Below are 121,896 nucleotides of genomic sequence, written 5' to 3'. Positions count from 1 at the left end.
TTTTTTTTATTGTTTGCCCTAGAGTTTGCAATATACATTTACAACTAATCCAAGTCTTTCAAATAACCCTACAATGTGTCATGGATAGTAAAAGTAGCTTGTAGTAATAAAATAATCGTAATTCCTCCCTCTCATCCTTTTTTAATCACTGCTATCATTCATTTCACTTATACATAAGCATATTTATATATGCATAAATAATTGAATACATTGTTGCTATTTTGAACTGTTATGTTAGATCAATTAAGAATAAGAAAAATAAGTTTTAATTTTCCCTTCACTTATTCCTTCTCTGATGCTCTTCCTTTCTTCATGCAGATCTGAGTTTCTGAACTGTGTCATTTTCCTTCTCTCTAAAGAAGTTCTTTTAACATTTCTTGCAAGGCAGTTCTACTGGCAGCAAATTCCCTCAATTTTTGTTTACCTGAAAAAGTCTTTCTCTCTCCTTCACTTTTGAAGAATAATTTCACAAGTTACAGAATTCTAGGTTGGTTTTTTTCTCTCAACACTTTAAGTATTTCACTCCACTTTCTTCTTGCTTGCATGGTTTCTGAGAAGTGGGATGCAATTATCTTTGCTCCTCTATAGCTAAGATGTTTTTTTCCCCTCTGGCTTCTTTCAGGAGTTTTTTAATCTTTATCTTTGATTTTTCTGTAGCTTGAAAATGATATGCATAGGTATAGTTTTTCTGGCATTCATCCTGCTTGTAGTTCTCTGAGCTTCCTGGATCTGTGATTTGGTGTCAAACATTGATTTGGGGTTAATTCTCAGTCATGATCGTTTCAAAGATTTCTTCTGTTCCTTTCTGTCTTTCTTGTCCTTCTGGCATTCCCATTACATGCACGTTATACCCTTTGTCCCATAGTACTTGGACATTTTTTTTTTAAAAAATCTTTGTTCTCTTTGCTTTTCAGTTTTGGAGGTATCTATTGTGATATCCTTAAGATAAGAGATTCTTTTCTCAGCTGTGTCCAGTCTGCCAGTAAGCCTATCAAAGGCCTTCTTCATTTCTGTTATAGAGGTTTATCTTTAGCATTTTCTTTTGGTTCTTTGGATTTCGTTCTCTCTGCTTACATTGCCCATCTGTTCTTGCATGCTTTCTACTTTATCCATTAGACCCCTTAGCATATTAATCATAGTTATTTTGAATTCCTGATCTGATTATTCCAACATCCCTGCCATATCTGAGTCTGTTCTAATGCTTGTTTTGTCTCTTCAAACTGTTTTTTGCCTTTTAGTATGTCTTATAATTTTTTCTTGGTAGTCAAATAATGATGTACTGGGTAAAAAGGACTGTTGTAAATAGGTCTTAGTAAGGTGATGGTGAGGTGTAGAGGGAGAGGAAGCGCTCTGTAGCCCTAAGATAAGGTCTCAGTCTTTTAATGAGCCTGTACTCTTGACTGTGAACTTTACCTGTGCTTTTCAGTGCCCTCTCCCCCTTTAGGCGGAAAAGGATGACTAGAGTGGGCTGAAGTTGGGTATTTCTCTTCCATTCCATGTGGAAGGCTTGAGTCAACTGGAGTTGGGTATTTCCCTTCTCCCAGATCAGTTAGGCTCTGGTTAAATAATTCTCCTGACAGCAGACTTTGTTAAGAGCAGAATATTCTGGCATATTTCAAATTGGTTCCTTTTTCCCTCCCTTTGCTAGAAGCACAAGGGAATTTTTCTCCGATATTCAATGTGAGAACTTGGTAGAGCTATAGGAGGTAAAACTCACAAAAGTTTTACCCCACAAGACTAGGTTCCCCCAGAGATTTTATTTCTCTGACTTATCCACACTCATCTCCAGCAATTTGTCAATTACAGTTGTTTTTCCTACTTTGGCACTGGTTCCTATGGAGGTTTCAATAAGTTGTAATTCTCCCTGTTCTATCGATCTCTCCAATTGTGGCAGTGGTTTGCCCTGTGACCTTGCTTCTCTTACAGTTCTTAGAAGAGTTGCTTTTAAGTATTTTCAGCTTTTTACTTGTTGTTAGGATGGAGAGGTGACTTTCAAGCTTACTTGCTGGACTAGAAACTGGAAGTTTGCACTGAGTTTTTAAATAAGGGAATAACTCTCATTTCTACCATGTTATGTGTTCTTATCTGGAAACATGAAATAGTCCTCTACTTATTTAAGCCTTTTAAAATATCTTTTAATAATTTTATAATTTTCTCCATAAATGTCTTATACTCATTTTGTGTTAGTCAGCTCAGGCTGCCATAACAAGATACCAGAGATCAGGTGATTTAAACAACAGAAATTTATTTTCTCATGGTTTTGGAGGCTGGAAGTTTGAGATCAGGGTGCCAGAATGGCTGGGTTCTGGTGGTGTCTCTCTTCCTGCCTTGCAGATGGCTGCCTTCTTGCTGTGTCCTCACATTGTAGACAGAGGGCTCTGGTGTCTCTTCTCATAAGGGTACCAGTTCTACTGGATCAGGGTCCACCCTTATGACCTCATTTAACCTCAATCACCCCCTTAAAGGCCTTATCTCTAATACAGTCACATGGCAGGGCATGGTTAGGGCATCCATATAGCAATTTTGAGGGGACAAAATTCAGTCCATAGCACATGTTTTGTTAGATTTAGTCCTAAATACTAAATGTTTTTAATGCTATTATAAATGGTTTTATTTTTCTTATTATCTTATTATACTTTTAAGCGGTTTATGGTAAATGGACATGTAATTCATTTTTATATACTGATTTTATAAGAACTTGCTTTTATACAAATGATAGCATGATAGATCTAAGAATACTACTACCAAATTTTAATTTTTTTGAAAACTTCTTTATTTTAGATTCACTGCTACACAGAGTCACATAATCCTCAAATTCCAAGTTTACAACTGATCATCACAAGATCCCTATCCATATATACATTAGAGGGAAAAAGTTCTATACAAAATTTTAGTAGTTACATTTGTAAGCAATACTGAATTAGTGAAAACTGAAGAACTCCCAATGCATTACACATAGGATAACCACTCTTAAATATAAGAAGCGAGGCAATACAGGAAAATTTCCTGGACAGTCTAGAAAAATGATAAAGGCATTTATGAGGAGATAAATGCTTTAAATTAATTAATTAATTTATTTATTTATATTTGGCTGCGTTGGGTCTTCGTTGCTGCACGTGGGCTTTCTCTAGTTGCGGCGAGCAGGGGCTACTCTTCGTTGCGGTGTGCAGGCTTCTCATTGCAGTGGCTTCTCTTGTTGCAGAGCATGGGCTCTAGGGTGCGCGGACTTCAGCAGTTGTGGGAAACGGGCTTAGCTGCTCTGCGGCATGTGGGATCTTTCTGGACCAGGGCTTGAATCTGTGTCTCCTGCATTGGCAGGCGGATTCTTAACCATTGCACCACCAGGGAAGCCCGAGATAACTGCTTTTAGTACACAACTTATTGGGCAAATGAAACTGCCACATAGGTTGGTACTTTCACTTTTGAATATTTGTGGTATGGTATTACCCATTTATCTGACATTCATACATAAAATTTCAAGTCTGGTTCTCCAAACAGTTGCTTGATGTTTTTTGAATAGTGTCTGGTGTACTCAGAGTGCTTTTTTCATTTATCTTTTCTTCTTTTGTAAGGTTTAGTGGGACTGCGCAATGCTGGAGCAATAGTCCAGAATGTCCTGAATAGTGAATTCCATTGTAACACCAGATCCAGGATAACAGCGAGCTATCAAGCCTTCAAAATGCTTGTACTGGCGTATAAATTCATCCTGCATGGAGTGCCACACCACCTATAATAAAAATGAAAATAAGAGTCATTAAACTATGAATGGAAATAATACACAGTCAAATATGTAGAAATAATGTCAAGATATATTCTAAGGATTTAGAATAGCATAATAGTTAAGAACATACATTCTGGAGCTAGAAACTAGCTCCTTCCACTTATAAGGTTTGTGACCTTGAGTACGTTACGTCATTGCTCTGTGCCTCAAGTTCCTTATCTGTAAACTGGGGTAATGATAATAATACCTTCCTCACAAGCTTCAGGTGAGGTTAAATGAGTGGATACACGTAAAGTGCTCAGAACAGTGTGACACAGTAAGCACTCATTACATTTACCTGTTATTATATTTACTCCAATATCCAACAGCGATGTGGATATGCACAACTATGTATGAAACTAAGACTAATGATTAAATGAAATGCAACACTGAATGCTTAAATTTCATTTCATATGAAAGTTCAACAATTTCTTTATCTAAAACTGATGGTGCAAAACATTGCTTGATGCCATGGAGGACACCAAGATGAGTCAGACCAATCACCTGCAATCAAAGGAATTTATAATCTGGAAGTGGAAATCACGATGCAGACAATTATCAAGACAGAATCTGATACACACATTGACATATTAGCTAATATTAATAGGTTATATTTATTGACTTATTTCATATCAGCACAGTACAAAGTGCTTTATGTATACATTATCCTTTTTAAGTCTCATGACAACCTGGTGAGGTGGGTACTATGAAATCATCCCTATCTGCCAGTTGAGGGGATTTTTCCTTATAAACCCTAAATCTCATAAACCCTAAATTCCTAATAGACAACTTAAGACTATTTACTAAACAGTTTTACTTACACTTTTTTGCTTCTCATCTTTTAGCTCATGGTATTTCATCCACCTGGAAGGCCACTTCTCCTACTTTATCTGTTAAGTTAGTATCTGACTTTCAGAGGCTAACACAAATGCTTTCCTTCATGAAGCCTTCCATGGTGTTAAAATCAGAATTATTCTCACTCATCTCTGGGCCTTTTAGTATGGCTTATAAAGAATGATGGCTCAGTTGGCAGTTTAAATCTGACTCTACCATTCATTAGCTATGGGATCATGGTCATATTACTCCACCTCTCTAAGCTTTGATTTTCTCATGTATAAAATGGCAATGACAGTAATAGTAGTGCCCACTATACAGGAGAGGTATTATTTCTACTTTTCAAATCAGGAAATTGAGGCTCAGAGAGGTGAAGTAATTTGCCCCAAACCATGAAGCTTTATCTGGAGCCAGATTATGAACCCATTTCCAGCTCCAACCCCCATGCTCAGAATCACTCCACTGTACTATACACCATTCCATTTCCTTGCTACCCTCAAAACTAAAACAAAACAAAAAAACCCATCCCCAAACAAAAGAAAAACAACTTAATGCCTCAAAACAATAAAAAAGAAATACAAAATAAACAGGAATAGCCATATAAACTTATATAAATATTATTCCTTTCTTCCCCTCACAATTCATTAATCTGGTCTGTACCTTGTGGAACTTTCCTCCTACACTAAAATTAGAAAATGCAAAGTATTTCTAGAGGAATATTTTGGAGAAACGCAATATATGTAAGGATGTGCAACCTAGGATGGTTCAAAGAGCTAAAGCATACCTGGAGTAAGTTCTCCTCTTCACATAAATGTTTGTCAACCTTCTTGTAGAGGTTATCTAGACCTTTTTTTACTTCCTTTCCAGGATACTCTTTAATAACTTTTCGGAGTTCTTGTTTGTTAAATGCAAGTTGATAGCTTACTTCCTCTTCTCTTATACCCTGTGCTACCCGAGCTTCAACGCCTTCAAAGAAATGCTTCGAGGAAATGGAAAGAAATAATAGCTAAGAACTGCTTTCATGACCACTTAAATTAAAAAAAAAATCTGATTATAAAATAGTATATATTCATTATGTAAAAATCAATGTGTGAAAATATAAAGGATAAAATAATAATCAGCTATTATCATACCACTCAGAGATAACCACTGTCAACATTTTAGATTTCCTGCTAGTCTTTTGATGTGTGAGTACATAAATGAGATTATAATTTTGCACGCTGTTTTTCCACTTAAGATTTTATATGTTTTCCCAAAGTATAAATTTTAATGGCTGCATAATGTTCCTTCCAATGACTGAACTACAATTTGTTTATTCATTCCTCCAGTATTGGGTATTTAATATTTTTCACTCTTTTTTCTTGGAGTTGGCAAAATCTACTCATCAAAAAAAAAAAAAAAACTCTTATAAATACAGTCGTCAGAAATAACTTTCATTCGTAAGTATTTACCCACATTATTGATTACTACCCAGCATAAATTTCTAGACTATAATTCCTCAGTTGAGGACTATAATTGTTAAGCATTCTGAAGACTCTTCATATACACAAATTGCTTCCCAGGAAAGTTCAACCAGTTTATATTTCTGTCAACAGTATATGAGACTGTTATCTTACCATACTATCATCAGCATTAGCACAATTAAAAAACAAATCTTTTCCACTTTAAAAAGTGAAAAAAGTTTGTCATTTTATTTCACAATTCTTTGGCTATAAATGAAGTTAACCTGCTTTTCAGATGCTTAGTGGTACATTCAGAACCCTTGCCCATTTATATGTTGAGGTCTTAGTGCTTTCCTTATTGATTTTAAAAAGATCTTTTATATTAAATATACTGACACGGTGTTACAAATATTCTCCTCAGGTTGTCTTTTAAGTATAATTGGTCTCTTAATATGCATATTGATTGGCAAGTCTTTATTTGAGCACAATACGACTTAATATCGACAAGCCAAATACAGTCATTACTTTTCTCTAAAATTTTCTTAGCAATTATTATTTATTTAGTCTTATAAATTATTAATCTTTTGACAGTAATTTTTGGACAAGTCTATTCCTGGTAATTTTAAAATTGTTTCTACATAGACTTTCATATTATATATAGGTAATTATAACCTTGACTCTCGTTTGTATATCTTTATGTTTCGGTCTTATTGCATTGGCTAGATCTTCCATAACAATGTTAAATAATAAGGGGTCTATCAATGTTTCTGCTTTAAATTTGATTTCAAAGGAAGTGCCCCTATGTTGCAGGTAAGTATCATGTAGGCTTTAGGTCTGAGACCAACCTTCTACCCTAAAGGAATACCTGTCTGTTCTTAAGTTTTAGAAAGAACTGGTTCTGCATTTGATTAAATGTCTTTTAATCAAAACAATTCTTTGAATTATCGACAACAGATACATAATTTTTATTTGACTCATTTCAAGTTAAAAACTTATAGAAGATGACTAATCATATTGTGGACAAAGTTAGTTAGAAGGGTCCATTTAAGCTTCTACTATGTTGCACAACTCTCTAAAACTATCATTTCTCACTTTTTAAAAAATATTTATTTTGTTTATTTATTATTTATTATTTTTTGGCTGTGTCGGGTCTTAGTTGTGATATGCGGGCTCTTTTGTTGCGGCGCACAGGCTCCAGAGCGCGTGGGCTCTGTAATTTGCGGCACTTGGGCTCTCTAGTTGAGGTGCACGAGCTCAGCAGTTGTGGCACGCGGGCTCAGTTGCCCCGCGGCATGTGGGATCTTAGTTCCCCGATCCCGTGTCCCCTGCATTGGAAGGCAGATTCTTTACCACTGGACCACCAGGGAAGTCCCTCATTTCTCACTTTTAATGATCAGACTTGCTCTGGGGAATGAGAAGTCAAGAAAAGAAGGGAAAAGAAAAGGCAACGAACAAAACAATTTTTGGTTTTCCTTTTATCCTGATGAAGTTTTCAAAATCTTCATCTGAACTAGGGATAAAGGTTAGCCATTTATGAGGTAAGAAATAAAAGAGTCTGGTATAATGGAAAAGCCTAAATCTACGGTTCATCCCCCAGCTTTGCTACTTTCCAGTTATTATAACTTTTCATTTACTTTCAGTTTCTTTGTTTGTAAAATGGGGATAATACCATCTTACCCCACATCACTGTTTATAGGAACTAAAAGAAATAATGTATATAAAACATCTAGCAGTGTCTTGGCACACTGGCAGCTTAAGTATCTGAGTCTCTCCTTCCTTATCCTCCTGCATCAATATATGAGCAAATTTAAAACAAATGTCTATTGTGTTATTCACATGTACACAGGTTCAAAACCAGGAAAGATATACTGAATGAAAATATACTTACATTTAGTTTTTCAAGAGGTTGTCCTAAAGAGTAAATGACGTAAGACTGAAGGTGATCTGTGTATTTTTGTTTGGCTTCTTTTTTTTCAGCTTCTAGACATGAGATTTTCAAACGAGAAAGTGTTGCAAAAATATGGTGGAAGTTTTCCATCATGACTACATCCCTGGGCGTCTTCTGGCTTTCGTTAGCTACTTTCTCCACTAAGATGGAAACAGAAAAAACATAGTAACATCCTGATATAAGTATAACCATATTTAGCTAGGAAAAATTTACATGATTTTTTTCATTTGTAAGTATAAGAAGTAAGCACATTTCTGGACTTAATAAAATATATTGTATTGAAGGATCTTCACATCTACGTAAACCTAATAAAAAATCATTCTAAAACAGTCCCAAATATATATATATGGAAACTTAGTATAGAATAAAGGTGGCTTTTCAAATCAGTGGGGAAATGATGAATTATTCAAAATGTTTAGGACAACTAGCTGGTCCTTTTGAATACACTAAATTTGGATTCCTATTTCACATCTTTCAGACAAATTCTAAATTGCTCAAGTACTTAAAATGTTAAAAGCAAATAAATAAATGAATACAATCATAAGTACTAAGAAAAATAAGGCCAATTAAGGAAATAATTTTGTGATAGTATGAACTTTCTAAGAATGGCCCAAAACTTAGAATCATAAAGAGAAAGACGAATAAATATTTCAAATAAAATTTGAAAGCTCCTGCATGGTAAAACATACCATAAACAAAATTGATTTATAGTCTTTCAGGTTTACAAAGAATAAAAAGATTGATAATACCTAGTAATATTGGGCTTTGATGCAGATGTGATAGAAACTTTCACCAAATGCTCAAAGCACTAAACTGGTATAATCTTTCTGTGTGGCTATTTGGCAAAAGCCTCAACACAGACACAAAACTTTTGACCCAGTAATTCCATTTCTAATAATTGATCCTAAGGAAATTATTGGACAAGTATACAAAAATATATGGAGGAAACTGGAAACAAACTAAATGCCTATTAACAAAAGATGTGGTAAATAAATAATGATACATGGAATACTATGCAATCATTAAAAATGATTATGGTTATCTATATTAATAGACAAGGAAAGACACTAGAAGTATAGAGTATAGTAGGTTCGAAAACAGTGTGTAAGGTATGATAAAACTTTTAAAATTAGAGAACACACACAATATGCACATATACACCAGCGAGAGAGATATACTCAAAAGTTTAGCAGGGAAAAATTAAATGTTATCTTTGCATGATTAGATTACAAATTATCCTTATTTTCTTCCTGATTTTTAAAATCAGTTTGCTGATTTTTGGGGGTATGTAATGAGCATATATTACTTTACAATCAGAAAAAGCAAAGCTACTTTGAATTTTAAAAGAACTATCAACCATACAAACATTCAATCATATAATTAATCTATCTTTCCCCTAAACCTGTTTCCACTGAAAATATGTTATCTATAACTTCCTGTCAATTTTTTAGCTTTAAAAATTCCTGAATAGATGCAATCAGATCATTTATTTCAAATTAAACAACACATCCACACTGTTTCTGTAACTTAACTGTGTGGTCTGACATAGGAAGACAGTGAATTATAGTATTTTAGCATTAATCTACTGTATGTGACACATATGAAAACAGGCCTAAAGAAGTGAATTGATTTGTTTAAGGTTACACAGACATCACTGCTGATCATCTCTGGAAGACTCTTGCTAAAAAGCAATGTAATCCGGGAGATCATTTTTTGTGTTTAAACAATGAATTTCAATTTTCCATAGTGATAAGCACATATGAACCCTAAAATATAAGTGGTTCCTGGTGAATACAAATGGGTTTTATGTACTGCTTATTTTTCAAATTTAAGAAATCTTTAATTTCAGAAAACTTAAAAAAGACTATAGAATATGCAAAATAATGAACACATCTGTCCCCAACTTCTAACTTACCAGAAATAATGAAAACAATCAACCAAAAAATTCTTTAGAATGTAACAAAAGCTTACCATTAACAAACACTCCTCTGATAAGTTTAGTATATGCTTTATCTAGATCTCCACGACGCTCAGCATTTTTAAAGATTGATTCTGCGAGTCCAGCAAATTCTTCAAATTCAGCAACAAATGGGAGAATTCCTACTTTACTCTTCTTTGAGATCTTTACTTCCTCCATTTGCCTTATTTGGTTACTCTAAAGACAGGCAGAATGCAAAGGAGAAAAATAGCCAAGCAACTTAGAAACAGCATATAATAAAAAGCAAATGTATACATTATAGAGACAGGACATAATTTAATACCTAGAACATTTTGAATGTTTACTAAATAAAGATTAATAGGGATAACTAAGAAAAACTATTTCTACAGATTAAAAAGTACATATATTTTATATAAGAAAATAAAGTCAAGGAAAAATATACAAATTATTTAAAACAAGATGCAATCAAAGCTTGTGAACCTCAGGTCTTTGTTTAAAGTAAAAACCACCAATAAACATTTTTATCATTTACAAAAGATAAGTATACAGTGATTGCCCATTCTGGGGCAGAGCAGATATCAGAGCACACACAGGATTTCTCAACATTATTTCTGGTTGGTGGCTATGCGGTCAAGTTTGAGAACCATAGTTTATTTCCAAATCACACCAGCCTAAAACGTGTTTGGATAGAGAAGTTCTGTATTTTTGGGGTATGAGAACAGAGAAGGAGAACAGGCATTTCTACTATGGATTTGTATTATATAATTTTCCATGTATCTATTAGTTACTTATTCTAAATATGTAAGCAAAGTGCTTCTGTATGATGGTGACAAAGTGCAAAAGAGATGTTTCATATAGACAGAATCTAGACACTTGGGTTCAAAATGATCCGTGGGTTCAATTATGGTTCTGTGTACTTCTCAGGTTATCTAGATCTATTCACAGTAAGAATTACATTGCCAAGTAGTGTTGGATCATTTTCAACTCTTACCTAAAATTTCATTGTGTTGAGGTTTTGGGGGTAAAACCTGAAAACCATATGACATGTGGCTTAGAAAAGTAATTGTTCTTTTATTCAATATGTTATTGGAAGTCCCAGTCACAGCAAAAGGTAAGAAAAAGAAATAAGAAATAAGAAATAAATAAGAAATAAGAAAAAGAAATAAAAGGAATCTAAAGAAAAAGAAATAAAAGAAATAAAAGGAATCTAAATTGAAAAAGAAATAAAAGAATAAAAGGAATAAAAAAAAGAAATAAAAGGAATCTAAATTGGAAAGGAAGATGTAAAACTCTCACTATTTGCAGATGACATGACAGTATACATAGAAAATCCTAAAGATGCCACCAAAAAACTCTTAGAACTAATAAATGAATTCAGCAAGACTGCAGATAACAAAGTTAATATACAGAAATCTGTTGTGTTTCTGTATACTAATAAGGAACCATCAGAAAGAGAAATTAAGAAAACAATCCCATTTACAGTTGTAACAAAAAGAATAAGATACCTAGGAATAAATCTAACCATGGAGGTAAAAGACTTGTACTCTGAAAACTGTAAGACACTGGTGAAAAAACTGAAGACAACACAAACAAATGGAAAGATAAACCATGCTCAACGATTGGAAGAATTAATATTGTTAAAATGACCATACTTCCCAAGGCAATCAAGAGAGTCAATGCAATCCCTATCAAAATACCAATGGCATTTTTCACAGAACTAGGACAAATAATTCTAAAATTGCTATGGAAACACAAAAGACCATAATAGTCAAAGCAATCTGGAGAAAGAAGAACAAAGCCAGACGTATTATGCTCCTTGATTTCAAACTATACTACAAAACTACAGTCATCAAAACAGTATGGTACCAGCACAGAAACAGATACATAGATTTATGGAACAGGACAGCCCAGAAATAAACCTGTGCTTATATGGTTAATTAATCTACGACAAAGAAGGCAAGAATAAACAATGATAAGACAGCCAAATCTTATTATTTTCAAAGGTTTAAGAGTGCAAATCCATGTCAATATAGTGTGAGGAATCCTAAAAAGCAAACTAAATGCAGCTAAGAAATGTACTGGACTGCAGAGTCCAGCTTGGTAGAACTTGATGTGTCAGTTACTTTCTAATTTTATCTCTGGTTCTTGCTAGGCTAACATTTTTAGCCCTGTTCCTTGAAGAATAGTTTGGGCTTGGTCACCAGATGAAAGTGCCAAACTCAGGTGCTGTCTATTCCACTTTCTGCAGTCATCTGACATTCATGTTTCTGTCTTAATACACAAAGACCCATTCATTACCCATTCATTATGCCCTAGGTTCTGATATTGTCCCATGTACCAAAACATATAACACTTACTGAGCACACAAAATCAACCAGACACTGAGAAGACATGAGTTAAAATAAGAAACAGAGAGTGATGACAGCCAGCAGAAGGAACCATCCTTCTCCCTTTGGTAATAAGAGGTATATCCTTTAGAAATACACGCAATTTAGGAGAAAATGAGTTTATACCTTTGTCTAGGTTAATTTTGCTTTCTTCACTTCCCAGTCTTGAGAGTAACATGAATATTCTTTAATAAACTATTATTAATTACTAGTACTATTATCACCACCACCACCACCACCATTGCAAGTGATCCATTAGTAAGCTCTTATTCTGTGCCAGGCAACGTGCTAAGCACTTCATTTGAACCCATGTCTACATCTACCTGATACTACATCTTATGCTTTCAACAACTATGTTCTATTGGGTTGAGAGGTATTATATAAAGTTATATTTTCCTGATAAAAGCAACAGAACCTTCATATTCTGTAAATATATAGTGTCCTCATGATTCAGTGTTCCAGTTATGTTAAATGGGACTCATTGTCTTAGCCTTTGGTAGTTCTTCCTTTTCCTTTTGGCTATCAGCTTGCAATCAGACCTTCCAGGTTTATCATCACCTCTGGAGAAGGCAGGGTAGGGAAGAGGATAAGCCTTAAATGGTTAAATCTCATAATATTTCAAATGCCAAGTGAAATCACTTGGTAGGGAAGGAGGATTAACAAGACTGTTGAGATGACATTTAAGTTTCTACAGTGGACACAGACTGTTTTTAAACTTTCAGAATCTCAATAAATATTTTTAGAAAGTATAAAAAATGATATGGATTTTAATTGCCCTTAATATTTTTATTATTCTCCCATTATTCTATGGTTATTCAAAAGCTGGATTTAACTTAGAGGTTACATAGTAGAAAAATTCAGATGATAAATATCCACTTTTATATACTAAATATATTAATAAAATGAAACTTTTTTTTTAGAACCTGGCCCAGTCCAGTTCATACCTACAAGCTTACCAAAACCTAACAGAAAAAAAAAAAAGTTAATGATTTTTTTTCCCTATTAGAAGGAGGAAAATGGTGATTGCCAAAAGTTAACATAAGAACAATTTATTCTTAAAATAAAGCAATATGATTATTAATTAAAGCTATTAAACTAATAAACTAATTTAAATAAGCAATTAAAATAATCCAGTTATTAATTATCTTATTGGAGTATATTAAAAGAAGAAAAACAATAAATTCAAGTGATAGTTTCAACTGTTTCATTAAATCTATGGTCATTAATAGTCAACTGAGATTTCAGTTACTTAGTGGATCTCTTATGCAGCTGCTGCCTCCATGCCACCTACTCCAGAACTTGCCAAGATTCACAGTGTAGATGGGAAACTAGCTGGCACAGCACCATCCAACTAACTCTGTTCATGTAAATTGTAGCCAACACCCTGCTTCAAGGCTTTGGGCAGTAGATCCCACAGTGGAAAGCTGCAAGTCTCTTGGCTTAAATACATTTTTTTTGCAACAGTTAGAATTCTAAGTTATTAAAAAACAAACAAAAACAAAAAACAAAACAAAAAAAACGAACTTACAATACATTTATCAAAGTTCCTTTTGACAGTCACCAAAACATTTCCCAATGTAGTACTTAGAAAAGAAGCAGGGTCCACATTTTGTGCAGTCCACACATGATGACTCATTTTGACTAGCATGTAAAGGGAGTTAAAGCTATCGATTTTGTCTCCTAATGCAATCAGGTTGTTCAGTTCTGGCTCAATGCAGCGAAATATTTTAATCATCATTTGGCGAATCATATCTTTCCTGTTCAGAAAACATACAAAATATAGAAAAGTTATTACAAGCTTCAGGTGTATTCATCTTCAACTTTATCCCCCGGGTATACACAAAATGACTAAAATTTGATATTTCAACTAACACTGTCCAAATATGATGAACTAATTATCCTATAGTGGTTTCCAATATAAACATATTTTTTTGAAGTTAAGTTTTATCACTCAAAATAACTTGGTCATTTGTAAAACTGGGTCCTGAAATGTACTTTGTGATTTCTGAGAAATACACTGCAATTCAAATGCTACTTCCTACCAGCAAATATCAAAATTGATTGCATTTCTGTGAGTGCTATAGTAAAGAAGAGCCAAAGAGCCATAAACAGGACCAATTTTACTTCAGTAAGATGTTCGATAAGACACCGGGCACACAGGCTGATGCTCTGAGTGCTGTCAGTTATGGAGAGTCATCTGAACTCCTCACTCCTCACTGAGCAGCACTCCTTTCTGCTCAATTTAATGTTTATTTTTTTCCCAAAATAAACAATAGATAGTCACAAACACATACTCAGATGAAACAGGCAGTGGTGTGCCAGCATTATGTTGCCGTGACGACGTTCCTCCATCTAGGTCCTCTGCTTCAGTCTGCAAAAATTATTCAGGTACTTTACATAATAAAAGACCAACAATTTGACTAGTTTATATAGCAATAGCCTGCTCAGTCTTAAAATTCCTAGGAGAGAATATATTATGAGAAATAATGATTTTTAAAGGCAGTATTACCGACAAAACTATACAATTTAGTATGCTGTTTAAGAATGTTCAGGAAGTGCTTTGTTCTTAGATTTTATCTGAGAATTACTGTGGCATGAGAAGTTGTGTTTGTATGCGTGCACATGAGGGGAAAGGAGGAGAGAGAAGGTTGAGGAGGCTCAGAGGCAGCATGGGAATGGAAAGGCAGCTCAACAAAAAGCTAAAAACATCCAAAAACAACTTTTAAGAGAGAATTTTAAAAATTAAAGAAATCTCAATGATCATTTTAATAAAATTTTGGTATTAAAAAATGCTATTGAAAGTTCTTACAGAAGCTAACAAGTAAACATATTAAAACTACCTGGACCACTTACAACAACAAGTCCCTAACCATTTAAAATAATTAATTTGTCATTCATTTTAGGCCTGCTTTTGATATGTTGGTTCTCTTTTTTAAGATGACCTTAATCTAAAAAAAAATCACTCAATTTGCACTGTGCTTTTAAGTTCTTCAAAATATTCTTACAAATCTCTCATTTTATTTTCTTACACTTATGCCATCAGAGAGGCATAATGAATAGGTATTATTATACCTATTGCACAGATGAGGAAAAACAGGGATTAAATAATTGCTTTAAGGACTCATAGCTAGTTAGTAACAAAGCCATAAGAAAGATTCGGATTTGAGGCCTCCCCATTTTTTTTTTCTTTCTTACTTTCTTTATAAAAAAGACCATGGTATATATACGCAAACATCTTTTTTATTTTTTTAGTTCTATTTTTTCTTGATGATTACTAAAACTGTTTTTTAAATAATGTTTTTTGTGGGAACTGCCTAGCAGTCCAGTGGTTAGGACTCCACGCTTCCACTGCACGGGGCCTGGGTTCCATCCCTGTTCCGGGAAGATCCCGCATGCCACACGGCACGGTCAAAAAAAAAAAAAAAGTTTTTTGCAAAGTAAATTCAGACATTTTCCCCCCTTACTAATTTAGACAATGTTTAGGCCTAAAATAGTCTGGAATACTAGATTAGATGCCCAAACTCTATCACTGTTTTTATTATCTTGTATGACAAAATGTATTTAAAAAATCCTTAATTATAAATTTTGTCTTTTTCTGTTCTGATATTGAAATTGTGGCAATACATTAATTAGGCTAATTATGCTACAGGTCATAAATACTAGCCAATAAATAAATGTGAGTCATACCATAGTTCCAGGCATGCTTTGATGTTGCTGTAGTTTGAAAAATTTACTTATGAAGTCCTGTTCTGCCAGACACAGGGGCTCCAGTTCACTTAGTACCTGTTCAAAGATCTGAAGAAAACCAAAATGATCCTACAAAGAACTGAACCAAAATGCTTAAAATAACATTCCACATTTAATTACTTTTCTGCAGGGACCAGGGATGCTTCATCTATAATCTCAACAAAACCCCCAAAACAAACACTTTCAAGATTGAAAGGACAACACAGTATTAACAAGGCATAACAGGGCCAGAACATACTTAAAATAAAACTCACAACAATTATTTACTCGAAATCTGGAAAGAGGAACACAGAGATAAACTTTTTTTTTTTTTTTTAACATCTTTATTGGAGTATAATTGCTTTACGAGATAAACTTTTTAAACTTATTTAATGCATTGCAGAGGACAGTTTAGCTTCATAAAAGCTATTTCCATTTTACTCTGTAGCTGCTCAAATAACTGGATTTATGATTGCAAGCACTTTATGATTTATAACAAACTTTAATAAAACTGTTACGTCATTTAATTGATAAATCACATTTCAGTTGACATTTGACAACATTTTTTTCAGATTCAGAACTGTAAAGTAAGATATGGTTAATTAAAAGAGCCAACGGAGCCCAAATCTTTGAACACAATTAAAGGAATAACAAACTGATGTTAGAAAACTAATAGTAATGTTTAAGAAGTACTTGTTATTTTATTTTACCTTATCAAATTTGGTTCTGTCGGCAACATCGAGATCAGAGGCTGACATGTTTCCCATATCCAACAAGGAAGATGACTGAGATCTGCGATTCCCTGAACTCTGAACACTGAGTTTATTTAGACTAGAAGTAGATCCAGTTAATTTACCGGAACTTCCATGAAGACCTAAGAAATAATAAAACTTTAAAAGTTGTGACCTTCATGAATAAAAGATCCATAGCATAAATGAGGGTTATCTTCTACTGTCTTGGTCTTCTGGGGCTCATACTAGTTAGGGCACAAATCTACCACATGGGACCGATTGTAGGCTGTCCTCTTTCATTAACATTTGTGTCCCATTCCTGAACATACTGTAAAGAGCAGTGAAACTATACAGAATCATAGAATAGGACTGAACAAGATCTTAAAGATCACATTATGCCCCGACCAGTCTCACCATAAAGATTAAGCTGCCTGATGATTTCTCTAGACTAAAGTAGATGAGGATTTCTTTCCCACTCAAACGACATGAATATGGATGAAAGTCACTGACCCTCTAGTGTACTAGTTAACATGATGGTTATATTTCTGAAAAAAACTGCCATATCCCAATATTACTCACCTCCACCTCAAATCAACACATTAGGTGGAACCATATCAAATTATTCTTGCCCTACCAAAAAAGTCAATTACACACGATTCAACTTTAATACACTCCTGAACCCAGAAACTCTGCTTTTACAGTAAGTGAACTGATTAAAGTTCTTTAAAAACTAAACAAAATGAAGAGAAAAAAAAACACCCTGAAAATTTGTTATATTTAAAATACAACTAAAATATAATACATACATTAACTATATATATATATTTTAATTTTTAAATTAAATTTTATTTTTTTATACAGCAGGTTATTATTAGTCATCCATTTTAAATTTATTTATTTATTTTTAGCTGTGTTGGGTCTTCGTTTCTGTGCGAGGGCCTTCTCCAGTTGCGGCGAGCGGGGGCCACTCTTCATTGCGGTGCGCAGGCCTCTCACTATCGCGGCCTCTCTTGTTGCAGACCACAGGCTCCAGACGCGCAGGCTCAGCAGTTGTGGCTCGTGGGCCCAGTTGCTCCGTGGCATGTGGGATCTTCCCAGACCAGGGCCTGAACCCGTGTCCTCCGCATTGGCAGGCAGATTCTCAACCACTGCGCCACCAGGGAAGCCCTAGTCATCCATTTTATACACATCAGGGTATACATGTCAATCCCAATCGCCCAATTCATCACACCACCATCCCCACCCCACCGCAGCTTTCCCCCCTTGGTGTCCATACGTTTGTTCTCTACATCTGTGTCTCAATTGCTGCCTGCAAACCGGTTCATCTGTACCATTTTTCTAGGTTCCACATATATGCATTAATATACGACATTTGTTTTTCTCTTTCTGACTACTTCACTCTGTATGACAGTCTCTAGATCCATCCACGTCTCAACAAATGACCCAATTTCGTTCCTTTTTATGGCTGAGTAGTATTCCATTGGAATATATGTACCACATCTTCTTTATCCATTCATCTGTCGATGGGCATTTAGGTTGCTTCCATGACCTGGCTATTGTAAATAGTGCTGCAATGAACATTGGGACGCATGTGTCTTTTTGAATTATGGTTTTCTCTGGGTATATGCCCAGTAGTGGGATTGCTGGATCATATGGTAATTCTATTTTTAGTTTTTTAAGGCACCTCCATACTGTTCTCCATAGTGGCTGTATCAGTTTACATTCCCACCAACAGTGCAAGAGGATTCCCTTTTCTCCACACCCGCTCCAGCATTTGTTGTTTGTAGATTTTCTGATGATCCCCATTCTAACTGGAGTGAGGTGATACCTCACTGTAGTTTTGATTCGCATTTCTCTAATAATCAGTGGCGTTGAGCAGCTTTTCATGTGCTTCTTGGCCATCTGTATGTCTTCTTTGGAGAAATGTCTATTTAGGTCTTCTGCCCATTTTTGGATTGGGTTGTATGTTTAATATTGAGCTGCATGAGCTCTTTATATATTTTGGAGATTAATCCTTTGTCTGTTGATTCGTTTGCAAATATTTTCTCCCATTCTGAGGCTTGTCTTTTAGTCTGGTTTATGGTTTCCTTTGCTGTGCAAAAGCTTTGAAGTTTCATTAGGTCCCATTTGTTTATTTTTGTTTTTATTTCCATTACTCTAGGAGGTGGATCAAGAAAGATCTTGCTGTGATTTATGTCAAAGAGTGTTCTTCCTATGTTTTCCTCTAAGAGTTTTATAGTGTCCGGTCTTACATTTAGGTCTTGAATCCATTTTGAGTTTATTTTTGTGTATGGTGTTAGGGAGTGTTCTAATTTCATTCTTTTACATGTAGCTGTCCAGTTTTCCCAGCACCACTTGTTGAAGAGACTGTCTTCTCTTCATTGTATATCCTTGCCTCCTTTGTCATAGATTAGTTGACCACAGGTGCATGGGTTTATCTCTGGGCTTTCTATCTTGTGCCATTGATCTATATTTCTGTTTTTGTGCCAGCACCATATTGTCTTGATTACTGTAGCTTTCTAGTATAGTCTGAAGTCAGGGAGTCTGATTCCTCCAGCTCCGTTTTTTTCCCTCAAGACTGCTTTGGCTATTCGGGGTCTTTTGTGTCTCCATACAAATTTTAAGATTTTTTGTTCTTGTTCTGTAAAAAATGCCATTGGTAATTTGATAGGGATTGCATTGAATCTGTAGTTTGCTTTCAGTAGTATAGTCATTTTCACAATATTGATCCTTCCAATCCAAGAACATGGTATATCTCTCCATCTGTTGGTATCATCTTTAATTTCTTCCATCAGTGTCTTATAGTTTTCTGCATACAGGTCTTTTGTCTCCCTAGGAAGGCTGATTCCTAGGTATTTTATTCTTTTTCTTGCAGTGGTAAATGGGAGTGTTTCCTTAATTTCTCTTTCAGATTTTTCATCATTAGTGTATAGGAATGCAAGAGATTTCTGTGCATTAATTTTGTACCTTGCAACTTTACCAAATTCATTGATTAGCTCTAGTAGTTTTCTGGTGGCATCTTTAGGATTCTCTATGTATATAGTATCATGTCATCTTCAAACAGTGATAGTTTTACCTCTTCTTTTCCAATTTGGATTCCTTTTCTTTCTTTTTCTTCTCTGACTGCCGTGGCTAGGACTTCCAAAACTATGTTGAATAATAGAGGAGAGAGTGGACATCCTTGTCTTGTTCCTGATCTTAGAGGAAATGCTTTCAGTTTTTCACCATTGAGAATGATGTTTGCTGTGGGTTTGTCGTATATGGCCTTTATTACGTTGAGGTAGGTTCCCTCTATGCCCACTTTCTGGAGAGTTTTTATCATAAATGGGTGATGAATTTTGTCAAAAGCTTTTTCTGCATCTATTGAGATGATCATATGGTTTTTATTCTTCAATTTGTTAATATGGTGTATCACATTGATTGATTTGCATATATTGAAGAATCCTTGCATCCCTGGGATAAATCCCACTTGATCATGGTGTATGATCTTTTTAATGTGTTGTTGGCTTCTGTTTGCTAGTATTTTGTTGAGGACTTTTGCATCTATATTCATCAGTGATATTGGTCTGTAATTTTCTTTTTTTGTAGTATCTTTGTCTGGTTTTGGGATCAGGGTGATGGTGGCCTCATAGAATGAGTTTGGGAGTGTTCCTTCCTCTGCAATTTTTTGGAAGAGTTTGAGAAGGATGGGTGTTAGCTCTTCTCTAAATGTTTGATAGAATTCACCTGTGAAGCCATCTGGTCCTGGACTTTTGTTTGTTGGAAGATTTTTAATCACAGTTTCAATTTCATTACTTGTGATTGGTCTGTTCATATTTTCTATTTCTTCCTGGTTCAGTCTTGGAAGGTTATACCTTTCTAAGAATTTGTCCATTTCTTCCAGGTTGTCCATTTTATTGGCATAGAGTTGCTGGTAGTAGTCTCTTAGGATGCTTTGTATTTCTGTGGTGTCTGTTGTAACTTCTTTTTCATTTCTAATTTTATTGATTTGAGTCCTCTCCCTCTTTTTCTTGATGAGTCTGGCTAATGGTTTATCAATTTTGTTTATCTTCTCAAAGAACCAGCTTTTAGTTTTATTGATCTTTGCCATTATTTTCTTTGTTTCTATTTCATTTATTTCTGCTCTGATCTTTATGATTTCTTTCCTTCTGCTAACTTTTGGTTTTGTTTATTCTTCTTTCTCTAGTTCCTTTAGGTTTAAGGTTAGATTGTTTATTTGAGATTTTTCTTGTTTCTTGAGGTAGGCTTGTATAGCTATAAACTTCCCTCTTAGAACTGCTTTTGCTGCATCCCATAGGTTTTGGATTGTCGTGTTTTCATTGTCATTTGTCTCTAGGTATTTTTTGATTTCCTCTTTGATTTCTTCAGTGATCTCTTGGTTATTTAGTAACGTACTGTTTAGCTTCCATGTGTTTGTGTTTTTTACGTTTTTTCCCCTGTAATTCATTTCTAATCTCATAGCATTGTGGTCAGAAAAGATGCTTTATATGATTTCAATTTTCTTAAATTTACTGAGGCTTGATTTGTGACCCAAGATGTGATCTATCCTGGAGAATGTTCCGTACGCACTTGAGAAGAAAGTGTAATCTGCTGTTTTTGGATGGAATGTTCTATAAATATCAATTAAATCTATCTGGTCTATTGTGTCATTTGAAGCTTCTGTTTCCTTATTTATTTTCATTTTGGATGATCTGTCCATTTGTGTAAGTGAGGTGTTAAAGTCCCCCACTAATACTGTGTTACTGTCAATTTCCTCTTTTACAGCTGTTAGCAGTTGCCTTATGTATTGAGGTGCTCCTATATTGGGTGCATATATATTTATAATTGTTATATCTTCTTCTTGGATTGATCCCTTGATCGTTATGTAGTGTCCTTCCTCGTCTCTTGTAACATTCCTTATTTTAAAGTCTATTTTATCTGACATGAGTATTGTTACTCCAGCTTTCTTTTGATTTCCATTTGCATGGAATATCTTTTTCCATCCCCTCACTTTCAGTCTGTATGTGTCCCTAGGTCTGAAGTGGGTCTCTTGTAGACAGCATATATATGGGTCTTGGTTTTGTATCCATTCAGCAAGCCTGTGTCTTTTGGTTGGAGCATTTAATCCATTCACATTTAAGGTAATTATCGATATGTATGTTCTTGTGACCATTTTCTTAATTGTTTTGGGTTTGTTTTTGTAGGTCTTTTTCTTCTCTTGTGTTTCCCAGTTAGAGAAGTTCCTTTAGCATTTGCTGTAGAGCTGGTTTGGTGGTGCTGAATTCTCTTAGCTTTTGTGTGTCTGTAAAGCTTTTGATTTCTCCATTGAATCTGAATGAGATCCTTGCCGGGTAGAGTAATCTTGGTTGTAGGTTTCTCCCTTTCATCACTTTAAGTATATCATGCCACTCCCTTCTGGCTTGTAGAGTTTCTGCTGAGAAATCAGCTGTTAACCTTATGGGAGTTCCCTTGTATGTTATTTGTCATTTTTTCCTTGTTGTTTTCAATAATTTATGTCTTTAATTTTTGCTAATTTGATTACTATGTGTCTTGGTGTGTTTCTCCTTGGGTTTATCCTGTATGGGACTCGCTGCGCTTCCTGGACTTGGGTGGCTCTTTCCTTTCCCATGTTAGGGAAGTTTTCGACTATAATCTCTTCAAATATTTTCTCGGGTCCTTTCTCTCTCTCTTCTCCTTCTGGGACCCCTATAATGCGAATGTTGTTGCCTTTAATGTTGTCCCAGAGGTCTCTTCGGCTGTTTTCATTTCTTTTCATTCTTTTTTCTTTATTCTGTTCTGCAGCAGTGAATTCCACCATTCTGTCTTCCAGGTCACTTATCCATTCTTCTGCCTCAGTTATTCTGCTATTGATTCCTTCTAGTGTAGTTTTCATTTCAGTTATTGTATATTGTTCATCTCTGTTTGTTTGTTCTTTAATTCTTCTAGGTCTTTGTTAAACATTTCTTGCATCTTCTCGATCTTTGCCTCCATTCTTTTTCCGAGGTCCTGGATTATCTTCACTATCATTATTCTGAATTCTTCTTCTGGCATCTTCACTATCATTATTCTGAATTCTTTTTCTGGAAGGTTTCCTGTCTCCACTTCATTTAGTTGCTTTTCTGGGGTTTTATCTTGTTCCTTCATCTGGTACATAGCCCTCTGCCTTTTCATCTTGTCTATCTTTCTGTGAATATGGTTTTTGTTTCACAGGCTGCAGGACTGTAGTTCTTCTTGCTTCTGCTGTCTGACCTCTGGTGGATGAGGCTATCTAAGAGGCTTGTGCAGGTTTCCTCCATCGTTAAGTATATTAATATGGGACATGTGAGTTTAGGTATAAACAAAGGTATCTATCGTAGCCATGGGGAAAAATGAGAACAATATGTCTGGACAATATCCTACATACATAAAAGAATTAAAAGGTTCCATTTACAAGAAAATGTGATATTTTTACTAGAATTAAATTTAAACAATAAAAACATTTTATTCTTCTTGAATATTTCTCAGCTAACCTGTATTATTTGCTGATGGTCAGGAGGGACAAATGATATAAGAAGTGATAAAAAGATATAAGGACAATTAGCGATAAACTTTGGTTTCATTATGCAAAATCTGACCATATCTACAAGAATTTTTATAGTTTCTAAACACAGCCTGAAAACAAAAGTATAATGGTTAAGACTCTTCATAAATTTCTGACTACCCACCAAATATTTTTAACTATATTATGTTATTTCTTGGATGTAGTCATACCACTACCATCATGTTGGTTTTCTTTCACCAATACCTGGCAACTCAGAGAAATCAGTATTTTTGGTGTAACTTTTTTCAAGAAAAATAACTAATTTCTAGACATTAAACAAACATGCATTGAGAATACCTACTAATACACTAAGCATACTCACTCTCTGTTTCCTGTTTGACAGCACTTTCTTTTCGAGGCAGTGTAGCTGTGATGGATTAGGTTGCAAGCATCAAAGACAAAGACAAGTTAATAAACTGCAATTTGCACAAACCATGCACAAGAGGAAGTTAAAGCTCTAGTTTAAAAGACACATGCAAAGAACCATGAGCATCAAGTAACGAGAGATGCAACGTATGTTTAGTTGGTCAGCTACTGTTTGAAAAATTATATGAGGGAAAAAACTTTACTAGTCTTTTAATGTACTGTTTTATGTAAATATTCAGGTAAAAATATCTACATCTGTAAGCCTCCCCCACACTTTTAAATGATTTTTTTTTGAAGTTTATTGAGCTGATGTACTTAAATTTAAAGACTATATTTGCAAGTTTTGGTTTCTGAAGAAAACAGAGTTCAAGTAAATAATTTAATACAGTGAAAATTTATCAGAATGAAGTTGTAGATTTAGACTTTAAATGCATTAACACTCTTGTATTCACTGAAAGCTCCTGAAAGGAATCTCCACTGTACTAAATAATTGTATACTCCATCTGATAGAACATTATACAAGTGAGGCTTTAAAACCATTTTAGAATAACAACCTGAACTACTAAGAAACTTAAACTGGTTTTGTGAACACCTAGAATGAAAGGTATGTATCAAAATACTAATTATTAGGAGATGGGTAGATGGAAGGGTAAAGCTGAGGGGAACAGGTTTAATGCAGGAACTGGAGCTCTTTTAGGGTCATCTGGCATTTCTTTTATCTAAAATCTCTCTCTAATATTTATTAGATCAATTGTAGAGATCATCTTGTGAAACATTCTAAACCCAAATTAGAAGTTAATTTGAAAGGCAAAGAAAGAAATTATAGAATGAAACAGAAAATTAAAGAATATAACTCTAATCTAGAAATATTTAAAAAATAGAAAACAATGTGTCAACTGTCACTATTTCTGCCAAACTTCAAGGCAAAATCCCAAGTATGAACTACTAATTTGCCACACCAGAGACATGTGAATCTTCCCAGCCTCGGCTACTCGAAGCTCAAGGGAATATGAAACAATAAGGCTGGACATTAAAGTGGCAAGCAAGGAGGGATGTGCTGGAGCTACTAGCTGGCCATCCTGAATAGTACCTTCTGGTGGCCTTAAGGTGTCACTCTACTAAGTTCACCAATTCCAGAGCAAAGCCTAATGCTTTATTTATATATATATATATATATATATATATATATATATATATATATATATATATATATATATATTTAGTAGTCAATAAAGAATACAGAGTTACTAGTAGTGCCCCATTTGGGGCTCATAAAAAGTGTATATTATCACCAACAAGCAACAATATGCTGGTAAACTTTTAAATATCTTTAAATAATTCCTGCTAGACTATAAGCTTCCAGACAGTAGGGTCTTTGCTCATTGCTGGACTCTCAGTACCCAGCAGTGCTTATTATATAAAAGGTAATTAATAAACATTTATTGAATGAATCTTCCAGTCAGGATTGAATTCAGTCTTGCGTTCAAGACTCCCTTTGGAATCAACAAGATTTCTTAATTTAGTGGAGAAACAATGAAAAAATGTTTCTGGCATATCAATTTTAAATTTTGGATTATAAATATGAGGAAGTAATTATGTAAATGTATATGTTAATGGGCTTAAATAATATATGTATCTGTGTCTTTCTTAGCTGCAGGAAGAAAAAAAACAAGCAATTTAAAAAATAATTACTAAATTTCGTTTTCCTGCCTTTTCATTAAGTACATCTGTAGAATACAAAGGGAAAACAAAACACCAAAGTATCAATCTTGGGGGGAAAATTCCACACCTTTGAGGATATCAAAGTAAACCTACAGATCAAAAAAGGCGGACCTACAAAAAGACCTTATCACAAAGAAAAAGTACTTTACTGGCATTTTAACATTATTTAAAATTATTTGAACTAAGTAGATGTTAAAGACTTGAGTCAAGAGTGACTGAAAAAGAGAGAATTCCCCTGAATCTCCATGACTATATATTGACTACACAATTTCCTTTTGTAAAATACATTCAATCTGACTTTCTACTCGTATTAGTATCTGTGACCCAGCATTTTCAGAGCAAGTCAAAAACAAAACAAATAAAAATTTTATTCATAATTACTTAATTTTAATTCATTGAAAAGTTATCTTCCCAAAATTTTAGGTGTCCCTTTTAATTATAATTACTACTAAAAACTAATTTAAACATAATTTAAATCACTGAAAAGATACCTTTAGAAAGTTTACATTCTACCTATTTAAGAACTTCTCAAGCCATTTGTATTTAACTTGAAATTTATTTTTAAATGTTGACTAACAAGTTAGATCTTCAAAGATAAAACCATTTTTATCTTCTGAATTATTTAGTTTTTCTTCTCTTGTAACTGATAATATCAAAGTAATAGAAACTATAATTTTTTTGATTACATCAACTGTTACAAATTACTCTCCTATTCCTTATTATTTAATAGATACATAGAAGAGATGTAATTTTAACACTGTTTTAAAACTATAAAAGTATCTTCTGTATCTTGTATTAGGTTAATTAAAAAAAATTTTTAACAAGATAATTTAAGAACTTCTCAAGGGGTAAGAAAAGAAAAAACATTTCAGGTTAATGCAATGATACCATTAAGATACTATTATACTTGATTTAAATTAGATTTCTATTATGTCATTTATCTCAATGAGAATCTTAGGCTTGATAAACTATTATGATATCGGCATTAACAACCTCCTGAGGAGATAATTTTAGAAAGATTTCTCTTTTACTTCAGTTTTCACTGTAGAAGAGTTCTCTCAAAATAAAAATGGTTCACTAACAAGTGGTGACAAATATACTAAATGAAAACATTAAACATGTAACTGTATTAATATGTCATTTACTAAAAAAAAAAAAAAGTATAACATACCCATGGTGAAACATTAACAAGGATATAAACACACTGCTTTTTAAGAACAATTAACCTTTAGGATGAGTTAGCATTTCTGTTTCCAAAAGCCTATTGTCCCAAGATTCTTATCAGTGTCTTTACCAAAGTGTAATCAATACATTTGTACACAGATTCAAACCATTTAAAATTCTGGACTAGTATCATCAATATATTAGTGTTGGATTTAAAAAAAAAAACCCACAAACCAGTGAATCACAAAATAATTACCCACTAAAGATAGTCTTCTTTGTCCTAAAGAAAAGAATGGAAAGATGAGCTATCAATTTCAATCCTATCTCCTGATTACGGAAGTTGCTTAGGGCATAGGCTCCTTTCAACAAGCAAATGCTAAACTCATGGTTCTAAAGGGGAGCTATGCAGACACACTGAGTACACACTGTAGCCATTTAAGGCCAGGTTTTTACTTGAGTAGGCACAGAACTCCATCCAAAAGGAAGTCCAGAGATGGGTACATGCAAGAGCAGAATGTGGCCTCGGCAAATCACTTCCTCGCAACTTGATACTTTCACTGGTTATCCTTTTAAATCATGTTTTTGTCTGTTTAACATATTTAGAAGGAACAAAAACCAACTTGTTTCAAAAATATCTCTTTGGAAAAATAAGGTATAATTACAGGATAAATTTTGGTGACATTTTTATAGCCCCTTGGCAGGGGAGAAAACACTTAAAACCTTCTTTTTGATTCAAAATAGCCAGTGAGAAGTAAGAAGCCAGGAATCACTTTCACTTCCCTGTGGAGAGCAATGACTTAAGAGATCACAGACTTGCCTCCAACTGTTATGAAAGGTCTTTTAGGAAATCAGAAACTGAACTTTCAACATGTGTCTCTTAGTTTAGTTCTTTTCTCTACCAGACTGCACTTCGTTTTCTGGTCAACTGCTTCTCCTATGAATATACACAGTTGTCCCTTGGTTACTGTGCAGGGTTGGTTCCAGCACCCGTCGTGGATATCAAAATCCATGGATGCTCAAGTCCCATAGGTGGTCCTCCGTATCTATGCGTTGCACAGCTGCGGATATGAGGCTAACTGTACTTTTAAACATAGCATGAATACACAATTGCTGTCAGATTCACATACTGTAGAATTTTAATTAGTAAAAAATGTATTTACAGACATAAATATTTTTTCTATGAAATACCTATAAATTAAACCAATGCATTAGATTTACTCTTTCATTAATTCTACTGTATCTCCTTCCACTTTGCCTAAAAAGTCTCAGAATTATTTGTCATAAATAAAAATAAAACCATTTTTAATAGAATAGAAAACAAGGGACTGAGGTGCCTAAGCTTACCAAACTTCTTGCTTTCTTTAGTTGTGCCAGTCATCTTGATCTTTGCAACTTCAAAGAAATCTTTAATTTCTCTCTCATAGAGTCGTGATAAATAATCCATGTAATTCTTAAAAAGAAAAGTAACACGTACTTCTTATTAATAAAACAAACATAACAATTTCCATTTTTCAACACCCCGCCCAGTCCTTTGTGCTTGTTTTGAATTTTGTGGTCTTAAAATTTTTTTTTTGAATTTTATTTTATTTTTTTTAATACAGCAGGTTCTTATTAATACGTATTAGTGTATATATGTCAATCCTGATCTCCCAATTCATCACCCCCCCGCCCCGCATCCCGGCTTTCCCCACTTGGTGTCCCTACGTTTTTTCTCTACATGTGCTCTTAAAATTTTGATGCATTTCATAGGATATAAAAAGAAGGCTATTTTCTGTCCTTTAAAAAAATTAAACACATCATAACATTAAGAATTTACAAAAATACGAAGTTGAACATAATCACACTTACATTTTCATTTTTACGGATTACCTTTCACATATTTTAAATACAGTTACAATCATACTGTATAGGGTATTTGGGTTACAGCAATTATGTTTCTCCAGTCTCACACTCTAATGACTGCACAGTATTATGCTTTGTTGATGTGCCACAATTTAGTAAACCAATCTCCTAACACAGGCCACTTAAGTGGTTTCAATGTTTTGCTATGATAGACAATGTTACAATAAGCTTTTCATCTCTAATGAATTGTTTCCTTGGAATAATTTCCTAAGGGTGGAATTACAGTGCCAAAGAATAAGGGAATCTTTATAACTCTTCCTCCATACTGCCATGTTGCTTTAAAAATGATTAGACCAATAGACAGTGTCAATGGCAATGAAGGAATACACTGAGTTTTACCATACCTTGCCATCATAGGGTATTACATTACCCCCAAATAGGTTACTTTCAACAAGAATTTAATTAATACATCTTACAGTTTTCATAATTAAATAATTTATTTTTAAAAAAGCAAATTTAATTTAATCTAGTTCAAATGAAAAAGTCTATTATTTAACATGCAAACTCATTTCTTCATCATATTTGCTTATCATCACATAAAAACATCTTATACCCTTACAAAAGATTCTTCAACAGTGCGAGACCATGTATTTTTCCAAGTCCTAAGTTAAATGCCATATGTAGAGTTTCACTAAATTTAAATAAATCCACAGCAGAAAAACTGCTGTACCTAACTATTCTTTTAAATTTATTATGGAATCTATGCTTCAACTTCCTTTATTATTTCAAATTAACATACCCAGTTTTAGAGCAGGTTTACTTTGCTTTAAACATCAGGTGCACCTTTCAAAGGTATACATTATTTAAATGTTTGTATACTGACTCATAGTCCACCACTGATTTTTTTTTAGATATTTTATAGATATATCCTTATAAAACAATTTTTGGATAAAACATAATACAGATCCTGCTTTTTTCAATCTGTAGGCCATATACATTCCCACACAGTCTCTGTAAGAAAATTAGTCAAACAGGAAATTCTTTCCTGTGATCTTTGGGTAACTTTAAAAGGAAATATAAATTAAAATATACCCTAAAATTATTCTTATTTCATTGGGCTGTTTCACCTTTTCAGCATCTCATTTTTCAAGTTTAAATTCTCATAAAAATATTGATCACTGCAAATCATTGTAAAGGACTGACAAATGGGAAATTAGCTTCTTACAATTCATAAAATCTTCATTAGTGGTTTCTACTCAAATCACTCAATATTACAGACTGCATTCCAATACCCAAATTGTTTAAAGAGCACATTATGACCCAAGCAATTTAAACAGTTTCAAAACAGCTATTTTGGCATTTTGAAAACAGTGATTTGAGCAGACTACTGAAAATCATCTTCGTTTTCAAAGCAATTCAAATGACTGAATAGCTTCCCCCAGGTCCTCAAGAGAATTCACTGGTGGGAAAGGCCACAGACAGGTGTGACTCTCAGTTCATTCATTTACCAAATTCTGACAGATATCTCTCACTGTGAGTACGTATTCTTCTTAGCACCTTACTTAAAATTTAACTATTATGAGTATAAATATTGTTATTTCAGGCAGTGTTTTCAACTTTATTTTGTGCTGACTGTAGAGCCTTACCGATAACTCCGTGTTTTACTTTCTCTTTACACAAAAAGAAAATTCCACAAATGTAAAACTGAGGTTAAGAGAAGATGTCCGAGCAATCTTCAAGACTGACTGCCAACCTCAGGGGGCTATTAGGAGAGGAAAGCTCATTTCCTACCTAAGCATGGATGGACCATCTCCATTATGAATTGCCCTACATGCATAACCCAGGGCCACAGTTGGGAAGGAAGGACTCTTGACAGCAGAGCTCATTACATGACCAAGGCACCTCTATTTTCCTTAAGCTCTAATTACGTATACCAAAAATCAGGGCTTTGCTTAGATTCAGCCATAAGTAGAGTTGGGGCAGGGTCTAGTGATTCTTATCCCTCAAGAATTTAAAACAGGCATTTCCTGGTCCTGCCAGAAAGTGTGAGCTGTGTACACCCAACCAAGTGTAAATAGTACCTGGATTTAATTATCATTTCTTACTAAAGAAACACTGGTTTAGTCTGTTTCCTTCTTTCATTCCTTTCTTCCTTCTTTCTTTTTAATAAAATCCTGTTTATGAAAACACTTCGGCTACCAAATTAGATTATGAGGCATAAAATACATGGTCTGTCAAAAGTTCAAAACACAGGATCAAGTAATATTCCTGGGAAATAAGTCAATTTCATTTAAAAAAGCACATTAATATTGTCAATTGAAAATATACTGTGAGCAGAGAATGATTCCATAATTCAGTGCTAGATTGGCTATCGTCATGTTTCTTCACTTTAAATTACATTCATGAATACATTATATATAAAGATAGGGCAATAATACTCACTGAGAACACAATTAGGAAAAAGCTTATTGAGTAATTTACTCATTTGAATGCTCACTAGGGGACAAAGCACTTGTTGGCACAAAACTCTTAAGGAGATGTAACAATGTTTAATTATCCAAAATATTAATCCTCTTAAAACTTCAAAAGGCAAAGATTCCAGTAATGCAAATATTTTTCTTTAAGCTATCTCCAAATCAGAATTCTGCTGAATCAAAACAAAACAAAACAACACACAACAGTAAAGTACTGAACCCATGGGCTCCTGCTACGATGGCCATGTATCTCAGTCAGATCGTGTCATTCCACTACTCAAAGCCCACCAACACCACTCCCCTATCTCTCTCAAAGTAAAAGCCAAATCCTTACAGTGGTGCACAGTCCCTTCCAGATCTGCCCTGCCACACCCACCTTACCTCTCCCACCTGCCCCTCTAATCCTGAACCTGGCTCGCTGTGCTCCAACTACACTGGCCTCCTCGCCGCTCCTCAAGTGCTCCAGGCTGCTCTTGCCTTGGGGCACTTGCACTGTGCCAGGAAAGCTTTCCCCAGAAACTCCCACTGCTCACCCCTCCGTATTTTTAAAATCTGTGCTCAGATGTCACCTGCTCATGACACCTTCTCTGACCATCATTTTTGAAACTGCAAACCTTTCTGACGTCCTGGCATTCCCTGCTTTATTTTCTCTAGAGTCCTCAGCAGTACCTTCCAACAGGCTATACAACTGACCTTTGTGTCAGTCCTTCTCCACCAGCATATGCACTCTGAACAGGCAAGTGTTCACCTACCTCCTTCAGCGCTGCATCTCTAGCGCTTACCACAGTGTTAGCGCATAACAGGTGCTCAATTCATTTGCTGAATGAATATATGAATGACTCTTATCTCGTCCACTTGCTGACATTTAGTCAGTGGTATATACCACTGTTCTTCTAATCTCCAAGTCTAGCAAGTTTGGCATCATCCTGTCCCTTGTCTTTGGATTCTCTCTTTTGGTTTATATTCTCTAATCCTATTATCATCTTTCTGGTTCAAGATTTCATTTCATTTCAGTTATTACATTAAGTTCTAAATTAGTTTCCCCCATCTAGGCTTTTCCCATGTGTGAAGAATGCTGTTAGGTCTCAAGGCTCAGACTCTTTAACCTAACTTCTCACTCTTCCAGAATATGGAATTTCTGCTTTAATCAGGCTTGCCTTCTTACAGTCCTGGGAAAAGGGCATATTTTCCCACTTTTGTCTGCACATCTTGCTCCTCATCCCTGGAATGCCTTTCCTCTTATTTCTGGCTAATTAAATTCCACTCATTACTTAAAAGTCAATTCAAGTCCAATGTTTTCCATTAAGCTTTCCCCCGTGGCTTTCGGTCATGGATTTCCCTTCTCTAAACTGCCACATATTTAAACTCATTTCCAGTTTAGCACTTAATTTTTTGCCGATTGTTTTAATTATAATTGCTCTTCCCAGTTGTCCCACAACCAGGAATAGAAATACCCATGTTTCTGTGTGCCTAGAAGAGTGGAATGTTTGCTTAATAAAGAGGCACACTGCACTTGCTTAAAAGAACAGATTATAGATTCTTAGAGGGCAAATGTCTCACTTACAGCATTTTCATACTCCCTAGTTTTTATATTGTATATAAACAAACTCAGGAAATAATTATAGCATTTAACTAAACTGAATGATGCTTCAGGCTACAGTATGGCCTAAAACTACATTATATTGGAAGTTCAAAATCTAGCCCTTCTCCACCCAAGTAAATAAATGTTCTCCCTGGCTAATGAGCACTTAGAAATTCAATTATTTCCTACTTTGCTAAGAATATACAATAGTATTTCAAATGTCACCTGGGGAACTGAACACATGGCCTCTTGATTCTAAAAGATTATGCTCTACACTCAGTAACTGGCATCAAATCCATACCTTTGTTAGTCCCTCATATTTTCCATAATCGGTACTCTTTAGCCACTCCATCAGCTTGGCATATCGGAGCAAGTCTCTATGAAATGGATGATGATTAGGTAAAGTCAGTTCAACAGAGTGCTGAGCAAGAGTTGAACTCTGATCATGGCCCTAGAATGAGTAAGTAAGTAAATAAATATCATTGACAGTATAAAGAAACATTGTTGTAACTAAAAATTCTAAACACAGTAATCAAATACGGCCAAGCAAAACCAACAGCACATACAAAAATAAGAACTGAGTACTTACTTGGCTTCTTTTATCATCCTGTGTATGTGAACTGAACACCACTACCATAAAACAGTCATAAACACACAAGAACGGTTTCTCTGATAAATCAACTACTTGTTTTATCTTCTAAAGGAGTTGAGAATGAATGTTTTTTTTTTTTTTTGAGAATGAATGTTTTAATCAAGATTGCCTCTCCCATATCATTTTACAATTTACTAAGCAAATAAATATCATGATACAAACTGTATTAAGAAACACAGCAAATAGGGAAGTCATTCAAAACAAATTGTCTACATCTATGATATTTCCATTGGAGTCTACAATATTTAAAGCAACAGATGAAAATATATAGGATATAGAATTTTGGAACTAGGAAGGACTACAGATGACTATAACCTGGGCTTTCCAGGATAACCCCTAACAATAATGTAATTTTAATTTTTCCAATGATTTGTTAAGCAAATAAAAATATGATTTTGTTTTTCATCCTTGACATGACTTATATAAATTAATAAGTTTTCAAACAGCCTGAGACAGATAATGCTTCCTGACTTCTGTTTTAGAGTATATAGAACTAGTAGATCATCTGATCCAATAGAAAAATTGAAGAACAAATTGACTCAAAGAGTTAAGTGATTTGCACAGGTCACAAAGGAGGAAAGCTAGAATCTGAACCTTAGTCATCTGAGTCTCACTTCAGTTTTCTTTTAAAAACATGTCAAACAAAATCATTTTAACCAGACTCAACAATTGCCAAAGGTCAATACAAACATTACATTACAGAAATGTTTTCTAATGGCCACATCAAAAGGATGACTGGGATTCCATTAAATCACAGATATTAGACACTAAAGCATAAATAGATATGATAGTTTTAAGTCTGCTAAGGTCTCCAAATTGTGTTTTAACTAGTTACACTGACTAAAAGCAAAGAACATTTGACAAAACTGTTATAGCTTATAAATGTTTTTTAAACATTCTGTCTTTATTAATAACAATATTAGATATCTTTTCATTATCCCAATCTTCCTCATTAATTTTTCTCAATGACTTAAGACTCAAAATCACTGTTTATGTTCTTCTACAACTGTGTACTCAGACCATTACATGTTAAGTTATATTATTTAATTTAATGTCAGGAAAGCTCTTCAATTAAAAACCTTCGCCTCAGGGCTTCCCTGGTGGCGCAGTGGTTGAGAGTCTGCCTGCCAGTGCAGGGAACACGGGTTCGAGCCCTGGTCTGGGAAGATCCCGCATGCCGCGGAGCAGCTGGGCCCGTGAGCCACAGTTACTGAGCCTGCGCGTCTGGAGCCTGTGCTCCGCAACAAGAGAGGCCGCGATAGTTAGAGGCCCGCGCACCGCGATGAAGAGTGGCCCCCACTTGCCACAACTAGAGAAAGCCCTCGCACAGAAACGAAGACCCAACACAGCCAAAAATAAAAAATTAATTAAAAACCTTCGCCTCTCCTGCAAAATGGAAGAGTTAACATTTATAGAGGATTTTACAGTTTACAAAGATCTTTCACATATATTACTATTCAAAGCTTTCTTTTGCAAACAGCATTTTAAAGATCACCATCATTTGAAAATTCACTCTGATATAAAGAACATCATTACCTTCAAACTATTAGTATTAAGATAGATTAAATGTTGTTAGTGTTAACAGAAAGATTTTAGAGAAAATGGTTCCAAAATTCCTATAGGAAACAGGAAAATCAAATACTTAAATTGTTTAGTTCAATCAATAATATAGAGGGACTTGCCCCGTGGTCCAGTGGTAAAGAATCCACCTTCCAATGCAGGGGATGCGGGTTCAGTCCCTAGTAGGGAAACTAAGATCCCACACGCCGCTGGGCAAATAAGCCAGTGTGCTGCAACTACTGAGCTTGTGCGCCTCAACAAGAGAGCCCGTGTGCTACAAACTACAGAGCCTGCACGCCACAACTACAGAGTCCATGTGCGCTGGAGCCCGTGCGCCACAACTAGAGAGAGAAAACCCGCATGCCACAACTAGAGAGAAGCCTGCGTGCCACAACAAAGAGCCCGCATGCCTCAACAAAGACCTCACGTGCCGCAACTAAGACCCGACGCGGCCAAAAAAAATAAAGAAAATAAATAAAACAAATTAAAAAAAAAAATAGAAAACGATCACATCTAGAAATCAAATGTGCTAAGAATTTTATTCTTTATATATTTTTAAAATTAAGACATTGTTTAAAGTTTCTTATTATAGATAAATAAATTAGTAACAATAACAATTTACTGAATGCCTACTACCATGCTAGGTTCTTTATATATATAAATTCTAATCCTTACAATAACTCTGCAGACTACTTTTCTCCTCATTTAAAAAATAGCAAAACCCTATTATTAACATAATTTTAAAATAATATACTAGATTTTCTCCAAATTAAGCTAAGACAAATACGTTTTCTAAAAACTTAGTGAATTACAAATTTTCATTGGTGTGTGTATATATAATACATAATATTATTATAATATAATAATATGTATTATAATATATAATATATATTAATATAATATATAATGTATATATATAATATATATACATATACATATAACTAGAATTTATAATAAAATTAGCTAATTTCGAACACTTTACTAAAACCAAGCACTGTTCTAAGTGCTGAGCATATAACAACACATTAATCCTCATAACAACCCTATGAAGTAGGTATTTTTATTACCCCCATTCATTTGATAGGGCAACTAAGATGGCACAAAGAGGTTAACTTGCCCAAGGTCACCCAGGCAGCAGAATCAGGATTTGGAATCCAGGAAACTTGGCTGCAGCATCCACACTCTTAACCACTTTGCTTTACTGACCTTCTAACAGAAATGACACATTCATGTTAAATACTGAACGAAATTTCAAGATTTGGGAACTCTTTCTATGTTAAGGCATGTTTATTTTTATTTTCTTAAAGGAAAAAGAAAATATGAGCAAAGTTTCAACAAACATCATGAATATCAATCTTAAGTAATCATAGTTCTTTTTAAGTTTTTAACCACATCAACCTATGTTTAGAAGATTGTGAAATGTGCTTAAGGAAATAATTTTTGTGGCATGAACTGAATATTGCTGGTTTATTACACAGGTTTTATTTTGCTATATAATGTTTCTGTAAATATATGTTGAAAGAAAAATTTCCAAATTTAAGCATAGAGCAAAACCTCCCACAACTTCAGATTTTTCCTGGCTGTACTTTTAGTTCAGTGCATAATTGGTCTTATCATGTTGCTAAAGGTGGAGCACAGAATCATGAGGTCTCTGTAGAACCAAAGGGGGAAAAGGGGCAGAGAACAGTTATCCTTTCAAGACAAATCTTTCAAAAAAACCAAAAAATTTTTTACAAGGACATATCCCTTTTGCAAATATTTCCTCAATTTTATTAGCCTTAATTTGATTGCCTGCTTCCAATATCAGAATCCTAATTAGTGTAACTGGTCTGATTCCCCCAGATGAATATACTTCTAGATGCATGAATCCCTAGTAAATGTGTAAGTTATGGGTAAGAGTCTATTATTTCAATGGAAGCTGAGTAAGAAGATCTAAAAGAGCCAAAAAAATTTTGCCAATTGTTAAAAATATTACTCTTATGTTACAGTAAGAAGTGAATATTAAAGACACATTTCAAGTTTCATTAAAATATAGCTATGTGGAAGTATTACTGTGAAAGTTGTATCACAGAGAGTGTGCTCTGAATCAGTGATTCCCAAATGTGAAGATGTTCTCACTGGCCTGCAGCAATAAGAAAACAAGAAAAGGATGGGAGCCAGTTTCTCATAAAGGTAAATGTATTAATTTAGAAAGTCTGAAATTATGTTCTTCCTTTTCTTTTAGTACCAAATGTCATTTTAAAAATAAAACGATAGTGAAAGCAGATGGAGATATTTCTTTTTTAAGGTTTTTACTTGGTAAAATAAATTGGTGACTTGGTCAGTCTCCAAATTTACTTTTATTGATGTGTGAATTTTAAAAAGACCAGAAGTCAGTGCTCTTAAATCACTGTTATGCTGTGGTCATTAGATTATTTCCACCGGATTCTTCTGTACCGTAGTTATAATATTATGATATCTATACATTTGCTATAAACTGCATTGCACGAACTCTGTTCAAGACTTGTCTTAATCTGTGATGCCATATCTGACTATTTAAATCCTCAGTAAACTCACTTTTGATTAAACCTCTTTAGCACTTATACATATGAATACTATGTATATGTGGCTATACAATTAACAAATTAATATACAAGCGTATCTCATTTTATGGTGCTTTGCTTTTACTGCGCTTTGCAGAAATTGCATGTTTTACAAATTGAAGGTTTATGGCAACGCTGTGTCAAGCAAGTGTACTGGCATCATTTTTCTAAAAGCATTTACTCACTGCATGTCTCTGTGTCACATTTTGATAATTCTTGCAAAATTTCAAACATTTTCATTATTATATTTGTTATGGTGATCTGTGATCGGTGATCTTTGACGTTACTATTGTAATTGTTTTGGGGCACCATGAACTGTGTCCACGTAAGATGGTGAACTTTAATTGATATATGTTGTGTGTTCTGACTGCTCCATCAACTGGTCATTCCCCTATTTCTCTCCTCCGGCCTCCCTAATCCTTGAGACACAGCAATATTGAAGTTATACCAATTAATACTCTGATAATCACCTCTTAAGTGTTCAAGTGAAAGGAGGAGTCACACATCTCTCACTTTAAACCAATGATTAAGTTTACTGAGGAAGGCATGTTGAAAGCCAAGATCGGCTGAAAGCTAGGCCTCTTGTATCAAACAGCCAAGCTGTGAATGCAAAGGAAAAGTTCTTGAAGGAAATTAAAAGTGCTACTCGAGTGAACACTTGAATGATTAGAAAGCAAGACAACCTTATTGCTGATATGGAGAAAGTTTCAGTGGTCTGGAGAGAAGACCAAACCAGCCACAACATTCCCACAAGCCAAAGCCTAATCCAGAGCAAGGCCCTAACTGTCTTCAATTCTATGAAGGCTGAGAGAGGTGAGGAAGCTGCAGAAGAGAAGTCTGAAGCTAGTAGAGGTTGGTTTATGAGGCTTAAGGAAAGAAGCTGTCTCCATAACATAAAAGTGCAAGGTAAAGCACAACTGCTGATGTAGAAGCTGAAGCAAGTTATCCAGAAGATCTAGCTAAGATAATTAAAGAAGGTGGCTACACTAAACAACAGATTTTTCAAGTAGATGAAACAGCCTTCTATTAGAAGAAGATGCTATCTAAGACTTTCAAAGCTAGAGAGGAGAAGTAAATGCCTGGCTTTAAAGCTTCAAAGCACAGGTTGACTCTCTTGTTAGGGGCTAATGCAGCTGGTGACTTTAAGTTGAAGCCAATGCTCATTTACCATTCTGAAAATCCTAGGGTCCTTAAGAAGTATGCTAAATCTACTCTGCCTGTGCCCTAAAAATGCAACAACAAAGTCTGGATGACAGCACATCTGCTCACAACATGAATATTTTACTGAATACTTTGAGCTCACTGTTGAGACCTACTGCTCAGGAAAAAAAACTCCTTTTAAAATATTACTGCTCACTGACAAGGCACCTGGTCACCCAAGAGCTCTGATGGAGATGTATAAAGAGATTAATGTTGTTTTCATGCCTGCTAACACAATTTCCATTCTGCAGCCCATGATCAAAGAGTCATTTTGACTTTCAAGTCTTATTATTTAAGAAATAACATTTTGTAAGGCCATAGCTGCCATAGATAGTGACTCCTCTGATAGACCTGGGTAAAGACAACTGAAAACCTGTTGGAAAGGATTCACCGCTCTAGATACCATTAAGAACATTCGTGATTCATGAGAAGAGATCAAAATATAAACATTAACAGGAGTTTTGGAAGAAGCTGATTCCAACCCTCGTGAATGACTTGGAGGGGTTCAAGACTTCAGTACTGGAAGTAACTACAGATGTGGTAGAAATAGCAAGAGAACTAGAATTAGAAGTGGAGCCTGAAGATGTGACTGAATTGCTATACTCTCACTTAATGGATTTTAATGGATGAGGAGTTGCTTCTTATGGTTGAGCAAAGAAAGTGGTTTCTTGAGATGGAATCTACTCCTGGTGAAGATGCTGTGAAGACTATTGAAATGACAACAAAGGATTTAGGCTATTACATAAAGTTAGTTGATAAAACAGCGGCAGGATTTGAGAGGACTGACTCCAGTTTTGAAAGAAGTTCTACTGTGGTAAAATGCTATCACCAGCATTGCATGCCCCAGAGAAATTGTTTGGGAATGGAAAAGTCAATCATTATAGCAAACTTCATTGTCTTATTTTAAAAAATTGTCATAGCCACCCCACTCTTCAGCAACCACCACCTTGATCCCTCAGTGCCGTCAACATTGAGGAAAGACCCCCCACCAGCAAAAATATTATGACTCATTGAAGGCTCAGACGATGGTTAGCAATTTTTAGCAATCAAGTATTTTTTAAATTAAGGTGTATACATTCTTTTGTTAGACATAACGCTATTGTACACTTAATAGGCTACAATATAGTGTAAACATAAATTTTACATGCACTGGGAAACAAAAAAATTTGTGTGACTTGCTTTATTGAGATATTCACTTTATTGTGGTGGTCTGGAACTGAACCTTCAATGTCTCCAAGGTACTCTGTATACATTGCTGTAGAGCTTTAAGTACATTACTTTTAACACCTCCTCACAAGCATCTTGAGGGTGGGAGCCATTTCTTATTCTTATATATGGATGACAGTGAGTACAAAATAGACATGCAATAAAAATCTGGTGACTGACAAAGAGATAAACCATAATGCGGTAATCAAATTTTCCCAGCTAGTGTGTCCCACAACCAGGAAAAGAAATACCCATGTTTCCCAACTCTTTTGCTAGGTGACACAATGCATTAAATTTAACACACAGAAAATCTCTTTTCTATACTTGGGACATCATCTTCCACCTTCTTCAGCACATTCTAGGTTGTTGCAACATTCTGGTTTTCAACATGCATTACTCACATGTAACAATACATGTTAGATTTTCAGAACTCGGAAGCATTCACTTTAAACAAAGCCATTAGTTTATAAGGCAAGGAAGCAAAATCATAAATAGTAGCATGTTACAACAAACAATTAAGGGTGCAGAAAGGATTATCGTTTACTGACTAGTATTTTCAGTACCATCTGCAAGTGTGGCCTATATCACTGTCAACAGGATTATTTTTAAAAACTAGGGAACTGTGTAGAAATAGATATTATTTAAATAATAGTGTAAGAAAAATGTGCATTAGTATTTCCTATGTGACTTCTAGGCTTATTTTTTTCTTGATGCTTTTCACGTCAAGTAAAATGTTAAGAGAGTCTTCCCCAATTTCCCCCTTGTATGCTTAGTTAGATGGTCTTCCTTTATGCTCCCATAGTACCACTATCATAACTTACACCCTCCCTCAGTCCATCAGTCTATTATATCTCCCTTCTCTAGACTGTGAGTGACTTGAGGGCAGAATCAGCCTCTCATCTATTCCAAGTAAATGTCTGGTATGCATCTCTAATCACTTGGCAAATGATTTCTAAATATATGAAGGAGAAAGTGAGTGAGTGATAGAATGACAGGAAGAAAGGCAAGCAGAATGAGATTAAATGCTTTTTTGGCCTAAATAAACTTTTTGTTATGGGACATTAAAAAACTGCTATAAATATGGTTAACAGGTAGCTTAAATCAGTAAATTATAATCTATAAAGATTCTGCTGTTGTTAAGTTTAGTAAACTTTACAGAAAAAAGAGAAGAATCAAAGAAGCTGGAGCCAAAGTTGATGTACTCACAGGCACCGAAAGAAAGTAGGACCTGTTATAGAGTTGAAGGAGGGCCTGAGTAAACTAATCAGAAATAAAATATAGTAAATACAATTGTTTTAGAATACTACCAAGTGAAAACAAAATAAGAATCCAGTATTTCAGACAGCATTTCCTGATGAACAGAATTTCCCTCAATTTTTTTTTTTGCCCAATAACCCTATTAAAATAAAGGAGATGAAAAATATACGAAACCTAATTTATTAAAATGCCCAGATATTAAAATGCCTTCTATTCAAGTCCCTCTAAGGTACCCTTAATAATATTATTAGCATTATCATCATTGCCACAACCTTAATTATAACATCCCTTTCCATATAAAAATGCAGACAAAGGGTTTATATAAGATTAAATCAACTGGAATTTACAAATGACTTAGTCATTTTTCTCATATATGTAAGTACACGAAGCCAATGATACACTTCAAACATGGAATCAAGTCCTAGTTCTCACTTCAAAATACTGAAAAATAAAACAAGCCAAACAGTAAACATGTAACAGGTTTGGACTTATTTTTATAAATAAGAATGTCTAAATGGTATATGCAACATGTAAGCACAGTTATTTAAAACTCAGGGAGTTTTAGCTAAAAGGAACTAGACTGTCTTCCTTAAGGAGGCCACTGAGGCCTGAAATACATCTACGAGCAAATATGCACATATTTGCTCGTAGATGTATTTACAAATATTAAAACTTAAAAATACTAAAAATATTAAAATCAAAGAAATGTGTGCAGGAATATACTGTGATCCCAATTAAACACACTAAAATTTTTTCTGGGAATTTAATTTTAAGCTAATATATATTAATTTTAAGTTAATATATATATAAACAGGCTACAGGAACATGCCAGTATTAATAATAAAATAAAATTACCTGTTGAACAAAAACATTGTTGAGGTGACTGGCTAGTCTCCGGGCAAAATGCTCTCGCAAATCACTGAAACGCTGCTGTTGCTGTTTGACTGCCAGAAGCATGTCATGGCCTGAAATCATAACATTTTTTGACTTATTTAATGCGTAAAAAGGGTTCCTCGATGTTTAATGAATACCTTTATAACAGTATCCATATTTCAGTTTTGAGGAACCCAAAGTTTTACTGGTTTATTCGTATGCTTTGTAAAAGAAAGGTAAGGGGAAAAAAACAGTATAGCACAGTGGTTCTCACAGTGTGGTCCTGCCTCAGCATCATCTGGGAACTGTTAGAAATATGGATTCCAAGGTCTCAGCCCAGACCTACTGATTCTGGAGGTGGCACCTGGCAATTTGTATGTTCGCAAGCCTTCTAGGTCAGTGGTCCCCAACCTTTTTGGCACCAGGGACCGGTTTCGTGGAAGACAATTTTTCCACAGATGGTGGTGGCGGGGAATGGTTCAGGCGGTAATGCGAGCGATGGGGAGCAGCAGATGAAGCTTCATTCGCTCGCCTGTCGCTCACCTCCTGCTGCGCGGCCCAGTTCCTAACAGGCCGCGGACCAGTACCAGTCGCAGCCCCAGGGGTTGGGGACCCCTGCTCTAGGTGATTCTGATGCAAACTCAAGTTTTGGAACTGCTGGCGTAGCAAAACCTTATGTCATCTACTTTGTGCTAGGTTCTATGGACAGTACTGAAGAAAAATTCTGGTGTTAACCAGAGTCATTGATGGTCAATCAGAAGGAATTGAAATGAAAAATTTCTTAGTGCTAATATGAATTATGTTTGATAATAAGTGAAACTTGTTTTAATAGCTAAGAATGTAACCCTAAACCACTTGCCCCACGTACTTCTTGTCAAAAGCTTTATACTAAGTCACAGGCTTAGTCTCAGGTTCTTGGGCAGATTTTATTGTCATACCTGGTCGAAGAGCCACATTCATGCACTGCAGAAGGGCATCCGCGGCGTTGGTACAGGCCTCGATGCCCCTGGAGGAAGCAAGATCTCCTTCCTGAAGGGCCTTTATATGACCTTTGGCCAAGTCCATGTGGTTCTGGAATATATATAAATACACCGTTTGTACATGTACTCTTCAGGAAATTTACAGGAAAGATGCTACTCAATCCTATTACTAGGTCTTTGGAATTTCAGTATTTTAAACCTTGCTCTCCTAAGGAAATTAGAAAATGTTTACAAATGGGCTTTACATATTATTAGATTTTTTTTTATTGTTGTTGGTAATTTATAATTATGCTTACCACAAGGAACTCTATCTCTGATAGGAGTTTTACATTATTAGTGTTACTAAGATGAATCAGGTGGTTGCTCTCAGAGATCTGATCCATTTGTTCTTTTACACTTTGGAGCATTTCCTCATAACTGCTCAGTTTCAATTCAATCTGATCCACCTCCTTTAGAGCCTCATCCAGCAACTTCATTAGGATGTTTACTTGCTTTTCAGAGGCCATGATTGACTGGATGTTGGCCTACAAAGTTAAAAAGATAAGTAATACTTCATATTCTTCAAATGTGTAAAAGAAGTATAAAAATGAAATACTGATAAATCTCTTTGACAGCAGAGTAACAAAGGTTGACATACACATTTAAACATCTAGTTTATCACTTTGTGTTTACATTCCACTTTTTTACACAGTATTTCAGGAAAGTACACTTCCCCTTATATCAAGGTTAGAGACCATACCTCAGTATTGTGTATTTCTGCAGACTGAACAAGTAGGGTTCTGCCCCATGATGCATCATCAGTAATGGTATATTCTCATTTCTATAAATTAAGTGGCATTACACTATGTCATCTCTGATACTTCTTCCAACTCTATCAGCTATAAAAATTTTCTATACTCTGTAATATTTACATAAAACCCTAAATAAAAGCATAATCATCTATGTTAATACCTTAGTCAAGAGGGTAGCAGTAGTATGCCAGTCTTTGAAGAATTCATGGAACTAATTTATAACTGTTGCATGATTTGTACTAACAGGATGTGGAAGAGCCTATTGCCATAAGATAGCTCCTTCTATGGTATTCTTTCTTTTCTCTTTCATTTGGGACTACTTTTTTTCCGAGGCAAAGCAGTAACAAACCACCATCCCTTTATTAATGTTTTCTAAATGATTCTGACTATTGATTCTGAATTCCCTGAAATATGGAAGCTTTCAAATCCAAAATTAAACTGCAAAGTAATATGATGACTTGCAACACAGATGCAATATTAACTAGAAAAGAAAATACAAACCACTAAGCCACATTAAGAAGGCAGATAACACAATATGAGGAAAAAATTTGGACAAGGAATTAAAAGAGTATCATTGTACAGTTGATGCTATAATTTCACATGTGTTATTTTATACACTATTCATAATAACTCAATTGTAGGTGCAGCCCAACTGTAAAGGCAGCAGGGCTCAGACCCACTGACATCAAGCAGCAAAGGTGGGGCTTGAACTGACCCAGGACAATTTCTACTTTAACATCTTGAAGTCTCTTCTAGGCTTTACTTCCAGAGAGTTTTATAGATTTGTAAGCTTGGACTGTTCATGTAATCTCTGGGCCTGAGTTCAATCTCATAACTTCTGTACCTTTCATGTATAAAAGGCCAACATTCTTTAAGTCTTTAAATATTTTTTATTCTCTGAGGGTTTTTCTTAAACGCATACCTTGTCTAAACAAAACAAAAAAACCCCAAATGTTCCCATTTTAGGTTTTTCTCACAACAGAGGTGCTACTTGCAGCTTTTTACTTTCTAAAAAAAAGTAAATAAATAAAGATGTGCATTTAGATACAAACTTAGAAATGTGCGTAACAAATGAATACAAATGAATAGAGTCTATTCCAAAACATTTCAGCAGGGGAGTCAAACATCCTTTTCCCCTGGCTCTCTGTTTTCACCACACTATCTTGCTCTCTTTGGGTACATGATTCACTTCTTTCAGCCCAATTTCTCTCTTTCTAACCTGTACCTTTTTTTTTTTTTTCAAACCACAAAAACGCTATTCTTTTGCACTGAACTATTCTGAGGTGTTTCAGAGGCTGGGGGAATCAACCCCCAAGTTGGCTTCAGGTTGGCTACTTTTTACTTCCATCACTTCATATCAAGAAGCTCCCCAAATCCAGAACCTCAGCCAACTGCCTTCATTGGCCTATTAGGAATGGTTGTCTTTTGAACAAGAACAGTGAAAGACTGATGGCAGCTGGTAATGCACTTACAGAGGAAGACAGCAATAATCACCCTACCCAGGCTTAAGTGCTCAGGCAGTAAAATATGAACATCACCAGTCTCCTCGATCCACTACACATCACTAATCATAGATTACAAGAAAGGCTTACCCCATCTAGCACCTGCAGCTCTCTGGACAACCTTTCTGCAAAGGCCTCGGCATTCGAAATTGCATACTCACAGCCTTCCATCATTATCTCAATATCCTGCTCTTCTCTTGCATTTAACTCTTGGTATTCATCCACTGCTTCTTCATCGCCTCCTGTCACACTCTGATTTTCTCCACTTGGAACAGATTCTTAAAGAGGGTAAAATTTAAAAATAAAGTAGTAAAAAAAAGTAGGATGGACAATAGCACTGTACTTATAGGTAAGGTCAGTTATAAGCACAGGTCACATTTAGTGGCTGAAAGATAGGAAAAAATGATTCAAAATATATGAAAAAAAAACCCTTATTATTATGAAGAACCGCACGTGTTAACATAATATCTATTATAACAAAAGCATGCAGTCTAATTCACTGACTTGTGTTAAAATAGGCTTTAGTCACAGTTTCCCAAAACATAATCAAACTATAAAACAAATACAAACCCAGAAACAAAGCACGTGTGCAAGACTAACCTTTTCCCCCTACCTGAAGTGACTGTTGATCTAACAAAACAATGATTATGAGTTCAGGACACATGATAAACAATTTGCTTCCCTTTTTTCCCAGGTAACATTTTCTTCTGTTATCTTTGTTCTTTTTGTCTTTGCTATGTTTTGTTTTTTTCTCCAAATAACTTTCAATTGAAATTTAAAAAATGCATCTACAATTCACAATTTATTTTGGGCACTGAAAATATTAACTGAATTTTCCATTCCTTTCTTTAAAAATTTTTCACATGTGTTAATAAAATTTCAAAAGATCAGCTAATAGAAACTTTCTCAGTAACTGTATACTGTAGTAAGAAGAGCAACAACTACATGCTGCATGAAATTACAAAAATTTAAACTGTCTTCCTGCTTCAAAACAAAAGACCACGAGGTCAAATCTGAGATGCTTTCTGGGTAAATGTCTCAGTTCAGTTTTTTGAGAGAATACACTCAGCATGTGGGATTTATATAAATCTTGAGGTTAAGAGAGGTAAAATGAAAAAAATAATTTTTACCCCTAAATAAACCTCAAAACAAAGTCACTGATTTTCATCAACTCATGTGACACGTTAAAATCACAAACACTGGATGTTCGAAATATTCATTATTTTGTATGAAAATGAATATTTGCATTCAGCGTGACATGACATGTTAATCTGTCCTAGAACAAAAAACACCTAATTCAAAGCAACAAATGGTTTACTCTTAAGAATGGCAATTAGGCAGATTTAGATAATGTCCCAGAAAAAAAAGGAGGGGGATAAAACTTTTGGCACAGGCAATTACAGGTTACAGTATATAAATATAAGTTCCTTACAGTAGCATCGCCGAGCTCCTAGTCCTTTGAAAGAGTCACTGTGGAAATGTTAAACTGTCATGTGTGACAGCTTCTTAGCCGCTAGGGGGCAGGGAATGCCTAAACCATTCTGTACAGCTCCTTGCACAAGTAAATATTTAAAAATAAACAAATATTTTAAATGATCATAATTGCTTCAGAAGTATTTTCTCTTCCATAAAACAGCCCTTTGGAAGTCAATAATGAATACTATCATCGATTTTTATTACCATATGGATTTTGTAGTAATATACTTTTCCCTGCACACAATTTCATAAAATATGCAACCAACAGTACATAACAACGTCAAGTAATAAAAATCTATGGAATAGAATAAGAAGAAAAGGTGTTACGCACCTTCTGTAACTTTAGGCAGTTCTGGAGAGTAAAAAGGTATGAAAAAAGCAGAGGAAAGTAAGCAAAGAATATTAGCTGGCTAGAAACGTACACAGGTTTAAATTTTAAAAATACTACCCATATTTCATTTGAACTTCATGCTACATTAAAGCTTAAAAGACAATGTCAAATACAACTACAAACTGGAAATATCCACAAGAAGCTAAATTTCCAGTGTTCATCTTTCTTATTCATTTTCTGACAGTGACTAAAAATATATTTATCTTTCTATTTTCTCTTAGTCTTTTAAGAAACAGTACTGCCGAGTCCTTGGAGGAGAAAACTGGGAAACAGATCACTTCCTGGGGATTGTTTATAGGCCAGTTGTGACTCATGCGTTTAGTCTAGTTATTTTCACTCAAGGCCCAAACCTTTACCCCGACACTCCCTCACAACGGATTAGTCATAAAACATTGTTAGAAAGGACAAGATGGAAGCAGTTTAAAAAACCACACACGATTATCAGTTCAAGCTGGCTTTTAAGGATTCAAGTCAATGATTTAAAAAAAAATCTGGCTGCAAGAATGAAAAAGAAAAGGCCAAACAAAAACTTCACTCTACTTCAGCTGCTAACAAAGTCCTGTTTTAAGAACCTTATTCTACTAAGAAGCCCCAATTATTAGCACGAACATTCAACTGTCACCAATAAAAACTACTAAAGCTGCTACTGCTAACATTTCCAATGAACAGTCTTATTTACTTGAATGATTACTTAGCTCTTAAAAGGAGATGTTGATAATTTCTCATTTGTTTTCTAACATAACCCAAAGCTTAGAGACTTTTTTTAAAAAATGGGAGTTAGTGGCCATGATTTTAAAGTCCAGTAAAACATTAAACAAGTTTATGGACATTAATAAAGCTACTATATGAACTCCATTGAACCAAAGCAACAGTTACTGATTTATAGAAAGTGATTTTCAAAATGAGATCCTTAAGGATCTCAGTATTCTTAAAATTGATCTCAATTAGGTAATATTTATAAAAATAAAAATGTCTACACCTTTGTTTAAGGTCCTGAAAAATTAAATGTCTTGTCTTTTTTTAAAGCTAGTCACCTCATTCTCAAAAAACAGCAATACTCTTCTCATTGATTTTGGTAATATTCCTTAATGAGGTAAATACAGGTAGGTATGTACTTGCCCATATTGTTGACTGAATGAAATATATTGGTTTAAAATACATCTTAGGCAATAAGTAACAATTGGAAACACATCATATTCGAAAACAGAACAGAAAGCTTATGAATCATTCACTGATCAGAATGTTCAACCCTGAAATGGTTAAAAAAAAAAAAAATGAAAGCTACTCAGAACAAATTAAGCCGCTATTCAAGGCATGGAAAATTACCATAAATTTCTTAAAGGTCATTCCCTCAACACACTCAACCACCAAGACACTGGAGGCTAATGTTGGCGAGATGGCAACCCTGAGGTCTCCGACACAAGGCCAGCCCCACTGCAGGGAGAAGCATGTGGCCTGAGAGATGTGACTTGCCTCTGCCAGTTCCAAGTATCAAGCCTGAAACCAGTAACGGCCTCACTAATTAATAAGTGATGGACAAGAATACTACATTTAAGGAGAGAAAGATAGATGACCAAACAGCAAAGGAATTAAGTAAAACAAAATGGAGAAAGGACAGAGGCAAATGACTAAGTCAAGGAATAGTTTGAAGCATCTGAAATTGCCATTTTTATAGGTCAAAATGGTTGAATATTGGCAATTCAGATGTTTCACTTGACAGAACAGAAGCTTCTATTTTTAAATGCTAATATACAACTTAGGACAAATCTAAGTTTTCTTTCTAATATATAATTTAGAACAAATCTACTTTTTTTTTTCTCAATAAAGAGGGGCAACAACTCTGTCCACCTGCTGTTACTTCAATTGCTTCCTTTGAGATAAAGAATACAACACAAATTGCATCCGCAAGGCACACAGAACCCATCTTCTCACAACGTGTATGTCTTTATAAAAGAAATTTTAAAAGAAAAAAGACTCATTGTATGTTTTCAACAATTAACAGTAGAGTTTTTGTCTTATAACACAAAATAATCCCTAGTAATATTCCTGAAGACATACTGATCTAAAATACCCTAATTAACCTCATGTCTTAGGACTTTATCCTGATAATAGAATAATAGTTGTTAATATATAATTGAGTACTTACTATATATCTGGCATTGTTCTCATCATGTTCATATATTAATTTAATCCTTACAACAATCCTATGGAGTCGATACTATTATTATCTCTGTTTCTGACATATGAGAAACTGAAACATAGAGTAACCCAAGGTCACATAGCTATAGTAAGTGACAAAGCCAGTATTTGAACCCAGGAAGTCTGACTCCAGAGTTGTTTCTTAAACACTACACCTACACTCTACACAAAAATACAGCTACAAGGATATTCATCTCAGAGTTGTTTAAGATAAGCAAAGATTGGAAAATTTTTTAAAAGTGATTAGTTAAAAAATTATAGTATATCCAATACAATGGAATACTATGGTGCCATTAAAAATAATGTTGGGGTAAGTGTTTAATAACATGGAAAATGTTCATGAAACATTATATGAAAAAGCATGTTAGGTAGCAACATAAATTTCTTTATTTTAAAAAAAGCATTTCAGTATGCATAGAAATGCATAGTTATCTCTGAGGATTAAGTTTATAAGTGATTTTCATTTAATTTAATGAATCAGTTTTCTATAATGAACAAGCATCACTTCTGCAATAAGAAAAATTATCTTAAAATTCCTTTACAAAAAAGATAATTCAGAGTTTTAAATACTTTGAGTAATGCCAAATTATATATTCACTTATAGATATACCTGATTTTACATATACATTTTTATTTAACTTTACCTTCCAAAAGCTGTGAGCTAACATTGACAAAATCAATTTTCTTCCGGAGATATCGCTGATTCAGTTTCCAAATGCATGAAATAAATGCATTCTTTTCAGCAGTGCTGCTGGCAACCCATTTATATATTTTTTCAAAATGTAAATCAAATTCAGGATTTTCCTGAAATAAAAATATACAAAAGATAGTTTTTGATCATAACCTCTTTTCATTATTGTAAAATATATATTTCAATAAAACAAAAAGAAGTTGAAGCTGTCGTTGGAAAAAAAATCAGCATTACAAATCTACTAAAAGGGGGACTTCCCTGGTGGCACAGTGCTTAAGAATCCGCCTGCCAATGCAGGGGACACAGGTTCGAGCCCTGGTCCAGGAAGATCCCACATGCCGCAGAGCAACTAAGCCCGTGCACCACAACTACTGAGCCTGCGCTCTAGAGCCCACGAGCCACAACTACTGAGCCTGTGTGCCACAACTACTGAAGGCCGCATGCCTAGAGCCCGTGCTCCGCAACAAGAGAAGCCACTGCAATGAGAAGCCCATGCACTGCAATGAAGAGTAGCCCCCGCTCGCTGCAACTAGAGAAAGCGCACGCACAGCAATGAAGACCCAACGCAGCAAAAAAAAAAAAAAAAAAAAAAAAATCGACTAAAAGGTTTTTTCCCTCACTGAAACTGGTAATGTCAACACAAGCACAACTAAGTTATGTTTATATAATGTCATACCTAAATATCTACACAAAGAGATACTCTCCAATAACTATAAATAAATCAAAATTAAATTCTACTCGAAATGGATGAGATGGAGAATAGATTAGTGGTTGTCAGGAGTCAGGGATTGTTGAGGGGAGGAAAGAGGATGGGTGTGCTATAAAGAGGTAGCTGAGGGAGCTCTTTAAGGTGTTGTAATACTTCTGTACCTTGATTGTAGCGGTGGTTACATGGACCCGCACATAATAAAATGGCAGAGAACTGCACACACACACACACACACACACACACACACACAAAATCGACTAAGTGACTTGCAGAGAATGGTTCGGAGAATTCAATTTATAGCACAAATTTTGTTTACCTCTCAAAAGAAGCTGGATTAAAAACAACATAGTGTTTTGGTAATTTCCTTTCTATGCCCCTTGGGTCTATGAGTGAAAGTATAGGATGTCTACTTAATGGCCTGTGTCTCAGCTTCCTAGTTTATAGGATGACAGTGGTTTCTGGTTTTGATGTGGACCTAATTTTTCTTTTTAAATTGTCTATGGGGTTTTAGAGTTATACTTTTTCTTTGATAATGTGCTATTATTCACAGCTGTGAATCTTCTCATTATAACATGTGAGAAAAAAAACAATCTATACCCTAGTGTGATTTCCAAGAACAAATGAGGTGAAAAGCAGGGACTGCTCCTGTTTACAATTCTGAAAATACAGAACAATTAAAGATGTCTCAAAAGTAAAAAATACTGGCCTTTTAAGGTCCTTTCAAATGAAAAAGAAGTTCAACTGGTGTGAGAGAGCTGCACTATGCTCTCTACATGTCTCTTAAGCCACATTACAGAAATATTTTCATGCCTTGATATTCTCCCTTGAATTTAGAACTACTCGACCACTGTATAAAATATGAAAACATATGGATGTATACTTCACATCCAAGGAATTAAAAATAGGCTCAAATGTTTTTAATGTTCTATAGAAGGCTAATCATGTATTCAATTAATTTAAAGTGTTATTTAGGGGGAATAAAATGTAATAAAGACCATAAGTAGGCAAGGAAAGTGATATGACTTTCACTGTGAAGATGTGGGATAATTTAGCGATCAAGACTTACCTATGGTACAATCATATTACAGTAGCATGGATGTACTAATGAATTTATAGCTCAATAAGCAGAATTAAAGTGACAAAAGATTAAAAACTTTCATTTACAACGAAAAGGTAATTGCATTATAAATTGGTGCAGCCACTATGGAAAACAGTATGGAGGTTCCTCAAAGAACTAAAAATAGAGTTGCCATATGATACAGCAATCCCACTCCTGGGCATACACCTGGACAAAACTATAATTTGAAAAGATAAATGCACCCCAATGTTCACTGCAGCACTATTTACCAGAGCCACGACAGAAAAACAACCTATATGTCCATCGACAGATGAATGGATAAAGATGATGTGGTACATATATACAATGAAATACTACTTAGCCATAAAAAAGAATGAAATAATGCCATTTGCAGCAACATGGATGCAACTAGAGAGTATCATACTAAGTGAAGTAAGTCAGATGGAGGACAAATACATATGATATCACTTATATGTGGAATCTAAAATGTGACACAAATGAACTTATCTGTGAAACAGAAACAGACTCACTGACATAGAGAAGAGACTTGTGGTTGCCAAGGGGGAGGAAAGGTGGGGAAGGGATGTATTGCGAGTTTGGGATTAGCAGATGCAAACTATTATACATAGATTAGATAAACAAGGTCCTACTGTATAGCACAGGGAACTATATTCAATATTCTGTGATAAACCATAATAGAAAAGAATATGAAAAAGAATGTATATATATGTGTAACTGAATCACTTTTCTGTACAGCAGAAATTAACACAACATTGTAAACCAACTATACTTCAATAAATTTTTTTTAAAAAAAGGTAATTGTGGACAAGGATGTCCACTCTCACCACTATTCAACATAGTTTTGGAAGTCCTAGCCACGGCAATCAGAGAATAAAAATAAATAAAAGGAATACAAATTGGAAAAGAAGAAGTAAAACTGTCACTGTTTGCAGATGACATGATACTATACATAGAAAATCCTAAAGATGCTACCAGAAAACTACTAGAGCTAATCAATGAATTTGGTAAAGTTGCAGGATACAAAATTAATGCCCAGAAATCTCTTGCATTCCTATACACTAACAACGAAAGATCGGAAAGAGAAAGTAAGGAAACAATCCCATTCACCATTGCAATAAAAAGAATAAAATACCTAGGAATAAACCTACCTAGGGAGACAAAAGACCTGTATGCAGAAAACTATAAGACACTGATGAAAGAAATTAAAAGTGATACCAACAGGTGGAGAGATATACCATGTTCTTGGATTGGAAGGATCAATATTGTGAAAATGACTATACTACTGAAAGCAAACTACAGATTCAATGCAATCCCTATCAAATTACCAATGGCATTTTTTACAGAACAAGAACAAAAAATCTTAAAATTTGTATGGAGACACAAAAGACCCCGAATAGCCAAAGCAGTCTTGAGGGAAAAAAACGGAGCTGGAGGAATCAGACTCCCTGACTTCAGACTATACTAGAAAGCTACAGTAATCAAGACAATATGGTGCTGGCACAAAAACAGAAATATAGATCAATGGCACAGGATAGAAAGCCCAGAGATAAACCCACGCGCCTATGGTCAACTAATCTATGACAAAGGAGGCAAGGATATACAATGGAGAAAAGACAGTCTCTTCAGTAAGTGGTGCCAGGAAAACTGGACAGCTACATGTAAAAGAATGAAATTAGAACACTCCCTAACACCGTACACAAAAATAAACTCAAAATGGATTAGAGACCTAAATGTAAGACTGGACACTGTAAGACTCTTAGAGGAAAACATAGGAAGAACACTCTTTGACATAAATCACAGCAAGATCTTTTTTGATCCACCTCCTAGAGTAATGGAAATAAAAACAAAAATAAACAAATGGGACCTAATGAAACTTCAAAGCTTTTGCACAGCAAAGGAAACCATAAACAAGACGAAAAGACAACCCTCAAAATGGGAGAAAATATTTGCAAACGAATCAACGGACAAAGGATTAATCTCCAAAATATATAAACAGCTCATGCAGCTCAATATTAAAGAAACAAACAACCCAATCAAAAAATGGGCAGAAGACCTAAATAGACATTTCTCCAAAGAAGACATACAGATGGCCAAGAAGCACATGAAAAGCTGCTCAACATCACTAATTATTAGAGAAATGCAAATCAAAACTACAATGAGGTATCACCTCACACCAGTTAGAATGTGCATCATCAGAAAATCTACAAACAACAAATGCTGGAGAGGGTGTGGAGAAAAGGGAACCCTCTTGCACTGTTGGTGGGAATGTAAATTGATACAGCCACTATGGAGAACCGTATGGAGGTTCCTTAAAAAACTAAAAATAGAATTACCATATGATCCAGCAATCCCACTACTGGGCATATACCCAGAGAAAACCATAATTCAAAAAAACACATGCACCCCAATGTTCATTGCAGCACTATTTACAATAGCCAGGTCATGGAAGCAACCTAAATGCCCATCAATAGACGAAAGGATAGAGAAGATGTGGTACATATATACAATGGAATATTACTCAGCCATAAAAAGGAACGAAACTGGGTCATTTGTAGAGACGTGGATGGATCTAGAGACTGTCATACAGAGTGAAGTAAGTCAGAAAGAGAAAAACACATATAGTATATTAACGCATGTATGTTGAACCTAGAAAAATGGTACAGATGAAGTGGTTTGCAGGGCAGAAATTGAAACACAAATGTAGAGAACAAACGTATGGACACCAAGGGGGGGAAAGTGGCGGAGGGGGGTGGTGGTGGTGGTGGTGTGATGAACTGGGAGATTGGGATTGACATGTATACACTGATGTATATAAAATGGATGGCTAATAAGAACCTGCTGTATAAAAAAATAAATAAAATAAAATTCAAAAATTCAAAAAAAAATTGCATTAGTATTTATAAAGAAATCTAAGAGTCTTAGCAACTCATATGAAGCTTGACGGGAAATGATCTCTTCCCTGGGAATATTTCACATAATGCCATAAAAGAGGCTGACTGCTCCAGCAGCAACACTCACACAAATCAATGTGTGATGCAGGGACTTCCCTGGTGGTGCAGTGGTTAAGAATCCGCCTGCCAATGCAGGGGACATGGGTTCGAGCCCTGGTCTGGGAAGATGCCACATGCCGCGGAGCAACTAAGCCCAGGAGCCACAACTACTTAGCCCATGTGCCACAACTACTGAAGCCTGCGTGCCTAGATCCCGTGCTTCGCAACAAGAGAAGCCACGACAATGAGAAGCCCGTGCACCGCAACGAAGAGTAGCCCCCGCTCGCCGCAACTAGAGAAAGCCCGCGTGCAGCAACGAAGACGCAACGCAGCCATAAATAAATAAATAAATAAAAATTTAAAAAAAATTATTAATGTGTGATGCAAAATGGCTAATGTTAGGCTATGTATAAATATTTTATGTTTTATATCCATATGTAGCATACACACACCAAGGTGCCTGCATAAAATGAAAAAAAATCCATTAAGCAAGCCAGCAATGAGGTGTCAGCTGAGGAAAGCATTCAAATAAGCATTCAGCAATGTTAGTGAATTACACAAGTCAATGGGGTTATGAAGTGTGGAACTATTGAAGAGAAAAAGGCTTTTTAATAAAGGTGAATTTCTAAAAAGCCTTTGAAATATTTTGTCTTAAACAGAAAATCTCTACTCTTGATCCTTCCCGTAATAACAGAAATTATTAAATAATTGAAGTGTTTTTAACAATCTCATTTTCATGTTCTTTCCAAATACATATACACACACCCACATTCAAAGCCCCTGTCAGACCCCGTTTTCCACATCCCACATTTTTCTAAAAACTGGGTGCTTTTTAGGAATAAAGCAAAGGCCCAGTTTGCCTAAAATATTTAAAGAAAAGGCATTCTTTACATTTTGGAAGAAATCTCAATTCTACAGATATGCAGGACTCTCCTAAAGCTGTTTCTGCTTCATTAAAAAAATCTTCTTGCACCTGACTCAACTGCCTGTCATGCTGTCCAGCTTTTAGTTCCTCAGAGGTTTGTAACCACGTCAGCATAAAACCAGACTTTTATTTTATCAGACTGCTCTACAAAGGTAGTTTTCACTTCTCTGTGCCTTTTTAATCACTGTATGAGACTTGTAGAGTTCAGTCAACGGGCACATGTAGTTACAGTACTGTAAGCCTTGCTATCAGCCCCATCCACAGTACAGTAGATGTGGTGCAAGGCATTCCCTAGAGCTCTGGAGGTGCCTCTGGGCTGCAGAGGAAGATGAGGGGCAGGATTAGAGAGGCTGAAGAGGAAGAAGCACCTACTTTAACCTGAGGGGCTCTACTTTATTTCTTTTTTTTTTTTTAAAAAAGGGTATTGCTGTGAAAAGCCTCGAACTGTCAGGAATAAAGGTGGCCCTTTATCACGACTATCATATTATTCAACTTTCCTGGAGTTTGAGTGTGACTTAAGGTGTAAGGTATCTTATTCTTTAATATCTTATTTAATATCTTATTTAATGTCTTATATCTTATTCTTCAAAGTCCTTAAAATAAGGGGTGAAACTCACTATCACTGCCATCACTTGAGCCACAATATTCAAACCATAGCTTCAGAGGGCCAGCTTGGCTGCCTCAGCTGGTGATTCTACATTATTTTTAAGGACTACCTAAGGAAGATTCACTTTGGTTATATTTTCTGTGATTTCTGAACTAGGTTTTACCAAAACAATGATTTTTTTAAAAACTACTCACACAACACACCACTTTAAAATCCATACTAATTTACGGATTTTATACTAAGTATACCTAATCTAAATACAGAAATGTACAGTCAAGGTTATTTTGCTCTAGTTATGTAGCTTGTGAACAAACATAATTGTAGCTCAAAAAAAAAAAAGCACAAACAATGAAACCAGCTTACATACATACTTATATTAAGTAGCCTGCGAAAGAGAAGTGAGAGAATGGAAGGTTGGATAATACACTTTAGACTAATTGCTGGTTAGGTGGTGAACTACTGGGTCACAAAACAAGTTTAGATCATCTTAGAAGACAACATACTATGTTATAAAATGAAAGACACTTTCTGAATTCATGTCAAAGAACTAACAAAAACATACTTTAATAGCATCCTTGGCATCTACCACAGCAAGGTCTCGAAGGGCCCAAGCAATCTGCCTTTTGTAGAAATCTCCTTTATCAGATTTCTTGACTTTGACCACCTTCACCTGCACGGGGCGTTCCGTTGTCACTGTTGAATAAAACACACACTTTCATTAGAGACATTATTCATTTCCTCATTCTTCATTCATTCATGGCAAACACAGCTGTCAGGTGCCTGTACACGATACTAAAACAGGAATAGTATTTCATAACAAATGCTATGACTGAGGAATACACAGAATACTAATGGAAGAATCTAAATCAGACTAGAAGGTCAGAGGCAGATTACTTGAGAAGTAAAACTCTTAAAACTCAAAAATAAGAAAAAAAATTTATATTAAAAAAATGGGCCAAAGACCTTGACAGACACCCGACCAAAGAAGATATATAGACCACAAATAAGCATACGAAAAGATGCTCCACAGCATATGCCACCAGGGAAACGTAAATTCAAATGACAAGGAGATACCACTACACACCTATTAGAATGGCCAAAATCCAGAGCACTGCCAACACCAAATGCTGGTGAGGATGTGAAGCAACATGCACTGTCATTCACTGACGGTGGGAATTAAAAATGGTACAGTCACTTCGGAGGAGAGTTTGGCAGTTTCCTAACAAAACTAAACATACTCTTACCATATTATCCAGCAACTGCATTCCTTGGTATTTACCCAAAGGAGCTGAAAACATATGTCCACACAAAAATCTGCACACGGATGTTTATAGCTGCTTTATTTATAACTGCTAACTTGGAAGCAACCAAGATGTCCTTCAGTAGGTGAATGGATAAATAAACTGTGATACATCCAGACAATGGAATGTTATGCAGCACTAAAAAGAAATGAGCTATAAGTCATGAAAACACATGGAGGAAAGTTAAATGCATATTACTAAGTGAAAGAAACCAATCTGGGAAGGTTACATACTATTTGATTCCAATTACTATATGACATTCTGGAAAAGGCAAAACTGTGGAGACAGTAAAAAGATCAGTGGTTGCCAGGGATTGGGGAAGAGATGACCAGGCAGAGCACGGAGGATTTTTAGGGCAGTTAAAATACTCTATATGACATTATCCATTTGTCCAAACCCAACACCAAGAGTGAAACCTACAGTAAACTATGGACTTTGGGTGATTATGATTTGTTAACGTAGGTTCATTCTTGGTAACAAATGTACCACTGTGGTGAGTAGTGTTAACAAAGTGAAAGGCTATGCATGTGTGGGGAAAGGGGCATAAGGGAAATCTCTGTACCTACCTCTCAATTTTCTTATAAACCTAAAGCTGCTCTAAAAAAAATAAAGTCTTAAAAATGTATTAATGCTAACAAGAGTTATTATTTACGATAGTATTAAAAATCTAGGAATAAATAAATACCTAGGGGTAAATATAACACATGTACAAAGCCTTTAAAAATATAAAACTTGGGACTTCCCTGGTGGTCCAGTGGTTAAGACTCCGTGCTCCTAATGCAGGGGGCCCAGGTTTGAGCCCTGGTCAGGTAACTAAATCCCGCATGCTGCAACTAAGAGCCCACATGCTGCAACTAAAGATCCCGCATGTGGCAACAAAGATCCCTCGTGCTGCAACTAAGACCCAGCGCAGCCAAATAAATAAATAAACATTTAAAAAATAATAATAATAAAATTATAAAACTTATTGAAAGTCTTTCAAACTATAAACCTTATTGCAAGGCATTAAAGAAGACCAAGATAAATGGAGAACCACACCATATTCATGAACAAGAAGACTTAATATCATAAAATGCAAGTTCTCTCCAAAGTGAACTATAGATTCAAAACAATTCCAATCAAAATCCCAACAAAATTTGGAACTTGATTCTAAAATTCAGATGAAAAAACAAAATACCCACAAGACAACATAAAATCCAGATATAAGAAAGGACCCAGAAACAAACACACTCACACTCATCACTATAAACACGGACACAGGTAAATCAAAGACTGAAATGCGAAAGGTAAAATTATAAAACTTATAGAATGTAATATAGGAGAATACTTTTATTATTCCAGGGTATGGAAGGACATCTTAAATAAGACACAAAAAGGGGAAGCCATAAATGATCAGATTGATTAATCTGATTTCGTTAAAAGGCATCACAAAAAGTGAAAAGACAAGCCATAAACTGGGATGCATACAACCAACAAATTGGTATCCAAATTACGTACAGAACTTAAAGAAATCAGTAAAAGGACGACCAACAGAATAGAAAAATGAGTAAAAGGCTTAAACAGGCAAATTTCTCAGGCAAGAAAATTAATGGCTAATAAATCCATGAAAAGAGGCTCAATCTCATTATTACTTAGGGAAATGCAATTTAAAACCACAACGAGATTCTATTTCACACCCACCAGATTGGAAACAACAGTCTGTCAAAACCAAGTTTAGACTAGGATGTGGAGAACCTGAAACACACACTGCTTGTGGGAGTGAAAACCAGTACAACTACTTTTGAAAATAATCTGGTATTAGGGTAGTGTTGACCATTCACTGCCTATGACCCAGCAATCTCACATTTAGGTGTCTACCCTAGAAGATTCTTGCCTGTGTACACTGGCAGACAAGGACAAACATGCTCACAGAAGTGCTGCCTGAATAGCAAAACCTGGAAACAAACCTCCTGGTCATCCCTGGTAGGATGGGTAAGTAAACAGCAGTACTCTCAGAGTAGAATGCTACACAGCAGTAGAAATGAAAGAATTACAGCTATGGGAGAAAAACAAGAGATAACACTCACAAACACAAACATACTGTTGAGTGGAAAAAGTCACAAATGAATACCTGTGCTATGATTCAATTTATGTAAAGTTCAAAGACACGCAAATATAACAATGTATATTCGAGATTACAAACACATATGGTAAAATGATAAAGAAAAGCAAGGAAAGAGTAAATCAAAACTCAGGACACTAGTTACCTCTTAATGAGGGAGGGAAGGGAATGGGGAGCAGGGCAGGGCACACAGGAGACTTCAAAGGTAAATGGTAAAATTCTTCTTATTCTGGATAGTGGTATATATAAGTGTTCACACCTTATATGTATGTTACAGAAATACTTTTGTGGGACTTCCCTGGTGGTGCAGTGGTTAAGAATCTGCCTGCCAATGCAGGGGACACAGGTTTGATCCCTGGTCTGGGAAGATCCCACACGCCACGGAGCAACTAAGCCTGTGCGCCACAACTACTGAGCCTGTGCTCCAGAGCCCTGAGCCACAACTACTGAGCCCGAGGGCCGCAACTACTGAAGCCCAAGCACCTAGAGCCCGTGCTCCACAACAAGAGAAGCCACCGCAACGAGAAGCCTGTGCGCGGCAACTAGAGAAAGCCCGTGCGCAGCAACAAAGACCCAACGTGGCCAAAAATAAATAAAATAAATAAATTAAAAAAAAAAAAAGAAATATTTTTGTATCTACTCAAGATTTACTTAAAGACAATTGGAAAAAAATGAATTTGTTGGCCCAATTTTCCAATCACAGAAACAATGAGAATATTTAATTTTATTTATTTTTTAAATTGAATTTCTTTTTTTTTTTAAAGTGATACATGGTCATTCTTTTATTTTTTAAATTTTTAAAATTTATTTATTTGGCTGCATCAGGTCTTAGTTGCAGTTCACAGGATCTTCTTTGTGGGATGCAGGATCTTTCGTTGTAGCACGCAGGCTTCTCCAGTTGTGCTGTGCAGGCTTAGCTGCCCCGTGGCACGTGGGATCTTAGTTCCCTTACCAGGGATCGAACGCATGTCCCCTGCACTGGAAGGCAGATTCTTAACCACTGGACCACCAGGGAAGTCCGAGAATATTTTAAACAATGAGGAAATGACCCCTAGGGAATAAAAGAATGCCAGACAAGAACCTTGACTTACTAAATACCCACCTGTGGCACACAAAAAACAGTTCTTTTTCTTTTTTCCTGCTTTGCAGACATTGACAATACTCAGCAGGCGTTCGTCATTTGGTGTAAAGATGTCTCTTTGTAATGCGTGCTTGATTGCTGTCATCTTTACTCAGCTGAAAAAATTCAGAGTATAGATATTATACTCATTCTCAAAATCATGCTATCTTACATTGTTCCATTTAGGATTAAAAAATGATCTTATTTATGGCAAATAAGTGTAGGATGAATGATTTAATACATTAGTACACCTACATCATAAAAATAAAAAGCTGTATGTTTGGAAAAGAAATTAGAGAACCAGTGATATCAAACTCTAAAATCTTTGGAAGTGTTCACCAAATATTATAATATTTTTTAAAAATTTAGGAAAAAATTTAAAAACCCACGCCCAATCTTCAAATATAAATTTCCTATATAAAGAACTCTTACAACGCAACAATAAAAAGACAAGTAACCCAGTTAAAAACTGAGCAAAGGATCTGAATAGACATTTCTCCAAGGAAGAGATACAAATGGCCAATAAGCACATGGAAAGATGCGCAACATCATTAGCCATTAGGGAAATGCAAATCAAACCCACATTGAGATACCTACCACTTTACACCGCTAGGATGGCTAAAATTAAAAAGACAAGTGTTGGTAAAGGTGTAGAGAAAAAGGAAGTCTCATATATTGCTGGTGACTATAAAATGCTGCAGCCACTTCAGAAAACAGCTTGGTGGTTCCTCAAAAAGTTAAACATGGTTTACCACATGACCCAGCAATTCCACTCCTAGGTATATACTCAAGAGAACTGCTAAACATATGTCCACACAAAATCGTGTACATAAATGTCCATAGCAGTATTGTTCACCATAGTCAAAATGTGGAAACATCTCAAATGTCCTGATGAACAGCAAAATGAAATATATCCATACAGTATATTATTTGGCCATAAAAAAGGAACAAAGTACTGATACATACTACAACATCAGTGAATTCTGAAAACATGATGCTACGTGAAAGAAGCCAGTTACAAAGAACCACATATTTTATGATTCCATTTATGTGAAATGTCCAGAGTAGACAAATCCATATAGATGGATTGATTTGTGGTTGCCAGGGGCTGAGGGCAAGAAGGAATGGGGAGTGACTGCTAATGTGTATGGGGCTTCTTTTTGGGGTGATGAAAATGTCCTTGAATTAGGAAGTAGTGATGTTTTTATAACCCTTTGAATATACTGGAAACCACTGAATTATATACTGAAAAAAGGTGAATTTTATGGTATATTAATTATCTTTTTTCAAATATAACTTAAGTTACATATTTCAAAAAAAACTCACTGCAACTTTATTTTTTGAATATACTGTATATATATATTCATGTGTATATACATTATTATTTCCAATGCAGATGTATAGTATTTCATACGTGTGAGTTTCCTTAGGAAATTAACTCCTAGTTCTAACACTGCTTCTGTGGGAAAATGAAGAAATTATGAGTTTTAAATAAATGGCTTAGAGCGAATTTTTATAACACACGGACACTTTTGTAAACTATAGGTATCTCCTATATTTTACTCAATCTGTAAAACTTCTATCTCTGCTCCAACTCAAAAAATTGCTTTTCTCACAAAAATCGCACTTCTATCCCTCTTTCTCCTCATCTCTGCCTCTAGTCTCCTGACGGCCCCCTCCTGCTCTCCTAGTCCATCTGGCCTCTCCAAGCTTAATTTCTTTTCCAACCTAGCCTGGAGGCAGTGTTCATTTCCCTACACCCACACTATCCCCTTCAATGATCTTGCTCCATTTGTAGACCAGTTCGCTCTGTTCACCAATCTCCACAAACTGTCTTTTTTCTCTACTTTTCTTGGCTACCATATGCCATTTAAGAAGGTCTCATATCCATGTTCATTGCACTCATTACAAATATTTAAATCTAATCAAAGCTAAACTTTCAAAGTTGCTCAGCAATTCCTTAACACCTTCTTTGTTGATTCCTCTTCCTACTCCCCATCAGTATTGCAAATCCTTATTTCTCTCCTTCAACCCCCAACTCTAGTGTCAGCCTCCTCCCTCTCTGCAAATGACTTCACCGTCTACCCTGCAGAGAATACAGAAGCCATGAAGAGCAAGTTTCCCCAACTGCTTTCTTCTTCATCTCTCTACATTTTCACCCATCTTAACCTCCATTCCTATTATAAAATGTCCATGTTACTATCCCTTAATATGTTCTAGGGCCTACACACTGTGTTAAAAGCTCAACTCTATCCTATGCCCAAGCCACGCTGGATACTGGCCAGTTTGCTTTTCTGTCTCTAGGCTCTTGTTTGTGCAATTTCTTTTTCCTGAAATTCTTTTCTCCCTGGGAAATTCCAATTCATCCTTAAGATCCTGCTGAAATGTCACCTCTTCTGTGAAGTAGTCACACACTCAAAGAAAAAAAAAATTCCTTTCCTACTTCTCTAATATTTCCCTCTATTCTGCTAACATAGAACTTACAAACCATATTGTCCAGCTAGTTGTATTCTCTCCCCCATTAAAAGTATTTCCTTGCAGGCAAGACCACATCTTATTCATCTTTGTATTCCAAGAACTTGGCAAAGACATACCAGGCATTTAATAAATTAACCAAAATGACAGCACCAAATAACATGACAACTAAAGCATTCTGCTGATTTTCCTTCATGTACACATAATTTATCCTTTCTGCTCCTGCTGCCAACACACTAACCCAGGTTCACATCAACCACATCTATTAAACACCACAGCATCTGGTTATCTCTTCGCAAGCTTCTACAACCCCAAAACTCTCGACAAATAATAATAAAACATAGCTTTCATCACAATATGCCCTTGCTCAACATTTTCCTAATGTTCCCAAATACAAACCTTCCACTCCAAGCTCTCTGTTCATTCTGGTCTTTAAATCTTTGCTTAGGAGCTTTTCCATGCAGGGAGTATCATGTATCCAAACCCTAATTACACTCCATAATTTATATGAAGTTGATTCAATAAAGATCTTAATCCAAACTGATCTCTCCTCTCAACTGCTACAGCACTTATTGCATTTACTAAACAATCAAGCACTTGCTGTCCGACTGGTTCATAAAATCACAAGCTCCTGGAGCTCAACAACTCTCTTGAAAGAAAGGGGGGATGGGGGGTGTTTTAGCATAGTTTTGTGTCCTTTATTAGTGGGTACTCAACAAATACCTCTTGTGGTAACTTGAACTGAATAGTAAAAACTGGTTAAATGAATGACTAATAGTGGTCAGTATCTACCACCCAGTCCCTCTTTGGCCAAAAGCAAAGGACTGACTGTATGGTAAGTGGTAAAACAAGACTGGACTGGGCAGAGTTCATAAAGGAGGTAGTCATAATGAAAAGCACTATGCGACTCTCATTCATTCGGCAAATATCGATGCCTGCGAAGTGCCAGGCACAATTCTAGGTTACGGTGGTGTACATGAGAGATATGTCCATGAAGACAGGAAGAGCCATGCCTCCAATGGCATCTACATTCTCAGGGTGGAGTGATTAACTCTGAGTCTTTACAGCACATTTTTTGTAAGTCAGTGAATGAACCATTAGAGGTCCTCCAAAACTATTTCTCAGGTTTAAGAACCCATGTCTGACCATGTTCCAGTGGCAGTCAGCCACAATACTCTACGTTGGTTCTTTTCCTTAAATTCATCTGGATCATTACAGGGTGTGGCAGGTAACTTGTCAGTAGGAGTGCCATGTCAGTGAGTGAGTGTGGGCTGGGCCCTGGATGCTCTCGAGACATCTTAGCGCGTGGAGCACTGTCCTCCAGAAGAGAACACGGTGCCTGGAGCCAGGGAAATGCACTTAAAAGATTTAGAAGAAAATGTGGATTTCGACCCCTCCTGGTTCACGCCAGAGAGCAAACGGATCAGGGCCGTTTTTTACAGTGAAATCTGGTTTTCATGGGCGGAACCGGAAAGGGGTTTCAGGATTGCCCTCCCAGCCCCCCCGGGGCGGGGGATGCTCCTACCGGACTCTGCGTCTTACCCAGACAGGCAGGAAGAGAAGGGGGCCCTGACGGCGGAGGGAGCGGCACCCGACCCCCCGGTGCTGGGCCAGCAGCGGAACTGAGGAGCCGCCTCAGACCCTGGCGTCCACCCGGCCGCTCGTCGGTGCGCCGCCGCCAGGACTGCCCGGCAGCCGCGGCCGAAGGCTTACCGCAAGGCCGGACCGCCTGTGCCGAGGCGGGTCCTCCACGACAGAGATGGGACGGGGCTGGAGCGGACACCGCTACGAGGACGCACCCCTTGGTCGAGCAGCGAACCGGAAGCGGCGGATCGGCCCCACCTCCCATATCCGGGCACGTGACCAGCCTCCACGCCGGAAATCGGTCGGGTAGAGCCGAAAGGAGTCGCGGCAGTGGCCTTGGCGAGGGCGGGTGGGCAGGTCTCGCTGTAGGGGAGTGTTTGGGACAGGCAGGGGCTGGACCCCGTCGCTCGGAGACTGACTCGGGAGCTGGGGCGTTTGGTGCCGCGTGTTAGTTTCTCTTGAAGAGTTATTTATTCAGCTGTTTTCAGCAGTTCATTTAAGAAGAGATGCGATTACATGTTTTCTTTTTTGCACACGTAAAGCTCTGTTAACTCTAGATACTTGCTGCTTATGGCATGGAGAGTTTAAATGAGTTAAATCAGAATGTGGAGGGGGGGGACGCGGGGGACCAAGACACCAGCACTTAAAAAAATTTTTTTTTTTACTTTTTTAGGCCCGCAGCATGCGTGATCTTAGTTCCCCCACCAGCAATCGCACTCTCACCCCCTGCAGTGGAAGGGGGGAGTCTTAACCACTGGACCGCCAGGGAAGTTCCCACCAGCACTTTTCACATCTTTGGGGAAAATTCTAATATGCAGCTATGGTGGAGAACCATTGATACAGTGACGTTGGTATTTTAAAATGTGGTCTGTGGACCAGCTGCTTGGGCATCATCTGGGGGTTCTTTAGAAAATGCAGCCTCTCAGGCTTACTTCAGATCTACTGAATGGTAATCTACATCTTAACGCCTTAAGATGACGCCTGTTTAAGTTTGAGAAGCACAGGTGATGCCAGTGTTGCTGGTTGCAAGGCAAGTGGTTTATTTATTCCATATGTTTGGCACCTGTTTTATGCCAGGCATTTTGATCGAGGTGCAGAGGTGATTCAGACATGAATCTCACTCTGAAGACGTTCCCGGTATGGTAGGGCCAAACAAGGTATACATGCAAATACATATAAAATAAGACAAAATAAATGACCAAAGAGAGATACAGGTCAGATAAATGTGCTGGTAATTCAGAGGAGCGATTTCTTTGCTCTAGCTCAATACCGTCCTTTGCAAGGGTTCTTCAGGGACCCATTCAATGCAAGCATTCGTTCATTTGAAAACAGAGCCACCTCAATGCTGGGCACTGTATTAGGTGCTGGAGATACAAAGACAGGGATCCCACTAAGAAGGGGACACACCGTCATTGGAGAGACAGAATTAAATAGAGGGATAAATTACAGTCTAGTGTGGTAAACTAAACAACAAAAGTAGAAAAAAAGAGATGTAGCACCAAAGGAATGCAAAAGAGGGTGTAACTCACTCTGTCAAGATGGATTCACTGAGGAAGGGACAAATGAGCTGTGCAAAGTATCTTTCAGTGTTTAGCTGAAGATATAATTTGGTGGAAAAATCAGCAGACATAGTAGGGACCTGTTTGCTGCTGAGATCAATATGCTCTAGTCAATGCTACTTGAAATGCTTTACAGTTTCATTGAATGACTTCCCTTTTAAGAGCAGGATCTGATCTGATCTTTAGAAAGACCTCTTGGGTCCTTCCTGCTCAGTCCCAGAATGCTTACTGTGACCACTCTTTATATGACAATTGCATGTGCTATTTTGTCCTTTTTTTTCTTTCTCTTTTCTTTTCTTCCTTTTTTTTTTTTTTTTTTTTTTTACCTGTATGTTTACAGCCCTCTTCAAAGTTGGGAAGTGAATTGCTTTTCAGTAGCCTGGACTTCTTCCCTGAACTCTAGATTTGTTGTTGTTGTTCTCTAGTTTTTTGGTTTTTTAAATTAATTTTTACTGCAGTATAGTTGCTTTACAACGTGAACTCCAGATTTGTGTATCCACTGCCTCCCCAACACTTCCACTCGGATGTCCGTTAGGCATCTCAAACTAAAATTTAAAAATTTCTAAAAATTAAATTCTCCTTTCTCCCCTCCCCTCCTGGATTCCCCTCAAAGTAGAGGCTGAAACAAAGGCTTACGTGCAGTATTTTATTTGGGGCTTTGATAGCAGGGAGCAAGAGTGAGAGAAGAGAGAGGGGAAGTAAAACAAGGAAGAGGGAGAGGCAGTATAAGGATGTGTTATTGAGTTCGTGGTCACCATATCTGAATGTTTTCTTGATCCCTTAGGACTTTCTGGGAAGCTTCGTGAGATGATTCACAAAACTGTCTACTGAAAGCCAGAATGAAAGAGGTATTTATCTGTCAGCTCCTGTCTCCCTTTGATCAAAGGTTAATGCCCCTGGCCATTACCTACTCCACACTTCCCAAATGCACAATTGTGAATGCCAAGCTGACTTCCACATCAGAGAAGTCCTGAGGAAGAAGAGAGGTGCAGTCATGTCGTACTTGCCCAAAGTTCATCAAACTCTCTTCAGAAAAGTTTGCTGCAGCAGTGGTTGGAATAAGAGGCTGAAAGGATTTGAGGTGGTGACAGAGGATACACAGATGCTGTCCATTTCAGCCCACTCTTTTTTTTTTTTAAACTTTGGGTTTATTTATTTATTTATTTATTTATTTATGGCTGTGTTGGGTCTTCGTTTCTGTGCAAGGGCTTTCTCTAGTTGTGGCAAGTGGGGGCCACTCTTCATCGCGGTGCGCGGGCCTCTCATTATCGCGGCCTCTCTTGTTGTGGAGCACAGGCTCCAGACGCGCAGGCTCAGTAATTGTGGCTCACGGGCCTAGTTGCTCCGCGGCATGTGGGATCTTCCCAGACCAGGGCTCGAACCCGTGTCCCTTGCATTGGCAGGCAGATTCTCAACCACTGCGCCACCAGGGAAGCTCTCAGTCCACTCTTTGTACCACTACATCTGCTTGGCCCTTCGTTACGTCTGGTCTTTTGCAGAGTCCCATTCAAGGTGATGGCCACCTACTATCTCTGTGAAGACTTAATATAAGAGAGTTGGTGGAATAAGCTTCAGTCCCTGCTGCTACACTGATGCCAGTACCGTGCTTGTTTTCATTAACTCCCTCCTCTACTATCCATCCTAACCTCCCTTCACCCTGGGCCAGCACATCAGCTGATCTAGGTTGTTTCCTCAGCGAGGTAACTGGAACCTTCACCCTTTGTTTACCTTGCTCTGGTTGGGCCATGATTGTGTAATTGCCTGTTCAACTTATCCCTGGGTACAGAAACACCAAGATAAGCCTCAGTTGAATTCCTTCCAGATTTATTCCTCCCTACTGCTATTGTGTAGCAACAATCCCAGATTTTTTTGCCAGTCACAGTTGAGTACTCCCACTACTGTAGTAACTCTTTCCGTTGCTACGTGACTACTGCCATGAGAAACCAAGTAACCAAATGATAGTGAGGGAGTTTCAAGTTCAGTGAAGCATCCTCCACCCAACTCATGGAGAGCTAATTACTGTAATCTAGCAAAGCCTAAATCTGGGAGTCAGGAAACACAAATTCTGTGAGTGGGTCACTGGAAGTGATGATAAAATGGGCCAATCCTGCTCCCATTCTGGGGTTTCCAGAGCTATGTCTTTAGCTGTTGGGGACACTCTTTATTGCTTGGTTTTAAGCATTTACCACATCAGAAGCTGGCTACTTCTGAGTGATGAGGGATATGGCAATATCAGTGGAGTCTCTGGTCATGTGTATATTGTCACCTTTTTTTTTAGGAGGAGGCTATAAAATGGATTCCTTGGTTAAAGTAGCATTGATCAGGATACTATAATTCTGGTGTTATGGATGTTGGCAGAGTCACTTCAGGCAGGAAAGACAAACCTAGGAGTCTGTAAATATTTGTACTTCGGGCCACTTCTCTCTATAAACAAAGCTAACAATAAAGAATACTGCTCCCAGCTCTACCAACTGGCAAGATTTCACTTCACCTTTGTTCTTTAAAGCCACCCCTGAGTGGAGCTATGTGCAACAGCAGTCCAGTTTTTCCTACACACCAACACAATGTGCCAACCGGTCTGTGAACCAGGCTCAAATGTTTTATTCTGAGATAGGTAGTCATAGGGAACTCCAAGAGGGCATAGGAGTGAGCTGAGGAAGAGATACCAGTGCTACAGAAGTGCCATGGGAGTCTGAGTCACCCATTCATGTAATTTACAATACTTGTGTCTTCTGGACCTGCTAAGGCTCAGTTCTATACCATTTACAGACTTCAGTGGATTGCTGCTGTACCCATGCACTCATGACTTAGAGGATCTGATAATATCCAGCTCATGATAGTTAGCTCTAGTGTTCCCAATGGAGAATAGTTCTCTGCCTCAGGCATGGCCTTGCAGAACACTAAGGCTCTGTGATGCAACTCTTACTGGGGGCTTTCCAGAGATTTCACACAGGGCTCTTATCCATCACAGATACCTCTAGCACCCTTAGATCTGCGGGAACAAATGGCCTGAGCATTAGGCAACTGGCATCATAGCCCTTCTGGGCAACATATCCAACCGATAGGTACTTTAGTTTTACAATAAGTTCATTCCAACACCCTTACTTCTGGGAAACATATTCTGGTAGTTCTTTCATCTCACATAATAAATTCGTTCTAACGCTTCTCCCCTGAGTCTTCTGATTCCTTTCTCAATACTCGTTCAGAATTGTTCTATAACATCTCATTTAGCACAGGCCATCAGCATAGCCAAGCTTTAAGGAGGCGCCGAGGCTTTGTACTAGGACTGGCTCCGGGTGTCCTTGCCAAAACATTAAATCCAGAATCACAGGTGAATGGCCCCATGTCATAAATTCTCCCATATCCAGCCTTATAACCTGATTCCTCTGGTTTAGTGCTCTAAATATTCACTCTTACAAATAATCCCCTGGTTTCTATTAGATAGTTTTGCAATTCTTTTTGAGTTCATCTATAATTCAGTGGTTCTCACCTGGGATGATTTTGACTCCCAGGGGATGTTTGGTAATGTCTGGAGACATTTTTGGTTGTCATTACCAAGGGGGTTCTATTAACGTCTAGTGAGTAGAGGGCAGGGATGCTGCTGAACAATTTGCAATACACAGGACACCTCCACAGCAAAGAATCCAGCCCCAAATGTCACTAGTGCTGAGGTTGAGGAACTCTGGTCTAGTTCTCCCTGGAGCAGGGATTGCAATCCCCACATAGGTTTGCTGAGCTCTGACCCTGGTTACAGGCTTGAGGCAGTGGTCGTTGGGGGAAGATATTGGGAAAATTAAGGTAATAAATTAGGCTCTTGCCTCAGATATATTCTTAGAAGTAGTTCCAGACAAGAAGAGGCTGCTTTCCTTTATCAAGAGAAAGGAGTCTGTTGGCACAGAGGATGACAAAAAATCTGGGGGTTTAAGATTATAAGACATGTGCACACAAATGTCCCCATTCTAGATCTCAGGGTTTCATTATTTTCCTTTCAGGGCCCTAGCTTTGACACAGGTAATATTTTAAGGCTGTGCATTTAGACTCCTTTGCCGCTCTGCCACCCTTTTGATTATATGTCGAGGCTGATTTTTAGCACAGTTGGCTCAGTGGCTACTCTGCCCTAGAGGCTTCTGGCTTTCACAGTGTGCCATGATTTGATTGTTGGCTGAACAGAGCCTGTCATTTTCTTTTGTTAAGATCTCCAAAGCAGTTAACAGAAGTCAGCCCACTTTATGACTATCATTGCTCCATAACGCTCAAGTACCATAGCCACATGTAATTCAATGTTTCATCTTCTGTCTGCACCTCATTCTAATCTACAACAGTAGAGAGTCTTGGTAATTAGCGATGCTACTGTATGCCAGGGGTTGTCACCACTTGCAATTTACCACCAACTACTTAACCACCAGCAGGGGTCCTTATTGTCTTGTGATCAGTGTTGTAGGATCAGCCTCCAAAATCCCATACTGAGGTTTTACATTCTGGAGTCACCTTTTTTTTTTTTTTTTAATTGGATTATAGTTGCTTTACAACGTTGTGTTAGTTTCTGCTGTACAGCAAAGTGAATCGGCTATATGTATACATATATCCCCTCTTTTTTGGATTTCCTTCCCTTTTAGGTCACCACAGAGCACTGAGTAGAGTTCCCTGTGCTATACAGTAGGGTCTCTGGAGTCAATTTTGATGCCCAGTGTTCCCCTGAAAGCAGAGCCCCAAACAAAGGCTTAGGTGCTAGTAGTTTATTTGAGAAAATGAGTTCAGGGAATAGACTAAGGGGCCCAGGGGAAACAAAATAGAGAAAGCGGAAAAGCCAATACAAGGATGCATTATTAAGTTGACAAATGCAGTGGGCGATTTGTTGATTGATACTGTGGAAGCTTCTGAGAAGACTTAGCGAAATGGGTCTCAGAATTCTGTACTGAAGTGAAGAAGAACAAAGAGGACGCACTTATCTATCGGCTCCGGTCTGCCATTGGTTAAGCTTGCACCACATGCTTCTAATTGCGCATGTGCACTGTGGGCTGGTTTCTGCAGTATCCCACGCTAGAAGCAAGGAGTGAGAGAGGCAAGGTGCTGGAATATTGTTCTTGGGAGATGATCATGAGGTTGAGGCCTGCACAGAATTGGTCACTGCAGCAACACCTGGAATAAGAGGTGAGGCTGAAAGGATTTAAAATAATGCGTGAAAGATTTCTAAACATGGCTTCTCCCTGAGTTTTCTCCATTTGAGTTAATGGTATCTCTATCTTCTCGGCTGCTCAGGCTGGTCCTTGACTTCTCTTTTTCTCTCATATTCTACATCCAATCTCTCAAGAAATCTTATGGGTTCTACCTCTAAAGTATTTCCAGAATCTGACCACATCTCTCATCTCCACTGCTACTCTTTCCTTGATTATTGCTGTTATCTTGTCTCTCCTGAATTACTGCTTATCTCCCTACAGTGTATTCTTAACACAGCTGCCAGAGGGATCCTTTTTAAAACATGAGTCCTATCATGTTACTCTTTGCTCAGAACCCTCCAGTAGCTTCAGAGTGAAAGTCAAAGTTCTTACAATGACCTACAAGATCCTGCACAATCTCCCCATTTCCCCACCCACCAGGACTTCATCTTCTACTACCCTCCTTGGTCACTCTACTCCAGTTCCTTAGACCTCCTTGTTGTTCCTTGAAAAGTCTAGGCAAACTGGACTTTTGCTCTTGCTTTTCCCTCTGCTTGAAATGTTTTTCCATTAAATATCTGCATGGCTCACTACTGCATCCCTTTCATGTCGTTGCTCAAAGGTTACCTCAATGAGGCCTTCCATGATAGCCCTATTTAAAATAGTGCCCCAACCTAGCATTCTTTATCTTTCATTTTTGCTTTGTTTTTCTTCATGGTTCTTATTACATCCTGAAATACTATGGCATTATATCTGATTTATATATATATATATATATATATATATATATATATCAGATATAATGCCATATATATATAGTTAACATATGTTATTTGTTTACTTATTCTTTCCCTTTCACCAGAATGAAGCCTTATGAAGACAAAGACTTCTGTTTTGCTCACTGATGTATTCCCAGTTCCTAGAACTCATATCAATTCACTTATTATGTTCTCTGTACTATCCTAAGCATTTTACATGTATTAACTACTTTGGTCCTGTGAGGTGGGAATCTTTATTATCCTTATTTTAAAGATTAGAAAATGGCACAGATTATTTAGCCCAAAGACACATAGTAGGCACATAGTAGTATTTCAGTGAATATCTCTTTATATTACTATCGTTCTCTGCATAAAGTACACTTGGAAAGCAACATAAGACAGTGGAAAGAATATGGTTGCTGGGGTTGTGCAGACCTGGGTTCAAATCTGGTCTTTACTGGTTCAATGATCACAGGGCAGATTACTTAACTCTTCTGAGCTTGAGTTTCCTCATCTGTAAATTCAAAATTATAAATGCCATCTTTTGGGACTGTCCTGCAATTCGCTGAGATATATTTTTTGTAAAGCACTTGCACATTACTCGGCACATAGTAAGCACTCAATAAATGGTAGCTATTATTTATATGCAAGTTGGTTAGAAGATTAAATTGGGTAGATTTATGTTCTCAAAAGACATGAAATAGTCACTCAGGCCCTGCAGTCCTGCTTCCTTTTCATAGGCAGAAGGCCACATATATTAACATATATCATATATGAAGCAATCTCATATTTAGATACCATGGAATAAATTTTTCATTGTTAATGAGCTCCAAGGGAAAAGTTTCTTCTAAATGGCCAGGAGTAGTGAGTATTGATGTTTGAACAATATTGGCAAAATTGAAATTGGTTCAAGATGGTGGAGTAGAAGGATGTGCTCTCACTCCCTCTTCCAATAGCGCCAGAATCACAACTAACCGCTGAACAATCATCGGCAGGAAGACCCTGGAACTCACCAAAAAAGTTACCCCACCTCCAAAGACACAGGAGAAGCTGCAATGAAATGGTAGGAGGGGTGCAATCACAATAAAATCAAATCCCATAACTGCTGGGTGGGTGACTCACAAACTGGAGAACAATTATACCACAGAAGTCCACCCACTGGATTGAAGGTGCTGAGCCCCACGTCAGGCTTCCCAACCTGGGGTCCGGCAATGGGAGGAGGAATTCCCAGAGATTCAGACTTTGTAGGATAGCAGGATTTGATTGCAGGACTTCAACAGGACAGGGGGAAACAGAGACTCCACTCTTGGAGGGCACACTCAAAGTAGGGTGCACATCAGGATCCAAGGGGAAGGAGCAGTGATCCCATAGGAGACTGAACCAGACCTACCAGCTAGAGTGTTGAAGGGTCTCCTGCAGAGGCAGGGGGTGGCTGTGGCTCACTGCAGGGACAAGGACACTGACAGCAGAAGCTCTGGGAAGTACTCCTTGGCATGAGCCCTCCTGTACTCCACCATTAGTCCCACCAAAGAGCCTGTAGCCTCCAGTGCTGGGTCGCCTCAGGCCAAACAACCAACAGGGAGGGAACACAGCCCCACCCATCAGTAGACAAGTGGATTAAAGTTTTACTGAGCTCTGCCCACCAGAGCAACACCCAACTCTACCCACCACCAGTCCCTCCCATCAGGAAGCTTGCACAAGCCTCTTAGATAGCCTCATCCACTAGAGGGCAGACAGCAGAAAGAAGAAGAACTACAATCCTGCAGCCTGTGGAATGAAAACCACAGTCACAGAAAGGTAGACAAAATGAAAAGGCAGAGGACTATGTACCAGATGAAGGAACAAGACAAAACCCCAGAAAAACAGCTAAATGAAGTGGAGATAGGCAACCTTCCAGAAAAAGAATTCATTATAATGATAGTGAAGATGATCCAGGACCTCAGAAAAAGAATGGAGGCAAAGATTGAGAAGATGCAAGAAATGTTTAACAAAGACCTAGAAGAATTAAAGAACAAACACCTAGATAGGAATTAAAGAACAAACAGAGATGAACAATACAATAACTGAAATGAAAAATACACTAGAAGGAATCAATAGCAAATAACTGAGGCAGAAGAACGGATAAGTGACCTGGAAGACAGAATGGTGGAATTCACTACTGCGGAACAGAATAAAGAAAGAAGAATGAAAAGAAATGAAGACAGACTAAGAGACCTCTGGAACAACATTAAATGCACCAACATTTGCATTATAGGGGTCCCAGAAGGAGAAGAGAGAGAGAAAGGACCTGAGAAAATATTTGAAGACATTATAGTCAAAAACTTCCCTAACATGGGAAGGGAAATAGCCACCCAAGTCCAGGAAGCACAGAGAGTCCCAGGCAGGATAAACCCAAGGAGAAACACGCCAAGACATATAGTAATCAAATTGACAAAAATTAAAGACAAAGAAAAATTATTAAAAGCAACAAGGGAAAATGACAAATAACATACAAGGGAACTCCCATAAGAGTAACAGCTGATTTCTCAGCAGAAACTCTACAAGCCAGAAGGGAGTGGCATGATATATTTAAAGTGATGAAAAGGAAGAAACTACAACCAAGATTACTCTACCCATCAAGGATCTCATTCAGATTTGATGGAGAAATCAAAAGCTTTACAGATAAGCAAAAGCTAAGAGAATTCACCACCAAACCAGCTCTACAACAAATGTAAAGGAACTTCTCTAAGTGGGAAACACAACAGAACAAAAGGACCTACAAAACCAAACCCAAAACAGTTCAGAAAATGGTAATAGGAACATACGTATCAATATTTACCTTAAATGTGAATGGATTAAATGCTCCAACCAAAAGACACAGGCTTGCTGAATGGATACAAAAACAAGACCCATATATATGCTGTCTACAAGAGACCCACTTCAAACCTAGGGACACATACAGACTGAAAGTGAGGGGATAGAAAAAGATATTCCGTGCAAATGGAAATCAAAAGAAAGCTGGAGTAGCAATACTCATATCAGATAAAATAGACTTTAAAATAAAGAATGTTATAAGAGACAAGGAAGGACACTACACAATGATCAAGGGATCAATCCAAGAAGAGGATATAACAATTATAAATATATATGCACCCAACAGAGGAGCACCTCAATACATAAGGCAAATGCTAACAGCTATAAAAGAGGATATCGACAGTAACACAGTAATAGTGGGGGACTTTAACACCTCACTTACACCAATGGACAGATCACCCAGACACAAAATTAATAAGGAAACACAAGCTTTAAATAATGACACAATAGACCAGACAGATTTAATTGATATTTATAGGACATTCCATCCGAAAACAGCAGATTACACTTTCTTCTCAAGTGCCCATGGAACATTCTCCAGGATAGATCACATCTTGGACACAAATCAAGCCTCAGTAAATTTAAGAAAATTGAAATCATATCAAGCATCTTTTCTGATCACAACGCTATGAGATTAGAAATCAATTACAGGGAGAAAAACGTAAAATACACAAACACGTGGAGGCTAAACAGTACATTACTAAATAACCAAGAGATCACTGAAGAAATCAAAGAGGAAATCAAAAAATACCTAGAGACAAATGACCAAACATGACAATCCAAAACCTATGGGATGCAGCAAAAGCAGTTCTAAGAGGGAAGTTTATAGCTATACAAGCCTACCTCAAAAAACAAGAAAAGTCTCAAATAAACAATGTAACCTTACACCTAAAGGAACTAGAGAAAGAAGAACACACAAAATCCAAAGTTAGCAGAAGGAAAGAAATCATAAAGATCAGAGCGGAAATAAATGAAATAGAAACAAAGAAAACAATGGCAAAGATCAATAAAACTAAAAGCTGGTTCTTTGAGAAGATAAACAAAATTGATAAACCTTTAGCCAGACTCATCAAGAAAAAGAGGGAGCGGACTCAAATCAATAAAAGTAGAAATGGAAAAGGAGAAGTTACAACAGACACCACAGAAATACAAAGCATCCTAAGAGACTACTACCAGCAACTCTATGCCAATAAAATGGACAACCTGGAAGAAATGAACAAATTCTTAGAAAGGTATAACCTTCCAAGACTGAACCAGGAAGAAACAGAAAATATGAACAGACCAATCACAAGTAATGAAATTGAAACTGTGATTAAAAATCTTCCAACAAACAAAAGTCCAGGACCAGATGGCTTCACAGGTGAATTCTATCAAACATTTAGAGAAGAGCTAACACCCATCCTTCTCAAACTCTTCCAAAAAATTGCAGAGGAAGGAACACTCCCAAACTCATTCTATGAGGCCACCATCACCCTGATACCAAAACCAGACAAAGATACAAAAAAAAAGAGAAAATTACAGACCAATATCACTGATGAAAATAGACGCAAAAATCCTCATCAAAATACTAGCAAACAGAATCCAACAACACATTAAAAGGATCATACACCATGATCAAGTGGGATTTATCCCAGGGATGCAAGGATTCTTCAGTATACGCAAATCAATCAATGTGATACACCATATTAACAACTTGAAGAATAAAAACCATATGATTATCTCAACAGGTGCAGAAGAAGCTTTTGACAAAATTCAACACCCATTTATGATAAAAACTCTCCAGAAAGTGGGCATAGAGGGAACCTACCTCAACATCATAAAGGCCATATACGACAAACCAACAACAAACATCATTCTCAATGGTGAAAAACTGAAAGCATTTCCTCTAAGATCAGGAACAAGACAAGGATGTCCACTCTCATCACTATTATTCAACATAGTTTTGGAAGTCCTAGCCACGGCAATCAGAGAAGAAAAAGAAATAAAAGGAATACAAATTGGAAAAGAAGAAGTAAAATTATCACTGTTTGCAAATGACATGATACTATACATAGATAATCCTAAAGATGCCACCAGAAAACTACTAGAGCTAACGAATTTGGTAAAGTTGCAGGATACAAAATTAATGCACAGAAATCTCTTGAATTCCTATACACTAACAATTAAAGATCAGAAAGAGAAATTAAGGCAACAATACCATTCACCACTGCAACAAAAAGAATAAAATACCTAGGAATAAACCTATCTAAGGAGGTAAAAGACCTGTACTCAGAAATCTATAAGACACTGATGAAATAAATTAAAGATGACACAGATGGAGAGATATACCATGTTCTTGGATTGGAAGAATCAATATTGTGAAAATGACTATACTACCCAAAGCAATCTACAGATTCACTGCAATCCCTATCAAATTACCAATGACATTTTTTACAGAACTAGAACAAAAAGTCTTAAAATTTGTATGGAGACACAAAAGACCCCGAATAGCCAAAGCAGTCTTGAGGGAAAAAAACGGAGCTGGAGGAATCAGACTCCCTGACTTCAGACTATACTACAAAGCTACAGTAATCAAGACAATATGGTGCTGGCACAAAAACAGAAATATAGATCAATGGCACAGGATAGAAAACCCAGAGATAAACCCATGCACCTATGGTCAACTAATCTATGACAAAGGAGGCAAGGATATACAATGAAGAGAAGACAGTCTCTTCAACAAGTGGTGCTGGGAAAACTGGACAGCTACATGTAAAAGAATGAAATTAGAACACTCCCTAACACCATACACAAAAATAAACTCAAAATGGATTAAAGACCTAAACGTAAGACCGAACACTATAAAACTCTTAGAGGAAAACATAGGAAGAACACTCCTTGACATAAATCACAGCAAGATCTTTTTTGATCTGCCTCCTAGAGTAATGGAAATAAAAACAAAAATAAACAAATGAGACCTAATGAAACTTCAAACCTTTTGCATAGCAAAGGAAACTATAAACAAGACGAAAAGACAACCTTCAGAATGGGAGAAAATATTTGCAAACGAATCAATGGACAAAGGATTAATCTCCAAAATATATGAACAGCTCATGCAGCTCAATATTAAAGAAACAAACAACCCAATCCAAAAATGGGCAGAAGACCTAAATAGACATTTCTCCAAAGAAGACTTACAGATGGCCAAGAAGCACATGAAAAGCTGCTCAACATCACTAATTATTAGAGAAGTGCAAATCAAAACTACAATGAGGTATCACCTCACACCGGTTAAAATGGGCATCCTCAGAAAATCTACAAACAACAAATGCTGGAGAGGGTGTGGAGAAAAGGGAACCCTCTTGCGCTGTTGGTGGGAATGTAAATTGATACAGCCACTATGGAGAACAGTATGGAGGTTCCTTAAAGAACTAAAAATAGAATTACCATATGACCCAGCAATCCCACTCCTGGTCATATACCCAGAGAAAACCATAATTCAAAAAGACACATGCACCCCAATGTTCATTGCAGCACTATTTACAATAGCCAGGTCATGGAAGCAACCTAAATGTCCATCTACAGACGAATAGATAAAGAAGATGTGGTACATATATACAATGGAATATTACTCAGCCATAAAAGGGAATGAAATTGGGTCATTTGTAGAGACGTGGATGGACCTAGAGACTGTCATACAGAGTGAAGTAAGTCAGAAAGAGGAAAACAAGTATCGTATATTAATGCATATATATGGAACCTAGAAAAATGGTACAGATGAACCAGTTTGCAGGGCAGAAATAGAGACACAGATGTAGAGAACAAACGTATGGACACCAAGGGGGGAAAGCGGGGTGGGTGGTGGTGGTGGGATGATTTGGGAGATTGGGATTGACATATACACACTAATATGTATAAAATAGATAACTAATAAGAACCTGCTGTATAAAAAAATAATAATAAAATTAAAATTTAAAAAAGTATTGGCGAAATTACCCAACAATATTGGCAGGAAGTTGTTTCCTCAGAGAAATCACTCTTGATACCTGCACCAATAAAGCAGAGGTGTGAAGCTTGTGGAGACTTGATCTCAGAGCCCTCAGAGTAACCTGCACTCATTTCACCCATTTGGAGGGACGGGGGAGTCCGTTTTCCTCATTTTGAAAGCCCTGAAGGAGAAGGACAGAAGTGTCCTACTGAACACAGAGCTCTGCCTGATGAAGTACCAACAGCTGGGCGGCACCACTGGCTTTGAGGACTTTGGTGAGAAACCCTGCAGATCTCACGGAAGTGGATTGAGGCATAGCCCACTTCTACTGCAGTCCCAACTGTCCCTTAATTTAAGTCTAATTGACTTTAATTTGAGTGTGAGGCCAAAGGATCTCTATATTTTGAAGAAATCATATGGGTTTATTTAATCTCATTTTTTCCTTATCCCTAATTTTGGGAACTTTTTATTATGTCAGTTACTTTGGTATTTCTCTTTTCTATTTCTTAGCATTGTTTTCTTATAACTCAATTATGCACATTCCTGTCTAAGGAAGGAAGAACAATTTTTCAGAGACGTCAGACCATTAGTATCAACACAAAGAACGCCAAGAAAATTTTTTTCGAACAATGAGGATTACAGTGCTCCACTTTCCAGATTCTTTCATTATAAATGGCTTTAACAGTGACTGGATGAGAGAAGAGCTTCTGCTATTATGCACATAAAGCAATCAGTGTTTGTTTTGGTTTTATTAGAAACAGATGTAAATATCCCCACAGAATACTTTCCATTTCTTTGCAGCTTTATAGAAGGAAGTCAGGAGACACTAAATGAGGATGGTAATTACCTGTATTGCTATTAATTAAATAAATACTAAAAATAGATATTAACTAGATATAGATACACATCTGAAAAACATAGAAAAGTAATACAATAAGGCATACGAATACTATAAGGAAGGCAGAGGTTGGCTTGCAGAATTGCATTGCATCTCCAAGCTTTTTAAATGCAGTTGCCTTATTCAATGTACATATTGTAGGGTGATATTATAATAAAAGGCACAGTGCTAAGCTCCCTATTTACGTTTGGAGAGATTCTCTCAGAAGTGCAGAGATCATCTCTCACCTAATTTGGAATCTCTTCTGGGAATTGACTACCATGGACAAAAATACACCACATATTGTGGCTTGAAGTGGAGGTTAATGATTCTCAGGGTGACTTCTTTAATACACTCACGTCAAGCCTTGGACACAATATTTTTCTCCACTTTGTACTTGGGGAATTCAGGAGCAATGCTATTGGCAAGCCTAGACCTGCACCCTAGAAGTGTAAGCAAATCAAGATAAATATTAATGGCTTGACTGTGTTCATTTTTTAAAATAAATTTGTTTATTTTTTATTTATTTATTTTTGGCTGCGCTGGGTCTTCGTTGCTGCGGAGGCTTTCTCTAGTTGCAGCAAGCGGGGGCTACTCTTCATTGCAGTGCGTGGGCTTCTCATTGTGGTGGCTTCTCTTGCTGCAGAGCACGGGCTCCAGGCTCTCGGGCTCAGTAGTTGTGGCTTATGGACTCTAGAGTGCAGGCTCAGTAGTTGTGGTGCATGGGCTTCGTTGCTCTGCAGCATGTGGGATCTTCCCGGTTCAGGGCTCGAACCTGTGTCCCCTGCATTGGCAGGCGAATTCCCAACCACTGGGTCACCAGGGAAGTCCCTGACTGTGTTCATTTTTATGGAAAATCAGATTTAATGTTGACTATTCTAACTGCTTTAAACTTATGTCCTTTCTTTGTCCCAAAGAGTTATTAAATAGTTTACCATTTGTATGGATAAAATTCAGTGGGACGATATATTGTCACATATACTAAGTCATAAGTGTTTAAACAGCAGTCAGTAAATAACTTTCTGGTAAGTGGCACTTAAACTGTACAAAGATGAGGTTTTGCTGTTGCCATTGTTACTTAGTGACAGGTAGTGTAGATCATTAATTTTTACCATTAATGAAGGCCCTTGAGGGTCAAGGGCTTTCTACGAGAGTCCCCAAGACTGTTTTTTTCCCCTAGAATTGTGTATAAACTCTGGGACTTCTATAATAAGCTTGTTACCTATTTTTCCACAGTCTCTTCAGGCAAAATATTTAAAGTTGGTAGTGAGCAAAAAAGGGATAGTCAAACCATGAAATAGAAAAGCATGATTGTTAGGAGAAATTCAATAAAAGTGATCTGCTATAAGCTGTCCAGTCTGAAATGGTTATGTTAGAACAACTTACAAAAACTTGATATTAAGACTAGCTAGCCGTCACTAAAAAGTTAGTTTACCTGGAACAATTTCCATCAGCATGGTTGAAATAAAAGATTTCTTTCTGAAAGCTGTGGGTGTCTACAAATTTATTTTATGTTTTCTTGACAGTGAAACATAAATGGGGCTTGTCAATATTTGCATTGATGGAGAATTACAGTACAGGTATTTCTATTTGGTTTAACATTCTCAGCAGTGTTAATTTTGGGGATAGTTTATGGTTTTTAGGTTGTCTTGTTGTTTGTTTAAGGGTGGGAAATTTGAAAGCACAGTGGATTGTTCATTTTCTTTACATTTTCAATTATTTTTTTTAACTTAAAAAATTGTGGTAAAATACATATAACATAAAATGTACCATCTTAACTATTTTTAAGTGTACAGCTCAGTGGCATTAAGTACATTCATATTGTTGTGCAACCATCACCACCATCCATCTCCATGACTCTTTTCATCTTGCAAAACTGAAACTCATTAAACAATAACTCCTCATTTCCCCTCTCCCAGTCCCTGACAATCACTATTCTACTTGTAGTGAAGTTTTCTTAAAATAGGATTTTTGGGATAGAGATTTAGATGATTAAAAAATATTAGATAAGATTTAAAAAATTGTTGTTTTAAGCACCCCTACAGTATCAGGGAAATAATGAATTCATAATTTCTTGTCTCAGATTTCCCCGAGAAGGGGAAAATGGGTGCTCTCAGCTCATGAATAAGCTACTCTTAGGGAGTGTGGAAACAAGTAGCCAGAGTGTCCCAGCAGTTCCCCTTTATCAGGACTTGGCTCTACTTACCCCTAAATTGGAAGTTTTCAAGCTTCTCCCACAACCAGACTTCCAGGGTAACAAGTCAATGGACTTTCAGGATCATACACTTATTTGCTACTTGCTTAAGGATAAAAGAAAAATGTACCATTTGCAAATGAGAAGTATGGCAACTATCAAAGTAACGCCTTTAAAATGTAGGTCTCTGTTACAAAAAAAAATCTGGTCTTCTAAACAAAATCTCTTTTGTTTAGAAAACAGAACAATTTTATATTTATAAGACCTCTATTGGGGCAGGCAGTGTACTTTTTTTTCAAATATATATATAATTTTCCATTATAGTTTATTACAATATATTGAGTATAGCTCCCTGTGCTATGCAGTAAATCCTTGTTGCTTATTTATTTTATATATAGTAGTTTGTTTCTGTTAATCCTGTACTCCTAATTTATTCCTCCCCTGCTCCCTTTCCCCTTTGGTAACCATAAATTTGTTTCCTATGTCTGTGAGTCTGTTTTTGATTTTTGATTACATAGATTCATTTGTACTATTTTTTAGATTCCACATACAAGTGATATAATATTTGTCTTTCTCTGTCTGACTTACTTTACTTAGTATAATATTCTCAAGGTCCATCTATGTTGCTGCAAATGGCAATATTTCATTGTTTTATGGCTAATATTCTATTGTATATATATATGTATACACATATATACTATATATGTATGTGTATATATATATATGTGTGTGTGTATATATATGTGTATATATATATATATATATATACCACAAAGAGATGTGGAGTAAACTTGAATTCAACCTGAACCTTGGTGCCCAACACAGCCCAGTCTAGCCCAGCCCAGCCTACATCAGCCATATTCCAGCAAACCTAAAGATATATGAGCTAGAGCTAAATGCTTGTTGTTTATAAGCCACTCCAACTTAGAGTTGTTTGTTATATGGCATTATTGTGAAAATAGCCAGCTGATACAAAGAGATGCTCAGAATGTAGTCAAGTGGGAGTGTGGACAATTGCTAGAGTGTGTGCCTGTTCACTGGTACTCTCTATGAGTGCAGATGGGAGTTTATGAAGGAGGGAGCTTGCCCCAACCATTCCACAACTCAGCAGAGTGGCCTGAAATTGTAGATTTCACCTGCAAATTCCCTGGTGGCGCAATGGTTGAGAGTCCGTCTGCAAATGCAGGGGACACAGGTTCGAGCCCTGGTCCGGGAAGATCCCACATGCTGTGGAGCAACTGGGCCCGTGTGCCACAGCTACCGAGCCTGCTCTCTAGAGCCCACGAGCCACAACTACCGAGCTTGTGCACCACAACTACTGAAACCCTTGTGCCTTAGAGCCCGCGAGCCACAACTACTGAGCCCGCATGCTACGACTACTGAAGCCCACATGCCTAGAGCCTATGTCATCTCAATTAATTTTTGTCAATGATAGGGATGATTCTCCTTTAGATATGATCCTCTTGTGTGGTGTACAACCTGAATGACTATATGGGTGATTCTGCTAGTCTTGGCTACTAGGCACTAGGAATTTCAAACTGATTTCAGTGGCTTAGGTAAAAGAGGAGTAAAAGAAAAAATATATGACAGAGTCTAGAGAATTAAAGACATTTTGGCTTGCACATGAATTAAACTTTAAAAGAGTAGTGGGAAAAAAGAACACAGAGAAGGCAAAGGCAAGAGAGAGAAGAAACATAACATAATGCTAATGTGATCCAATTTTCAGTAAGTACCTAAAAAGTCAGATTTCCTTTGGAAGGCTTACATGTCAAGAAAGCAAATACACATATCTTGAGTGCCTCCAGTGTACAATCCAAACATAAATAAGACTCTATCTTTATTCTCTCTTTAAAGACATCACTCCAATATGGGAAGTGGTCACTTTTGTTGACCACATTCTGAACTTTTTATCTGAGAAGTAAACACGTGAGCTACATGGATAGTTTTTTATTAGTTCGAGAGGGCAAAGTGAGACTTGGCATAGGACATATGAGATTTTTCAAGCATATCCTCATTTCAACTGCCTGCTTTGATAAAAGGTATTTTTACCTGTTGTCTAACTATAGGGCATTTCCTATTTTCAGCATAACTAGATAAAGCAGCGACTTGGTTTCAGGGAGGGAGATGCAGCTAACTCATTTTCCCACAATTTGATACTATCTGTATACGATAGCCTTCTTCATCTTTTAGCTGCTTCATAGAAATCAACTCAAATAGGTCTTAATTTTTTTTTTAATTTAATCTTACAGAGCAATTGCAAATATAGTAGAGAGAGCTCCCATACACTCTTGGCCCAGCTTTTCCCAAAGCTAACATCTTACATAACCATAGTCAAATTATCAAAACTAAGAAATTAACTTTAGTATAATATCACTAAGTAAATTACAGATCTTACTCAGATTTCTTCAGTTTCTCTACCAATATCCTTTTTCAGTTGTAGCCTCCAAACCAGGACCCCACATTGCATTTAGTTGTCATGTCCCCTTAGGTGTCCTCCAATCTGTTTCTCAGTGTTATGGATTGAATTGTTACACCCCACTCCTTGCCTTCCCCAATTTATGTTTTGAAGTCCTAATCCCCAGTATCTCAGAATATGACCTTACTTGGACATAAGGTCTTCAGAGAGGTAATTAAAATGAGGTCATTAAAGTGGGCTGTAATGCAATATGACTCTTTGCAATATGACTCTTCCTCATAAAAAGAGGAAATTTGGACACAGATACATGCACAGAGGGAAGATCATGTGAAGACACCAGGAGAAAATGGCCATTACAAGCCATCTTGTAGAGAGAGAGGTGCCTGGAATAGATTCTTTCCTCACAGCTCTGGCCAGATAATTGAAAAAAGTCAATTAAGTCAGGAAATTATACAAAATATACACACCTTATACTTTTGTTTCCTTTACTTTCCTTCCCTTTGCCTGGCTCAGAAAGCTGATCTTATTGTTTTTTCATTTTTATTTACTTTATTGTAATTATTTTTTCTTTTTACCTTTGACCGCCTTCACCCATTTCTCCCACGACTGCCCACCCCCTGCCACTGGCAACCACCAGTCTGTTCTCTGTATCTATGAGCTTTTTTCTTTCTTTCTTTTTTTAAGATTCCACATATAAGAGAGATCATCCGGTATTATCTTTCTCTGTCTGACCTATTTCACTTAGTATAATGCCCTCGAGATCCATCCATGTTGTAGCAAATGGCTAGATTTCACTCATTTTTTAATGGATGAATAATATTCCACTGTATGTGTGTGTGTGTGTGTTTGTGTGTGTGTGGTGTGTGCATGTATGTCACATTTTCTTTATCCATTCATCTATCTATGGTTGTTTCCATATCTTGACTATCATAAATAATGCTGCAGTGAACATATGGGGGTATATATATCTCTTTGAGTTAGTGTTTTCATTTCCTGGGTATTTAAAAATACACAGAAGTGGAATTGCTGGATCATATGTTAGTTATATTTTTAGTTTTTTGAGGAACTTCCATACACTTCCATTGGTGTTTGCACCAATTTACATTCCTACCAACAGTGCATGAGAGTTTCCTTTTCTCCACATCCTCACCAACACTTGCTATTTCTTGTCTTTTTGGTAGTGGCCATTTTAACTGGTGGGAGGTGATATCTCACTGTGGTTTTGATTTGCATTTCCCTGATGATTAATGATGTTGAGCACCTTTTTATGTGCCTGTTGGCCATCTGAATGTCTTCCTTGGAAAAATGTCTATTCAGATCTTTTGCCCATTTTTTAATTGGATTGCTTAGTTTTTTGCTCTTGAAGTGTATGAGTTCTTTATGTATTTTGGATATTATTAGCCCCTTATCAGATCTAAGATTTGCAAATGTTTTCTACCATTCACTAGGTTGCCTTTTCATTTTGTTATGTTTCAAGAGTAGTAACTTACAGAATGTCCCTCAATTTGGATTTGTCTGATGTTTTCTCACAATTAGACAAAGTTTTGGATTTGGGGGAAGAATAGCAGAGAGGTGATGTGCCTTTCTTAAATAAAAGGATACTTTGAGGCTATGAAAATGTTCTATTTCTCCTTAAACTTTCATTCACTAATTTAACACACATTTATTGATCTTACCTGCAGCAATTATTACTGTGGTGTTTTGATGGTGACTCTCTATTTCTCTCATTTTTCTACACTTACTAGTTTTCCTCATTCCTTCTACTTCTCTTATTTGGAATTATACCATAAGGAAGAATTATCCCTTCTTCCCTCATTGATTCATTTTTGTCAGTATGGACTCAGATATCTACTTTATTCTTGTTTTGTTGTTCAAATTGTTCCAGTGCTGGTCATTGGGAACTATTTAAAGTTCTCTCCTGTGTATTTTTGCTCTCATTCTTTTTTTTTTCTTTTCTTTCTTTCTTTTTTTTTTTTTTTGAGCACTTTCTTATCCTCTGGCACCTAGATGTTCTGGGTTCATCTAGTATTTTCCTTGCCCCAGCCATTCTCAAGTAACTCTGCCTCCTTTTATAAGAGAATGGTATTTCAAAATGATCTTCAACCTTTGTTTCAGAATGATAGAAGTAAGTATTTAAAAATGTCTGATTATGAAAAATTAAAAACATACACAAAAGTAGAGAGACTGGTATAATAAACTCCAATGGATTAATCACCCAGTTTCAATAATGGCTATAACAATCCTATTTTACACTGTTCTCCATTTTTAATTCCTGCAACATTGGACAATAAATCCCCACTTCATGCCATATCACCAGTAAATATCCTAGTATCTAACTGTCTTGTCTAATTTATAAAGACTTTTATAAAACATACTCATCACAGCCTTGTAACATTTAAGAAAATTAACCATTGTTCCTTACTATCTAATACCCTCCAAATTCAAATTTCCCTGTTTCAGTCTTTTTATACTTGGGATATTCAAATCAGGGTCCACACCAGGTCCCTGGATAGCCTCCAACATGCTATATTTGGATGTTATATTTCTTAAGTCTCTTTTATATTAAGAAATAAGATAATAATAAACAGTTTTCCTACCCCTTCCCCCAACACACTTAAAAAAAATTGATTTGTAGAGAAATTGAATCATTGGTGCTATAGAATTTCACATTCTGTATTTGCATGCCATTTAGCTTATTCCTTCATTTCCCATATTTCTTAAAACTCAGTAACTAAACCTAGAAGACTGATTAGATTCACATTCATCTTTTAGATGAGACTCCTTCATTGATGGTGCTTATGTACTTCTTACCACATCACATCATGAGCACTTCAGGCTGGCTGACCCACTTTTGGTGATACTAAGATTGCTCATTGGGTTCGGATAGAGTCAGCCTGCTCCCTCCATTATAAAATTCCCCATAACCTTTCACCTAATGGTTTTTAACATTCATTGATAATTGTTGCCTAAATCCATTATTTCATTAGAGATTGAAAAATGGTAATTTTCTAGTTCTATCATTCCTACAGCACTCACTATTTGGAATTCTTCTTTAAAAGTTCCCCTTATCGTGTGTCACCTGAAATACAGTTCCTACGGGAACGGCAAGATACATGCTTGAGTCTATCCTTTATTTGTCTATTTTCAGATATTTCAATGACAACAAATGATATATTTTTGTTAGTATTGTAAATTCATGAACTTAAATATATCTGCGTGCTTCATTCTAGTATAGTCATTTTCCTGTTATGCTCAAATTGTCTCGTCTTAGGCCAGTGGGAGCTACTTCAAGTTGGCTCCTGTGTCCTTGGACTGACCCCAGTTGACTTTGATAGCTTCCTTTCTTCCTGGTACATCAAGGTGTCCCATGTTCATCTTGTACATTTTCTGTCCCAGACCTGGAATCAGTAATTTCTTTAAATAGTCTCCAGTCTTTTCAGTGGGAGATGGTATTTGCAGAACACTCTTGCATGCTAAGATGCTCATGCCTCACGATGTCTTTGCTTCACGGTTTCAGTAGACAAATCTAGAAAATGCATGCTTTCTTTTTAAAAAAAGAGGAGTTTATATTAGTAAGTTTATATTACCATTTCCAGTTAAATTTACTGTTACCGGGCTTTAATTTCTTTGATTTTTTACTTGTATATTCCCTCTGTTAAGCTTAAAAATCTCGGTTTCTAATGACATTAATGTGACAACATGTGTTTAATCTTACAATACTCACACTCCTATGATACTGTAAAAATAACACCACCAATATTACTAACAATTAAGCTTCTGGATATGGTTTTAGGTTCGATGGATTTTGACAAGTGTATACAGTCATGTAACCACCACCATAAACAAGATATTTCTGAATATACAAATGGACAATGGCCAGATTATATATAAAAATAGAACTCTGCCCCACCACCTGCAGCAGCCAGCTGAGGAAGCCAAACTAGTATGTTCAGTAACCAGTCCAGGAAGTCAAACTACTATCTGTAGCAATCAATCTAGAAAGCCTAATAATAGCCCCTGTAGTAATGGGCCCCAAACGACCAGGACTTGATTAATAACCCAGCTTCCCTAATTTTGGCCCCCACTTCTGACTTAGGACCAACTATAGAGAAAGCCATATACATACCTTTAACCAATCACCTAGTATGCTCGGGTTCTTGTTAGCCCGCCAACACCTCCCCCATGCCAGTGACCTCCAATCAGGCCTCTTCCTCTAAAGATGGATATTCGGACTATTTGAAATATTTCTCTCTTGCAAACAATGTCACATGCCTTATGCATTTGTCATTCTGTATCTTTGCCAAAGTACCTTTGGGATACCTTTGAGTCATAGAAATAAAATAAAATTTCCATATCAAAGAATAAATGCATACATAGTTCTGCAAGATATTCTCAAATTCCTCTCCTATCAGATTTGTACTCTCTTGCATTTCCAACAGCCGTGAATGAGGGGAACTGTTTTCCCATTCCCGATTGAATATTGTCAAAGTTTTGAATTTTTTCCAATAGAGAGGTGAGAAACAGGATCACACTGTATATTTAATTTGTATTTCTCCTATTATGGGCAAGGTTAAGCATCTTATCATATGTTTAAGTGTCATTTGCAATTCTTTTTCTATGTATGTATCTTTTACTAATTTTTCAGCAAATTGCAGTTAGTTTTTTTAACTCTTCAGTTTTAGGAGCAATCTGTATATGAAAGATATAAGTGTATTGCTACATAACTTGCACTTTTTCCAGTTTGTCACTTGTCGTTTGATTGAATATAGTTTTTCTTTTCATGCAAAGGCTTCTTATATTGATATAGTTAAATTAATCATTTTTCTTCATTGTTTCTAGATTTGAGTGATAGCTAGGAGTTTTCCCCACTCTCAGTTTATAAAAAAATTCACCCATGTTTTCTTCTAGTAGATTTAAAGTAGTCCTTTTTTTCTTTTTAACATTTTTATTGATGTATAATTCACATACCATGCAATTCACCAATTTAAAGTGTACAATTCAATTATTTTTAACATATTACATTATTTTAAAAAATTATGGTATAATATATATAACATTAAATTTGCCATTTTAACCATTTAAAAATGTATAATTCAGCAGCATTAATTACATTCACAGTGTTGTGCAACCATCACCACCATCTATTTCCAAAACTTTTTCATCACCCCAAACAGAAACTCTATAACCATTCAGTAATAACTCCCCATTTTTTCTTCCTCCCAGCCCCTGGTAATGGCTAATCTACTTTCTGTCTCTGATTTTGCCTAGTCTATATATTTCATATAAGTGAAAGCATACAATATTTGTCCTTTTGTATCTGGTTTATTTTACTTCACGTATTTTCGATGTTCATCCATGTTGTAGCATGTATCAGAACTTCATTGCTTTTTATGGCAGAATAATATTCCACTGTATGGATATATCACATTTTGTATATCCATTCATCTGTTGATGGACACTTGCATTGTTTCCATCTTTCGGCTGCTGGGAATAATGCTGCAATGAATATTGGTGTACAAACATCTATTCAACTCCTTGCTTTCAATTCCTCTGGGTATATACCTAGGAGTGAAATTGCTGGGTTGTTTGGTAATTCCGTGTTTAGCTTTTTGAGGACAAGTCAAACTGTTTTCCACCATGGCTATACCATTTTACTTTCCCATAAGCAATGTATGAGGGTTCAATTTCTCCACATTTTTGCCAACACTTCTTGTTTTCTGTGTTTTTAAAAAATAGCCATCCTGGTAGGTGTGAAGGGGGATACATTTTGGTTTTGATTTGCATTTCCCTAATGACTCATGCTGCTGAGTTTCTTTTCTTGTGCTTATTGTATACTTTGCAGAGATGGTTATTCAAGTTTCTTGTCTATCTTTGAATTAGGTGTTTGTCTTTTTGTTACTGAGTTGTAGGAGTTTTTTACATTAAACCCTTATCAGATATACAATTTGCAAATGTTTTCTTTCATTCTGTAGGTTTGTTTTTCACTTTCTTGATAATGTTCTTTGATGCAAATGTAACTCTGTTGAAGTCCAATTTATCTAATTTTTCTTTTGTTGCTCTTCCTTTTGATGTCATAAAAATCCATTGCCAAATCTAAGGTCCTGAAGATTTACCCTATGTTTTCTTCTAGGAGTTTAATGCTCTCAGGTTTTACATTCACATCTTTAATCCATTTTAAGGATGTTTGTGTATGCTGTAAGAAAGGGGTTCAATTTCTTTATTTTGCATGTAGATATCCAGTTGTCCCAGCACTATCTGTTGAAGAGATTATTTTTTCTCCTTTGAATGAACTTGGCATCCTTTCCAAAAATCAGTTGACCATAGATGTATGAGTTTATTTCTGAATTCTCAATTCTATTCCATTCGTCTGTATGTCTGTCTTTATGCCAGTACTATACTGCTTTGATCACTATACCTTTGTAGTAAGTTTTGAAATTGGGAGGTGTGAGTCCTCCAACTTTGTACTTCTTTTTCAAGATCGTTTGTCTATGTGGGGTCCCTTGCAGCTCCATATGAATTTGACTATTGACTTTTTCATTCCTACAAAAAAAGCCATTGGAATTTTGATAGGGATAATATTGATCTGCAGATCACTTTGGGTAGTACTGACATCTTGACAATATTAAATCTTCCTGTCCGTGAAAACAGGACGTATTTCCACTTATTTAGGCCTTTCAAGATAATTTTTGATACCCCTTAGTAGAATACTAGTTTAGGCAAAACCATCCAACTCCTTCCAAAGTTACCAAAGAACACATAGGCAAAAGTCCAGAATGTTGAATGAATGCATCGAAACACATTTCACTGCAATTCACAAAGCATCAGTTTATTTTCATATAAATAGTAGTCACTGATAAAGGGAAAAAACAAAATCATGAGTATCAATATTTACTTAGGGAACCATTTTCATAGAACACTGATGAAGGAACATGGTATACATATTCAGAGTGGCAAGGGACACAGGGACAAGCACACTAGACTGAAAGCATAAAAGCATATTCTCATAAGGACCAAGCAATCCTTGTTGTTGGAGGACCAAATGGAATCATCATTAAGGTAAGTAGAATCAAAGTTCACGATCCGTAAGTCCTTCTTAAGGTATGCATGATTCAGCTTGTTTACAGTTCGAGCAAAGGCATATTTGGAAGCACAACTATATGCTTCCAAACTGTACACTTTCTTGAAGTGCAGATCAAAAAATGGATTGTCCTAGAAGAAAAAGAGAGACATGATTTTGTTTATAGCCAGGAAAGTAGCTAGACTTCCTGGATTCTCTCATATTGATTGTTGTATTGATTGTAAAGTATCAGTATCAAACGTTTTCCCAAAATCTACAAATGAGCTTTCCAAAACTACCTGTTTCAAACACGTTGCTTCTAAAAAGAACAACAATAAGAAAGATTATTTTTGAAGCATCTGTGATTTTTCAGTTATGCAAATAAATGTGTCAAAATATGCAGCTACCAAGTCTTCCCAGGGTAGTGAATTTGAGAGGATGGATGGGGATGGAAGAAAAGAATAAACCCAATTATAGATTTCCACAGGAGAGAAAAGGTTTCTCCTTTTCTCTACTAGGAGGTTGTCCGTTGTGCTATTTCAATGGTAGAAAGGGGAAATACAGAATGGCTAATCAGCCTTTGGCATACAACAGATCACCAACTTGCTGGCTTTGAAGTTAATAGCAAGGAATTACTTTTAAAGTTAATAGCAAGGATCATTAAATCATTTGACTGAAACTGACAATTTACTAAAGACTGACTCACTGGATTGCTCTAGGCTGTATACTTCTAGTGGAGATGTTTCAGGGAAAAGTAGGCATCAAACCTGATCTAGGTCCTACATGTTAAAATAATAATCATTGCTACTGTTACTAATAGCAGTAACAACTATGCCTTGCATTTATAAAGTGCTTTTCAGTTTACAAAATGCTTTCGCATTCATTATCTGCCTAACTCCTAACTCTCTTTGAGGGCAGAGGTTTTCAGTCATTTATCTTTTGTGTATCCACAGCAACTACTAAGTTCTCAACAAATGTGTGTTGAACTGATCTGAAGTCATCCTATAAAAAGAGAAGTGGAGGTAAACATTGCCCTAAATGATAAGAGGCAGAGAGAGACCAGACCAAACAAAAGTATTAATGACTTGTTACCATGCAGTGTGTAAAGTTTGTATATAAGAACTTATGTATTTGCAATTTCTTTTTCAAATAGGAAAATTCTTAGAGGAGACAGGAAAAAGAACAAGGGTTTTGGAGTTAGCCAACTGTTTTGACTCTGATGTAACCATGGGCAGGGCACTTATTATATTTGGCCTTCACTTTTTAGATAGGGTTGCTATGAAGTTTGCATGAGATTAATCATTTAAACTGTGATACTAGTATGGAGCTTAATGAATGATAGTTCCTTTTCCCAAATCTGTCCCCAAAGATTGTGATACCGGTGTTAATATCACCTTGCTTTACACTATTAAAATTTTTAAAAAACAAAACAATACTTTAAGAAAAAGAATGTACAAGAGTGATGTGATTTTAAGTACAATGTTCTCTAGTCACACCTTGCAAAATGTTTCCTAGCTGTCATGATTGCAGATTGAAGGACAGTTCTTTAGAGAATCTCAATGAAAGGAAATCACACCCATTCCATCACCAGATACTAATCATACTCCTTATGTAGTTTCCTCACAGAAACATTTACTCCTTATCATGTAGAAAATATCCTTTGTTCTTTTGAGATACTTGGAGAAGATTAAGTTTTTCCATTAGCCTGATAATTGAAGCCTAAGCAGGCATGAACATAGAATACAAGTTCGTCCATCTGTCCCTTCCTTCCTTCCTCCCTCCCGCCCTCCCTCCCTTCCTCTCTCCCTCTGTCTCCCCCTTCCTCTCTCTTTCTTTCTTTTGATAGAGCTAAAAGGGAATCTCATAGTTCATTCAGTAATCCCTTGTTTATAGTAGATTAAATATAATGTAATATAATGTAATGTAATAGTGAATAATAGTTTCCAGAGAGGTGAAGCCCAGGCCACACATGTAGTTATTGGCAGAGCCAAGACAAGGACAAAGCTCTCACTCAGCCCAACCCCATTTCCTGCTACATCATTCTCTCTTCTGTTGCACCACGTCAGTCTCCAAATCCCCAGTCATTCTGATTTATAAATTGACTTCAATTTCAATTCCATTCCATTTTAAAGTTGACAACTTCTGGCTTGAAATAGCTCTATTTAAAACATTGCTATCGAGAAAAATATAATATATGCTGACTCCTGAGGATTCAATTACAAGAGGGAGGACAAGTGGTAATTCCCAGAACAACTGAGATATTTTTACTTCATCCACAGAAAAGAAATATTTAAAAGAACTACTCTTTGGATATTATAGGTTTTCTTCTGGCAATTTAATATTTTAGGCCCTAAAGAGATCAGAAAAATAGAAATACTCAATTTCCCTTTTGTATCTAGTTCACTATGAAAGATAACAATCTTCAAATGGGAAAGGGAATAATTAACAACATAGAGATGCAATTAAAGGCCAGAAAGGTGAGGAGAAAATAGAGCAGAGCTAGCTGCGTCCAATGAATCTAAGCTGACAGGCTTGATTAATACATCCTGGGCACTGACCAAGCTTATAGAAAATAATTATGACATTAGTAATATTTGGGGTATTACTGTTGGGGTGGGTATAAAAGATGGGGTCTGTAAAATCTTTCTTTCTTAGAAATTTATTTCCTAGTTCTGTAGAAATGGTTGTATTAGATGTTCTCTATCATTTAATAATATACTTGCAGACTAAAAGATATAAGTGCTGTATAATTGGCTGTATAAAATCAGCCAATTATGTTAAACTAGCATATCTACCTTTATTGTGTTTGTCATTAGCCTGATTAGAAAGCCCTTTAAAATTGATTTTTTTTAGAAAGCATTTGAATGCATTTTGTTTGGTATTATATTTATTCAATAGGGTATTTAATTAGTGCTAAGTTGGACCCTGTTGCTAAGCCCCAGCAAGCAATCATCCTAGATAGGGTTAAACCCCCAGTAAAATTGCCATATTGCACATGTCTTAATGAAGTTTGAATGTTCAATAAATTGTACATTCACTTGAGCACTTGAGAAAAAAATAAGAAAATGGTCAAAAAAAGAGGTGGGCATGATTAATTCTTGAAACTACAGATTAGTGAACTTGACACTGACTTGTGATAAAATTCAACGCAGTATAGAAATTTTGGCAAATACCTAAAAGTATATAGAAGAAAATACTTTAAAAATTTGTACTCCTATGATACAGAGATAATTATTGTTAAAGTACTGGTTAGTTTCATCTATACATTTACATACCCACATACATATTTTTTTGTATTAAAATTTAAGGTTCAGCTTTCAATTTTCAATACTATGATAACTTAAATATGTAAAATGAGATAATATTATAGAAAAGTTTTGTATTCAGCTGACTTTTAAAAAACTTATTAAATGGTGAACAATTGTGTTCTGAGGTATTCTTTTGGAAACATGACTTTTAATGACCATGTAATGTTCCAGCATATTGACATAAAAAAATATATTTAACTATTTCCTAAGTGTTGAACATTTAGGTAGAATATATTGTCAGAAAAATGCTATGTGATTACTTAAGAAAGAACGCAATGAAATCCAGCATGCTTTCACCAAGAAGTCATGCCAAACACACCAAATTTTAAAAATAGGATTCCTAGGTGATAAGATAATAGCAGATAACATATATTGATTTCAGTAAAGATCTTAAGGGAAAAATTTAGATATTCAGACTAGATAATTAATAAGGCAGAATTAAGTGGCAGAATTAAGAGCTTGTGTCCATCTAACTTACCACTGTATCCTCAGAGCCTAGCAGAGCCTGGTATACCATAAATTCTCAGTGAATGACTGAACACACAAATTTGTAGAGATGATAAACAACCAGTCCAAAGAAGACAAATTGATAGATTTGGAGGTAAAGTCTAGTTCCATCTCTAGAGTAGTTATTTGACCTTAGGCAAGTGTTAATCTCTTTATGTCTCATTTTCCTCATCTGTAAATCAGGAGTAATGATAGAATCTAATTCATGGGATTTTTGTGACAGTTATGTGAAGTTATGTATGAAAAGAGCTTTTTGTGGTTCCTGTCATCTGCTAAGAGTTTACTGAGTGTGAAATGGTAGCAGGTAGCAGTACTGCTAGTAGTGGTAATAATAGTAGTAGTAATGATAACCTATCAATTACCTAGAGGTATGCACCTAGCCCTGCCTGCTTCATCATTTTTATTATTGACTTGAATGAAGTCCTAAATGCTGTGCGCATTAAATCTGTATCATACTATAGTGAATATTAAAAAATCAAAATATTAGAAGATTTGGTAGGTAGGAACAATAGGCCAACCTAAGCATATGGCATTTAATCAGATTAAGAATAAATGAGCTTAAATTCTAATTCATCCAACAATAACAGAAATATTTATTGAGTCCCTGATAACTGCTAGGCAGAAGGCTACAATAAAAGATGAAAAGGAATGGTTACAGTTTTTTATCCAGAGGGGAGACAGAGTAAGCCAGCAGTTGCAGTTTGTTGGATTATTTACATCCACTGTGCAATGGGGTTATAGGGCAGGGGGATATGAGTAGGACTTTACTTCATGGGGAATCTGAGAATGGGGTGAGGGATGGAGGTGACTGGGCTTTCTAAGCCCCGAGAGTATTAAAGCACTTTTGCTGTATAAAGTTTTAGGGGAAATGACCAGATATAAAGAAGCCAGATCATCAAGGGCTTTTATCTAGATTTTATTCCATGTACGTAGAAGGTATGGCAGATCAGGTTAAATGGCAATTCATGCCCAAAAGACCTGAGGTCTCAGTTGAGTGTTTACTAGAAATAAGAATCCAGATCAAAGGAAATACAAACTGGTCACGCTAATTCTAAAGTATTGTATTTAATTGTGGAAAAACTGAAACATTCCAGAGGAGAAGAAATTGCATAGTGAAGGGTGTTGCAGCAATGTCATGGGAGAAAATAACAACAGCGCTATGACCTCTTAGTGTTTGTATAATCCTGTCATATTATCTTATTTGATCTTCATAAGAACATTATTTAAAGAATGAAATGGTTACATTTAACCCAGAAAAGAGAAAACTTGAGGGAACCTTATTAGTGTCTTCAAACATTGGAAAGGCTGCTATGTAAAAGGAGGGTTGGGTTTGTTCTGGTTGCTTCAAATGACGAAGCTAGGACTGATGGGTGGATGTTATAGTGAAGGAGATTTTAGTTAAACATAAGTGGGACATGTGAAAATAAAGGATGTTAATTTGGAAATAGAATGGATTTACTCATGTGGGAATGAGTTCTCCATCAGTAGAAGAGTTCAAGGAGAGACTGGGAAAACCACTTTCAAGTGGTCATACAAGAGATTAAAGTACACACCCCTTCCCCACTTTCAATACAGAGGTTGTAGGATTTCCAAGGGTTATTGATCCTTCCAGAGGATCAAGCAGCTAACCGACAGTAAAATCTGAAGAAGATGAGGAAAGGAATCCCCACAACTTATGGAGGAAACTGGGCTGGGGAGAGAGTGGTGGTGGAAGCATCAGATATTTAAAGTTTCAGAACTGACTGGAAGATTGTGTTTAACCTGTTAAGAAGACCTTGGGAAAGATGCTTTAAATCTAATAGACAAAATTCAAATTTAAACTCATAAAAACAGAACAAACAAACCAGTAGATCATCCCAGTAGATTAAACTGTACCACTTAAGAATAATATGTCATTTTAACACTCAGTACATGCCAAAAATATATGAAGTAAGATATTAACCATAAAGGTCTCCAGCATATTGATCCCACATCTCCTTTACAAAACATAACACTTACTGTATCTGCTTCTTTTCCATCGATCATCCGCAGATCGTTCAAAGACCACTTTTTGGTTACTTCATATTTTTCATCTAAACCTATTCTGTAGTGTTTCACCATAACTATTTTTACTTCTTCATTTTTGGTCACTGTAGGACAGAAAAACACTTCGTTTACATAGACTCTTAGAAGATAATAAATTATTCATCGTCATACTTTTCAGTATTTATGAATCTCCTTTTCCTATAATAAGCTTGAACGTACATTGTATCTGCACCCCAGTTATGAACCCTGAGGTATCTGAAGCTTCATGAGTATGCCCTCAAATTTCCTCAGTGTGTTAACTTTATTTTTGCTGCAATTGTGGTCACATACAGCCGCGGTAATGTCTGTCAGATAGAACACCGAGCTCTGTGCTTTCAGCTCTGAGATTTGTGGTGGAGGACAGAGTTCAACTCAGGGCAGGAAATAGGAGGCTTAGTGTGAGCATACAGTCAGTGCCAAAGTGTTTACCAGAACAAGTTGGAATTTTAATTTATGACAATATAAGAAAATGAGGTCAGGAAAGTAAACAGTTCTGCTCACACAGCAACCCACTGTTGAAGACTGACCATGCAAATACTTGTGCACACTTTTTTTTTTAAAGTCGCTGTGAGATTTTTGATGTAAGAGTGCTTGCAAAACAGCAACTACTGACCTATTTGGTATTGTCTGAAATTTTTAATCCTCTGTAGTGTGTATCCAAAATCCTATTATTCAAAATGTGCCATCGAGACAAAAAACTTTAGTACTGTACTTTGAAAGATATGGGAAAATCATTGCTTATTTTATGTGAACAACATGAGGGAAATAATTTCCTGGTCTTAAAATCATTGTGTTTGGTCTCATATGAACACATTAGAAGAATCAACATTTGATGTTAGAGTTCCTGGACTGAAAGTTATCAATGAGTTCCCAAGGGAGTATTTACTGGGTATCCACTATTTGTCTGATAGAACTATTACAAATGCCACAGGGGGTACAAGTATGAGACATGGTCCCTGCCCTCTGGAAACTTATGATTTTGTTGAAGAGACAAGGCTAACACACATGTGTCACATAAAATATATAATATGAAGGTATACATGTATATTATAAAGAGGTGGCAGTGGGGATTGAATATCTTAAACTTTCAAGATGGATGATGTCACTTGGAGAGTTACAAGCTGGTTCTGTCTTCTAAGAATGAGACTGGAATTTGTCTTTGGGGAAGACTCTCTTTTGGTTCTGGAAAGCATCACTTTAGCATGACCTCCTAGTTAAGAAGATTAAAACAATATATTACAATATAATCATAGGATAGATAAGCAATATGGAACAGACTATATGTTCAACAGAAGTTCTAAGAAGGGAGAGGATTCGAATGGTTAAGGAAAGAATTATGGAAGAAATAGAATTGGAGATAGAGCTTTAAAATTAGTAAAGGCAAGGATGATACTGACGGCATTTCTAGGTGAAGGACAGTATGACAAAATGAGTAGACAATAGACCCTGAACTTCACCAGGTAGGATTAGAGACAGTGGATTGTATAGATTGATTGGTGTTAGGATATGGTGGACAACAAAGTTAACCAGGTTGTGAAAATGTTTTGAAAAATGACAGAAACCACTGTGGTCTCATGGTGTCTCAACCCCCCTCTGATGGGAGGGATTGGAATCTGGCCTGGACAGTGAGGGCTCCAGAGTTGGGACTGGTGAAGGGAGTAGTTATCCTCTGTAAGTGCAGGTGATACTGAAATTAAGGCAACCAGTTGAACTTAGACTTCATGATGGAGCTGAGCTCAGTCTCCCAGAGAAGGGAGTCTGAGCAGGTTGACAAATCTAAGAAGAGGGCACTATGTCAGGAGTTCAGTGAAAGCTCATACTGTAATACATATTCAGTAAGTCTCTTTCCTCCTTGAGCAGGAGACTAATATAGCTGTGTCCTGTTGAAGGAGTATTTTTCTGGAATCAGTGATGCCCAGGATACATTGAAGAAGAAAAGAAAGAAGAACTGGAGGTCCCTAGAAGAGGCAGTGTGTCTTAGTGGGCTCTGGCATTAAACATTCTGGATTCAAATCATGACACCACTTCTTACAGTGTGGTCTGTAATCTCATTATTTAATCTCTAGAGAGATTAAACCTCAGTTTTCTCATGTTGTAAAGTGGACATCAGAGTGATACAAACCCATAGGGTATAAAGATTAAAGTATATAAATGACTTAGGATAGTGCCTGGTTCATAGTAATTGTTTCCATTTTTGTTTTGTTTTGTTTTGTTTTTGAGGCTGTTGTTGGAATCTAGGCATAGGATGTAGGCAATGGAAATCGAAGTGGTAAATCTAAGTTAGATTTTAAATGAGGCATTCACAACACTGGATGGAAACCAAATACATAAGCATGGTTGGGCGGAATAGTGAATTTAGTCTTTGATGTACAGATGAGCTCCATAAACTATCTCAGAAGAGAAGGAGATGATGGAAGTTTATAGTTTAGGAATGAAGATACAGACTTGGGATTTTTCTGTGTGAACAGGTTTCCAAAACTAGGTTTATAGGGAAAAGAGCAGAGGAAAGAGGTGAAACAGAGTAGAGAAAAAAAAGGTGCCAGCAGAGAGGTCTAAGAAGGGCCCATCAGAAAAGAGACAAGCCCAACAGTGCAATGCTACGGAAATCAAGAGGACAGAGAATTTCAAGAGTTGGAGACAATCCCATGAAGTTACTTTGTTGGGTAACTTTGTTCAGTCCTGGCACTGAATCTGACTTGGGGAAGATCATTGATTTCTTCCCTGAGGGCAGTTTCTCTCGAATGGGGAGGGCAGAAAACAGCTTGTAGAGGGCTCCTTCATGGACTAACCATACTGAGTGCGTACTATGCGCCAGTTCTTATGTTAGGTAGGGTTTAGAAAGAGAGATAAGAGAATAAAGGCTATGATTTAGATCACATATTCCAAGAGTTTGGAAGAGGAGTGATTGCATATTTTGAGGACAACAGGAGTGATTGAGGGGCATGTCCTGGAGGGGACCCAGTGTGGAAGATCTTAACCCTGGGTAAGGAAACTGGCTCAGAGACTGTGAGTCTCCTGAAACTGTGCAAAATTTGGTGGGTTTCTGTCCGTGTACACTTCCCCAACCCTAAAAAAGGTCCACTTCCACTGGTCTAGATGTTAGCTTTGGGAAGAGGAAAGGAAAAGAGAAAAGAAGCCATTAGGCTGGTGTGTTGAAGTGGAAGCATGGTTGATTCTGTCATACTTACTAAGGACAAGATTTTGGAGGCAGTTCCTTCCACTAGGAGGTAATTGTCTGTCCAGACAAAGGCTCTACCTCAGAACCAAATAATAATGTTCTTGTTCTGGCTAGCTGTCTCACTGGCGACTTACGAAGTGGGAGAGGATGGGGATGGGGAGAAATAACTGGATACTGTATAAAAATATCATTTGAAGCAAATTCCACGGCCTCATCTACATGTTATGATAACCAGCTAATTGGCTGTAGACCCACTGATTTGTTTCATTAATTTGATAAGTATTTGAGTGCCCCTTTTGTACAAAGCCCTGGGCTAGGCATTGAAAAAATGCATTCCCCTATGGCACCATTCCTGCTTTTGCTGAGATTACAGAGAGTGGGGCTTCAGAGAGAAAATACACGATCAAGTGCTGTGAATGAGGCATGGACAGGGTCTTATAGGAACATGGAGAAGGGACATCTTCATCCCACTAGGAGTCAGAGAGAGCTTCTTGAAGGAGGTTATCTGAGTTGTAAAGGACCATGGGAGTTAGCAGAATGAAGAAAGGGGTAAAGGGAGTTCTGGAACAGCATGTGGACAAAAGCGTAAAATACTTGAATCTTTTGAGTCCTTACAGGCATTTAGTATTGCTGGCATGAAGGGTAGGGGTGAATAGGTGGTAGGAATCAGGGTAGGCAGGAGCTGGTTCCTGAATGGTCTAGAATGCTACGCTAAGGAATTCAAATATTATCCTGAAAGCTCTGTTTGTGGGGACATTGACGAGGGCGAAGAGTGTTGTCGCTGAAGGACGTTAAGTGAATGGTCAGGCTGAGCTTTACATTTTAGAAAGTTTTCTCGGGCAGTTCTGTAAAGGATGGGTGGGAGGGAGGGAATGAAGAAAGAGATGTTAAGAAGGTAGGATCTACCAGTCATCAAGTTTTCTTACATTAATGGTCACTGTCCCACTAATAACAAACTAAGAAAATAAAATGCACGCTTTAAAAGTTAACCTTTTGATACAGTGATGCAGCACAGAGACGGTACAACCTCCTTAATTTGGCAAAATAGTCTCCTCTGTAGCCAAGAGCTTCCAAGAACTGTCTTTAGCCAAGAGTCAAAGTCTGCTCAGGCTGGAGTGGACCCAATCCCTAAGTTCCATACTTGAGTTCTGCTGCCAGCTAAAATTAAATGGCCGTATTCACATTAATGCAGCGGCAAAGTGGAAACATCACGTTGTCTTAAAACAGAAATGTGTTTATATAGTCAAAATGTTACAGAGTTGGTTTCCGTAACATCAGATGGGCCGCTATCTAATTATGATTTAGTGATATCTATAGACCCAGGGACTTTCAGAATGAACCTGCTCCAGTTTCACTATTTTAGTTAACATTTTCAGAACAACCATCTTAACTTCACGCTAACAACTTATCTTCACTTTTAATTTCAAAATAAACATTGTTGTTAATAACTGCCTCTATTATCACGGTGAAATAGTCACTATTATTCATGAGGCTAAGTGGAAAGAAGATTGGCCAAGTGAACCAATATAATTTGGCAGAACAGGAAAAATAGTAGCTCACGAGTAAACTGCACAGAAAACCTTTAAATACATAAACCACTGTCATTTTACAATCCCAGTGTTACATAATTGTTTTCATCATTGAAATTAAGTAATAGGGAAAAACTACCATGAGATATCAAAGACAAGAAGCCTCAGTGAAAATGTTTCAATGTATTGGTGACGTCTTGGGGTTGTTGAGAATGCTATTACTGATTTCATCAAAAAAGTAACTTTCAAATAATTTTTCTAGAAATATTTTAATCACATCGATTTTGAGGCAGTACTGGGCAATACTAGATTTAATGTTTGTCCCTCGTTCCCCTCAATTCCTATGTTGAAATCCTAACCCCCAAGGTTATGGTAGTAGGAGGTGGGGTCTTTCAGAGGTGATTAGGTCATGAGGGCAGAGGTGATTAGGTCATGAGGGCAGAGCCCTCATGAATGGGATTAGTGTCCCTATAAAAAGACCCCAGAGAGCTCCCTTGCCCTTTCCACCCTGCAAAGTTAGAGGGAGAAAAAGGTGGTCTATGAGGACGCAGATCCCCACCAGACACCGAATCTGCAGGCGCCATGTTCTTGGACTTCCCAGCCTCCAGAACTGTGAGAAATAAATGTTTGTTGTTTATAAGCCACCCAGTCTCTAGTATTTTGTTTCCTTTTCTTGTTAACTTATTCTTATTTAACACTCTTACTGTGAACAGTATAAATGATTTCACAAAATTATTCATTTCTCCGGTTCACAGAGAAGAAGTTGTTTTTTGGCATCAAAATGTAATAGGTATGGAGAATTTATGCATACTATCTTCATAATTCTAGCAAATGCCATTTATTTTCAAATTAATTACCTGTGAATGGAGAATATTTTCTAAATATATGTGAATACTTAAATCTGTATCAGAATATGTATACAATTTTTATTTATAAAATAGGAATATACATACTTCCATATGTTTACTGTATATTTTATTTTTATTATAAATATTTATTTACAGCATATACTATTTATAAATAAATACTTCAGCATATGTTTTCATAATAGATACATTCTTTTCTGTAATTTTAACAATATAACCCCACCTTCCAATTTGGAATAAAATTCTAGCCCTATTTGGAATACAATTTATTATTTTTTTCCCCCTAGTTAGGATTTAAGAGGAGAGCACTATGTGTAGATGTAAATGTTATTATTTCTGGTTCAGAGAGGTCAACACCGAGGCCAGAGCGTTGCCCCATATATCACAGCTGGCAGGTGGGCAAAGCAGAGTCATGTTTCACACCAGCTGTGTCGGACTCCTAGCCTTCCAAGGTCCATTCCACCATGCCCTGCTACTTCCCATCCAATCAGCCATAATCACTTTTCATGCGATTTCAAGTCCTTCAGAATTTCTTTAACTCATTTGCATTCTCATCACTGCACAACTGACTTGTCCCTTTCTTGTTCCCGTACTTTATAGAGCTCCTCCCTCCTTCCTAAGAAGTTGCCGCTTTTAACAGCCAGGGATAATGATGTTCTAGGCTAGGGGAAGCTAATTTCAAGGGGAAATGACCATGTAAACCCTGACGTGGGAGGAGACCGAGGTGCCAGGAAATCCCCAATGTAAATCCTAGCAAACTTCAGAGAGGGAGACAGAATTTAAGACATCTGCTTTTTGACATTGACCAAGTAAGTTATCAAGGCAACAGTAAATCACAATCATCTGGTTGTGAGACCCCTGCAAAAGACAGACTCTGATTGGATAAATGGAAAGTTTAACTTATTTAAACATATCTTCTTTAATTTGAGAAATGCATGATGGGATTTAACTACTCTAGACTTGATTCTCACAAATTTAGAACTGCTGGATTGTAGGATATAAAGAGGAAATCATAACTATACGTCTCCCTACTCCCAGAAGGTGGCCAACATTCAAAACCTGGAGTTACCTGCCTCAACAGTTGAGATATGGCCTGCTTGATTCCTATCAATGGAGATTTTCTGAGTAAAGCATAGTCAAAGATTTAGGACTAGCAAGCATCCCACTGACTTTATTTTAAATTACTGTTCCGTCTAATTGCATTTGAAATGGTCATAAAGAGAGGCCACATTTGGGGAAAGTGCTCTCAAGTTGATGGATGTGATATGTAGAAGAGTCATAAAGTTGGTGAATGAACAGGACTTATAATGTTAACTTTTACCTGGAATATCACAATATTGTCTTCTCTTTCTCACATCTAAGAGAACCTTGTTTTTCCTTTGCTTCTAACATGACAGAATCATTGAATTTTACTAATGAAAGTGATCACTTACTTTCTGTGGTCATTGTCCAGGTGAAAACATTGAACCCTAAAGAGGTTGCCTTCACACATGTTAACAACGCCAACCCCTTGTTGTTCCAATCCTGGTTAAAAGGATTCATGTCATTTATGAAAACAGACAGCAGGTGACCCCAGCCCACAGTGTCTTTCTCAGAACTTGAGGATACTGGGGAAAAAATTACATCCATTTCCAAAAATTTAATTCTAGGAGTGTTTTGGTTTTTTTTTCCATGCCAGATAGAACAAGTTAATTATATAGTTGGAGGCGGGCATTAAGATACATGTGGTAAATTAGATGTAAATAATGCCTGGTAAATAAATATGCATTATTGATTGTTCTATTTTTTATAAGTTTCTTAAAAAACACGTATACACTAATGTTTTGTGATGAGTAATTAGCTTTATAAAGTAGGATTATAATAGGTATAAAATTATTAAATTTTAATGTTGGAATAAGCATATCCTCTAATATATTAAGTCAAAATACTTTGAGATATAGTGATCTGATCGTTTGAATATAATACAGTTTCTAAAATTGTTTCATTTGACCTTTTCCATTTGATTTCTTTCTTTTTCCCGGACTGATTAAGTTTTGTACCTTGCTGATATGCTAAGCCTTACACTTTTTATTTATTTGGCAAAATATGCTAGGTAACGTATTAGATAAATGTTAGTATTCTTATTATTAAGTAAATATTAGTATACTTATTAGGAATTACAGAATTTTAAAGAGTTCTTAGCACTTTCTTTAAAGATGTTCTACTTCCCTTATAGTACCCCCTCTTGACAACTTTTGAAAGTTCTTCTAAGCAAATTATCAGGAAAGGAATTATAATAAATTTTCTGAAAATGCTGAACTGTGTGCCTTAAAAAGCAAAGTCTACAATGAAAACTTAGAGTTTCTAAGCTCTTTCCTCCGAAGCCCCTGAAAACTATTAAAAAGCATGGATTGGGAAAAGGAAATGCTGTATATTAAATTCAATAATGGCACAAGAATTTCTGTCTAAATTCAGCACAAAAATTACAGGTTAGGTAAATCATAATTAAGTGCAAAAGCTTATTCCTACATTTGGACAATTTTCATAAATTTTTAAAATATGAGGGAAAATATTTTAATTAGTTTAGAGAACATTTCCTTAAAGTTCCATCTTCATGAACTAATTTCTACCATTAAAATATTGTTTCTGTGAGCATACTATGAGAAAGAATTTTTAAAAGATCATTTCTCTTTTCAAAATAAGCCACCAGGAAGTCTAAATAAGCCTCAGAAGAAAATCTAAGGTCTTTTTTTTTTTCTTTCCTAGCATGAAAAGAGAGAACCCTGGTTGTCCAGATCTGTTGGAAATAGAGCTGTATAACTCAATTCTCCAATATGTTTTAAAATATATAGAGAGCTCTCCGTTGAATTTTTTAAAACAAGCTCTTACACAAGAAATTCGCATGCCATGCAAGTGAATTAAATAAAAGACTGGAGACTAAATAATCAAATCAGCAAAAGCACATACCCAGTTTCATTTCTGAACAATTAACCAAAATATTCTTAATACAATATTTTTTTGTCTTCCATTTTATCACTTAAAAAAATTCTGTAGAATCCAAATTCTTAATCTTCGCATAGTTAAGTTCTATCACAAGAAGATACATCTGCTGTTATTGCATAGGAAAATAAACACCCCAAAATGTCCTTCTATCACCCAAACATCTTGGGGTTATTTACATTTTGAAATGATAACAGAAAGAACAGATTACCTGACACACAGAGGTAATACCTGTCCTGGACCGAGAACTCTATTTCAATAAACTCGTACAGATTCTGCGAGAGTGGCTTGAACAGTTTCTTCTCCAAGTCCTCCTTTACCAATGATGACATTTCCTCCAGTTCCACTTGGCCTGAGGTCTTGGCTCCAGCTCACTCTTTCTCTCCTTCTGCTCCCTAGATTTCTTGTTTCGGTTTGCAGCTCCTCGGTGAGTCCTGCCCACCTCCCAACCCTCACTTTCAACTTCTCATTCCTAGCCAGACCCAGGCTCCCGAGAGCACTCAGCGCGGTCAGACCCCTCACTGCGGTATCTGCCCAGTGGCAGCAGCGGCGGCAGCCAAAATACAGCAGCGGCATCAGCCCCGCTGTCACTCTCCAGCATCCAGGCTCAAGGAGGCTGCTCTCTGGAGCTCTCCTGTGGTTTGTGGATGGGGAACATATTTATGAACACCAGCAGATACACTTGTGGAGTCCGCTGGTCTCCCTAGTCTAGTAACCTTTTCCCCTTTCACATCACTCTGCAGAGGAAGACCACTACTTCAGCTTGATTCCATTACATAAATCAGCTGTCTGGCTCTATTGATTGGGATCGTCTTCCATTAAGAACTTTGCTGTCATCGGCAAGAGAAAAAGCACCTGTGCTTTCTCCTGACACTTCCAACAAGTCTCTTTCCCTCCTTTCTTTCCCCTCCTGCAATTCATTCAGACCTTTGTTTTCATGAGAGTCAGCATCCATTCCTGTGTCCAAATTATTTTTAAAATGGGCTTACTTTAATGTTATTCATTTCTTTACTCGCAAAGAGAAATTTACTAGGTACCTACTGGAGCAAAGCATGGTATCTGTTTCTTGGGAGGGTGGATTTCCTATCCTCAAGAAGCTTATAATCTAATAGAGATGAGTACACCAAATAATTATCATAAATGTTTAAAAGTGATAAATGGCACAAGAGAAAGGAAATATAGAAAAGTTATTTGTACCTGGAGAGTATCAGAGACAGTGCTATGGGGGAAGATCTGGAACTTGAAGGGTGAGAGGGAAGTATCCAAGTGGAGGAGGGGGAGATGCATATTCTGTGGAAGGAATGTTGGAACGAAAGCTCTGATCAGTAAGTCACAGGGGGTGTTTGGGAGGACAGGAAGCAGTCCGGTTTGCTTAAATTATATAATTTGTGGAAGTAAAAGATAAGGCTGGAAAGGTAAATTGAGTGGGACCAGCTCATGAAGGGCCTTGAATGCCAGAATAATCCTTTGGATTTTATTCTATCGAAGTAGAGAACCAATGAAGATTTGGGGGCATTCATTCATTCGACAAATATTTTTCAAGGGCTGATTTTTGTGCCAGGCTCTGCTCTAGGACTGGGAATATGGCAATGAAGAAAATAGGTCCATTCCTTGCTCTTCTGGAGCTTAGTGGGGTAGATGGAAAATAAATAAACAAAGCAGGAGTCCATCCAAGGTATGCTCAGCTGCAAGTAACAGAATACATGACATCAAGTTGTAAATAGGAAAGACTTTAAACGATCTCTCATAATAAGAGGTCTGCAAGTAGGCAGTCCCAAATTTAGCTCAGGACTCATAGGTGAGGGTCCCAAGTGCTGGCCATTTTCTGATCTTCTGTCCTCTGAGGCTGGCTTTTTATCCTCAGGCCACTGTTGTTCAGCTCCAAAGACAGGAAGAAAGAGGAGTGGTTGTTGCTGGCCTTGATTTCTCTTTTTGTCAGAAGCAAACTCTTTCTCAGAAACCAGCCAACAGACTTTCTTTTACATGTTGGTGGCCATAACTGGGTCACAGGGCCATCCCTAGGAAAGCCAGAATTTGTCATTTTTGGTTCCTATCATGGGAAGACAGATTTTCTAACAAGGAAGAAGGGCTGGGAATGACTGCAAGCAGGCAGCCAAAAATGTCGTCCGTGGCTCCCCTAAGAAAAGTTGATGGCATGTGTGACTAGGCTGAATCGTGGGGTCCTGGGTGAGACATTTGCCTTTCTGAGCCTGTTTCCTTATCTGAAGAATGATCTCTAGGCTCTTTTCCTACTTTAATATCTCCTATTCTGTTTGTGATTCTGGGAATCTATTAAAATAATTTGGGTAAGAGGACCAGAGAACTGGTATTCTGCTTTTGGGTATGGAAAATGGAGAAGAAGGAATGAATATAAGATATATTTGGATGATAAAATCAATAAGCTGTGGCACCTAATTGGATGTGAAAGGAGGAAGGTGGAGTCAATATGACACAACGACTTTCCACTTTCACCCAGAGAATGAGTAAATGGGTTCACATCACGGGAGGTAGGTTTTCAGAGAATTATTTTCAGCTTTCACTTAAAAAATTATTTTCCTATGGAGGAAAAAAAAGACTGGTATGACAATCAGAACAACTCATCAGCAATACTGTCATAAATATTTGATTAGGTATTTATTTATGTGATTCTTTGTTTTATGTTTTTCTCCCCTCCTAGACTGTAAGTTTCATGAGGGCAGGAACCCATGTTTTTCCCACTTGCTATACATCCAGGGTATGTGATACACAGTATCTAGTACATCATAGGCATTCTTGCATTCATTTATTCACCCAATTTATTTGTAACAATTTACTAAAAGAACAAATAAGAATCAAATAGTCTTCTAATGACTTAAATTTTTTTTTTTTTTTTGCATAGTTGATTTTGCAGTGAAATATCTTCATAGCTGGAGCAGACAGCTGTTAGTTCCAGGGAGGGGGAAAATTTCCCTTTACCCCTCTTGAATTCTTTTGGCTGGTCTAATAATTACATTGACGCAAGACAGATTAACAGGAGAAAAAAAAACTATTTAATTCGTACACACGGAGGTCTCATAGAAATGGGACTTCTGAAGTGGCCAAAGCAGGCTGTATACATATCATTTTTAGATAAAGAAACAATTATTTGTGAAGATTTAACAAAACAAAGAGGCTTGTGCTTGGGGTAGCAGACTAATGGAGAAGTAATAGGGTTTTTCTATACAGCTTTCTTAACCTTGAATTCCCTAACAGTGATAAGGATGCTTTCTATCCTCCTGGTATAGGGAAAATAACTTCACATGGGAGATTTATTTCCTGCTTTCAGGGGGAAAGAAAGGGGTCAGAGTTGGTTTTTTAACATCATTTTTTTCCACTGGCTGTTTCTCAAGTAACTTTAATTCAAAATAATCAATATGTCATTGAGGCACATTTTGGGGCAGCCTGTCTTGGGCTCCAACATTAGTCTTACCAATCACTTATCCTGTATCAATATGCATTTGCTCTTGTTGCCATGAACACATGAACTTTAGCTGTGAGACTCAAATACACTTCTGAAGGAAATAAATGCTAAAACTTTCTCTGGACGTTCTTAAGAAAAGAGTGGCTGTGCAGAGATAAACCCATGCACCTATGGTCAACTATCTATGACAAAGGAGGCAAGGATATACAATGGAGAAAAGACAGTCTCTTCAATAAGTGGTGCTGGGAAAACTGGACAGCTACATGTAAAAGAATGAAATTAGAATACTCCCTAACACCATACACAAAAATAAACTCAAAATGGATTAAAGACCTAAACATAAGACCGGACACTACAAAACTCTTAGAGGAAACATAGGAAGAACACTCTTTGACATAAATCACAGCAAGATCTTTTTTGACCCACCTCCTAGAGTAATGGAAATAAAAACAAAAATAAACAAATGGGACTTAATGAAACTTCAAAGCTTTTGCACAGCAAAGGAAACTATAAACAAGACGAAAAGACAACCTTCAGAATGGGAGAAAATATTTGCAAACGAATCAACGGACAAAGGATTAATCTCCAAAATATATAAACAGCTCATGCAGCTCAATATTAAAAAAACAAACAACCCAATCAAAAAATGGGCAGAAGACCTAAATAGACATTTCTCCAAAGAAGACATACAGATGGCCAAGAGACACATGAAAAGCTGCTCAACATCACTAATTATTAGAGAAATGCAAATCAAAACTACAATGAGGTATCACCTCACACCAGTTAGAATGGGCATCCTCAGAAAATCTACAAACAACAAATGCTGGAGAGGGTGTGGAGAAAAGGGAACCCTCTTGCACTGTTGGTGAGAATGTAAATTGATACAGCCACTATGGAGAACAGTATGGAGCTTCCTTAAAAAACTAAAAATAGAATTATCATATGACCCAGCAATCCCACTCCTGGGCATATACTCAGAGAAAACCATAATTGAAAAACACATGTGCACCCCCAATGTTCATTGCAGCACTATTTACAATAGTCAGGTCATGGAAGCAACCTAAATGCCCATCAACAGACGAATGGATAAAGAAGATGTGGTACATATATACAATGGGATATTACTCAACCATAGAAAAGAACGAAAATGGGTCATTTGTAGAGATGTGGATGGACCTAGAGACTGTCATACAGAGTAAGTATGAAGTAAGTAAGTAAATAAGTCAGAAAGAGAAAAGCAAATATCATATATTAACGCATATATGTGGAATCTAGAAAAATGGTACAGATGAACCGGTTTGCAGGGTAGAAATAGAGACACAGATGTAGAGAACAAACGTATGGACGCCAAGCGGGGAAAGTGGGGTGGGGGTAGGGGTGGGATGAAGTGGGAGATTGGGATTGACATGTATACACTAATATGTATAAAATAGATAACTAATAAAAAAGAAAAAGAAAAAGATAAGAGTGGCTGTGTATTCCAGTGTGGTCTCAAGTAACATTGAAATTAGAGGCTCAGGAACTGACATAGTGAGCTTTTAGTTCCAAAATGAAATGTTTGCTATCAACTAAGTGTGTTTGGAAATGATTCGCCAGCTGGTTTGAATATTCTTAAAGTATCAATTTGGTTGACAGGGGAAAATTGTGTTAAAATGATAATAAATGTCTTTTTTAAGGTTTTAAACAATTCTATAAGAACGATCTATCAAAGCATTATCTACATTATAAAGAATCAAAAGAGTCAACCTTAAAAGAAATGGAAATGACAATTCATTAAAAGTGGAAATAAGGAAGATCTTTAGAGACCCTAATTTCTTTGTCAGTTAAGAGGATTACAGTACTCTTTGGAAACATCAACAGAAGAGGTAATAGAAAAAAACAAATAGACCTTCCCAAAAGTGTTCATTAAGATACTTAATAGAGATATTAAAACATTCTTTTCTCATAGCCAAAGATTATTCTAGTCTCTAAATTTATTTTCTGAAATGCTATAGAATTGTCAATGAGATGAGGGGAAAACCATAACAAAATGGCATTATTTCTGGAAACACTTATTTTTAAAACTCTAACATTCCCTAAATTTGTTTCCAACCGGGAAAGAATTTTTAAAAATCCATTGATTCACTAATGAGGCCCTGATAGTCCACAATCCTGGGTAAAGTAATGAAGCTCATGTGTATGTAGATATAGCCCAGCTGGTGTACAGGGGGGCCAATTACTCAGAAGAAAAGATTTCCTTGCATATAAGACTCATAGATTAATGAGCTTTTGTGTTAACTGAGGAACTGAAGCCTGGATTCTAAAAGACCCACAACTACAAGAGTGGACTATAATTTCTAAGTCTATAAACAGTCCAGATCTATTTTATTCTTACTATGCTTTTTCAGAGACCAAGGAACTCTTTTTCTTTTAATTTTCAGTTTTGGAATCTTGCTTTAATCACTTTCCAACACAGTCTTTAAAAATTTTACATTCTCTTGCAACCACAGAATGATTTATTTGCTGAAGAAATCGGGGAGCAAGTGTCCTACCTGTCCATAAGTAACAGGATCATAGTGTTCAAATGGTAGTATGATTCTCCCTTTTGCACATTCACCAATTAAAGGAGGGTAGGTCTCCACAGAGCTCAGGGCTAAGGCAGCTCATTGGTCTTCAGGAATTACACATTTGGACTAGTTGGGAGTATGTTGACCAAAGTTCTGTTCTTCTCAGTGTGCCTGAGGAAGTAGTGGTAAATACTATAAATACAGGCTGGGCCCCAACTCTGTGTCTTCTTTCAGACTCACATCCCACACCCCTTTTGCTTCAGCAAAATGCTTTGGTTGTGTCCACCCTCATGTGAGTAAGTCCTGGAGTGGCCTCCAGGAGAGGAGGGAAAATACTATTTGTCAGCAGGAATCATTGCCAGACTCTGTGTGTTGGCCTTTGCAATACATGTTGTTTAATCTTCCAACAAAGCTAAGAGATAGATATGATTGTCCCCATTTTTCCTGTTAGGAAACAGAGTATTCTGTGGAAGCATGATAGCCCTCCTCAAAGCTTGACAAGGAAGATTATGCACCTCTGTCCCACATTTATAGCTTCTACCTCTGGTAAGAATATCTTCAGTAGTAAAATGTTTTGTAAATCTTCATTCATAGATCGTGAACTTGATACCTTTTTATGTGTATTCTATACCATGTTGAAAAACGCCAGTTCTATGTTGTATTTGTTAAACTTTTATTGCAGGAATCAGGATCGTGTTGGTATCAAAACATTTAACCTTTTTTATACACAAAAAATTCTATTACTGTACCATATCATATTTTACTTAATCCAGCAAATATTTGTTCTTTAATCAAGGTATTCCTTGGTAATTCTAGTTTAGGGACATTGTGTGTATGTGTGTGTGTGTATGTGAGTGTGTGCAATGGGCTGAATATTTATGCCCCCTCAAATTCATATGTTGAAACCCTAACCCCTAGTGTGATGGTATTAGGAGGTGAGGCCTTTGGGAGGTGGTTAGGTCTTGAGAGTGGAGCCCTCATGAATGGGATTAGTGTCCTTATAAAAGAGACCCCAGAGAGCTCCCTTGCCCCTTCCATGAGGAGGACACGGGGAAAAGAACCAGGAAGCAGGCCCTCACCAGAAACTGAATCTGTTGGCACCTTGAACTTAAACTTCCCAGCCTCCAGAACAATGAGAAATAAATTCTGTTGTTTAAGCCACTCAGTCTATAGTATTGTTACGGCCGCCCGAACAGACTAAGCATGAGTGTGTGTGTGTGTGTGTGTGTGTGTGTGTACACACTTTGATGATTTAGGATAGATTCCAAATGGATGTAGTTTGTAAGGTGTTTTCTCTTGTTTCTATTTGTTTTCTTCCAGGTATGGATACTCCATATAGTCCTATAACTCTGTTGTAAGAGTTATTAGAGAGCACAGCCCTATCCCTGAGAGGAGAAGGAATGCAGTTCCTTCTTTTCATGCCCATTCTTCCCTGACATCTTAACATTCACCGACGAGGCCTTGCTGAGAGACTCAGTATCTGAGACTTCAGTTTATCACTAATGTTGCAGAATGTGTCACTGTTGGAAGGCTTCAGTGGTTCACAGTCAGTGCCAGAATCCTCATTAGGAAAGGGTTTCTCTGACTCAGCCAGAGAAGGAGTACATTTCTCGCTCGGAATACTCAGAGGCAGTTTCCTTTTAAAAACAAAAAAGAAGTTCTAAAAGTACTCTGTGAAAAAATGTTCTTTTGACAAGATATGTACACAAATCCATTTTCAGGGAAGAGTTTATCTTTTCATACAATTTTATAAACATTTAAAGAGAGATGATAAAGGAAATTGTATTGTATGTATTTTCTTCCATATGCTGTAGAATAACACGAAGAACCAGTTTTTGTTTGCTTTTACTTGGTTCCATGGGATACATGATTTATGGTCATAAAGAGACGGAAGGTAGTGAAAAGAATAAAATTATTTTTATAGAATGGCCTCTTTTTTGGGTGCTAAAATATACATAGCAGTTAGATACTTCTAAACAAAAAAAAATTTTTTCTTATTTTGAAGATAAAAGCATTTCAAATTAGTTAATGGAGAGAAAGTCGCATTACTTGATATCCAGCTAATAATGGCAAATTCATAATAAGTGCTAATGGTCATATAGTACTTACTTACTATGTGACAAGAGCTATTCTAAGAGCTTTACAGATGTTAGCTTTTTAATCTTCCCACCAATCCTAGGAGGTAGGTATTATTGTTATTCAAATTTTGAATGCGAGAAAACTTCCATACAAGTCACCACTTCCCTGCCCCATGTCACATTGTAGTGAGACTGGATTTGAGCTCCTGCAGTCCTATTTCTACAATCTGTGCTCTCAACCATGGGGTCATACTGCCTTGTTCTCATTTGACCATGAGTAGTATTTTAAAACTTTGCTACAAAGGTGTAGATACATCTCTTAGGACATTTAATCTGTAAATAAAGGTACCATTTTCTTGTCTCAGCCTTTTTTCCAACTGCCTTTTCATTTTTAGACCTTTTAATTCAGCCTGTGTCCACAAAGATGGCAGCGGTCCAGGACTAGTGAGGATGAGCTCCTCTTATAGTAAGTGCTTAATAAATGTCTCTTGAATGAATTAAAATGCAGTTATCATTCTTAAAGAAAGGCTTTAATTTTTCCTTTCCTATATAAACAAATCCAAATAAAACCAGATGTTTTAAGGTCAATATACAACATACAAAGGATAGCGATTGTTTTTATTTGCCTAGCACTCTCCTTTCTTCTGGTTGAAGAATCCATCTGTTCTATGGAGAAGCCACTCCATGCGGTGTGGTGGGGCTGCTCCTCCTACCACTTGGTTGGTCACAGCACAGGTATGAGCACATGACCCTGGCCTGCTGGTCACAGGGGAATCTATGACCTGAACCTGGTTGGTTCGGGGCTGTGTGGTGAACCAAGTAGGATGGTGCCTAACCTATTGTCTCTCCAAATCCACCCTTCTTTGCCTTGCTTTTTGATCTTAAGCTGGGCCCTGTAAACATTTCTCCTTTACCTGCTAATGGAATACTAAACTTCATCAATAGAAGGCAATAAAATGACCCTGCACGGCAATAGCAGCAGGAAGATACTTCCCTTCCGGCTTCTGGTCCTCCATCGTTACTACTATTTAGGATGGGAGCCTAGCAAGTGCACAGGAGAATTCTAGCTGTGCCCTCAGGCCATGATCTCCTCAACAGCAGCCACCTATCCCCTCTGGCAACAGTTGACTCTTGTACAGATCAGCTGCAGCCTGTCCACACCCTCTCTCAAGGGCAAGCTGCTTCTATAGCCTGGCCCTGGCTGGTGCCCTATGGCAAGTTTCTTGGCCAGCAGCAAGCTTCTGGCCCTTGTGTTAGTTCTGCCCTCTTCAAAGAGGCCTGAATCTCATCCTGGGTGGAGAGGGGGCTCCTTTGGTCCTTAGTCTTTTATTGTTCAGTCATCCTTAATCTAAAGTAAATAACTGCTGTTTTGTACCTGTTCCCTGATCCAATAACCAATGTGGTTTTTATCTCCAGACTGGATACTGACTGATGTAAAGGTCCATCAGTTTCCTCTCTGAAATTTTACATAGGGATTCTGGGGGAAAAAAGATGGTTTCTCTCCTTACAGAATCGAGAGCTGTAAGTATAAAGTAAGCTGGAGCTGCTTGAGGCCATTGTCCCCAAACACAGAGAAGCTATTTGGAGTTTAAAAAAAAAAAGATGAGGTCATGAATAGAGATAAATAGATGTGAGAGATAAATGAAGATGGAGAGAATTCTGATGACATCATTTGACCCCTTAGATCCAGCTATGCCTGAAGACAGTTTTCCAGTCATATTATCAGTAAATTCTATTTAAAAAAAAATTTTATTGGAGTATAGTTGATTTACAGTGTTGTGTTAGTTTCTGCTGTACAGCAAAGTGAATCAGTTATACATACACATATATCTGATCTTTTTTAGATCTTTTTTCCATATAGGTCATTACAGAGTATTGAATAGAGTTCCCTGTGCTATACAGTAGGTCCTTATTAATTATCTATTTTATATATACTAGTGTGTATATGTCAATCCCAATCTCCCAATTATCCGTCTCCCCACCTTTCCCCCTCCATTTTTTTTCTTAAGCAAGTTTGAGTTAGATTTCTGTCTCTTGAAATTGAAAGAACACTAATTATGATACAAAGTAGTTTTGCCATAAAAGAAGTAACCAGTCTTATTCATTTTTCATTTTTGTTTTAATAGTATCTTTAATTTTTAAAAGGATCACTTATCTAATTTTTGTTCACAATCTCCCAAAGGCAGACTCGGAAGGCTGTCTGCTGTCAGCCCTCCTTCACTGAAGGGGGATTGGGGCCATGCGTTGCAGTGTCCACCTCAGGGATGCCTACCTTAGTCTGAGGGCCCCCCTGAGAGATTGACCACCACTGAGATGACACACAATCGTATATGAGAGTTGTCCAACTCCAGCAAAGTTTAAGAGTCAAAGAGAGGATGTATTAACCTGTCACTCAACAAACCTTTACTGAGTCTCTCCATATTATGTACAAAGGATCGTGGTGGGTGTTAGGGACACAAAACTAAATAAACTCCCTCCCATACTTTTAAGGAGATTGTATCAATATTAACCGTGTGTTTTATTTTCTGTGCTCTGTTGGTTTGACATCTGCGGGCTTGCTGACCCTGGAAGGGTCACACCCACATCACCTTCTTTATCAGGTTCTCATACTCTGGGCCGCTTGTCATAATCACTGCAGAGCCATGTAGCAGACATACAGGGACAGCCCCTAGCCCCAGAGCCTGCTGAAATTAATCAAGCTAGCCAATCCTAAGCCTGCTTACCCTACCTTGCTTTTTCCTTCCCTTTCCCTCTGGTGGAAACCACAATAAAGACCCTTGCCCATGATTTCCCCCTCCCCCTTTGCCTCCTGACAGACCCCGGTGCTCCCCTTGTGGTCCCCTGTGGTGTGGCATGGCATGGCATGCCCCCTCCTCTTGGGATCTGTGAATTTAACAAACCATCTCTTCAGTGACAATTGTCTCCTGACCTTTTGATGTTACTGAACCTCCAGTATCCTATTTCCATACTATATTTAAAAACAGAGACCATATTAGGGAAATTAAAAAATTTTTTTCCTACTCCCAACTAATCTAAAGCTCATTGAAAACAGAGGCCGTGCCCACCTATTCACCGTTGTATCCTTACCAGTAACTCAGTTACTATTATAATTATCACCCCTGAATTTCCAAGCATTGTTCATCTCGTATCACTTACACTCATTTCTTCTGTCTGATTTCTACTAACTCCACTCCACTCCAGGCTCTTATTGACAGCTAACTAGTCTCGCTCTTCTGGTCATTCCCTGCATCTTTCCTTCTTTCAGGTTTTTGTTCACTGTCAGTTCAAATAGCACTAGACCCACAAAGCCTCTTCTGACTCTCTCAACTACGCGTATGCCTTGTGTTTCATTAACTGCCACGCTGATTTCTTTCAAATTTAGTTGCACACTCTACCACTTGTTCTAGTTATCTGTGGCCTTGTTTTAGCTCTCTTTCAGATTGTGAGCCCCTTGAATGAGAGAGCCATATTTTAGACATCTCTGTATTCTTAACTCCTGGCACAGTGCCTGGAAGGAGGTGCTCCATAACTGTTGAATGCATAGAAAAATACTGGAGTATAAATTCCTTGAAGTAAGGGACCATGTTTTACTTCCCTTTGTATATCTTGGAATACCTACCTATAGATGATGTATAAATACTTAGTGAATTGAGTAAGCCTGTAAGGTACGTGGAATAAGTAGTATTAATAATCCCATTTGACAGATAAGGAAACTGAGGCTCAGAGAAGTTAATGCTTTTCCCAAGGTCAACAAGTTAGTATGAAGTAGTATAGCTGGATTAGAACCCAGGTACTTTGCCATCTACCAGAGTACTTCTCGCTACCCACCATCACAGCAATAGCTGGCATACCTGAGTCATTCTTGCATACTGGAAGATAAGGATGTCCTCTCACAGGGCAAGATCTTGTTCTCTATTATATATGTTGTTGTGGACTGAATGTTTATGTCTCCCCAAAATTCGTATGTTAAATCCTAACTCCCAATGTGATGGTATTACAAGGTGGGGCCTTTGAGAGGTAATTAGGTCAGGAGGGTAGAGCCCTCATGATGGGATTATAAGAAGAGGCTAACAGCTAGCTTACTCTCTTTCCTTCATATGAGGATACGAGGAGAAACCAGCTGTCTGCAACCCAGAAGAGTGTTCTCACCAGAACCTGACCATGCTGGCACTGATCTCAGACTCCCAGCCTACAGAACTATGAGAGATAAATGTTTGTTGATAAGCCACCCAGCTTATGGTACTTTGTTATAATGGCCCAAACTGACAATGACATAAGTTTATGAAACCTTCTTGATTTTCATAAGATTAGAAATGTATCATGACCTTTATTGACAACAAATACTTGGATATGTCTCCAGTATTGATCTAATAAAATGTGAAGATGTAGAATAGCATTTCTGCATAAAATGAGGAATTGGCAGGTATGAGGAATTTAGCATTATTTTCTTGAGAATGACACATCGTAAATTGATATGAATCTCTTTGATTTCCCAGAATTTTTACTGGCTGAGTTTATTCCACACACCACCCCTTCTACCTTGGCAACATCTCATGAGCTATTGATAAATTATTAAGCTCTGATGCAAACCCAAGTGCCAGGATTAACCATAAAATTGTGTATTCATCAGGGTCTAGTCAAGAGGCAGAAAACACAATGGTTATTTTGACAGAGAAAAATTAATATGAAGAAGATATAAAGAGTCTTTATTGAAAAGGTAAAAGAAGCACTCAGTGTCATGGATGTAGCAGGAAGCTATCACCACCTTAGGACTAGGGAAACAAAGGAAAGAAGTTGAAATTATTCAGACTTAGAAACTTAGAGGAGAAGCCCCCTGGAGCTGAAAGTCAGGTCTCTGAGGAGGGGTACTGCTAGGCTGGTGTGTTGAGAAATGTACCTGGGATTGTTTTTAATCAGGTATGGAGGGCTTCCCTGGTGGCACAGTGGTTAAGAATCCGCCTGCCAATGCAGGAGACACGGGTTCAAGCCCTGGTCCAAGAAGATCCCACATGCCACAGAACAACTAAGCCCATGTGCCGCAACTACTGAGCCTGCGCTCTAGAGCCCACGAGCCACAACTACTGAAGCCCGTGCACCTACAGCCCGTGCTGTGCAACAAGAGAAGCCACCATAATGAGAAGCCTGCGCACTGCAATGAAGAGTAGCCCCTGCTCACTGCAACTAGAGAAAGCCCGTGCGCAGCAACGAAGACCCAACACAGCCAAAAATAAATAAATAAATTTATAAAAAAAAATTAGATGTGGTAAGACATGCAGACAGAAATGATTTTCATGCAGGAGGAAATTTATACTCATAGATGTCTGGAAACAGGAGGCACAACATTCCATGCAGGGCTGCATAGGGAAGCACCAGGGTGGGTCAGGAGACAGAAGGAAGAGGAGAAAGCATGAGCACAAGCTTTACTGTGATCTCTTCAGGAAAGGCAAAGCAGGGCACATTAAACAGTTTAAGATTGGGTAGTTTGAATAATTTCTTCAGGTTCTGGGCTATAGTAGTGGTTCCTAGCTATCTAGTACCTGGCTCTGGAGTGATTTAGGGCAGGGGGAATATTGGCTTGGTGTGTGAGAGTTTGATAAAAGAGGTGGTTGGAGTATGGGCTCTGGATTGGTTGATTTGCATATAAAGGCATGCTCATGGCAAGTTGTTTCCATCTCTAGAAATTAGCCAACCCTGGGAGGGGCAGCCCTCCAGGGTCTGCAAGGCCCCTACAATGTCGAAGTATCATAAAATATAGAAAATAAAAACCATGATTAATAGAGTTGGACTGGTGTTTCTAAGTTCCAAGGGCTGCCACCTGCTTTCCTAGGCCTTTCTTCCCATAAGTTAAACCTCCTCCCTCCTTCAAGATCCGAGAGGGTAGCTAACATATACCTTTCAAAGGGAAGAGAGTTTCTGCCCTAATCATTGAACTTAATGGCAATTCAAAGAGTCTATACTAGAAGTGATTACCTAAGTATTCTAGATATCCTAGAAGAATATACACACCCATCTCCTCACCTCACTTGAAGACTTTCTCTTCTAGATTCTATGTTCATTACTAAACATCAAATATCTGCAGATAGCAGTGATGTTAAACTGCTTTTTAAACTGGAGACAAAAGTGGGGGCCTGTGATGAACATTATGTTACCTTCTATCTCTTCTGTGCTTCCTCCTGTGTGTCCCATCTCCCCATTACCAGCACTCAGGAGATCTCAGGGAAAAAAAAATTTTTTTTTCTAAAATAATTGCCAGCTGAGTTTGTGAAAGTATATTTTTAATTTGTAAGAATTTTATTTCTCCAAAATTGAAACTTTTATGGTATGAGTTGACTGAAAAACAGAGCCCAAGACAAAGCCTTCATGTGAATGTTTTATTGGGGGATGCAATCCCAGGACAGCAAGAATGAGGAGGAAGGGAGTGTGAGGCAGGGAAGGGTGGACCATTCCTGCACTGGCCACAGCTTCAAAAGAAAACACAGCTGGAAATTTGCTCACACAAGATGTCTCCAGATAGGCCATATGGAACCACTGCATGTTGAAGCAGTTCATTGCGGGAAAGAAACGAAATGAATTTACCTGTTGGTTCCCTCCTTATGACTCTCATCGGTCAAAATTTGCCCCATTTTTGTTGTGTTACTTGACCCCTTTGGACATCTGATGGGAAATTCTTATCCCACGCTTCGCAGCCCAGAGCCTCTGTGGGTCTGTAAGAGCTGCCATGGCTTCTGCTATGGTGGGCATGATGGAGGCCATGCCAGCCTCCAGTCTTCCCCCCGTAGAAGAAGGAGACTTCAGCAGTGTTTGGTGGAGCGGCAATGGTGGCGGTAGCCAGAGCTCTCAAGTTGCAAGTGGCAAAGAGCCCATGTGAGGATGCACATAAATTGCATCTGATATAGATAGTAATGGGTAAGGAGTAAATCAGAGGTTGGAAATATTTGTAAATACAAATGAAATTAATTGGAGAGATGAAAAGTCCCAGAACGATATGTCTGGAATATGGGTTTACAGAACATGGGAGCCAGCGGTCTCTATCAATGCATGGAACCAGCGCGTGTGTGGGGGTGGGGCAGCCCTGCCTCAGGAGGGCAGGAGACCTCGTCCCAGTTCCCTGTCTTCCCTTAGCTGTGGCAGGATCTTGAATTAGTTTCTTCTCTCTGAGTCTCTGCCTTATTTAAGAAATGAAAGAGAATCAAATCTGACGGTTTTCCGTTCTAAGATACATGTTTCAGAGAAACAATTTTGCAGGAGTAATTTACATGTAGAGTCCTTTCAAATTTCACTATATGAAAATGAGGAATTATAATCAAGAGCATCACCAGACGGAAACCCATTTTTTTTTAACATCTCTATTGGAGTATAATTGCTTCACAATGGTGTGTTAGTTTCTGCTTTATAACAAAGTGAATCAGTTGTACATATACATATATCCCCATAACTCTTCCCTCTTGCGTCTCCCTCCGTCCCACCTTCCCTATCCCACTGCTCTAGGTGGTCACAAAGCACCGAGCTGATCTCCCTGTGCTATGCGGCTGCTTCCCACTAGATAGCTATTTTACGTTTGGTATGTATATATGTCCATGCCACTGTCTCACTTTGTCACAGCTTACCCTTCCCCCTCCCCATGTCCTCAAGTCCATTCTCTAGTAGGTCTGCGTCTTTATTCCTGTCTTGTCCCTAGGTTCTTCATGACCATTTTTTTTTTTAAGATTCCATATATATGTGTTAGCATACGGTATTTGTTTTTCTCTTTCTGACTTACTTCACTCTGTATGACAGACTCTAGGTCCATCCACCTCACTACAAATAACTCAATTTCGT

General features: G+C 37.0%; 2 protein-coding genes across 4 annotated transcripts; both read right to left on the bottom strand.

Moving 5' to 3' along the window:
- Nucleotides 1-2,841: 2,841 nt before the first annotated feature.
- On the bottom strand, nt 2,842-64,987 carry EXOC1 (exocyst complex component 1). Of its 3 annotated transcripts, none has more exons than XM_061191395.1 (19): nt 64,706-64,987; nt 60,671-60,804; nt 56,729-56,859; nt 49,790-49,949; nt 45,170-45,357; nt 43,083-43,310; nt 42,745-42,877; nt 41,789-41,898; nt 32,778-32,927; nt 27,923-28,028; nt 23,649-23,693; nt 16,747-16,910; nt 15,998-16,105; nt 14,605-14,681; nt 13,839-14,067; nt 9,956-10,139; nt 7,925-8,124; nt 5,379-5,573; nt 2,842-3,727 (listed from the first exon to the last, which is right to left on the bottom strand). In XM_061191395.1, the coding sequence occupies exons 2-19, from the start codon at nt 60,792-60,794 to the stop codon at nt 3,575-3,577; spliced, it is 2,685 nt and encodes an 894-aa protein (XP_061047378.1). In that variant the 5' UTR covers nt 60,795-60,804; nt 64,706-64,987; the 3' UTR covers nt 2,842-3,574. The 3 variants fall into 3 exon arrangements, with proteins under 3 accessions (XP_061047378.1, XP_061047377.1, XP_061047379.1); XM_061191394.1 differs by having other exon boundaries at nt 64,877-64,987; XM_061191396.1 differs by lacking the exon at nt 23,649-23,693 and having other exon boundaries at nt 64,877-64,987.
- Nucleotides 64,988-91,469: 26,482 nt separating this feature from the next.
- On the bottom strand, nt 91,470-106,347 carry EXOC1L (exocyst complex component 1 like). Its single transcript, XM_061191393.1, has 3 exons — nt 106,227-106,347; nt 97,398-97,528; nt 91,470-91,736 (listed from the first exon to the last, which is right to left on the bottom strand). Exons 1-3 carry the CDS (start codon nt 106,345-106,347, stop codon nt 91,470-91,472), a joined length of 519 nt encoding a protein of 172 aa, XP_061047376.1.
- Nucleotides 106,348-121,896: the final 15,549 nt, after the last annotated feature.

This window comes from Eubalaena glacialis, chromosome 5 (genome assembly GCF_028564815.1).
Source record: "Eubalaena glacialis isolate mEubGla1 chromosome 5, mEubGla1.1.hap2.+ XY, whole genome shotgun sequence".
Lineage (NCBI taxonomy): Eukaryota > Metazoa > Chordata > Mammalia > Artiodactyla > Balaenidae > Eubalaena > Eubalaena glacialis.
This window is presented reverse-complemented; position numbering and strand designations above follow the sequence as displayed.

What these genes read in the sequence shown, in the direction of transcription:
- EXOC1 (XM_061191395.1), bottom strand. Translation starts at nt 60,794, where the DNA reads ATGACAGCAATCAAGCACGCATTACAAAGAGACATCTTTACACCAAAT. An exon ending in ACAATGTTTTTGTTCAACAG is followed by an intron (nt 32,928 to 41,788) that starts GTAATTTTATTT and finishes TACTCATTCTAG; the next exon opens with GGCCATGATCAGAGTTCAAC. An exon ending in AAGAGGAGAACTTACTCCAG is followed by an intron (nt 3,728 to 5,378) that starts GTATGCTTTAGC and finishes TTTTTATTATAG; the next exon opens with GTGGTGTGGCACTCCATGCA.
- EXOC1L (XM_061191393.1), bottom strand. Translation starts at nt 106,347, where the DNA reads ATGTCATCATTGGTAAAGGAGGACTTGGAGAAGAAACTGTTCAAGCCA. An exon ending in GTATTACCTCTGTGTGTCAG is followed by an intron (nt 97,529 to 106,226) that starts GTAATCTGTTCT and finishes TCTGTCCTACAG; the next exon opens with TGACCAAAAATGAAGAAGTA. An exon ending in ATGGAAAAGAAGCAGATACA is followed by an intron (nt 91,737 to 97,397) that starts GTAAGTGTTATG and finishes TTTTTCTTCTAG; the next exon opens with GACAATCCATTTTTTGATCT.